General features: G+C 38.9%; 5 protein-coding genes across 15 annotated transcripts; 1 reads left to right on the top strand and 4 right to left on the bottom strand.

The window, feature by feature from the left end:
• Window positions 1–55,835: 55,835 nt before the first annotated feature.
• Window positions 55,836–94,763, bottom strand: LOC125765596 (ubiquitin-conjugating enzyme E2Q-like protein 1). Of its 6 annotated transcripts, none has more exons than XM_049430917.1 (6): window positions 94,595–94,763; window positions 93,474–94,033; window positions 59,376–60,932; window positions 58,251–58,392; window positions 57,798–58,147; window positions 55,836–57,029 (listed from the first exon to the last, which is right to left on the bottom strand). In XM_049430917.1, exons 3-6 carry the CDS (start codon window positions 59,744–59,746, stop codon window positions 56,945–56,947), a joined length of 948 nt encoding a protein of 315 aa, XP_049286874.1. In that variant the 5' UTR covers window positions 59,747–60,932; window positions 93,474–94,033; window positions 94,595–94,763; the 3' UTR covers window positions 55,836–56,944. The 6 variants fall into 6 exon arrangements, with proteins under 6 accessions (XP_049286874.1, XP_049286877.1, XP_049286873.1 ...); XM_049430920.1 differs by having other exon boundaries at window positions 94,623–94,763; XM_049430916.1 differs by having other exon boundaries at window positions 59,376–60,447; window positions 93,474–94,763.
• Window positions 94,764–95,765: 1,002 nt separating this feature from the next.
• Window positions 95,766–121,523, bottom strand: LOC125765591 (solute carrier family 66 member 2). 6 transcript variants are annotated; one of them, XM_049430906.1, is made up of 7 exons: window positions 121,381–121,523; window positions 119,538–120,553; window positions 108,239–108,375; window positions 106,532–106,786; window positions 100,527–100,691; window positions 100,301–100,455; window positions 95,766–100,228 (listed from the first exon to the last, which is right to left on the bottom strand). In XM_049430906.1, the coding sequence occupies exons 2-7, from the start codon at window positions 119,738–119,740 to the stop codon at window positions 100,145–100,147; spliced, it is 999 nt and encodes a 332-aa protein (XP_049286863.1). In that variant the 5' UTR covers window positions 119,741–120,553; window positions 121,381–121,523; the 3' UTR covers window positions 95,766–100,144. The 6 variants fall into 6 exon arrangements, with proteins under 6 accessions (XP_049286863.1, XP_049286865.1, XP_049286864.1 ...); XM_049430908.1 differs by having other exon boundaries at window positions 121,392–121,523; XM_049430907.1 differs by lacking the exon at window positions 121,381–121,523 and adding an exon at window positions 121,058–121,374.
• Window positions 121,524–121,664: 141 nt separating this feature from the next.
• Window positions 121,665–123,054, top strand: LOC125765606 (mitochondrial import inner membrane translocase subunit Tim21). The gene is made up of 2 exons (XM_049430935.1): window positions 121,665–122,215; window positions 122,330–123,054. Exon 2 carries the CDS (start codon window positions 122,331–122,333, stop codon window positions 123,012–123,014), a length of 684 nt encoding a protein of 227 aa, XP_049286892.1. The 5' UTR covers window positions 121,665–122,215; window position 122,330; the 3' UTR covers window positions 123,015–123,054.
• A 10-nt stretch (window positions 123,055–123,064) lies between these two features.
• On the bottom strand, window positions 123,065–124,304 carry LOC125765594 (transmembrane protein 231). The gene is made up of 2 exons (XM_049430912.1): window positions 123,659–124,304; window positions 123,065–123,595 (listed from the first exon to the last, which is right to left on the bottom strand). Exons 1-2 carry the CDS (start codon window positions 124,112–124,114, stop codon window positions 123,065–123,067), a joined length of 987 nt encoding a protein of 328 aa, XP_049286869.1. The 5' UTR covers window positions 124,115–124,304.
• Window positions 124,305–124,316: 12 nt separating this feature from the next.
• LOC125765593 (inactive hydroxysteroid dehydrogenase-like protein 1) lies at window positions 124,317–130,007 on the bottom strand. Its single transcript, XM_049430911.1, has 6 exons — window positions 129,896–130,007; window positions 129,372–129,811; window positions 128,957–129,190; window positions 128,433–128,653; window positions 128,211–128,306; window positions 124,317–124,827 (listed from the first exon to the last, which is right to left on the bottom strand). Exons 2-6 carry the CDS (start codon window positions 129,550–129,552, stop codon window positions 124,573–124,575), a joined length of 987 nt encoding a protein of 328 aa, XP_049286868.1. The 5' UTR covers window positions 129,553–129,811; window positions 129,896–130,007; the 3' UTR covers window positions 124,317–124,572.
• Window positions 130,008–144,179: the final 14,172 nt, after the last annotated feature.

The following is a 144,179-nucleotide window of genomic DNA, read 5'->3' as shown; positions in this document are numbered from 1 at the left end:
GGGTTTTGCTCCGCTACTGGTGATTGTCGCGTAAAACTGGACGAAAATTTATGACCCATTCGGTGGGTGAGGACTTTCGGGCTGTCATGCTGGGATGACAATTTTCTGTGGAAAAGATAATTTCTCGTCAAGAAGTGTCTTTAGCGTATAATTGGGTTGAGAGACGGCACTAGATTTGTTTTGAATGGTAACGTTTTGTGTTTAATTGTGCAACTAAGTATCAATTAAAAATTCGAGGATGAACAGTACAGAAGAATGCACGCACATGTAATTTCAAACACGTAATATTCAAATATGAACAAACGTTTGTGGATTTGAATTTGAAATAGCTCTCTCCGTGATTAACTCTTACTCTTACCGATTAACTCTCTGTTTCTCTTATTCTAAACTCGAAGTAGTAAACATGTCTTACATGTCTAGGACATCTACATTCCTATAAAAAGCAGGAGAATCTATCCAAAGCTTCTAGGATCGCTTGTCATACTGGCCAGACCAGGTCTACCTCTTCGCCTGGTGTTGATGAGTACATTGTAGGTAGGGTGTATGACCACATCACGTATTGTAAACACTGTATTCTTCCGGTTTTCATCAATGTTACATACATTCTCCATTAAACAGCTCAACTGACTCGTGTTACACTCCCAAAGATTGACTCATATACACTACCAAAGATTGTCCATATGCGACAGAATGACAAGAGTGTAGACGTCCTCTACCCACTATACCCACTATCGACGAAATAGAATTATCAAACTCTGTGGAGTCTTCTTGACCGCATAAGTTTGAAGAATTTATCTCCTTTTTCTTCTGTTATGGTACAACATACTTAAGAGGCCTTAGGCCTGCCATTAATGGCTTTTCTTGACTTTATTTGCCAGTAGCAAAATAGTACAGTAGTAGGATAGGATAGGATAGTATAGAAGGATGGGTCCAGGACAGAATACCTGGATCTCCTGGTCCAGGAGATTCCGTGCCGCTACATATGTACCTTGGGCATTGATTCTTTAATTGTTATTTGATCATAAGTATTATGTGACGATCATTCTTTTGCTACCTCAATATTGTTCCCGTCTACATCACTATTATGGTTTAGGCATCCGTTAAAAATATATTTCGTCTTCGATGTTCATTCCAAGCCTTAAGGCTTTTATATTGCCAGTGATACCATATATTCCTCTTCTTCAATATTCAATCTTTAATTAACCAAATTATGCCATAAATTTAGATTACATTAACAACTTTAATTTCTAAGTATTTGAATAATCGTTGCTGCTATGATTTAACTTTATCAAGCAGTTTATTTTTATTCTAAAATTCAAGTTGTGAGGTAAATTAGGTAAATTAACATAGTAAGTATCGCACTAAGCAAAATAGTCATTAAATAAACAAAAATAATCCATTTAAGCTCTCTCGATGCCAGTTCTCAGTGGACGATCTTTAGTACTTCCACCAGTAATAGTCACAGCAGCGGTGGTTATTTAAATTCCTATTCGAAATTCATGCCACCTCCTTCGCCAACAGCGTGTCGGGCAAGAATCGGCTGGGTTCTGTGCGCCTAATACGGCGAGTGAAACCATTTGACCAATCAAGCGTTTAAAATATGCGTCACAGTTAGTGGAAATAAAATGATCCCAAAATCTGAGAACCGTGCCACAATCCATACCGGTACTTGTCGTTTGCTAAATAAGGCAAATCCAAGGTCGCGCTGTAGTACGGAAAGGGCGTTCTGCGTATCGTCCTTTCGGAGTTTCATTTTCTCTTTTTGCTATTTATGCTTTTGAAGGTGAAAAACGGAGAGGCTAATGTTTCACTGAAAAGCGAGATTTTCCACTGTGAAACAGTAAGCTTTTTGATCTCCCTTTTTTCCACGGTCCCGGTTTGTCTTCAACCGGCTTACGTTATCATGTCTTAAGAAAGCGGCAGAATCTGAAACTCCATTGGAATATTTGATGAGATTTCTTCTCTGTATGCCGTGCTGTACACTGAGGAAGGCGAAAAAGTGTCACGCGGATCTTCTCACGGTTAGAAGCTGTTAAAATGTGCAAAGTAAGATAATAAATTTAGTACTAGAATAAGTGGCTTTTTTCCTTTCTGCAAGTAACGTAACGGGCAACGGCGGTGTTGATAGCTGGTAGCCTATGAACAAGAGTTACTCTGTTTTGCCCCCCAAAAATTTCACCTTCATTTCGTTCCGTTTTGCAGCGATCGCTCTATGCATGGTGTGATAGGGACCCGGTAAAGATTAAAATTTATTCGCATTAAAAATGAATTAATCAAATAAATTATCCGTTTTGTTAAGGACCCGGCGGAGCATTTGAAGAGACTGTACATTATGCTGATGAAGGTAAAGCATTGCATGGTTCTTTTTTTTTCTTCCTTCGTTACCGTTTAGGGTGATGTTCTTGGTTGATTTATGTATTAGGCTGTACGTATTACGCTCAGGATGAAGTGTGATTTTTTGTTTTTTGCTAACCGGTACCTTTTAATCTTTTCTTGAGAAATGTGTTGGAAGTGTTACTAACACGCAAAATATGAACAAAATAATGTAATAGAGGTAGAGACTATATGGTTGCACTCCAAAAACCTTACATTGTTCAGATATGATAAACGTTAGTGTAACGTTGTTACTTTAAAAGTTAAGAAGTTGTTAATTTAAAAAAATACACATTTATTAATTGTTAATCACAACTGGGATAGAGAGTTTTAAAGAAGAGAAGAGAAGAGAAAGAGGAAAATGAAGTAAATAAATAACTTCGCAATAAGTATGCTATCTTAATTATTCTACAATAAGCAAATAGCTACATTATTCTTTATGTGAAACGATCATCAAGAAAATGAAAATAAAAAGTGTACTAAAGAATACTCAGTGACACGCAACGACTATGATGGTGTTAGTATGGTTCTCCAAATAAAAACCGCTTGCTGAAAAAGTTTCACTTACCAGGAGTGCATTAAATTTATTCCAACATGAAGGATGAACCAAAGCTTACCGTTTCAAATCTAGTGAAAGTTCAAAACCGAAGAAGGAGTATGTGTTTCGAGATGAGCGTGGGAAAAAGCTTTCACAAAAATTAAATCTCTCAACCCCTTTTGCACTGATTTGCGCTCGGTATATATGCAAATGTTTGTAGGTCAACAAATTTGGCAATTTGCTTTCTGAAGAGCGCCTTTTCCTCGAGATGAACTATGAGTAACAATGTAATGCCACTCGGAAGAATGATGTTGAACTAGAAAAAGATGGGAGTTTTGATTCAATTTAATCAGGAGTAGCGCAGTGCATTCCAACGCGACAGGTATTTTTTTGTTATTCAGACAGCAAGAGGTTGAGACTCAGGAATAAACAAGTATATGAATAATTAAAATGAAAATCAAACTTATAGTTACGAAAGAATGACATCGAGCTAACACATGGAGGCGCCTAGTCATTGATGAATTGAATGCAAATAGGAAATGGAGGCGCCTGGTGCCTTTCTATAAGATTTAATATTATAAGTAGTTTGTTGCGATTTTAAAACTTTAAAGAGCGGTGCTATTTTTTTTTTTTTATTTTATTACATGATTACGGCTTTTGCCGTATTGTCAGCCACACACGGCTGAGGTAATTACAATTTTCGCAAGGCATTTCCTCCTTGTAATTTGCCTTATCCCGGGCATACTCGGTTGTGGATGTCTTTTGAGGTGGTTGTAGTTGTTGTTGGAGTTATTGTTGAGTGTAGAGTGTTAGTGTCGTATTTCGTTGTGTGCTTGGTTTATGGAGTTCTATTGTTTCATTGTGATGTAATGTCAATGACTGTACTGTTGCTTGGTTTGGTGGTGGTATGTTCGCAACTGCGCTCTGGTCGCTCGATGCTCGGGTCTGCGCGGCTGGTGGAGTGAACCAATGGCGATCTAGTCGTGCGCTGTTCGGTACTGAACGGGACTGTAACAGAACAAAGAACAGTTATAGTTTGTGGACAGCACAAAACACCCGGTCTGCCTCCCTTTTGCGGCTCTGGTGTTGTCCTCGAAGACGCCTGTTTCCTCAACGGCTTGGCTAAGGCACTACAACAAAAACATGTATAGACACAACGGCTAACAATAGGTGTAGGAAGGGGAAGGAGGGAAAGTAGGGATAGGATTCAAAGGATAAGACCGTTGTCCCTGGCGAAGCGGAAGACAAGCCTCATGTACCTCAGGTCCCCGCAAGCCAAAACATCCCGGATCGGTGTATCTGGCTGTCTGCCGATGGCCTCAACTGCGCTTATCAAGCAGGGTCTCGCAGCTTCGAATTCCACGCAGGACCACAGAAGGTGATCCACATCGTGGAATCCAATGCCGCAGCCACAGACTTTCGTCTGAGCCAGATTAATACGCTGTAGATGTGCATCCAGAGCGAAATGATTCGACATGAGTCGAGACATCATCCGAATGAATGCACGATCTACAGAGAGCCCACCGAACCAAGGCCGCAGGGACACTTGCGGAGAGATCGAGAAAAGGTATCGCCCGAGTTCATCCGCCTCCCACATGCTCTGCCAGCGAGACAGGAAAAGTTGCTGTGGAAAACGAAGGAACTCTTGGGCTGAGATTGGTCGGTCGTAAAATTCGCCCTCTCGGACGCCTGTTTTGGCCAGTGAGTCTGCCTTCTCATTGCCGGGAATTCCACAATGAGAAGGGACCCAAATTAGCGAGATTCTGTACGCTTTGTCGAACATTGAGCCAAGAAGTTCAATGATTTTTATGGTAAGGTAATCCTGACTCTTAATAGCCTTTGGGGATCTCAGTGATTCAATAGCACTAAGGCTATCTGTAAAAACGAAATACTGGTCCGCAGGGCTCGCTGCTATCAGTAATAGTGCGTAAAAGATTGCGGCTAGCTCTGCGGTGTAAACACTACACGGCTGGCGCAATTTGTAGAAAGCTTCGGTGGACTCGCCAAAGACACCGAAGCCTATGCCCTCCTCAGAGGATGATCCATCAGTGTAGTACTGGCTTATTTGGTCAAGATGGCCATACTTGTTCATGAAAATGCCCGGAACTACCCTCGGGCGAAAAAAGAGCGGTGCTAAATATAAGTTTTTTTTCGTTTCACATCACTTCATTTTACAAAATAACAATTTTCTAAAACTAAGTGAAAAACCACCAACATGTGTAACTAAGATCGGCTTACACTGTCGATGTAATCTGTTTTCTACAACTTTCATCCCCGACCAAGTAATCTGTTATGTTATGGTTAGAAGCACGCCGTGTGACTTTGGCGTGCGACCATAATCCCTGCCGGATTGTAACGGCATACAAGCGATACCAGCGAAAGCCAAAGCTGCCAAGAAACTTGCTTGCTTAACGCATGTATTTCAGTAAAAGTTTCCCATCGCAGCGCTACTCTCGTTACGCTACCGCTGGCAAAACTTTCAGCCCAATAAATGGTGTTAATTTACGAACAGCTGGGAATGCACGTAGAGTTCTGATGTTTTTTTTTACAGGTTTTCCCTTTTTTGTATGGGAGAGCTTCAGAGTAACGTAAAGTTTTTCCGACCGTCGAGTGAAAAGATAATAAGAAGGCACTAGGGCGAGAGTTCAATTTAAGACATTGAAGATTGTTTCCATTTTTTTTGGAAAAAATATGAGCTTGTACAAATGTGAACGAAAGGAACTTGTTCTGGCAAAATTACATGCAAGTGCGGAGAAGGTGTACTAGGAAAAAGGGTCGGTAACGTTTTGTTCATAATAAAACTTTGCATTGAAACAAAAAACTCCCATCGTCGGTTATGACGTAAATCATGTGCGAAATTATGCCTGTATGTTGAAAAACCTAACATGTGTTTTTTTGTGTTCTGCAATCTCATGGATGCAAAATGGTTTTTATTTGTAAAGTTTGTTGTTCGTAAGACTATGTAAATTTAACAAGGTGTTTGATGATTAACCTTTTTCGTGGGGTGAGGATTCAAAATATTTTTAAAAATGTTTAATTTTAAAACCAAATTCCTGTGCTTCTACAAAACTTTCTTGAAAATAAAAATCTGCAAAAAAACGTACGTACTTCAAAACAAGGCGTGCAGCTTCAAAATATAATGAATGGTATACGATAGCAAGTCATTAGCTACCGACCGATGCATGCAAAGCAACGACGGAAAAAGAATTATGTTCATCAGTCATTATGACAGAGCCGTTTTTCAAACCGGATTTGACTCGTACAAATGGTATTGTTTTCACAGATTCTGCATTGTTTTCTTTTTCGTGTTGCTTTCGATAAGAGAATGCGACGAGTGGAACGTGTTTTTTTTTCGTATTACTTTTTTTGTTATGTGAATCTCAAAAGACAAAAAAAAATTGTAAACCATGGCTCAGTGAAACAAAGAGTAGTTAAGGAGAGCAATGGGAAGAAAAAGATAATAATATGCCTAGATGTGGTTGGCTGCCACACGAGAATGGCTGAATTATTTTCATCTCTTTTATCTGGCGAGTTTTCTTTACGAAATCAGGCCAAAAGCTGTTGCTTTCTGTTAACAATGGAAACAATAAAGATAAGGTCGGTTTGAAAGTGGAACATGTTGAATACAAAAATAAAAGATTATAAATATTTTTTTGTGGTTCTCTATGCTTCAGTGAAGAACAATTCTATTCATTCAATCATATTTCACACAAAATTGTGTTCCTTAAATTTTAATAAAACCAATGTTTAGACTTATCAAATATTGATTAGAAATTATTATGCTTTCTAAACAATTAGTTTTACTTTTAACAGTAATATTAATAATACCGGTTATGGATTTTCAAACCTTTCAAAATTTTTGCTAACACAATTTATCTATAGCGACTTCATGCGCTAAAAAAAATTGGCCTTGTTTTACATTGTTTTTACTGATATATTTTTTGTCAATATTAATTTTTCAATGGTCGGAAATGATATAAACAAAGAAATAATTGTTTAACTAAATGGATAAATTGCAAATTTTGAAATTGAGTAAAAACTTTTATTCATCGATATTGCATCATGCTTTTCAGTTTATTTCGATATGAAAAAAGTGAAATGAAAATTAAATAAGCAATGTTCTACTTTCTCAATGCAACACTCAACATTGTTAACCTCAGCCTGACAAGCAACACAAGGAAAATTTGCATCCTCAATGATGGTGCTACCTTTCTTTTGCACTATTCGTGATTACCTTACAATGTAACACTGAATGCTGGAAAAAAGAACCAGTCAAGAAATAGACCGTCAACAAAACTGCGGTGCCAAGCTGTCCTTAGCACGTGCTGATGCGATTGTGGTTAGTGTCGTTTGCGGAACTGAAACGACAACTCGTTCGTACGTTTGCACAACGTTCGCATAGCGTTGAATGTCTACAATGTTATGTTCATTGCGGTGTTCCTTCTGTCCTGGTAATAACGCTTTAATTAATGGCAGTGTTATTATTATTAGTTTCCTTAACTATTTTTTGTTAATAGGAAAAGTAGGTCATATTCACTCTCTTCATTTCTTTTGCAATGAATTTTTGAACGATAGTTCGTGTATCTCTTCTTCTTGTGAATTGTAAAAGATTCTTTACTTACCGACCCTTTTAAGGCAAAATATTTGCATCTATATTGCAACTTATATAATTATAATGGGATACGTAACGTGCACGAATTGGTCGCCACTTTAATTCAACGTAGTAACGTAAGATTAATATTGGTACTCTTACATACTATAATTGGATTGGATTGGACAAACAAACTCACGGCAGGTAAATGTTCATTTATTGTATATTTAGTATTTATCATAGTACCTTGGAGTGGCCCGATGGTGTATGTGGTAAACGGCAACCGTTTCACATGATGAGACCGGTTTTCAAATCCCATCCAGACCGTGTATCCCTGTAGCAAGGACTGACTATCCGGTTACTTGGTAAAAACAAGTCTTGTAAGCCAGATATGACCGGCATTACCTGTAAGATTGTTAAGCCAAGAAGAAGAAAAAGAAGAAGTATAGTAACTTGTGTGAACATCACTATACTGGTGGCTAAGATACTCAGGTCTGTCGTATCACCATCGGATCTTCAGTATTTTTCTCAGAAGGATTTTAAATCTCATCGGTGTCGAAAGGCATTGGAGGAGCTGTTATGATTAATTCTTTGAGCTGTACGAAGAACTCACTATCGTACAATGAATTAGTCTCGCCAGGCTCCAGTAGGCTGGTAATGTCATGCGAATGGCACTGGACGGCCCAGACATTTGAGGTCGTCCACATCGACAGAGGAAGCGTGGTAGGTCAAAAGTGAGATGGCGTCGTCAGAAAGATCGGGAGAACGGCTCAATCGGGTGCGGTAATCGGGTAGTAAGCAAGTAGCAGGAGAAATTGCTTATTATACCTCCCACTTATATGCAGACGGTGCGGGAATATGTTTGTCCATCAAGACTGAAATATACAGTAATATTCTGTAAAACTACAATTATTTCTATTGACTCTATTGATTTGGATTTTAAACTACCAAAGAACAGATATTCCAATAACTAATTAAACTCCTTTGAAGATGCGAACCGCGTAATTATGTGGTGTGTCATATCGGAGTTATCTTTGAGCATACATAAGCCAAAATTTTATGCGCATTACAAATAACTAATTAAAAAATAAAAGTTTGAATTCATTTGCGAGCATTCTCAAAACCTTTTTTTTTGAAAACAGGATATTTTTTATTTTTCTTAAAAAAAAAAGAAAGTTAATTACAATAATTTTTTTGAACACATCCTATCACCTTTAGCTTTAGTGTTTTTCCCGCTAGGGTGTGTGCTGATAGCTTATTTTTGCTTAATGCCTTTCTCCGCTTGTATAGGTCGCTTTTACGTTCAAGAATTATTTTTTTTCTTTTTTCGCTCATTTTTTAGCATATACTACTTCTTTAGCAAACAAAATTGTTGGCTTTCCCATCCGACTCTCAATTATAATGTTTGAGAAATCCTGCTCCTGCTTAACCTGTCGAGGTCCCTACCATCTTTTTTTTTAAAAGCTTGCTGTTCCTTTATGTATCAATTCCTAGCCTATTCGATTGTAGATGTTCCTAATGATGTATACCATTAGATCTTTTAAAGAATACGAATTAGGACAGTGTGGTTCGTTCTGACAATGGAAACCCTCCCTTTATGACAAGACCCGATGGACTTGACTTTCTTACGTTTTCTCAAAAATTGCTTTACCATAGACATAATTTGATACACGGTCCTGTTGTATAAAGACCGGCGCTGTTACCATCTCTATAATCACAATCATAAATTTAATTATTTATTACCAAAGATCTAGAAAAGAAATTGAAAAAATTACTATAATTACTATCAGGAAAATGGTAGTGCATGCCAAGGATGAAGACAAATGTTGATCTTAGCTTGTTGGAAAAGTTAAACTAATAAATTTCATAGTTTGTCGGTGTTTATCCTAGTTGTAGTATATTTTTCGCTCTATTGTCCACGATCATCTGTGCGTGCCACAAAATAAAACCATTTATTTTCGCTCACCACACCTTCTGAGATGGCCGGGCTAGTTAGGAGCATTCATTGATGGTAAAAGTTTTATCCCGAAATTTTGTCTTCGCTTTTTCCTTTTTCATTTTACCAGAAGCGATTGAATGAGATTTATCTAACCGTTACGCTGCGTGTCGTTCCTGTGCTGCGGAGCACTCTGATGGTAAAACAACTTCAATATGTTTTGATAAGCTTTTATTACACTTGTCTGGTCATGGAAGATAATTATAGCCATCGTTCGGTTTTAACGATGCCATTGGTCCTTTTGCTAGTGTGAATCCGATGGACGAAAGGGACGGACGGGCGATCAGTCGAAACAGTCCCACAAGATTGGATTTGCATCCCCGAGAGACTTTAGTCCCCGAGCCAGACGCTCGGTCGGCAAATGAGAGGCATAATTTTCCAATTTAGTTTCACCATTGAACATAAAATTGAATTGGGGCTCTGGAGCGTGCGGCTTGTTTGCATGGATGTGGCCGCCTGCTGGCCGAGAGTTTGAAGTTCTAAGTTCCGCAACACGATCGAACCGGTCACCGAAAAGCAATTATTTCACCATTTCTCTCGGAAAATTCCACGCACAGTGACTTTTAACGATGGAACTTGTGATGGTTTGTACCACCTGGTCGTTGTTTTTAATCGTGCGCTGTGTGTTGCGACACACAGGTTGGGATATGAAATTCGATATTTACAAACGAAAATGAAATGAAACTTACAAACTCCATTGCAGATTACAATCACTACGTATTTCAATGAGTATCCTTATTAACATCGTTATTAAGTTCTTTTGTATTAAAGTAGGTATTGGCATTCAAATTCATTGATGGAAAATATGATTTTTTTCTTTATAAATTTAGTAGAAGAAGCAATATATAAAACAATTATTCTTGAATGTTCCTTATATTTTCTTGAACTGTTCCTTTTATGACTTTAGTGGAGAGTTCTGGTGGTAGCACTGACGCTTTTAAAAATTGCAGGAGAAAAAAGATTCAATCGTCTGGATCCCAATATGAATTCATCTTAAAAGAATACTATAAAAAGTCTCATAAAAGATTAAAATTACATTTAACTGCTTGTAGTAGTGTATAGTATTTTGCCTGTAAAGAAAATAATTTAGAATATAAAAAAAAATACAACCTTATTATGGAAACTTTAAAAATTGATGCAAATCTGATGTTCATTTTGTAAAAATTTAGCCAAAAGATTAACAATTTTTCTGTTGATTTTTCGCGTTAAAAGCATACCATTTCGTGTGGTAAAACACTCCCAGTAATGCTTAGGCAGCGAATAAAATTAATTTGCATGGAAAACAGCTGTCACCTGTTTGTGGATCGTTTTCGCAGCGATGTCCGTACGCGTTCAATCCCATTTTCATCATCAAAACTAACACCCAAAAGCACTGACACATAGTTCATTATCTGTACTCACATATCAGGCGTATGTTTATGGTTTTAGCATATTTTACAGATTCGAACGCAAAATGTACGGCCACCAAAGTAGCTTCATCGAAATGCGTGAACCTGAGTGCGTTGTATGTGTTTTTGTATGCTTTTTAATAACACGAACAACAAGTGAACTGCAAGCTTTTCCGCAGTTCCGTGGATGATGCTTTGCCAGGAAGAAACGAAATGTCCCCCCGAACAGTACGTACGGTCTGTTTGATTTTGATCCTTTGGGGAGGAAAAAAAACGATGACACACAGTTCCCAGTGCGGTTGCCTCACTTTCGCGCGTTGCAAAACATTTATAATTAAAACAAATGTTTGTTTATGCTGTGGGACTGTGTACCCTGGACCGGGGGACCTCGTTCCATTTCGTGACAAGCCCGCGCCGATCGAGCGATGGCGAAAAACTTAATAATAGGCATAGATCTGACACAGTGTGTTATGCTAATTTTTAATTCTCCCCATCGGCCGGACAAATTTCGGCGCTTCCCGAACAAAATGGCGAGATGATGGTGCTATTTAGCGGTTGCTGGTTGTTGCGTTTCGTTGTCGGAGAGCAAGAAAGACAAAAAGAGAGGTATTTAAAGTACTTCATATCTCACGTACATTTCATTGGCAAAGCGTGATGTTATGCAGGGATGCATTTATTTGTGAATACTTTCTGCAATCTCGTGCGTGTGAACAGCGCCACATACAGGACTGGGGTTTGCAAATTTCACATTAGCACCAGCACAATTGCATAATTTATCACATCGCCATGTTCACGTGCCCCGGGATCATCGGTTTACCATTCGTGCGTGGTTTGGTGGGTTTGCTGTTAGCTAGTTTGGGGTTTTTGCGCCAGGTTCGCCAACATGCGTACGGGTGTTAGCAAGAGTTTAGTGGTTCCTTTGCAATTAGAGGGCAGCAAACGAGCGAGCGAGCGAACACTGCTAATTGATTTCCACCAAACAGGGCACGTGTAAATTGAGCTCTCCAAACCCATGAGTGCCAGACATTTAGCAGGGTTAGGATTAATATTTGATTGATTTTAGCTCGTTTACGGTGAGGCAGCGGCTGACGTTAACTAGCAAACCAGTGATCGCTTTTATGTCGTTAGTATATGTCCGCCTAATTCCTTTGGTGGAAGCGTAAACGGTTGGGTTTTGCGGTGTACGGCACGTTTTAACATCATTTAAAATAATTCGGAGATACGTATACGGGACGTTATGGGACGTGGTCACATCTGACGAAACTGAATTAAATTTTTTTTCTTTGTAATTACTTACCTAAATGCTGATTGGTTACCTATAAATCAGAATATGTAATTTTTTCACCTTTGAAATACATTTTTATATCTTTTTTTTAGACCAAAAAGTTATCATAATGAACTACCCACGATCTAGTGCAACTGTTTGAGTGTTTTGTTATTTTAATCTTTTTGCCGAATACTATTCTTCGGTTTTTTTTCTGAGCAAAGTTTGGAAGCAATAATAACGAGGAAAGTACAAACCGAAACGAATAATAGAAAATCCAATTTCTTCCGCCCCGGTTACCGCGGAAGCCGGATCGAGACGTGCGAAGATCTCCTGCCAGCAAAGCAGATTGAAAAGCCAAACAAAAGTACCCCCGAAGTGACGAACTGAAACTTTTGGCCCGGCTGCTTTTCCTTCCTTTTTGTTTGCTTCATTATATTCAAAGAAAAACTGCCCCTTTTTGCATCTGCCACAACACCAGGTATCCCTCGGCTTCCAAATTCTCCATACGCCCTGATCCGACCATCCTTCTGTCCATCATCGTTTTCGTTCGTGCTGTCACTTTTCGGGGAGTTGGTGGAAAGTTTCGAATTTTGTTTTTCGATGCTTTTGCTGCCCGTTCTTGACAGGCGAATGTTCTTGGTTTTTGGAAGTTGGATGAACTTTTTTGCTCGCGTGATCATCTTACCGTGCACGGCATCATGCAGCCTCCTCTCGCACATTGTATTGTTTTGCTTTACCCCAAAAATGGTGTGGATGCTACGTCAAGTTTGTGGCGGGTCCTATTCTGGAGCTATTCTTCTCACTTTCACATTGTTTCGTTCTAGAAGCGATTCGACAATCGAAGTTAGGACACGATGGAAGGGAATGTGAGAATCCATAGCATGAGAAACAAATAATCTTACTTTCCGAGCAACTAATCCCGAGTAAATGGAATGGATCACACTGGTTTGGTGCTATCTCGTTGCACTGGATGTATCGATTGTGTCCCCGGGAACTTTTGCATGAGCTCGTATTGTTGGGTCGTCACAATTGGAAGATTCAATCAGCTAGAATTAAACAATGTATCAGCTCTGTCCCAGGGTAATAGGTATCGTCGAACTGGAAGCGGTTCGGTTCGATGGAGACGAAGTCACTTTATGAATTTGGAGAGAATTTTTTTAATTAGGTAATGAAATTATTCTCTTAAAGAAGAAGTAATCATGTGAAAAGAAAATGGTACATACGATTCGTTTACTACCATACTAAGCCTACATGACAAATGTGCTTAAAATTATTTAAGGCGTCGTCAAAATAGTTGTTTTAAATTTTTTTTTTGCCATGGTTAAACTTCTTATTCATAACAACCAAATTACTTACGCTATTGTATGTTACCATCAGAGTCACTAACGCTATGTTCTGAGAATCTTCATTCAAGTAGAGAGAATTATCTTAACTGTCTACGTGAAGTTAGGAAATTGATTTTACTTAGAACAGGGTCGTCAAAGATTTAGGTAGGAAAATGCACCTTCATTGTTTTATGTTCCAACAATTTGAGTCCAAAAAATAAACGTCTAATCCGGTAGTTAGGACAAGCAACATTGCTTGACCATGGAAAATTGTTAGATTGTTTTAAAGTTTCCGTTTATTAACTTCTATACTTGCAACCTTGATGATGGAGCCAAATAAGTAGCTAACAAAACAATTATATCAAATAAAAAGGATTCTCAAAATCTTTACACACGCAAACGGGAATAATTAGTACACGCAGAGCTTTGGAAATTGTCAAATCGAAATGTTTTGTAGTTCTAGCAGCTGCCTGATATCTACATTTGATGAAGTTTAGCAACATTTGGTTCCTGGTGAACGATAAATTGAATTCTAGCAAACAATTTCAAAGGGTATGGCAGCCAATGTAGCTACTGGTAAGTAGATTTTAACACAATTTCTTTGTTGAAAATAACAAAAAATAACGTCCCTAAAACACTACCTAGCGGCACTTTTGTAGTGTTTAAGAATGCAGCAGATAATGAAGCAGGTATGATTGACTTATATATTAGAAAACTTTAAAGCAATTGAACTTACTATGCAACAAATAGCAACAAATGTAATACTACCGTATTGCGTTTGTTTGGTCAGTAAAACCGTGTGGTTAATATTATCTAACTCCCAACGAATATCCGTATAAATGTAATAAAAATACGTATCTGCCAAAAAAGATAATTTGATGTTTTAAAGAGTGGACAAACTCTCTCTCTCTTCTTGGCTTTTAACGACCTTACAGGTCACACCGGCCATTTCTGGCTTACTAGACTTATTTTTACCACGTAGCCGGATAGTCAGTCCTTGCTACGGGGGGACGGTCCGGATGGGATATGAACCCGGTCCGGCCGTGTGGACTGGCGCCGTTTATCACATGCACCATCGGGCCGCCCCCGCGGCCCCCGCGGCGGCCGTTTATTAGTGGACAAATTTATACATTCTGTTAAGGGAAGGTATACAGTCTGAATCTTATCACCCTTTATCCTATTTCATGTATTAGTTTTCTTTAAAAAAAATTCTCAAAGATTTGTTTTTATTCATTTCTCACATTAAGTTTTAATTTATATTCTGTTAAAAAATTTGTGAAAAACCGTATGTCTACTAGGTACATGAACTTTCATAACATTTATTTTAGTTATTACTGATATAGTCGAAAGAGAATTTGCTTTCAATAGAATACTTTCGTCTTTGTGAGAAGTTGGTGTAGTTTTGAAGGAACTCGAATATAATTTGAAGCATTATACATTAGGTGTTTGAAACCTTTGATTCTGATGAACTGTGGTGCGCTCTACGCAAATGGAACCCCGGTATAATAAAAGGCCATTTTAAAACATTTCATGAAATTATGAAATTGTTTGAATATTCTTTACACATTTAATGAATGCAAAATGAAATATTAAAATAAAACAATTTAACAATTGAATTATGAATTCTGTCAATTAAGTTCAAATATTAGGACGGCCGGTGATGTATGTGATAAACGGCGCCAGCCCACACGGCAGGACTGGGGATCAAATCTCATCCGGACCGTCTCCAAGTAGAATGGACTGACTAGTTTTGATACGGCCAGGCCGTTCAAACCGAGCAAAAAAATGGTTCAAATATTTTTAATAATTCTGTTAGTTAATACTTAAAATTAGCTACATTTTAATAAACTCGAGGTAACACATCAGTTATGTGCAAATATTAAACACATCTAAACTTATTTAATACTTATCTTGTCACGAACTTCTCTGATCGTTCTGCGTACGAGGAATCGCTATGCTGATGTGTCTGGGTTCTAGAAAAACCAATACAGCAGTCCATTACGCTCGGAACACAATTATAGCCAATCCGTGGCAATCGCATCGTGCGACCACAAGACGGAGAGCACGTTGTCAAAAATCTGCCTGTGAGATAATCTGTTCGATTGCCACGTACTAAATTAACACCGCACAATCGAACCGCTATCACTGAGAATCTGTCGGTCGGCTGGAAAATTGCCTCCAAAAAAAAAAAAGCTTTCACGATCCCGCGTGAGTGGGTTCATTGTTCTGATCTGCTTCGGCCAATTGTTAAGTGGTACCGATTGAAACAGTCCAGTCCATGGTCGAGAGTGTTTGGATGCGGTGGACGAAGGTCATCGTATCGTGGCGACCGAAGCACGAAGCAACCGAAACCAAAGCCCTTCTACCGTAGCGTTGGCGTGATTGATTTAGCCAGTGAAAGTACAGTGCACTTCACTGTCGATGTCGTTCGCTTCCGGTCACGCTGAGCCTGCAGCTCATTAGCATTCAAATGAAGTGCATCCAATTAAATTAAGTCTTTCATCGGTTCCAGGCACCGCCAAAAAAGGGATTTCGGTCCCTTTCGCGCCTTCGTTCTTATCTGGCGAGCTGTGAGAAAATCGGTACAGAAGGTTTGTGCTTTCCCGTGCTTTAGTACTCATCCACGGGATACGTTCTAAAAGCGGCACTTTTCCAATCAACAGCGCCCGGTCAGTGCACTAGGCGCGGGAGTAAAGAAAAAAGAATTGGATGAAAATGTACCACCCGAAAACACTACTCATGCTGATAACGACAAACGAACATAAAAAACCGGGGCTATGCAAAACCGTTGTTTCACTAATGAAACGAACCCAACAAAAGGGGAAAGCATAAAGTATGGGTGGAATGTTTGCATGTTTTTTGTTTGTGTGTGTGTGTGTGGTGGTTTTTCTATTTGATTCTGTGCGCTTCAGTCCGGCCTGTAGGAGGGTCCCGAGACCATCGAGAGGGGTTTGGTGTAAAATTTCTGTTTCACTGTTTGTACAACTGCCGTAGGAGGAAATTGGATTGCATAATTCCATTCACTTACCATTACCAATCATGTTGGAATCAATAAAACCCTATCGAAACACAAAAAGAAAGAGTGAAAAGTGTTTTTTGTTTAAATTTTTATATTACTCCATTTATTAAGCAAACCGCATGAAATTATAGTTAAAGGATGTTATGACTGGTACCTTACTAGAATTGATTTTCATTAAAGGTAAAGTTGCATGTGATTCGGTCAATTCGTAATCAGTTTTATTAGTTATGTCTGGTTTGGCTTACAAAGTTATTACTTACAGCCGAAAGGGATCGGTAAAATATTTTTAAACATTTTATGAATCTTTCGTGCCCAAGCCCTCAGCTGTTACTACCGTTCAGTGGCAGACGAAAATTTAATTAAGCAAGAAATTTCCGGTTCACGTAAGATCGAAAGCAAAAACCAGTATTGTACCAGCAAGACGCTCGTTCCAGTTTTTTTTGGGTTTTATTTTTGTTATTAACGTTTCTTTTTTCTTACAAAATCCTCCACAGCACATTGAAGATGGGTCTGTTTCCGGTCTCATTGTGCAATTGCTTCGTCTAGAGTTTTTTTTAACTTTTTTTTTCTTGGTTTGCCTATTCCTTTTGCAATTTGGCCATGGTGCAATCCAAAAATGTCTTACCCATGAAAAGGATGTATTTTTTTTTGTTGTTGTTGGTTATACTTTAATGCTTTCCGCCCCATTCCCGTCAAGACAATGCGGTGTTATCAGAAACAGCTGGCACAGTGGCTACGAGCGTTTTGGGTAATGTTCTGTAAAAGTCACCCAAAATGGAAGGAAAGCGCATCGCTTTTTGTTGCTTTTGTTTTGTTGGTAATTAGAGCCCTTTTCATGCCTTGCATGCTGGTGCTGTGGATGGATTGAATGTTCGTTGTTTTCTTTTTTTTGGGTTTGTTTCAGCGGCGGATTTTTGGGAAGCTAATTTGTGACGTTGTACACTTTGAAATGGGTTTTAAGCTTGATGAAGAAAGAATTTGTGGGAAGAATTAGTGTAGTAGTGTTTTTGTACGCGTTATTCAGTATGTTAAATGTGTGTACAAGTGTAAGTGTAATGGGGGGAGAAAAAACACATAACAACACTTGAGTAAAGTTTGAGCTGATTGTTACATTTAATGAGCCGTTAAATTGTTACTCAAATGTGTTTTACCCATCATTTACCTGTAACCTCGCCCTCGGTTTCTCTCGCTATGGAACAGAAAGTATTTCTGTTTCGATTGCGGTTCTGTTCCGATTGGCTTTTGCTGTTGATCGTCTATAGCCTGGTCGCAGTTCGCTTCCACTTCAATTCCACCCTTGACAAATAAATAATGCTATCGCATTGATCCATCCAGCATTTGTACCGGATTCGTGTAAGCTTCCCTTTATCGTTCGGAATGCTGTACACGGGACCTTCTTGCCTTAACCCGCTCACCAAACGCAACAGCACAATGGTGTGCGCAGTACGTACGAAACCGGCACCGGAAGCATATACATGGAAGTGAGCAAGTGAGCTCCAACCGTAAGCCAAATCATTAAGTTTCATTCGGTGCGGTGATGGGAGCCGGAAAATGCAGCAAAGAACACACGACGCTACGGAAACTGATACAAATGGCAGCTTAATCAGTGTGACAGCGAAAGCAAAATGGAGGAAAATTATGGCATACCAAAAAAAAAAATAGTTCAGCGAGTGGACGGAAATGTTTTTGGAGATACACTGAAAGTGATATTTTTTTCTGCTACTGCTGCTGCTTCACGCCATGTCCGGTTAGTGGCTGAACGTTTCACAATCCGTCTTTTCGCTGTCCAACAGAGCTTTCTTCTGTTCCACATCATTTAATCGATGTCTAGTGGTAATGTACGAAATTGTTTTTCTTCTCCAAATGTGCTCTTTATTTGACCATTTCAGATAGGAAATGCGCTTATTTCGATCGTTTGTAAGCCCGAAAAGCGATTTAAGACCGGTATCATTATGGGCGAGAATATCCGATTGACTCTATTTCGTACAATCCTTTTTTTCGTTCCAATTCAGAGTGAACATTTGTTTTTTTTTCACAAAAGCACTAAATGATCATGGAATTCTGGTATAAAATTGCGATTCCAATCAACAAACCCGCACTCTCATGTTTACTCCGAAAGCGGATCGTGCTGGCTCCACTGATGAGTGTTGAACCATCGCTTTTGCAACTTCCATTTTTATGTTTTGTTTGTTATTCATGGTGAACTTTTCAATTGGATTCCACCTATAGTTCTTCCCGTTTTTGCATACAACCAGTACACACAACAATACCGGCATATGTAAAGCGCAGTGCTCGATTCGTTGTTTCACGGTGCTTTGTAATTTATTGTCAAACCACCAGCATCCGCGCAGCACTGTCTACGGTGAAGATGTACTTTGGTATTTCGTTTCTAAAAGCAACAAACGCAACCAGTAAGAGCTTCTCTGGCAGGGTAACTTTAGTAGCTCCGGTGCCGTTCGGTGGCAAAACCGATTTATAGCTAGATTGGATTTATTGTAAACACAGCTCGAACATGGGCTGGAAGAACAGGGATAGAGAATAGGAAAAAGAAAAATTTACGTTGGTATGCTTCGTCCCACTGTGCTTTACTTTCCCGAACGAAGGCAATCGATACGGGGGTTTTGTTTGGTTGGGTTGGGCCTGTTGGAATGATTCTATTTTCTCAACAAACGTCTCGAGTTGCTCGGTTCATGGTAGAAGCCACACGATGTTAGTTTTGATGTTGGGTTACGGGCCAAACAAAAAAAAATCAAGTGCTGTGAGAAAGCATTTCAATAAAGGTAAATCACCGCTACACACAGTCAGTTTGCGATGTATCGAAGGGGAAAATTTATCGTTATTGGGGGAGGTATTTGAATAAAGTTTAATTTTTGCACGTGCTTCATGGAGTGAATATGGTTCGTAAGTTAGTTTATAGGAAGAAAAAACATTTTTTTTACATTTATAAAAATGTAAATAGAAAATAAATTAAATTTATTTACGATCGAACACAAATATGCTTTAAAAACCATTTTAAGTTGAAGAAGTTGTGAATGAATGCGTAAGCACTTTGAGTGCATTTAATTTTTTCCTGCATAAAAAAAAAGTATTTCCGAAAAGTAAAAATTGAATATTTCCCTTCTTTTATACACATAATCCAAAAAGGGAAACATTTTGTCATTTCCGTTTATTTATTGAAATACGGTTCAGGGCCGAATCCGTATGAATAAATGCGTCATATTTTGTCTTCCTTCTTTGCTTCTATGGATTTTCCTTCTTGTTATACGTGGAATAACCATGTGGCCTTCGGCTCAACACCCGTAGAAACAGGACCCCAGTTAAGAAGCTGGTACGTGCTCATAATTCGCTGCACTACAAGAAGATTTGCTGCAGAACACCCAGCTGGAACTACATGCTTGGAATAATATCATTTGCTGAGCGGAAAAAAGGGAAACGTCTAACGTATGTGTATACTTGTCACTACGACATTGAGAGAGAAAAAAAAATCAAACAACACTAGTGAATGGAAGTGCTTCAGGAATGGTTGAACCATCGAGTATGACTTTTGATCGTTGTGTTCATAAGTTCATCGTTCGGAACGCAAGAAAAGAGACGGAAAGCAAAAACCATTTCACAAATTCCAACCTCAGCAGGAGGTTTTCTTTCAACCTTTTGCACACATTTGGGGTGTGAAATGGGTATGTGTGGAGCGTTCGATTGGATTAGTCATCAGTACACGTGCACATTTAAATTTGATTCTCCCGCTGTTGTCCTCCATTCCTCGAATGTCCCACAGAAATGCCGACAAAGCGGTCTGAAAACGTTCGTGGTGAAGGTTAACAAATTTATGATTTTGTTAGTTTTTCGCAGTAGGTGGGAAAGTTTATTTGCCAGCACAAACATCACATCATCGCGTTTCACCTCACAGCTGCAGGTGGAGTGAAGTGAAATGATTTAATTCAATTGATTGGAAAACTCGGCACAGTGGGTGGCACGGCTTATGCTTGCGTATCGACGTTTTGGAACGATTGCAACAACCGACGTTCCGTGCGCGGTGAAGCATATTCTTCACACGATGGAACGAACAAAGATAGGAATGGTGCAAGGAGAATAAAAATTATGTTTACCACGTTGTTTTTTGTTGGTAAAAAGAAGGTCGTATTTAAATTTTCCCGGTATGTGATAATAACAGAGCAGGATTAATTTATTTTTTTCCTGTTATCGCCAGAAAGATTAGTTTTTGAAATAAAATTTGTCTAAAGAGCTGAACGTTATTATTATATTTTTTAAGAAATATAAGCTTGTACATGAACGTACAGGGATAATATTTCCAAATTTTCTTAGAGATTAGGTTCTCTTTAAGAAAGCACAATTTTACTAACAAATCGATAAAGGATCATAATTCAGAAAATTCCAACACACTGCAAACAATGTATCACGCAAAAGTGATTTGTTGTTCGTACAAGCCATTTAAGAAACCATCCATGAATCGTTATTGCGATGTTATCAATGATTGTTTTCTTCTATGTAGCTTTATTGCTTTTTTCCTCCCTGATCGTATGATCATTGGGAAGTCGTATTTGTGTCCTTAGTTTTGCTGATTCATTCTTGACCTATTGGTTTGTGTTAGCGGATACATTTTATCTGCTTTTCATCTGTTTCGATTTCCGCATCAAGACAAACGCCGAGAAAGCAGAACCATAGCATTCGGTCTGACTGAGATCGACGGATATGAAGGAATAGTGAAAATGATAAAATGATGTTGGTGCAAAAATTATGAAGGAACAAAAACATATTGACCCATTTATCAGCCTTTATCGCATCGGTCATCAATTCGGTGACTTTCGTAAAAAAGGAAACCGAGGTTAGGGTACTTTTTTGTTGAATGATTGTTGAGCTAAAAGCAGTGAATGTTCACAATTTGCAGGGTTTATGTTTTCCCAAATCATGTGTATGAGTTTGCATGGGTTTTTGGTTCGATCAGGAAATGATTATAGATTATAGTAAAGCTCGTTTTCCCGATATCATGTATCGATGATTTGCGATGTTTGTTTATGATTGATGATTCGAAATCGGTGCTGCTTTTGTGAGCTTTTATTTTTGATAACCAGATGCAATGAAGCGTTTCTTTACAAGTAAAACTATTTCATTCCAGTGTTTCTATCTTCCTTTGCAAATGTCTTTACTTCATACATCTTGAAATCTGCTCGTAATAACATTTAAAAAAAAATTCATGATTTAATAAAATCTGACTTGTAATCATACTATTTTACATACCACGAACACCTTCTGGAAAAGGACCAAAATGTCCATTCCCATCAAACACCATGCGTCTCCATTTTCGAACCAAACAACCAGGCGCCTCCATTAAACGGACGGCACCAGTTGGTGTTAATGATTTACTCCCTCGTGCAGTGTAACACAGCTGTCTCGTGTTAGCAAACAGTGTTTAAACCATAAGCTAAACCTTCTCAGAAGGCAGAAAAGTCAAAACCTTTCCGCATAACGACGATTTTATCGTTTGGCTTGATGGGAAAGGAAAACCCCAGAAAGTCGCCAGAAAAAAATGTTTCACTAACGGTTTTAAAACTGAATGTTTGTTGCTTGATGTCTTACCTTGTGCGCAACATGTGCATGTGAAGAGAGACATATAAAGTGAGGTTAAGTTCTCAAAATGAAGTGCCCAAGTGTTTATGGGTAACTTAGCGGTGAGTATTTGTTTCATCGAGATCTATCCTTGCCATACTACGACTAAAGGTCCAAAATAATATTGGACATAAATTGGAATTGTACAATTTAGAAGAAAGTGACGATAATAAAAACTTAATAATACAAAAGATGATGAAAAAATAAACACAATATAAGCAGTTATATAGGTAGACCATAGGGCGAACACTTTTGTACAAGCTTTGAGTAAGTTGTTATGAGAAGCGATGAAGGTGTGAAATGGTCAATTTTTTACATAAATGTAAAACGGTTATTTTTTGTTGGTTTTGGTAACTATGACAGAATGCAATGCATCGGTTGATCCTTTGGAAATTCCCAAACCACAAAGGCTACCGGGTTAATCGATTAAACGTATTTATATTGCAATATATCGTGATAGATCGATAGAAGAATGGTTGAAGCGTGATAATATTGTGGTGTCAACATGAAAATTCAGTTGTTCACACAAGAATCACTGTTTACGATTTGTAACACCACCATCACTATCAAGAGCGGATGGCGTCTCAGGCGGAACAACCGTTCTTTAGATTATAATAAATAGGAGGCAAAAAAGCCTTTTGCGCTCTCTCTGCTCTCTGCTCTATCATCGCTAAGTCAAATGTACACAAACGGTAACTATATTTTCACCCGAAAGAAAACGCGCACTTTTCCGAAATTTCCCGCGAGCGAACATGGTGCCGTGACCAGGATAGTTCGAACGTGAATTCTCGCGATTTTCGGTTTAGTGAAGAAAACCCCGCGCGCGTTGTTGTTAACCGTTTATCCGCGTCGATCACGCTACACTCGCGTCCACACTTTTAGCAGCGACGCAAAATGACTTTGCAATCTACGATTTTGGCGTCACGAAGGACGACTTTACTAGCAACTTTAGTGCAACACGAAAGGTTCTCACAGGACTTTCGTACCGACCGAGACTACTATGAGATAGAAAAACGACTTTCTAGCGTAGAGCAGTTGAGCAAGCAATTGGAGACAGTTCAACGGCAGCTGGAAGATGCCGCAACCACTGCTGAAGAATGGGCACATAACGATACTGTGAGAGCAGCTTTCGAGCACCGCTTAATATATTTGGAAGGCGAACTGAAGGCGAAATTGAAAGCGATTTCGCGAAGTATTCAGGCCGAAGACAAAAGGCGCAGGCGCAAACTACCCGGTATAAAGTTGGCCACCATCGCTCTTCCGAAGCCGCTAACAGCCGCTCGAGACGCTCACAAGTGCCATTCATATAAGAGGCAACAGTGCACAATGCACACACTCATTCACACATCGAGCCCTACCGGGACATTTTCCACTGCACGGGAGCCAGCTGAGCAAAATGACATGCCGAACGACATCGCATCATTTTCCACTGCACCGGAGCCAGCTGCGCAAAATGAACCGGCTAGCACGACGCTCACCGCACATCATCATCCCTCGAACGCGCCAGAATCTACCGGAACATTTTCCACTGCCCGGGGGCCAGCTGAGCAAAATGACATGCCGAACGACATCGCATCATTTTCCACTGCACCGGAGCCAGCTGCGCAAAATGAACCGGCTAGCACGACGCTCACCGCACATCATCATCCCTCGAACGCGCCAGAATCTACCGGAACATTTTCCACTGCCCGGGGGCCAGCTGAGCAAAATGACATGCCGAACGACAATCGCATCATTTTCCACTGCACCGGGGCCAGCTGAGCAAAATGAACCGGCTTGCACGACGTTCACCGCACATCATAATCCGGCGAACGTGCCCGACTTTAGCGGAACATTTTCCACTGCACCTAAGCCAGCTGCGCAAAATGAACCGGCAAGCACAACGCTCGCATCCGCCGTTACTAGAACATTTGACGCTGCACGGGAGCCAGGTGGGAAAAATGAATCGCCGAACGCTTTGGGATCATTTTCCACTTCACCGGAGCCAGCTAGGCAGAATGAACCTACAAACACAACGTACACTCAACACGATCACACCACTTATACACTTTACACTGTACCTAAGCCAGCTGCGCAAAAATAACCGACGAACACAACACACGCCACTGGAGATCAAACGCCACTTTCACAAACGATTTGTGCAGCTTGTGTGAAGCGATCACACACGCAGATATCTTTCCGCACTGCACTAATCTTTGACCACGACGAACTTAGCAGCGTGCATCCAGAGCGAGCACTATCGACCAGTGCCTCGCAACCCGACTTTACTAGCAACCGGGTTGCTCAAAAGTTGTCATCCCCCATCGACAACATCTTCGACGCTTCTCGGAATCCTGCGTTAAAGACCGATTGCACCGCTGCGTCCACAATCGTCTGCATGGCATCCCTGGAGAAGACGCTCCATCGATCTTCGAGTTTGGGGGAGCTAAAAGTAAAGTATCTGTACTTACGCGAAACGACCTTCCTACAAGAACACCACTCAACGAGACGAGTTGGATCGATACACGATGCGATCCAACGACGGCCAACTTGCGACGCAAGGATCGGCCGATCTGAAGCAGCAACACGATGCTTTGAGTTGGCGGAAGACAGGCTGGAACGCGATCCACTACTCAAAGCTGGTCAACGTCATCACGTTTCCCAACGCATCTACAACAATTGCAGGACAATTAATATCGGTTGGGTACATATTGTTAAGTACAATACTAATGATGTTCTCTTACCTTATTCAAGCGTAACGGTTCACACCTACACACCTGCGAAGGTTCCAGATTTCGGTACACTTTGGAAAGCTGCGGTGAAAACAGCACACCGTAGCCATCACTACAACGCTGAGCGTACCAGCAAACACGATACGAAGCGCCACTACTAGAAGAAGCACATCCTTGCCAAACCGTACGCGTGCGATGTGTGCAACGTAAGGTTCTGGCGCAAGCTACAGTTGAAGCTGTATAAAATTCGCCACACGGGCCAGTATCCACATCGGTGCGAACACTATAGGCAGGGCTTCGTCAACCTAACGGTGTTGCGCAACCACCAGTGCCAGCACAATGCGCGGAAGTGTTCCGGCTGCCCGAAATAGTACATCCACTGGTCCGAGCTACTATCGTATCGTTGGCTCGAGCATCCGAGCGGCTTCCTGTGCAACCAGTGCGACGAATGTTCCGCACGAACCGCATCTTCAATCTACACGGCCACAAGTACCACACAGGACGAGCGTAGGGTAGTTCTAAAAGAGGAAGATAGTTTTAATTTACCCGTTCGATAACGAAAATACTTACCCACGGGCTCTAACAACGGCAACAACACATACGGCTAGAAACTTTGTTATGACATTCTGTCATGGGGGGGAGTATGTTCACACAAGAATCACTGTTTACGATTTGTAACACCACCATCACTATCAAGAGCGGATGGCGTCTCAGGCGGAACAACCGTTCTTTAGATTATAATAAATAGGAGGCAAAAAAGCCTTTTGCTCTCTCTCTGCTCTCTGCTCTATCATCGCTAAGTCAAATGTACACAAACGGTAACTATATTTTCACCCGAAAGAAAACGCGCACTTTTCCGAAATTTCCCGCGAGCGAACATCAGTCGATACAGTAAAAAGAACAACCACTACAAATCCATTCATTGGAGCGAATAATCTCCCAAGTGGTGGGATCGAAAATGAATTCCAAATTCATTTGCCATTCCAATCATGATACCGATCTATTATAAATGTTTCGATGACGGCTCGGTTATGTAGTGTGGGGTTGAAAACCATGAAAAAAGTGGAAATTTAATCGGCACTGGTCAACCGGTGGAGATTAAAATTTATATAAATGACCCTCGTCTTCGTATGATGAAGTGTCAAAGTAATCACCCGGGACTAATGAAGAACCGTGTGCAAAGCATTGGAAATGACTTTGGAGAGTTCCGGTTGGACAGAAACATGATTGATAGTTGTGAACCTGCCCACCGGGTCCATGAATTGAGGTATTATTTTATATCTTTTTCCCCCCGGCCTAGCACTTGATGCGTGTTAACACAGATTCCCTCGGTGCATTTGCTTTGTTTTATCGTGCATAATAATATATGCAAATTTAAAGCCATACGCAGAAAATGATGTAATTGGACGTGTAGTACGAAATTGTTACTGATTGATAGTTGAAAGGCTTATTTACGTTTTGAATACCTAATTAAGGTGAAAGGAAATGGTGGAATGCGTAAAATGAACCTCAAAAAAAAACGGCATCCGAATGACATCATTGTGAAGTTTCCTGTTGTTTAAAAGTAAATATGTTTTCAGCTTATTAGCATATTGCATGATGTGTATAAAATGTTTAAAATAATTAAATGAGGAACACGATGAGATTATTATCTGCATATTAATATGTTTGCTTGTATAATGCTTTACTAAACATATTTTTTAGTTAGTTTTGTTAAATGCGTTTCACTTGAAATTATATAAATTATTTCACAAGAAGTGTTCCGTTTTTATCGGTCATTCTTCGAAGCGGAATATTCAGCATATTTTAAAAATAATGTTTTACGATGACTTAATTAAATAAAACTAATTTCTACAAAGCAATCACGCTTATTGATGGAACAAAACGAAATGGTTGTTGATTTCACCGACCAATCCTTTCGCTAGAATTAAATTAGATTTGTCACGTATTCTAATCGAAGCCGAGTTGTTTCGAATCCAATTCCATTATTGTATCGCACATTTACGCACAAACAGGCTGCTGTTATGCCTCTTTGTTCTATGGTACTCGGTACACTGAGACACACAAAAATGGCAAGTTCTATCACTTTGGTGCGTGCTACTTGCGTGCAGTTTTAGCTTATTTGTTCAGCTGGGATAATAATGTTGCGTCGGTAAGTTTTATGTCACCGAAACCGTTGCCTCAAACCATCGCCTCAACCACACAATCATGCGATGTGGTCGGTGTGTTGTGGTGGAACATTCTGGTACTGAGAGCACTGCCGATTCAACTACCACGAAACGCCACCGTGTCGGAACTGTTTGGGGCACGTTTGATCGTACATGGCTAGGTTTTTGTGTAAATGTTGTTGCGGCTTACAAACGGGACCATGCGGGCTTCCGGAATCGATGGCCACTGGTTTGGTTGTTATGGGAGTAAACAGTAACAAATCAACCGTTTCCGATAATGGCATGTGGATTTCGATCCATATTGGGAAATTTTTTTTTATCATTTAAAACCAGTTGGTTCTTTGGATTTGGCGAATTGGAGAAACATTTATCATAAATCACACCATAAATTTGGATACGTGTTAAAATTTGTGCAGCTGATGTTGATACATTGTTTTAATCAATGTATCATTCAGGTGTTTTTGATAAGCACGTTCCAGTCAAAATGTTATGAAAGGCTTATGATTAAATGATAATGCAAATTAATGGCACTAAAAAAATACATCTTTTTTTCGGTACATAAAATAAACTCCCAGAGTTATACCACAAACAAACACAACCATGTAGTGAAATGAAAGTATTGAAGAGTAACGGAAGTTTTTAAGACGAAAGAATCTTTTGTCCAGGGGTCGATTTATGTGATAAACGGAGTAGGTTTCACACAGGACCGGTTATCAAATCTTATCTGAACCGTGACCCCCGATGCAAGGACTGAATATCAGGCTACGTGGTAAAAATAGCACTTAGTACGGTGATAAGAAGCAAAATAGAAAACAAACAGTTTTTCAAATAATAAGTTAAATAATAAGCATAAAAAGATATTTTTTATGTTTGAGTTTTCTAAGTTTCTGTGGTATAGTAGCCATTTGCGTGGCATTCTGACATCTTAATCTGTACTTAAATATTCTGCTAAACTTACTTGCTAAACCCGCCACATTACAAATGTAACAAACTATTTAAGCAAATCTTGCATACATATGATGCCATCGCGAGTGATGCGCGAAGCACATTTTTACACAAAACTTCTTCCACTGAACTTTCGGAACACCCCGAGAAAAAAAGGGCCAGTCGTAAAGGGCCACCCATAAAAGTTTATGACTTTTTAAATATTCGGTTTTGCACCGACCGCGGTAAATGTTGTACGGTTGAAACAAGTGCAAGGGCATCGCGTTTGTCTTTGATAGGGGGCGATGGGATAGCTGTTATTTCGCACGTGGAATTTTATTTAAATCACCATCTGTGTGCTGCTTATACCGTTCGCAGCGAGGCTTGACTTTTCGTGCCAATCATCGTTTGCCAAAAAAGGTACAGTGAAAAGAATGAGTGGCAGCATTTGTTTCGTTTTGCTCTTTTTTTTCCTGCACCGAACATTAAAAGGTTAGGGAACGGGATACGGGACAGAAAGGAACGAACAGGAGGTGAGAATGGAACTGAGAACGGAAAGCAGCTACCGAATGTCTACAAAAGGCTAAAAACCGAAAAACCAATATTAACATTCACGATGGAGTGTTTCATTCGTGTCGATTCCCCTCCCATCGGTCGGACCGATCCCATTTGGGGTTTTCCACGTGTGAATGTTCTTGCTGTCGGAGTTGTCAAGTTATCGCGAGCCGTAGCATTAAATGAAAACGAAATATTTCCCGCGGGTTCACGCTCGTCGTACCAGCGTGCTAACAACAATAAAGCAATGGCACGTGAAGATGCTTTTTGAAGTGGCGTTTGAGTTGTGTGTACACTGTTTTTTTTCTTCTGTTTGATTTCCTTTGCCAGCAAGTCAAAGTGTCATTAAACATATGCCCTCTCGGGGTGGTATTTAGATTAGGGGTAGGGCTAATGGCATAAAAGGTGGTTTTTGTGAAGAGTTTATGCTTTTGTTTTGTAGATATTGTTTTATTACCACGAATCTTGCTTTGCTTTGTTGTAAATTTGCCTCAACGTATTCGTATGCTATTAAATGTATAGGGAAATTGTGAATTGCTTTAAATGTATGCATCAGATTGAAATGTGTGTAAAAGATTGATCCTTTAAAGAAAGTGGTAAAATAAGAACAAATTTGGCTGTATTGCAAAAGTTTTTTATACCGTTTAATTAATTTTTACTGTATCTCCCAATCATAGCTATTAGGAAGGACCGCACCTCGACGCGACGTCGTAAACAGAAGAGGTAGGCAGGATAATGCGTGCTCTCATCTAGATCCGGTGAAGAGAGAGAAGGTGTGCGTAGAACAACATCCGGTCAGATAATAGCAACGTAATCGTGGCTAGGGAACTAGCTTTTTATAATTCGAGACGCTAAATAAAGGGCAATCGAATATTGAAAAAATATTCAACTTGCCACAAGTCTACTCAACAATAGCCCTAGTTTGTTTTTCTATATTTGATCATAATAAAATATCTAGTTTTTATATAATGTCAAAGAAATTTTTGAATACTATATACTACAAATATAGGCATCAAAAACATAGCAATACGAATTGTTGTTCCTCCAATTGATAGACTCACATTGGTTTTTAAAAAAATGTCGTCTAACAGCAGATAAATTCGTGAAAATAGAAAGTTTTAGTTGATTTACCATTACCCTTACTAGCTTCAAAAAATGGTTTATTCACACATGCACAGAAAACACCCACCAAATTCCAACTAATTGTAAGTACAATTAAATTAAATTTAAAATACTTCTTAGGAGCGTAATTCCTATGATCAAAGATCCTTTATTTACCGAAGCTTCCTTGACGGCATCCAAATTACAGGAGACCTTTTTACCTTATTTCCTTCCTATCAAATTCTTCAACGTGATCTAAGAAACTCAGAAGCTGACTCCGAAAGCAAAACACTGAAAACTAAAAAAAGCACAAATTCAAAGAAAACCCTCTTAAAAAACCACGAATGAGAATTCCCATTCCTAATTCCGGTTCCTAAGGATATTACATACGTTTTTCTGCTCTGTTGCCTTATTTATCGGAACATGAAGTATACAAAGATTCATTAAATACACAAAACTATTGGATAAATTAATTGAAAAAGCTATGTTTTCCAGGATCATTCAAGCAAAGTTTTCTGCTTCTTGGCTTAAGAACCATATAGGTCATGCCGGCCATTTCTGGCTCCCAAAACTTATTTTTACCTCGTAGCTAAAAAGTCAGTCCAGTCTACGGGATTACGGTCCGGATTTGATAACCGGTCATGTCTTGTGGAACCTGCGTCGTTTGCCGCATACACGACCGGAACACCCCGGGAAACAATGAATTAAGTGTAATTTTGTATTGATTTTTTTTTCAATTTACTGGCAATTTCAGACGGCCAAAGACCTAACGCTCCTTCGGTCATAAAAATGTTTTCCAAATCATTATTGTGAATCGAAATAGAGCATAAGTTATTAAAACAACGTTCATTGTTAAACAGATTATATGTGAATCACTATTTTTTCAGCATTTTACCACAATGAAGTTGCTTTAAGAAATTTGCCGCATGTTGGCTTTTTCAACCAACATCGAAATGTTGAACCATTGATTGCGGTTTTTCCTTGATTGCACAAATGATAGAAAGTACTCATGGGGAAAACGAATAGATTGGCGAATGCAAGATACGAACGACGCGTACAAGATTCTCCAAAAAGGGAAACCATCCGAAAAACTATGTCCGAAATTATCGAGCAATCTATTTGGTCCGTACAGTTAATTATCCCATTCCTACTAATGGACGCTTCGATTTCAACATTATCAAGCCCCGACGTTCTTGGGCCTTCTTGCCTTCTTTGCCGAGCATGCAGAGGCTATTGTTTGAACGAGCAGATAGAAAATAGAGAATCGATTCCTTCGAGAGATAAGATAACGAAAACTATAAGGGGCAAACCTGGGAATCATTTACGGACCGATGTGTGTTTCCGAGTTGTTCGAAATCCGTCCAAGCTGGCCAATGAGCTGCTGATTGATTTGCTGGATTGCTTTCTAAGTCAGGGAAAGATCGTGAATTATATCACTCTCGAATGGATGCTTATTTCAAGCGTGGGTTGGTGCATTGTACAAAAATATCAGCATTTATCTACGGATCAGCTTTTTATAGGTGGGATAGGTATTGGGTATCAATTGATCGAGCATCATCACAGCCAGAAAAGCAGGTATGTATGGATTTGCAGGAAAATTGGAAAGCAATTGTGAGTGGATTTCACTTCGTTTCATGAATGAATGCTTTCGTTGGCTTCTTGGAACATTATTCTAAGCTACATCATATTGCTGTCATGATCAACGCACACTATTGCATTCTGTGAAGGTGGCCAAAGCTTCATGTTGGCGCATCTCAACATGAAACGAAGCAAATATTTTCCACTTACCCATTGACCCGTAGCCTTCGGCGAAAGTGGTTGGGAATCAATTCATTTGAAAAGTGCTGAAACACCTCGGGCTACCTGCACCGAGGACATACGGTTGAAAAATATTGCTCTCCATGTAGCACAACAACCTCTTCGATGGTCTTCATTTCGAGCGCCGCTGACAGTTGGGGGGAAAGGTGCGTAAACACCGTGACCTGGATTGGCTCAAATTGATCAAGGAAGACATTTCTTCTCTCTTTTCCCAAACCAAAGGACACCGCTGACCACCTTCTAGAGTGCTGTGGTGTGCGAGTGTCTAGTGCAAAAAGGCAAAGTGTCGAACAAGCGCACTATCCAGCAAAAGTGCATTGGGAAGTTGCAACGAGGCTAGAGAACTGCATGATGTTCCAAACAGCGGATGTCGGGGGTTTTGTTTTTTGCTCTACCAACCATACCTTTGACCAGCCAAACAAGAGAACCTGGCAGGAAACAGGCAAAAGGAAGGTCGGGTTGAAATTGATTTCGATGAGCTGATTGACCGGATGATGTGAAAATAGATCGTTGCTTGCTGGAAATAGGATTGGACGCTTTTGATGCTCTGATGACGATACAGTTTTTAGTTGTGAGAGATTGTGACAGGAAAGAATTGGATCGATATTGATTTGCCGAGGGAATTGGTTCTGTTTGTTAGTATATGGAGGTGTATTCAGAGCAGGAAAGTTTTTTAAACATTTTTTAGAATCTGTTATTTTGAATCGGGCTTTATTATGATTCGTTTTGTTTTATTCTATACAGTTATTAAAAATGATGAATTATTCACGAGAATTATGTATCAAAACAAAATGAATGTCGAAAGCATACATTTACACTTAGAAATGATAATAATTGATAACTGAAAGAGTCGTACAGTTTTTTTTTCATATAAATTTTATTTTATTTTTCACCGAGTTTTAGCTGTTTTATTTCATTATTACACATAAATTTTTTGCTCTTGCTGCTATTTTCCATTTTGAAAAATGTGAATGCATTTTCTGAACATTTCCATCAGCTCAAGTTGTTCAGCATAATTCCCTTGTTACTTGCGACATAATTTTATGGAAATGCTACTTTCTAATCTTTTCGCTTTTTCAGTTCAAACCGAAAGTTGTCGTGCCCTGCAGCGAAGTGATGAGATGTCGCTCCTAATTAATTCAATTTGCCATGTTATTATGCATAAACAATGTTTTGCATTTCGGTATACTTGGCAACTTGGTCGTAGAATAAATATTTATTGACGTTCAGCGCTTGTATTTGTGTTTGCTTTGGGCAACAAAAACAAAATCTTACCTGCACGTGGGATTTGTCCCGTAATTGGTATAGGGTAGTATTTCCCGATATGTACTTTAATGGTGTAATTTAATTGGCTGTCTATTTAAAATTTTACAGCAAACAATAATGATCTGGTATTGAAAATTTGTACAGCACGCTTATGTGTAACGTTGGTGGTTGAAGAATTCTAACAATTCACTCATTGTGGCAAATAAACTCATCTGCTTTCGACATAGGACAGCTTTAAAGCTTTATCGGTGATGAAAACCCTCTCACACAGACGGAAAAAGTGAACCCGTGTGGAATGTTTGATAAAAATAGCCCGTCCGCTGGATGCGAAGAATGCAAAAACGATATCTCCGTCACGTTCCCGGGGCAATCTCCGGTATGTTTCACGCGTGGATCATTTCGGGGCAAACGTTTTACATTTTAACTTGTTTTTTTTTTACATTTCATTTCTGGCTACAAGGCTGACTCGCACATACACACAAACATTACCCACAAAAATCTCGACCAGTGCGGCCGGCCACACTTTTGGCACCGGATGGATGACCCATCATTAAGAGGTTCGTTTTAGGTACAAATTGCTGTCCATTCATCATTTCGTCCTCTGTGCCGATGAAAGTTCTTTCCCAGCGGAGGGATGAGATTTTGTGATGTGGGGTAAATATGTCACAACTTTGTTACTGTCCTTGTGCGATTGTAAAGTTTTCCATCGAACGTCTTTGGTCGATCTTTGGCTAACGCAATCAAAACTTAGTTGCGTAAAGGACCTTTAAGAGTAAACAACCGTGTTGGGTTTTGTTTGTGGTTGTTTTGATATAACATTGGATGTGTTAGGAAATGATGTGTACAACAATTCTGCAGCTTTGAGTATTTTTATAGGATGTCAGAATTAATAAAAAAAAATATTTGTGGGGTTCGTAACTTGCGAATTCAGGAACACGTATAAAAAATGAGAAAATTGATAGTTTTAAGCAGAAAAGTTAAACGTTTATTAATGCTTTAGTCATGTATTTGAATACCCTTTTGATTGCCATACATCTAACCCCATTCCTAATGGAGGATGGTTGTGGCCACAGAGCAAACGAATTCGACGATCTGCAAAAGGTGGAATAGCATTGTTTGAAAATCCCAGAGGCACGGGCTTTTAAATACATGGGATAAACAATAATTATAGTTTCACTTGTGACTATAAGATTACAGCATCAACCAGATTGAAGCTAAAAAGCGGAAAACGTTGTATCTTCGTAAGCATCTCATTTCATGATAGGGATGATATTTACTGAGAACTGGTAATTAAGCATCTGAATGACGCTCAAACTTTATTCGCTCGAGTTAGGCGTTACGGCTGTTTCGAAAAAAAAACTAAACTGAACTAACTGTAACTGCCTTGGGGAAGTTTAAGTGTGAGCATTATCCTAGCTAAACCATGATTACGAAGTTTGCCGAACAGAGTACAGGTACGCACGTGTACGGTTGTACTTCGAAATGTTGCTTGTTTCTTGAGGTAGAAAAGGATAACGGACAAACTTTTAAAAGCCTTCTCGGGGCAAACAAGTTAAGTAAGGAGATTATCATTCAATTAGTGCGAAACAAACTTTTACATCGCACACAGATATATTACTATTTAATTATAGTCTACAGGGAAAGAATTTTGGCGATGTAAGAATAAATCTGTTGAATTAATTGATTGTTTACATCATATTCGTATTAGATTCTACTAAAGGACATCGTGGGTAGAAGTGGATGTTTAAGTTCTAGTAAAGCATTATTATCCTTTACTCAACTCATAAAATCATCTTACAATTTATTCTCGTTTGGACTGGTTGTATAACCTTTGTCGATAAAAGTCTTTTTGTGTTTCGATCGAAGTTTTAATTAATCTTTGATGATCCTCTGCTACTGTATTATATCCACCATAGAGAGTCATTGGTTTCTTACTAAGTTGTTGAAACAATCCAAATTGTTTTTGAGAGGTTTCCTGGCTTCAAGATAGAGCAGGAATTCCCAACCATAAACTGGCGACTAGTTTGGGCCAACATCAGCTCTCAGTGGCTAGCACACGTACACAGATCCGTGCTATACTTGCTGACCCACAACAAGATAGCTCGTGGAGAGCTAATGGCGAAAATGAATCGAGGATCATCAGCTTGCACAGAGTGGACCTAGGTGGATACACCGAAACACAACTTTACACTGTGTTCCGGAGTGTCATCTCCATGGAGTACTCGGCTGCAAGCAATCCACAACATCGATCCCACCCTATCTCCTTCATTCCTGTCCCGCAGCTTCCTTGTACTAACAAATATTAGTATTAGTTGTTTGAAAACTACATCATCCACATTGTTGGAAATTATTGTTTGTATTGCTGTGATAGATGAAGAAGTCCTTAAATGTACTTTGTAACCTGTGTTTTGTTTTTTCCTTTTTTATTTTTAGCTTTTTCTTTTGTAAGCTAGTACATTAGGTTATTTCGCTTTTTTTCTTTTAATAAAAATATTTAAAGAAAACCGTTTGAAGCGTTCTGAAGTTCATCCATACTGCCAGGATTACTAAAATAATCTCCCACGGGAGATTAATAATTCGCATCAAATATTGCTACTGTTTATTTTTCGTCTTGATATATCAAAATGAGCATTTATAGGTTTTCTGCAGTAACAAACAGATCATGTCTTGATTGATTACTTGCCTCCTTGGTCCGTTCACCACGAAAACTTGTAACGTCGTATTGACATGGCTAGGGCATCTTTTTTTTGTATAAAACTCGATTTGATCTTCAAACACATTGAACTTCTGCGAAATTTAGAACATCCTGATCTGGCTACGAGCTCTCTGCGAATGTTAGGTCTCAGGATACAGTATTTCTAATCAATGCAACCAAAGCGCATAGATTATCTATATTTTTAGCTTTGAATTGATAGAGTTATCACATGGAAAACTTCCTGCTCATCTTAATCCTTCTAATTACTGCTCACTTCTTGTTGATGGAAGAATTCCTTTTAATCACCTTTGCCAACAGTGTTCGAACGAGGTATGCAGACCTCTTCTTTAGGGTGGAATATTGTTTCCGCTGATAGGTCAATTTATTCTACTAATGGCTTCCTCCTGATAGACACCTGCCATATGCGGCTGACGCGAAATTGTACCTTCCGATACGCAACCATTCAGAACATTCCGATTCGCTGTTATAACAAAAAACTTTCATTGAAACTTATTATATTCAAGGTTTGTTCCTGACTCTCACTGTTTGTAGTCCTAACCGATGACTCATATTTCCTTCTCCATCGGTGAACTCGTTGTTCGGGGATAGATCTTCCTTTGGGGTGATCGCGATGTTCGACCAGTTTCGCAGATACCACTGATGTCTTCTAGACGCTCGTGTACGATAATAAAAGGATTCGTGCATCATCTCTGTCGATGTTTGAAGGTATTTCCAAGAAGGAGTTTACAGTTTGAGGGTTCATCAATACTTTCGGTGACTCAATTTGCAATCATGAAACTATATGATAAATGATAATATTGCACATTAAGATTATGTAACCATCCATACATCAGTTTAACCTATAAATTTAATGTATGTTTTTAAATGATATCAAAGGGCAATGATTATTCATGAAGAAATCAAGTTGAATCAAAAAATTATGTATTATTTTATTGTTTAGAGGAATTGAATTTATGTATGTTAGTATATTTTAATATCCAATTTTAGTCGTTGATCAAACATCCATGCACTGAAATACTTTAACCAATAAACTGAATTTGCGGGTAGACATCTACTTGCCTCGAACGCCACCACGTCGCATTGGTAGACACAAAACAACCACCGCTTCCATTAGAAATTGCGTTGAAATGTAGGTCACTTATGCAGCCTTTCGCATAGTGTGGCAAACGAAGGAACAGCAATAAAGATGTCGTTCAATCGTCGAGACTGCATTGCATCATGGCTATGGTAAATGTTTCCCCCTTTTCTTGTGGCAGCCAACTGGAGACGCCGAAACACTGATGCACTGTGACGCTGAATAATGTATTGCATGTATATTTTCCACGCCATGAGGATGACGTAGGTTCATTCGCTTCGCTAGACGGTTTCCATGATTACAAAAGCACCAGGGTTCCTTATACAGTCGGTGATTGCGTTGCACGATGTCGCGTAATAATGAATGGAGCCAGATGCATTGAAATGCAGCTCTGAAGCAGTGTTGTTATGGGTTGTGATTGATTCCGTGATTATCGCTGACTAATGTTATAATACATGCAATACATAACGCGCTAATTAACCGAATTTGTTTTATAATCAGATATACACGATACCATTATTGTACCGAACTAGTCCGAAATCATTAGCAAGCAGTTAAAGTTTATTGGCAGTGTTGAAAATTGGTATATTAGATGCTAATAGCTAAATAATCAAATTACGCATTGTACAAATACTATTTGAAACTTCTTCCTGTTTGCAGATTTCAATAAGAGTGTGATGAGAGTTAGAGTCCAATATAACAAATCTGTGTGTATCAAAAGGCATACTAAAGCACAGCAAAGAATGTAAATCACAGTCACTCCAGGGATAAATAAATTAAAAACAATTCGAATCGACTCACTCTTCACGTGCTTCACCATTTCTAACGCCTGTATGTCTCTATTCCTGTCAATCCGTCAGCAACACCCGTGATCTTTGCGTCCTACGTATCTTCCCTGGTGAGAATTTGATGGAAGAGTTAGGTTTCCTTGTGTTGTCATCTCATTCCGGCAATGTATTTGTTTCGTTTTTTATCACATTCCACCTTCTAGTTCTTTGCTTTGGGACCGTGTGGTACGTGATTTATTTAGAGAACGTGTCATGAATTTATTTCTTGCTGAGTGCTGTGTATAGACTCCAAATTTAGGGTTCAGTGGTACAATAAAGGTTAGACAACACCGAAACAACAGTACTCCAGTAAGATTGTCAGAGCTATCAGGATTATCTACAGCTCCCGGTGAATGTAGGTTCGTTTGGGGAAGATACACATTCACACATCTTTCTTTCTTCCGGAACAATCGTATTGGAAGATGCTCCACGGACGTGCTGTTTTGTGCGTACATTATCTTTCAATAAGAGTTTGTGGTTGAATGTTAAAATTCATTTGGTATTTCCATGTGAATGAAAGGAAAGATAATTTTTCTACTTCAATTTTTCCGGAGTACTCATCACAGCTGCTTAATATTGGTCAGCTTTGCTTTAATTGGATTTATGGCTCAACGCGCATAGGAAAAAGCGATCCGTCATGGTGGTGAGTTTTTATATGAGCTGGGAGTTTGATCTGGGTTCACTTGCAACCAATCGTAACATATGAGATTAAATTCATTGTTGATATGTAGTATGGGATTTAATAAAAGGTTTTTACCACACTTTGTTTGCTTCAGAGATAGTGAAATTAAAACAACAAGTAATTACATATTTTTGTTTCTTTATGTCTCACTATATCCGGTCCTTACTGGCGTCATTAGTTGTATGAAATCTGCTCTACAAAACCTCATCTTCTTCAGCCATCGGCATATTTAGATTTTGCGGGCTTCTTTGTTCAATTTTATTTGCATCATATGACCATCGAGGAACTTACTACTTTTTAATCACTGTTATAATTGTTTTAACAATAGTTTTTATAAACTATTTATAATGATATTTAAAATGAAAAGCGATAAGAGGACTTCAAAAATAGCAAAATAACAAAAGAATATACACATTAAAAACCATTTGAAAGAAAATAGTAAAACATGATATTAGTTCGAAGCTAGCACAGCCTTTTATCGTTCGTTTTTAGATTAATACAAAAAAACAATCTTTCCTACCTTTGTTAACCGAAACAAACACAGCCGTCCGAACAGCGGCATCGAAAAAACAAACAAATGTGCTCAACAAACGATATCGTGCAACATATAAAACAACACAAAAACCCAGCGCCCCATTTGTTGACTGGTGAGTAATAAAGAAAAACAGTAGCAAAGAGTAGAAAAAAACAGTGTCGGTTGGGCTTTCGGACAGATGGTGAACAAAAAAGCTTTTCTACGATAGCCACCGTTCCGGTGGGAATTCGACCGTCTACCATCGTGCCTGCTGGTGCCTGTCTGTATACTTTCAGAAACGTTTGCAGTATGTGAGATTGTGCTGTTTGTGTTGTACGCTAGTGAATATGATACATCAACACTGTGTGTTGGGCAACAGAGAGGCCTGCTGCAGAGCTGCTATCGCATGGAGGCGCCCGGTGTTTGGTAAAGACGTACGTCCGCCGTGGCTGCGGCTGTGACTGTTCAAATAAAATGTGACACACCGTCGTTGCTGGCGAAAGCGAGAATCTCAAGAAAAGCAACACTACACTGGCGCACCGAATGACCCTGACGGTGATACCAGTGATGAAGCTAATAAAACACAGCAACAGAAGGCAGCAAAGGTGGACCCTAAATGGAACGCTCTAGTGACTGCGGCTCATATGGTGACGCACCGTTTCGGTGCCTGGTCGCGACAAACCTTCATTAGATGGTTGTATGCTGTGGTATGTTTAGTTTCCAGTTTTCTTCCTACCCGTTATTTTTTTTTGATTGAGCAACGCACTTTAGCATTCGGCACTTCTGGGATTTTGGGAGTTTGTGCGAGAAACATTCTGATATAACGTGGGGAATTTTTTTCTCTCTATCTCTCTCACAATACATTAAGGTTAGCTAGGGAAACAATCATTTCAGTTTCAAAGTATAAGGCAACAGGCAAGGCTTCAGTTTCGTCGATGTATTGCGTTTTTGGACAAAAAAAATGAACCTAAAACGTACGGGAATAGAACAACTTGCAGCCATGTCTCTGGAAAGGAATAAATCAAATGGTTCTTCTTTCACTGCCGAATCAGGATCAGGCTAATGATCGCTTATATTTGTGCGACGTCAACAGCCAGAAGCCTTCTGGGAATGGCAGTACGATTGGTTGATGACTGTACCTTGAAATTGAATAACCAGCTCCTACGGTTTCAGTCGACTGACGTTGGAATGGATTTCATGGGAAAAATACATTGTGTTGTCACTGTTTTGCTACTGAATTGTTCACGATCTACGTCTTTTGGAGCATCAAAAAAGGGCACCAATTCTACCATGCTCACATTTATCCTCCACTCGAGAGTTATTGACATTGACAATTTTCCGTCGTAGTAGAAAGTTTTCGTGGAAAAATCACAACATCTCGTCTTTCAATTTTCTTCTGTTTCACCACTTCACTGAGTTGCGCGTGGCTGCGTGCGTGCAGCAGCATACAAATTTCCTATCGCAATAAGGATATCAAATCGAGGCGGGATGAAATCGAAGAAAAAACACATACACAACTACAAATTTCCGGCAAGACATTTGGTGAGCCGCAATGCCTCAGGTGTACTGCCGGTACGAGCGTAGGATGGGTGAATTAAGGATCAGCCCCGGACACGTATCACATCATTGACGTCATGGTGCGTCATTGGGTGGAAATATGTTAATACACAAACATGACAATCACCGTCCGTTGCGTGGCGGGGGAAAATCCGGCCCCATCTAGAAAGACCGCCCGGGATGTTGACGACGCTGCTCTAGCGAGGGAACGGATTTTGTGTCCTTCGTGAAGGGAAGAATCAAGATTTGCCCTTGTCAACACACATCCTACCAGGAAAGGGCTGGGGGGGAGAAAATGTTGGAAAGTTGACTATGAAGAATACATAAAACAGTGGAAATTTTGCTTGGGAAAGAAAAACATATGTTGTGGCAGGAGCATGGAGGATTATCGGTGTGATATCTTCAATTTTGTTATCGATGTAATGTGGTTCGAGAAATCAATGCTAAGTTTTTAATAACTTTATTAATTTTATTAAAAAAAAATATTCATTGTCAACGTAACAACAGATGAAACAAAATGGTTTCTTTATAATTCTTTTTATTTCCAGCATCTTTAAAATCATTATTAATCATCCTACTTATAGATTTTAATTGGGTTTTCGTCACAATACTTTCTTTTAAATTTCGTTGAAATAAATATTAGCCTTGTATATATCGTTATTTCTACGAAGAAAGTTGATTACACCAAAACTTTTACTGCACGTTAGCTTTAATTGGTTTATTTACCTTTTGATGAACGCTTGGCAAGCATCTTAATCTCGATCTTCACTCATTTACACTCAATCTCGGTCGTACGTGTCGGCAATGCTAATGAGAGCTTTGATTGATACTGCTTCTAATCTCTTCCCTTTTTCATCAACCTATGTACACACACACACATAGCCATACAAAGTGATGAACGGCAACGGTTTTGAATGTTGTTTCCCAGCTTTTCATTCAGCTAAATTACGCACGAAGAAGTGCTGTTCCTTCGTTAGCATTCAAATGAAGTGCTATCAATTAAAATTTGACTTTCTTCCTGAAATCTACACTTAGTCGGGGATTGCCTTGGATACGTTTTAATGGTTTTCCGATGAAACATGCCATCCAAGGCCAAAATGAAGCAGTGTTGAAGCATTCAAACTAGCTTAAAGGGTGATCTATCTGATCCTAGTCGAGTTTGGAGAGCTTGTTTCTAAATCGATTAATAGCACTCTTAATCTCTTTTGAAAACTCTTTTAAAAACAGTTTCTTTTGTCAATTTATCAAATTCTTGCAATTTATGTTTTGTGATAAATTCTTATGCAAAATGGAGCGACTGCCATCTGAGTAGCACGAAAGCACAGAATTAAAAGTAAAACTTAATTATTTCCAAAATTCTTGAGTAAGGTTCGAAAAATACAAGTTTTTTTTCCTTAAATGCGCATCTTATTACTAAATTCAAGTCACATATTACAACATATTTTACATCTTTATTTAAAATATTCACAAATGATTCCGATGAATAATGTAACTTTCGTTTTCCCCCACATCGCCCTCGCTTCGTGATTGTTAAGCGCATTTTCACCACAAAGCCACGACGCTTCAGCGATGCGAAACCAAAAACGCTCAACTTTGCCACTTCGTGGGAATGCCAATGCCACGCCAGCATCATGTAGCATTCCGACTCTATCGCTTACAACGACATCATCATCATCATCATCATCACCATCATCATCACCATCGACATCCCTGGCGTCATGCGGAATCACGTTTGATCTGCTAGGTAAATATTATTCCTCAAAGCTTACATTTTCCCTTCTTTTCATTTTCACTCTTTACTGGATCAGGGAGGATGAGGGTGTGTGTGTGTGCGTGTGCTTAAATGAAAGCTACATGGGGAAAGAAGAAAGCTTCCTTCATGCGTTCATTGCCATGCCAATACCAATTCATTTCCAACTGCTGTAACGCTTCAACGGCTAATGGCGGAGAAAATGGTTCGCTGCCCTTTTTCGGTTTCAGACCATTTGCGGATGGAAATCGCGAATGACAAATCAAACAAATGACGCCTACCGTACCGTAGGCATGTATGGGTATCGGATTTTGTGTGTTTGAAGTCCGATCAAAAGGAAGTGAAATGAGTTGAGTTCGGAGAATGTGTCGTGAGGTTGAAATTAAATGAGTTGATGACATGCAAAATGACTGTTTTTCTCAATGATCGTAGATGAAATAGGTTTGCATTAAGTAGAAGGTAGATTGATTTTACATTTTTAAGCCCTTTTTCACTAAAACCTTGGATGTTTTTTTTTCAATTAAAATTCTAAAACTCGTTCCTAATATTCATTCCAATCATGAACTTTTCCCTTATATGACCATATGACAATTATGTCTCTAGTTCAAAGGCATTTAGGAGCAATTCACTGGTACATACTTCTAATCGTATCATACCAAACCATCTGCATTTAGATGAGCTTTTTGTGCCATATCCGATCCCAGGCGGGTATGGTTAGCTGTGCTGGTCACCTTCACCACGACGTTCGCATGTTCCGGGACCGGATGGAACGATGATTCCTTAACCGCAGAACCGCACCACACTAACGAACGAGCAATTATTGCTGAGTTAATGTCGCCGACTCTACCTCGGCTCAGCCACAGCCATAGCATTCGTGTGTGGATTATATCGTCTAGCTTTCTACGAACCCCAAAAAGTGGGCTGCTGAATATTAACAAAGTCAGAAGCGGTAGTTTGGTCGGGGATGCCACCTAGAACGTATGTAGAACCGAAGGAAGCTTCTGTGAGCTCACACTAATTGAGATCAAACAATATTGCGAGCAGTATGGTGACATGCGGGGACTAAGTGTGTAGGTTCATTTAATTGATAATAGTGGCGAAAGGGTTGCGAAAGGATCACATTTACTGTGAGTTGACAAAGTCACATCGGCAACCGTTTGGAACGTGTAGAATCATCATGAATCGAGAACGTGTATCCTTTTAATTGCATTTTACACGAATTGAAATCAATGAGATAATGGGATTGTATTACACATCAAGAGTTGGTAAAACATACTGAAGTGTCTTATGCATTTGAGGCATTGTTCATCTTTGACGGAAAGGTATTGAAAACGAAAAATTAAATAAATGTTTTATTGATATTCTAACTAATTTGGGAAAATAATTTTTCTTCTATATATATATCACTTTTTTTGTAAAACTAAAATGAAATGTTTTGTACATTGTATTGTATAGAAATGATGCATTATATTTGTCAACTACACCAGTGCAGTGGTCAGTAAACTTCTCGGAACAAAGAGTCAAATATCATAATAATATCCGCGAGAAATGTTTTAAAGCGTTAATGCAAGAAATTTGGTTTCATAATTTTGTGAAAATATTGCGAAAAATTGTAGAACTATGTGTTAAATTATGTCACAGAAATTTGAAATTTGAAGCGAAGATACAAACATGAAGCCTAATGAATGATTTTAGGTCGTTTTGGTTCTGATAGTGTTTTATCAAATTTGTAGCATGACACCACTTACTGCTATCTACAGAAATTTCAACGGCGAAAAATGATTTTGGTTTACGAGTGATCAAATCGCATTTAAAAATGTAAAAAATGCCCAAGAAAATGAAATCTAATATTTGTATACTTTTTTAATTTGCGCTTATATAACTTACATTTTAAATTTTTCATTGTTGAAAGGGATCATGGATGTAATCATGTATCTCTTGATCGAAATATCAGTACCGTTTACAATTATGGATGTTAGGCAGACCCGGTGGTATATGTGATAAACGGCGCCGGTCCACACGGCGGAGATCAAATCCCATCCGGATTGTCTCTCCGTAGCAAGGACTGTGCCGGTTGTGACCTTAGAGGTCGTTAAAGCCAACCAGAGAGGCAAAGAACAATTATAGATACTTATGCTAACAAAGAAGGAGTTCATCGAACAAAGTTTTTAAGATCTCTTCTTTATTTACACTGTCAGATCATTCGGACTTTAACGGGCATTGATAAAATCAGTTTATAACTACAAAGCTTTAAAGTTTTAAGATTTTGTAGCCTTATAGCTTTTATATCTGACACACGAAATTACGATCTATGAAAAAAATGAAACAATTATATTAAAATGTCATGATGATGATATTGTTTAAAAAATGATTTGTAAAAACATAATACTTTGAAAACTTTTAGTTAGAAGCCACAATGAAAGTATTAATGAGCTGCATTCAGCTTGCGAGCCATACTTTGCCGACCACTGCGTCTATACCAATCTTCACGAGCAGCTTTTAGCCAACGGCATGACCCACAGGAAATGTACAAGACGGCCAACTTTATATACCATTTAATCTAGATGAAGAGCATTCAGGATGACAAGGAATCTGCGGGTTTTTTTGTTGTTGTTGTTGCTATCTTCAACATCCGCTGATAACATAACCTTCTCATGTTTCACATTGACCTTCTTCCGAAAGGCCGCGCGTAGGCAAATCGGAGAAACAAACTCGGAAGAACAAACTTTCCTCAAGGGTTCATTAATTAACATTCGTGGTGCCCTCTATGGTGCCCTATGGTTCGGGTTTCCTGTCCATCTCTACAAGTCCGAAGCACTTTTCGCAACCGGATGTACGGTACGGTGTGCTTTTCGGATATCTCGCTCATTGTGTTTCCGATGGGTGAGAATGCCCAGTTATCGAACAGGGGCAAAAACCGGAACCTCACGCTCAGATCGCTGATATCCGGCAGGAACCGTGATTAAAGTAGTGCTTCAAAGTTTTCCCATCTCAAGGAGGTCATCGGTACGGTTGATATCCGCGTCATCGTTAGAGCTGCCTTCGCGGGGAAACAATCACGTCCCGGGGTACCTACTACGTTTTTGCGAAAAGCGTACCAGTGAAGCGTGGCTTTCCTTCGTCACTTGTGGTAATTTGTCTCGCAGTAATTATTATCGATCCCTTACAAACACTGCTCTGCAGTAGGCCTTGGTATTTGAGGTCGTGAGAAAGATACACTCCTTTTCAGTGTGTGCGGTGAAATGCAGCATCATCATGATGGCAGCAACAAAAAGTGCTTTATTTTTAATGGTGGTAATTTACGAGCCGATTCATCCACGGCGGTATGGCACTATCCGTATCCGGTTTATCTGTGCGTTCCAGTGTGTTTGTGAGCGAGGAGCGTGCTGTTCGTTAGGGAAATATATTTCACCAGAGCGCCGCGTTAAGCGTCTGCTATATCGTTGCCAGGGTGACGCCATCTTCTAGCCATTATGGAAGCGAGCGAGCGAGATGAACGAGTGAAAAGCGATCGTTTGTCGCAAGATGGAAAGTAATCAAATATTGGTTTTTCCACTGGCTTCCGAAGTCTCGGCTAAAGTTGGCTGCTCGAGTCGGTAAGTGAAACAGAAGCGAAAATTAATTGAACCTGTATTTATGCTCCTTCATGTGAGAATGTGTGTGTGTGTGAGTTGGGTGAACGAATTTTTGTGCGCTCGTTGTACGGTTGTATCGGTGTATGTGTTTTTGTGATTGTGTTTATGTGTCCATTTGTTTCAATCACCGTCCGTACGTATTATGGGGGATGATAAACGAGTACAAATCGAGCGGAAAATTAAACAAATGGTTTTGCAGGAAAGGCAACGCCAGGGAAAGCGATAATGTCCACAAACCGCCACCGCCACGACCACCGGAAAACCCGCGGCTGATCGATCGGCAGGAAACGACGAGCGAAGAGTTTGGTGTCGTGTCCTTTTGGCTGATGGGTTTCTAATGTTATTCGTGCGCCATCCCTTAGCGTCTGTGTGGCATGTTACGTGCGCTGGAGGGCGGTTGGAAGGTTTTTTCTTTTTTTTTCCCTCTCACAGGATACAAAACGAATGATGCCATCGATATCGTCATCTCGGGCCGTTGCGATGAAGGTGACCTTTGTTGGTCACAATTTGTAGGCCGATCGAAATTCCGAGATTTTACCGCTCTTGGTTTGCTGCACTGGAAGTTTGTAATTCGTAAAAGTCGATTAATTTTCTGCTGATGATGGTTCCCCATCAACGGGCTCAATTAATCAGCGGATCTTTCGGTTTCTCGTTTCGGTGAGCTTTCGTATAATTTTTATGACATAGAGCTGATGATTTATTTATGGTTGAAAGATCGATCCGTTACCGTCTATCGTGAACCATGGTTGCAACAAATTATTTGTTGACATTGTATAATCCACTTTTATAGTGAACGTCATATTTTAAAAGAAATTCAATTATTATATCAGCTCGCTTGGAACTAACGCAGAGATGCTGCTACTTAAACAACCTTAAGAAAGCGTACGTCGTTGTAATGTGTAAGGAGAATCTTTGAAATTTGGATGTCATGCCTGTAATTCATGTTACACTACGAATTGTATTAGAAATATGATAAAAATACATAAACTTCGAATTTATTAGAAAAGAAATAAAAAACTGTAAAATAAGCGCTACGGGATGAATTAACAATGGCAAGTTCTAAACCTAGAGACATATAAGCTTGAAGAGTACAAAATATCATAAGATATATTTAATATTCTTGATTAATAATAAATGAAAGAAAATATCTTTGCTTAAGTAGCATTTACAAAAAAAAATGCATTTAGAAATCCTTTCATTTCAAAGTTCAACGTGTCGAGCGAAAGCGGAAGATTTTAAGAAGAGATGTGTTGTTTAAGAATATCATTTTTTCGTAGATCGCAATCCTTCTGAACATCGATATGGCTAAAATACGATCTACAAAAAATTTCTGGAAAAGAAGGAGCTACTCCAATAGTTTTAACGCCAAAACGAAGGGATAACTGATAGGGCAGTTAATGTAAAAAAATTTTGTATACAATTTTATACAAAAAGTTAGTTTTTTAATGGTTTGCTGAGAATGTCAAATCAAAGAAAAATCAAAGAAAGCCAAAAGAAGCGAAGACCTCTTGAGACTGAAGTGATAGGAAAAATTATCGAAAATCTATATGGACTAAGGAGGGTTCTAAAACCGATAAGATGAGAAATATTGCAAGCGAGAAAAGATTTCGATAAACAAAATCAACTTTGCGAATGTCTTAGAATGTTACCGGCCGTAAGTTGTTAGCTGTGATACAATTCAAGCGGTTATTAAAATTATAAACTTCATTAATTTTTTTTATTTCTTATATTGAGGGAGGAGAGGACGAACAAATTATTACCTAATTATTAGAAGCGAGATACTTCCAGCTTTACATTTTGTTAAAATAGTGGAAGAACTCAATTTTAGCGTTACGTGATTGTTGAATTATCCCTTATAAAATTTGTGAATAAATTTTTGCCTAAACGTATAAAAAATCGTCTTATATAAGGTTTGTCACCATATAGTGCTGGAATATTTTTCACCAATTATGCTTTCGCACAATTCTCCATCATGAGCCAAGTTTTCCGATTCAAAATATGCTAATATGCACACATCCATCCAATATATGGTACTGCTATAACATATGGCTACCGATGGGTGGAATCGGAGCTGACATGTTGCCAAATAACTTATCGTTCCCATTTCCCTCGGAGTGTGGTTTGGTAAATGGTAAAGACAGGATAAAAACGACCAGCTTCTTGGTAAGCTCTTTGGTAAACGTGGCACGTTTTCATCGCCATCATGCATTAACATTTCATCGCGATTTTATTGCACCGCGACGGTTCTAGATGGGAAGAGATTTTCCTGCAAAAACGCGTGCTTAGCTTTAACATAAGCAAATCGGAAGATCCTTACAACGTTGACGTTTTTTTTTTAGGAAATACGCGTTACGATACGTCTTGCGCGAACAACCGTGTCGTAAAACAACGCTTGCGTTTTTTGTCGTCCTGAAAAATGGAAAAAACACGCAGAATAAATTTGTTTCTAAAGAGAATTTATAAAGATAAAAAAATTGATTTGCAATTTCAAATATCTTGTTATAGGAATGTGCTACTGAAGCCATAATTAATAGAAATAATTATTATTTTGAATACCGGTTATAATCATTTTTCACATAAAATGTAAGCCGACGATTTAATGTGCTTTTGTTCTGGTTAATCGAAACCAACGTTGATCGCAGGGATCGGATAAAATGAAACAAAAGAAACAGTGGCGAACGATACGGAAATGTGATCCGGGTAGAAATTGGAAGAATTTTCGATAATCATGCCCGAAAGTCATTCAGGAAACTGAATCCATTTATCAAGCGAGCTGACGGATCATAAATCCAGTCGCAAAAACCAATGAATCGAGCGTGTGCTATTGAAAGCATATCGGTTTCCGCTAGTGTTGATGCCATGGAAGAATACGATTTTCCTGTTATAATATTTGCGCAATCCTTTATCGCAACTGTCTGATGGAAATGACAGCTGTGCACGTTATAATGCGTTTGAATCAGAAGTTGGTTTTGTTTAATTTGCTTTAAATGCTATTACTTATTAACCTTAAAAAAACCTTAAGAAACATAATGCGTTAAATTATCTTTTTGCGATTTATCTGATTATCTGGTGTCTAGAGAAGGAATCAATTTGTTTATTTTTAAAGAACCCGTTACTGCCTACCGCGTTGATGAATCTCTGTGATTGTTACTGATTAAACTGCTCAGCGCTTTTTATTTGCACGACGAAACAACATCAAAGTATCAACGCTGTACGATCAAAGAGATAATTTCTGAAAAAAATGGTCCCGCCAGATCTAATAGTTGTGGTGAATGTACATTAAATGAACAACACTCACACTATTCATACATCATGCTTTACGAATTGGTACATCCGTCAGGTTTGTTTGGAAGGTAGAAAACAAAAATTTCATCGAAAAAAAAATTGAATATATAAACGTCCATAAATGTCAACGTCAGCTTAATGTGCGTCGGAAGTGTATGGGAAAATATAAAACAAAATAATTTTTTTGTTTCGATAACCGTATGAAATCGGAACAAATGATAATTGGAAAGGTAGATGAAAAACAAACTGGACTTTAGTGTACCTATCTCCCGGGAAATGCTAGACCATTACCATCAACTATTTTCCAAACTGCTACTGATGTGATTGAAGATATTTTTTGTGACTTTTATTTGTTGCTGTTATGTGTTGGCTCGATTTTCCAATCCTGTCCCAAGCCGTCAGGCATATTATTTCGTTATCGCTATTGCAAAATGGAGCGGTATGATGCGCAAAATGTACATACAGTGATTGAAATGTTGGCATATTTCGATAAAGGTGAAATTTCGTTAGGGAGCATCATTTTATCTTTATATACGAATGGAACTGGGAAATTTTGCATCAAGTTTAAAGTAAATTCTTCATTCTTTCGGATGGGATGTTTTAATAATTAATTTTTTTGTTCAATATTGCCTTTCCATAAATAACAATGAATTTGATATCAGGCAAGTATAATAGGATTGTAATTGGAGTATAATAGGAAATTGATTTAGTTTTTCGTTTAAAAATTGCTATTATTTTCTTTTTGTTTTTTCTGTCTCACGGATAACTCAGTAACTTGCGTTCTTTCTTAACGATTTTAATTTCAACAAGGCGATGTCATCAAATCAAACATTGGCCTTTATAATATCTTGCTATTATTTATTTTTTTATGTTTATATTTCACTATTACGTCATTTAGCCATATTGTCAACCTCTAAAGGCTTAAATATCTGGCTATTTTATTGAAGCATATAATTAGAAACTTTAAATCCTTAGAGCAGTAAATTTTAATGTAACTAGGACACAAGAAATTGTACAACATCTTATGATATAAAGCATAACTCAAATGTTTCTTAACACAAACCGTACAAGAAATAAAATAGATAATGAAATGTCATTGCGTAATATGCACTAAATCACGTGAGTCAAATACAGCAGTTAGAGCAGGACAGTACAATGGAAAAGTGAACATATAAGCAGGAGGGCAAATTATGTCCACAAGCGCAATGTATTAAATCTGCATAAAAAGGATCTACATTTCGCTATCTCGTAATTTCGGTCTATTATTGGAAGCCCATTTTCATAAGTTTAAATTCGAAGTCTAACTCCGCAGACATTGTCAAAGTACCAAGAGTCCATGTCGAAAGTCTGACGAAAATTATCAAGTTCAAAATGTAAAGCAAAGTGCACGTTTTTTTTCTGTTATATATTTAAGCTATTCATTTTTTACTTAAATGGATTATTCATGTTTTAAATGTTTTAAATATGCGATAAGACCACTTATTTCATTGTGTAAGACAACCATATCAAGAACAAATTTTGTACGCTTATTAGGCTTAAATATTTCCTTTTACAGTTTTATTACGGCGATAAATGGACAGCAGCACTCTTACCAATGTAACTGTTATATTTTTTTCCTGTATACCATTGACAATATAACCGAGAACATAAAAAAAGGACAACGATGATTATTTCATAAGTCTCTTTTCATTAGCGCTTATGCCATTTAGAAGCGCATTTAGTCATCAAGGGATAGGAGAACCATCACACGTCGTCAATTACCGTTTTCGCCTGCGGTGAAAAGGACGCCCGCGCTAGAAACTGCTTGCTCCAAAATACTGATCGCCTGTCGCTAATTAAAGCACCACAACGCTAATGACTATTCCCGCGTGCCGAAAAACAGAACATGGCTAAAAAGGCAGCTTTTTACAGCTAAAAGGTAGAAAGCATTTAGCACCTCCAGCTTTTTCCTTTCCCTTATAAAAGAGATATCGTCCTTTCGGGTTTTCGGCGGTCTTAAGCCTTGGGTCGGTAAGTGCGAATCGGTGCCACAGCATATTCTTACCCGTGAGCAAAAAAAAAAAAGAATAAAGGAATGTAAAATGCGGAGAAAGGTATCTCAGGTAGGAGCAACGAATAGAAAGTAATAAAAAATTGTTCGCTCGAAACCCAAAACGTAATTAATCTTCTGGTGAGTTAATGCAAAATGGTGTTGCCAAATAGAAAATGAGGTCAGCTATAAAGCATTGAATAACATTTTTAAGGTAAAAGAACCGCACTAAACAATCCGGATCCAAAGTTTTTGTTGAAGAGGAAAAAACTACCATCCGATTCTATTATTTATGCGCGAAAAATGTAACATACCGTCGGTGTATCATGTGAAGTCTGAAAAAGGATGAAAACAGTATTATTTAGATGGTTATTATTTTTTGTATTTCGTTTTATCACTAGTTTTTTTTTATTGCAAAGTTTTCGGGTCACATTTTAAAAAAGGGACCTATAAAACTTTCGCTCAAGCGACTGTGACGGTGCATCTCTCATAATTAATGAGCTTTTAAATTGGATGAAAGTTCATCTTTACGAGTGTTTTTGAACCTTTACCGTATCGAAATTCATGCAAATGCAAGCAAAAGATGCATTTGATCAAAAGCGAAGGATAAAATACTGATGATCGATGAACTCTTAGGCTGGCCATCGAATTACTCTTATTTTGATTTTCTTCTAGCTAAATTAAAAGCGCAGTTGAACTAAGACAACCTTTTTTAACATTTTGTAACAAATATTTGTTTGGTAAAAATAATCAAGTTCACTCGAGCTGACGAGAGAAAGAAATAGTCTCTCAATTTCATAATTATATAACTCTAAAATGTAAACATTAGACATTAAGCATAGTTTGTAAGACATACATCTTAGACGTCCGAAAGGAAAATAAAAACATAAATAAATAAAAAATCAGAATAATTTACATAATATACATACATACGTTTAAATCGGCCAAACTTGGCGTGAAATGACAACAATATACAATAACAAAAAAATCAAATTATATTCAGTAACGTAGTCCTGTGTTTACATTGATTATTTTTTTATATGATTTGTGCAATTGGACATCCTCGGCTTCCTTGAAAGTGATTTTTTTTTCGTGAGAAACTAAGAATTGCAGTTAATCATACATATTCAGAAGCAAAACATCATGTTTCATCATACGTATCAGAAGTTATATGTTATAGCGGTTAACATGATTGAATGCATATTAAACAGATGTTTACAAAATGAAATAAACATATTGTCATCCCTTCTTCACTATCAAAATCGCACGTAAAAAACTAAAAAGACATTTTGTGCGTGGAAATCGAACCGGTCCATGGTGTGCCTGATAATCGATGAAAATTTTAATTCATATTTAATATCATGAGAAAGTGTGCTTCAAGCGGTAAAATTAAAAAAAATAGTGTACCTTCAAGCTTAATAAAATTACATAATCTTTCCAACTTTCCTCTTGCTGCAGGCATTCAGTCTTTTCCAAAGCGAAACATAACCAAACAGCGGGTCAGGATGAAATAACAAATTTTCCAACAATTAACCAATTCATTACCATAAGCTTCTTAACCTGTTATGCAAAATTGCATTCCGAAACCGTTCCCTTGCACACGTACGGCGCTTTGCGAAATTGTTGTCGGAAAACTTTCCCGCAAAATGGTTTCCCTATTACGGCGTCCCATTTCTCATGGCAACAGGTAACTTGTACTGTACACGCTTACAAAAATTTCCTTCTAAAGTAGGCAAGTTCCGGGGCTCATTATGGTCGCGCGTACGTAGAAGCTTTCGTTTCGAAACCTTCCAACCTTTGCCATTATGATTTGTTTCAGGCTTGTAGCACCGTACTCCGGGAAAACAACAAACCTTTTGCGTGTTCCGTACAGCACCGTGCGACTGATTACATCTAATTGCATGTTTTGGTACGGTTAGTTTTTGTTTCTCTGGTTGGTATTTTTTTTTGCTGTATTTTATTTAATTCCAAACAGGCAATGCTTCACACGAGTACGTATCGCGAAGGGGGCTGCATAATTCAAGCATTCGGTGCACGTCATTTTTTTGCCCTTCGTTTTCTGCAACGGTTGCAAGTCCTGGGAAGACGCACAGAACTGATGTGTGAGGTTGTGTAGAGCTTGTTAAATATTAGTGGTTGAATTGTTGAGCAACTCGCAGGATCGTCGTGTACGTCGCTGGCAAATGAAAGGTGTGATAATAGGAAGTAAGTAACAATAATTTGAAAGCTTAAGCGCCACTGCTCATTTCTGCCAGGTTTTTGGGAACAGTGCACATAGCGTGTTTTGTAATTCATTAAGATGTATTTTCATTTAAGGCTTTCACGGAAAATTTATAACGTTGAAAAAGAATAAATTGTGCGAATGCGAATATTTATAAACAATGATTGGTTTTACACATAAAATTTACTAATTCAATTTGTTTTTTTTAGTTTGGCTTTGTTCGGGTATATAATCTGGTATATATGAATGTTTTCTTTAGTTTTTAGTAAATTATCCTGCTATTGTTTTAATTAAAAATATATATATATTTTTTTGCTCGGTTAGAACGGCTTGAGCGTGTTAAAGATTCGAAATTTTCTTAACATAAAAACAAAGTACTTGTTTTGCGTATTAATTTGTGAAAAAGACTACACTGTCACGTCTAGCGTCTTATTCGTTAGCTGGCCTTCCACGAATAAATGAACAAATTCAATTACACGCAAACAACCTCACGCAAAGATTTGGCGGTATTACCGTTCCTTACTTCTTGGAAAACGATGATGGCGATATTATCAAAGCACAGTGACCCTATGATAACAGCTTTGCTTTAGCTTGCGGTTAAAGATTATCATTCCAAACAGATAAAGATCAACAACTCAAGCAAACATGACAAACGAGAAGTAACGGACATTGTAGATTTTCGACATGGTGAAGTCAATTGGCCGCTCAGATAATGTCCTTCGACTTCAGTGAATCTTGAAATATTGTACGCATGTTGAACAATCTTTAACTTTTATGTAATAGGAAAGAAAAAAATCGACAAAATACGACCGCAAACAAACGTTAAACAAAAGTTAAGTTAAATGATCGATGTAAGGAGGGATTCCCAGATTATGATCGATCGATATTAGGAACAAGTCCCAGGCTACTTATTCGAATGATGGTCCATAAATAATGCCAAAGTTTTTAACTCTCCTAAAGCAAATATATTCTTCGATTCAGTAGATATCTACGTCAATATTTTCAGCTCCTAAAAGCAATATACTGGGTGTAGCAGTTATCGATTACTATTTTGTATTCCTGTAAGAGACTATTTTGTTTTCCTTCTATGAAAATATTTGTCTTATGAACTGCTGTGGAAATTAGCTAACTACACATAAAAACAGTTTAATATTTAATGTTTACTGTTACTTAGAGCTTGGCCAGCTATGAGTTAGAGGTTGACAGCTATGGGTTAGAGGATGTTGCCAGTGGGGGCGGCCTGGTGGTGTATGTGTTAAACGGCTCTAGTTCCACACGACAGGATCGGATATTAAATCTCATCCGGACCGTGTCTCACCGTAGCAAGGAGTGACTAACCGGATGTGGTAAAACAAGTCTAGTAAGCCAGAAATGGCCGGCTTCACCTTAAAGCTAAGAAAGAACAAGAATGTTGGTGCCAGTCAAAAAACACGTAACGTAAATTAAATCTAAGAGCCGTCGTTGTCATAGGGTTATTCTCGCTTTATGCTCGTATCCTGAGGTCAGCTCTAAGTGGTCTGTAGTTACGAAACATTCTTACTTAAACTGTAATTATAGCACTGATAATAATAATAGAACAAACTGATGATAAAAAGTGAGAGCAAAAGCTTAAAAAACTTTACATTAACGTTCAAAATACATTAAAAATGGCTAATGTACATGGAAATGAAAGGAAATAAAATGGCTACGTTGTAATTTAAAGAACCAACACTCTTTTCTGTTACCAAGTGCTACCAAGTTTGAAAGTAAAAAATGAAATTTATTTCTTCCATTCTGCCAGAAGCTCGCAGGTAATTTCGTGCAAATTAGGCATTCATTAAATACCATCATCTGCACGATTCCATCTTTCCGATGCTTGAATATGCACACGTACAGCGGCATTCCACTTACACGTTACAATGGCTCCCGTATAGGTTTTTTTTCCTAAGAAGAAGATAGTGCCAGGCAGCTATACATAATGTGCCATCAGCATTCGTGTGTACTGAATTATGATGGCAGAATTAAACCTTACCAGCGATGTATGTTCATATGCACCTGTATGCGCGTTGAAGATGCAGCAAACCTGGCAATTGAAAGCGTTCTTTGCTTGGTTGAAACGATTCGTTATGGTGCATTTCCAGCTGCTGGATGACAGAAGTACAGGAAAGGACCACCGTTGAGAGCTTGTCGTTACCGGGTTTTGTTCGATTCCGCTTACGTTAGGTATCTAAATAGGTAAATTGAACATAACTTGTGAGTTACAAAAAAAGGAACAACGAAAAGGAAAAAGCGTGGAAGAAAACAAGCCAATTGCAACTGACGATCACTGCTGAGGTAAGTTTGTTGGAGACAAATTTATGCTCGTAACATATGACTAGCGCTGCCAGGTTGGCTGTTGGGACAGCATAAAGAGGCACTGGGAATGCTGGGAATGGGAAGACAATTGTAAAATCTATAGCACTTCGAACGTTATTTCTACACAGAGCCCATATGCCACGGATGGAGATTATTTCACAACGACTGAAACGACGCAGATGGTGCAGCAAAGCAAAGCAAAAGAGTGCATTCTCGTGTGTAAATTGGAACGAGCCGAAGCAAGATGGTAGGATGTGTGTGAGTTCTTTTTACTAACGGCTAGAAATTCTTCGTTCACAACTTATTACGTTCGACAGGGTGCAGAGCTGGGAAAGTGTGCACATTTTGTGGTATGCAATAATGTTGCAATCAAGCGAATCGTTACCAATTTCTAGTGTTCCAGCTTCTATTGAAATAAGGGGGAAAATGGAGCGTTAGTGGCGTATTATTGCCTGAAGAAAAATGATTATAAAGTAAAATATAAATGCGAACGAAAAATTATTTAATTTCTTTCGTTAACTAAAATGCATCTCAAAACGTATCCATTCCATTCGTTTGTTCGAATATATCTCGTACCATTTAAAATATGCCGTTTATTTACAAAAATCTTATACCATACGTGATGAACAATTTCATAAACAAAGCCACATTTTTTAAGCCCTTCTCCTTTAGCCATAACACGCAATACTAACTCATTCACATCACAAGCGAAGAAAGAGCTTTCTGTAAAGGATCTTTGCTGTTGCATATGTATAATACTTTGAGCACACGGGTCTGTTAGCTATTTGTTTTCATCATTTCACGTGCTTACACCAACGCTCTAAGAACATGTAGCTTCCTAGTGACGATACGGACTACCCCTTAGACCGAACCTGCTGGAGTTGGCTTTGGAGAAGAAATGGCTTAACGTTTGGCCCATACATTTTGCTACTCCACACACACTGTACCGCACTACGAACACTCCAATCTGTTTACAATCATTTGCTTCTCGGTTTGTTTCCTTTAGTGTTTTTAGTTGCTATTTGCATTTCACATCTCGGTACGAATCTCGTCACACAAGTTAAATACATTTTATGTCCTATCTGAGTTTTTGCCGAACTATTTATCTGATTTTCGTTTACTATTCTCGTTTTGTACATTGCTTCGGGAGGGAAATGGGCGAGGTTTTGGGCTGAAGACAACACACACCCCGGAACGTGTTACGAATTTCGCTTGCTTTCTTGCATCAAACCCAAAACGGATCAAAGCTCTAAAAACTTAACTTTGTATAGTTCTTCTCATTACTTAGCTATCGCATTTTTCGATATTGAAAATTATCACCAGTTTTTGATATACGGATGTACGGGATTCTATTCGTCTGTTTATCTTATTGTTTCTCGAATAACCAACAAGGAGTTCATCGTCTTAAAGCACGAGAAAGATAGCATTATTAATGGGGGAGTTTTGCAGATTTGTGTGCTTCAGATGAGATCGATTCGATAGCACATTGTTCGGAGTGTAATAAATTTTGTATAAAGTTTCTATTGAAGTGATGAAACATATGACATTTTAATTAGCTAGAGTGTGTACAATTTGTCACATGAAATGAGACGGATAATCGGACTACAATCGGTTCCTCTTTTTAGGGGAAAATTAGTATGATAAACTAAATGGTCTAACCATCGTTGAGGGCGGGCGTTACCCAACCATACTTTTCGTGCGTTTTCACCAACGATCGGAAAGCTTCCTCCGCGGACCGCCTGTTTGAAAAAACGAAATAAGATCAATTTGAAAACAAATTAAAAGAATTTTCTTAATTAAAATTTAGCAATCAAATCTTCATATGTATTAGTGAAATGGAAATGATCTGTTGATTGATGGAGCTTGAAAGCTTGGAGCTTGATTCTAATTGTTGATTTAATTGTTCCAGATATTGCTAGAATTGATTATTGCTAGATTGAATACTAATTTTTGTTAGCAGACAGTATTGAAATTCGAGTGATTTAATTGAGAAAGCAATGGAATTTACAGGGTAACAAAGAAAGACATAATGAGCAATACGTTAAGCGAGTATCGTAAGCTGAATTTTACATAGATTTATCTGTAAATAATATTGCTTGATTGTTTCATAGAATTATAGCATTAAATTAATTATAGCGAATGAAGTAGTGATTAGATGAGATTGTGAAAATAAAGAATCATCCAACCGACTAGTCGTGGCTGGATCTTCAAAGACATATTCATTAGAAATGCATAAGGATGGCACTTCTGAAAAGAAATGTCAGTGTAGTTTAAGAATCTACCAGCAAGGAAATACAAGGATTGACGAATAAACAGTAGTAGAATGAGATGCACGAAGCTGCACAAGTTTAGAAATATTAGAAACGTTTCCTCTCATTTCACAACAGGAGAAACATCCTACCGATAAAATACACAATTTTCTTCAGTGAATATGAACGTTAAGAAATTGAAAGAAGTAGAGACTTCGATGGAAAACGTGAAATTTCCATCTTGAACAATGTACTTACCGACTGAAATCCTTGGCCGTTTTGGGTTTCCGTGACACACGGCCCTGCCCTTTCACCAAGCTTGCCGCAAACTGCATCAGTATCGCTTCGACCGTGTAGGCACTCGCCCAACCACGGGGCGTCAGAAGCTCCATACAAATGGCACCACCCTCCATCACGAATCCCTTCTCGATTCGTGGCTCAACGACACGCATAAATGGTGGTGCAAAGGGAAAATTTTCCGGAAATACCAGATGCAGCAGGATGAAGGGTATGTTGAGTTCGACCAAATCTTCCGCCAGCGGTGAATCGGGATCGATCCGGTACAACCGGGCGTGCCACTCGTACAGATTATCATTAATCAACTCTACCTGTGTGTTTGTTAAGTGCAAAATCCACAAGCAAACAAAATAAAAATGCATGGGAAGCATGTTAGAAACGCATCGTGAGCAAAGGAATCGGATTTACTCTCACCGTAAAGCATGGATCCGTTCGGGAGTGCTGTAACCGTTCGATTTCCTTCAGCTCTTTCATAAGTCGCCTCGAGCGTATGGTGGTGTCGAGGGGTTTCGATACAGGAACGTTCACCATGGGAGTAGTGGTAGGAGCCACAACACTGGAAATTTGCAAAACAAAAAAATCGAATATAATGTTTTGGGTACACTTAAAAATAACGTAGAAATCGAAGTATAAAAAATACTTAACAAATTAATGTAAAGAAACGAAAGGAAAAACATTATTTTGGCTTTCATGATTATAAAGCGTCGCAACAAATGAGTTACAGTATTATCTAGCTCAATCTTCTTAAACATAGTGTGAATTGTTAGATTTTAAAATATTGCAAAAAATGGCGGATATGGCGAATGTTACGTGTTTTTATATTTTATGACGAGTTTTAAAACATAAACTCAGCGACAGCGATGGTGTTTGGAAGATTTGAATTTAATTTTATACATATTTTAAAATATCCTTTATTTTTGATCTCTTCATCAAACTTATGTTCTCTAGCAGGCATAACTAAAAATGAATAATTGGATTGTTCGAATATTCAGTGATAATTAAAAAAAAAATTTAATAAATTTAATCTACGAACAGAACGTTGGATTATCGAGTAAGCAAGTCGACGATTTACAGTTGAACGCTCATTTAAGTATAAAAATAAACGATCATATTTATATTTCATGATTTCATGATTCAACCAAAGAGGGCTGAAGTGAAAATAAACGTTTATAATAAAAACATTTTATTTATTATTGAATATCAGTTTGTAGTGCGTCATGAGATTATTAAGAGCATAGTTAAATTTATATAATTGCTATAGAAAACTGTTTTTAAAAATTTAATTTAATTTCCAAGTTTATCAAAATATGAGAAAATTAAGTGACATGTTGTAAGATAACTGAATTATTTAAAAAATAGCAATCACTCAAGCAAATAATTTATTACTACACCTAATAGGAAGAACATGAACAAGTACCACTAACTTCTTCAAATATAATCTCATAAAGTTGCTTTGCCAAACCTAAGCCATAAAAAATGAGTAAAAACACACACACACACACACTAAAATAAAACCGAATCCTTAAGCCAACAACTCACCATCGTAATCGCCGCATGGGGCTGTCGGTGGTGGCTTTACTGTTGCTGCTGCTACTATTACTGCCACCGTTGCCATTCGACACTGCGCTTCCACCGTTCGTCCCACTGCCCGCGACATTCCCCGCACTTGGTCCACCGGTCCCACTAACTCCCGGCCCGGTGTGAACTGCCGCGACGGACGACGAATGGTGCGGGGGGTGATGATGGTGACCGTGGGGCAGGTGCAGGTGGTTCGAATCTGTAGCATCTGTCGGTGCGGCCGTGTGGGTGCCGTTACCATCCTTGTCTTTGCTTTCTTTGCTCTTGCTTTCCGAGCTTTTGAAGAACTTCCTAATGGCGGCCGTTACTTTCTCCTTTGATCTGGACGACATTTTGTGCAGCAATTGTGGGGCAGGGAATGGGGGAATGAATGGTTCTTCCGTAGGTGTTTTTTTTGTTGCTGTTGTTTGCTTTATTTGTTTTGTTTAGCTGGTATCAGTTTTCGGTAGGCGTCGTTGTAACGCTATATAGCCAGCGTTCGACGTGCGGGCAGTTTCGCTGACGTGATGTTTGGATTGGGCGAGTTTTTGTGGAAAATGAACCAAGCCTGCCAATGTGAGGACGTGACTTGCAAGATGAAATCGCTAGCAGGTATGGGCAAAAGTCACCTCAAGACAAGCTTTACACTTTTCCGTTAAATGTTTTTTTTTCCACCCAACAGAAGCAACACCAACAAAAACCCAAGACGAGAAAGATCTCGTTCTAGAACGTCACTCCGACGGTCGGGTGTACGTGTTTGCGTGTTTTGGCTCAGATCAAATATTGTTATAAACTTTTCGTTTTCTTTTAAGTGAAACGTTTCTGTTTCTGCACTGCACCATCAAGCCACGTACCGGTGGTGGGTGTAGACGTGGAATCGGAAGAATTGAGCGGACGAACTGAAGAAAAACTCCTTCGCCTCGCTTCCTTCAACGCTGGATTCGGTTTGAACTGTTTGATTTGGTTATCTTTAGTTCAACATTTCCCGCAGCAACTCGTTTCGTTGCGAGCTTTCGTTACGGAGTTGCACCGACGACGGTTGGTTCCGGCTGTCCTGTAGAAGGTAGAAATACCATAAAGTCCTACTGTCATGGATATTGATTTCGCTTTGGATGGGTCCCACCACCATTGCTTGCGTTCAACCAAGGAAAACATCAATCGAAGGTGGGACATAAGCCGAATACTTATGTTTATGACTTTTTTCGCTTTCGGTTAGCTACATGTGTGTCTTTTCGTGTATTGCAAAATATGGTTCATTGTGGTTAGTATGCAATAACTAAAAACCTCACAAGTATCGCATCAATAGCCATACAGACATTTACATGTTTTTCTAGAGATATTTCCTTCTCCTTAAAATATTCTTCTTCCTTCATGTTGTGAATTGTCAACAAAATGTTACTCAAAACAAAAAATATTCACACCACCTGACCTTATTCTACCGTTGAAAAGAGATTAAGAAAATGAACGAAACACTGAGAAAATTTGTTTCTAGCATCTATTTTCACTCAAAGAAATTCTTCTGAACTGTCATGAACATTCCTGCAAAGAAAAGAAAATGGTAAAGAAAAGTGTTATTATTTATTTATTAAAATAATTCCCAACTATCATAAATCTACGATGACAATTCCTTCCACAGAGCGGCAAATTCCTTTCAACCAATTCAACGCCCAAACCATTCTTCACCGGCTCTAGTTTTGCTGTCAGTAAATCATTCATAATCACATCGTCCGATGTCGGTGCCTTTATCATGGTAGGGAAAAGATTCTTACGTCTATGCATAGAAAATGAACATTCCATTTGCAGATACGACAACATATCGCTGCGGTCGTAAATTACGATTCCAATTAAGGCTTAATTCAATACAACTAAAGGTAGTAAATGTTGCAATCATAACCGGGAACGGTACGGTTGCAGCCAAGAATACATTATTCACTGGGCGATTGGATCGGCCAGTGACCCAATTTTGCTTGCGTTTGGGTCAGCATGGATATAGGCATGACATCGGACACATCGGACGGCACGGAAAGGCTAGATTAAACAGCAATTTAATCGGGTTTTGATTTAAATGAATAGTTGTAGAGATATCATACGGATTAGTCGAAGCATATGTGTCTGGCCCGATGGAGGAAATGATTGGATTGTGATAGTTTAACATAAACATTATCGTAATAAACTGCGTCTAATGTTTCGCATTCGTGTTATTGGTACGACAAATTAGAATGATCGGTAGAGCAAAGCTGAATAATCATTCGGGCCACTACGGATCGGTCGCACATTGGTTTATAGAATTCCACGGAAAACTATTAACGCTACTTTGAATCGCATATATACGTTAATCATAACAATAATAATGATAAAAAGTGATAAAAGGATTATCAATGATCGAAACAAGCAAATGTTTTGTTTTAATATATTCATTTATTCAATTTTTTTTATTGTTTTTTTAACGTTTCGATTCTTTTTGCCGTAGTTAAAAGTGTTTCAGTTAGAAAAAAAGCTTACTAATAGCATCCTGAAATTTGTCTCAAAAATTTGAAATGGCAGAAAATCTGCCATGCTTAGGCTTATTGATAACTCAGGATTATGGGAAAAAGAAAATCAAAAAAAAATTAATTCAGTGGATGCGCCCAGTGGTGCATTGGTACCGACTTCGGGCTTCCACAAAATTTGAAAAAATATGCTATAGATGTAATAAAATAAATTAAATAATAATAAAAATAACTGGTTTTATTCCTAACATGACATTTCCAATATGGGAGGGCCTGGTAGAGTATGCGATAAACTGCGCCAGTTCCACACGACAGGAAGACAGGATCAAATCCCATCCGGATCGTCCCTCCGTAGCAAGGACTGACTACCTGGCTACGTGGTAAAATAAGTCTCGTAATCCAGAAATGGCCGGCATGACCTTAACGGTCGTTAAGCCAATAAGAAAGACAGAGAGAGAGACAGCCATTCCTAATATTCAAGAAAGTTTAAGAATTAGGAGCTTTATAGCCAAGTAATTCATTGTGTATATGTATTTAACAAAAGTTTTAATTTAACACGATAATATGCATTATAATTTGAAGTTACAGGAAAATTGGATTACGCTATGGTGAGATTTATTTCAAAAAACATTCAAACTACTCTTAAACGATATACATTACGTTTCACCGCCACAGCAAAGGGCAAGTTCTGCTTCACATTCGTACCGTGCGACAATGTTAAACTTTTTGCTGGATCATGATCACATTCATCACTCATCAGATTGACGTAGACAAATACCAGAAAACTTTATCCTAACATCACTGCACAGAACGGTGTTGGCGGTGTTGGTCTGAACCTAGTTGCAATGTTTTAGCGTATTCCCTTCAACTGTGCTAAACAAAGCAAAACATAAACCAAAAAATGAACCGGTTCAAACCCAAAAGTGATCTGGACAGGAGTGCAACGTCAAGCTCCTGGTCTGGTATCGTTAGAACGTTGATGAACGTCATGTGACAGCTGCACTTGCTTCCCATGTCTGGATGCGGCAAGAATAAAGCTATTTATGCAAAAACTAATAAACTTGCAGGTAGCTGGGAGAAACAAAAAAGAGCAGTGCGACTGTGGCAGTGTTGGATGGAAAGGCGGCCAAACATAAACTGAAACGAAACGAAAGCATGAAACACATCCTTCGCATGGTTGTCGTTCATGTTTCATATCAAATTAGTGGGCTACGGTGTCTCTACCGGTAGAGACAAGGTTAACGAATGCGGTCAACTTTCCGTCACTAAAGTGTAGACATTTTGAGATCATTATGTTTGCACTGGACAGAGGAAAAACAAAAGTATTTAAATGTTTCTCGTACGCAAATATACCTTCAAGTTGTTTTGCTCTACTGTTTATTCGGTGTGTTAGTTTTTGTGGGTTGAGTTTTGTATGCAACATAACACTATTAAGCTTAAACTTGTTGTTTTGCATAAAAGCACGTTAATTACTTTGAAATTCAATAAAATAATAACACTTCGTATCACCATTAAAACGATCAACTCAACTAAAAAAACCAAAAGTAAAACAAGCTCACTCCTTAGCTTTTTAATAGCTTATACATTGAAAAAGGGACAAAATTGTCTGATTTTTCAAGAGATTACCCTACCACCTGCTGTTTGGCGAAGCTTTCAATAGCCAATGTATAAAGCTGGTCTGTATACTGTGAAAATTTGACACCTTTATCAAATTATTTGCTGTCTCTATGTACAGTGAAAGAACTTTGACTTAGAGTTAATCCAAATCTCTTGCTCCATTCTAACAAAAAAACCACTCATTCAGGTGCTCTTTATTTCGGCCGGATACAATCGTGAAAACATCTACAAGCTTTTGGGACTAGATCTGGAAATGGGAGAATCCATCATTTGAATACCTGATTCCGGCCATCCGACCGTATTAATTGAGCGAAAGAATCAACAAAACTTCAGCTGGAAGCTTGAAAGCAATGAAATCACAGGTGCCCAAATATGTTTACCTTTCCAACTTGGTCCATATCCACTCAATCGACATGTTTGTGGCCAATTTAAAGAGGAGAATATATTTAAATAGTTTCGTGGCTAAAATCAGAAATTATTTGATCAAAAAACCCAAATAAGGAATTAAAAAAACTTCTAAAATAAAGCTAAAAAACTTCTTTATGGATTGTTAATGTTCTTAAAATAACGTTAATTAAAATATTCCTGATGAGATAAAACTATTTCCTAACCATTAAGCACAAAATAAGGACGTACAGCTGATGTTAATCGACACTCGCAGTAGAGAGCAAAACGACCATTAATGTTGCGTAAAGGTAACGCAAGTGAACAAAGCGGCAAGATCAGCATCATCAAATCGTTTTACGGGTCAAAATTGCCATTTTTATTGTTCAATTTAGTGTTCCAAACAGTTTGTTTTGTGCTTCAAACGATAAAGTGAAAGTCTTCTCGCCTTTAATCAAATGTTACGATGCTTTTTGTTGCTAACAATGATATCTAACGTATTTGAATTAATTTGTAAACCATTGATTCAGATGTTTTAAAGAAGAGTTTGTAAAGATGCTCTAAACAATATTTTGTTTTAAAGATGAACAGCAAAATTATCAGAATGTTTTATGTTATTCAATTATTAGCTTTGTAAAATATCGATTGATTTTAGGCTTTTAAAAATTCAGGAAATTTCAACTTTCATAATATCATACTTAATTTATTAAAAAACAAATTATATCAAATTTAACTCAGACAAATGAATGTACAGTTGCAATAGTATTTCCCAAATTCATAACTATTGTAATCGATATTTTTCCTCACAAAAATACTTATTCACATAACTTTATTAAATTAAATTCCAGTTCAAAAAATTCTTTTTGGATGAATTTACTATGAATGAACTAACGAATTACATCAAAACGAATCTCAAATATTGTAATTATCAAAAATGTGGACCGAATAAAAAAAACGCATTAAACATACATAAAGCTTATACGGAAAAACTAATGGCTAACAGGATTAAAAAGTAACACTCTAAATGGGTGTCCCATTCCACAAAGCTAACTTTTACCGATTTTCCATTAACAAATAAAAAAAAAGATCCTTACATTCTCATTCGCATGCTGCAACTGTGATTCAATCCAGTGACATTTGCAGCAACTTTATGTACGTCAGCGCAACGAGAGGATACTAGCAAATTGCATTTTTTTTTGTACAACTCGTGGGATCTTGCTCTCATACAGTGTTTTTTACTGTTCGTCCTTTGCTTTCTCATGTTACATTCCCCTGCATCTGTGTTTGTTTTATGGGCTTGATTCTGCATCACCTTGTTATGAAAATCGAAATATGAAGAAAAAAGCTTTAAAAAAAATTGGTTCCGACGCTCGGGAAACGGGACACTCGACAGCTAATGGAAACCATCCATCATGGCACTCATACCGTGCCGGATTTACTGATGGTATGCAGCTGAAATAGGCCATACGTAACGCACAAAGCGCATACCAACCGCTAAAAGAAGTGCGCCGTGATGAAAGGTTAGGGTGGCAGTCTAATATCGCGCGATGTGTGCACGATGGACAAACAGAACATGATTGGGGAGCAAAAAAAAAAAAATGGGACTGATCCTTACAAGCGCACAGTGCAACATAGTGCATAGCGAGTAGTGATTCTTTTCAGCTTTTTATCGCTGCTCGAGATCAGGCTCAATTGAATGCGAGCCTTTTTATGTGTGGAGCTGGTGCTGAGAAGCACCTAACAAACGCATTCGGTAGATCGATGACGAGAAGAATAATGGCAGTCCTTCAACGCTTTTATTGTGACGAAGAAGTAGCCCCACCAGCAAGGAAATGGGCTTGGATGGTTTGAAAAGCCTTGTCAACGAGCCTCAATTTATGTAGGGGAATACTGTCAATACTGATGTAATAAATATTTAGATTAATGACTGCAGCTCTAGGGCTTGTTATGAGGCTTTGTGCGGCAGTACGTACGTACAACAAAATTTTATGCTTCATAAAATAAATCATCATGGACGGGTAAAAGGAACTTAAAACAGTCACATATGTGTATGTAAAATGTTCTCTTGTTGTCGCCTACGTCGAAAATTGATTTAATGATCAAATATGCGCTATTCAAACGATACAAAAAGGACATATGTATTTGTAAATCAGACACAGTAAAACATAACACAAAAACATTTAATTATGCTTTATTCAATTCATGGTGAATCTGTGGTTAGGAAGCGCATCCATATTTTATATTCTCGAATCGATAAACGGTGGCTGTGTTTGTGGCTGTTTCAATTATCTGTCCTATTATGTATTGTGGTTCGTTTATAATCGACAAACAAAATTATACGTAAAAAACATATTACATTATGGTTTATGCAAGAGATGTGAGTCCGGTATGCGTTGAGGAGTTCTCGACTTCTTCTTGAGTTCTTGATCTTCTCAGCATTTGCTATTTGTACATGCGTAGTCCATTATTACGGAATTTAATTGTATAAAGTAGTCAAAAAGCTACTCAATGCTAGAGGAGAACAGTCCAAATGGGATTTCAGTACTGGTCCTTGTGTTTGAAATATTGGAACCACTGCTACCATGAAATTTGGCCAAAGAGACGTTTTCTCCGTGAATTAAAATAGTACTTATAAATCGGATATAAATACAGGGTTTTTCTATTGAGTTTAGGCTAGCCGCACACTTTTTCCTGCTCTGTGCAATTGCTTTTTAGTAAGCAGCATGTTTTTTAGGATACCCGCGTCGGATTTTTAAGTGCAAGCAATTGATTTCGACATGTCAGCTTCTGGCAGCTTTGAAGCCGCAGTGTATAACCTCGAAGTTGAAAGATTGAATTTTATTAGTGCTGTTTACACGAAAAAATGTTTGTTTTTAATAATTATCGATATTGTTTTTAAAATATATTTCATAAATTAAATACAATTTAATTGAACAAAGATTGGATGCTGTCTTTGAAGTGCAATATTCATAACCTCGCATGTAACATTTGCTGGTAACAAAAATGCTGTGTTGTGAAAAGTCAGATACATAGTTGTTCATACAAAATGTGAGGACTTTGCTGTACGTTAAGAGTTACATATATTTTAATGATTTAATGAAATCAAAGAGTGGGGCGGCCCGGTGGTGCATGTGAAAAACGGCGCCAGTCCACACGGCAGGGACCGGGTTCAAATCCCATCCGGACCGTCCCCCCGTAGCATGGACTGACTATCCTGCTACGTGGTAAAATAAGTCTTGATACGGCCAGGCCGTTCTAACCGAGCAAAAAAAAAAAAAAAATTCAAAGAGTAATGCTAATCGCCAACCAAGTAAGACGTTGATTGATTTTAATTTACGAAATATATTTTACAAACAACAATATCGATGATTATTAATTTCCTCGTGTAAACAGCACTTCATTATAAAATTCAATCTCTCAACGTGGGAGTTATAAACTTGCGTCCTAAAAGCTGCCAGAAAGTGGCATGTTGAAATCAATTGCTTATACTTAAAAATCCGACGCGGGTATCCTGAAAAACATGCTGCTTACTAAAAATCAATTGCACAGAGCAGGGAAAAGTGTACTGCTAGTCTAAACTGAATAGAAAAACCCTGTAAATAAATGCAGATTTCAACGTCTCGTTAATGGTGGAGACGCCTGGTCATTACACTAAATTTTTATTTGTCAGTAATCATTTTTTTTTAGAGTTAAATTCATTATATCGAAGTGATTTATAATTTTTAAAAGCATATTTATTATACTTTTCCTCTGGAAAAAAATTAAATGAATAGGTGAAACCAATTGAAACAGAAGGTTACGCTTGTGGTGTTATCTTCTTGCAAAAAGATTTATCACAAAAGCACCACAAGAACTTTTGCATTTGCATTAATCTTTAAGTTGTTTGCGAATTACGCTAAAAAAAGCATTTTCCATGTCTATATCAAACCTTGAGTGACAAAGGTACAAAAGTCATTTTACAACTCGTCTCCTGTTCCTACTCAAGCGCAATACGTTTACGAAGCACTTAATCATTGTCATCGTGTCTATCTACGACAGGCGTCTATCAAGAAAATCTATCATTCCACGCACACCCACCACACCCACGTTGTAACGCATTTTATCGGGTTCCTCCTTCTTATCGTGCCGGATCGATGGGGTTGAATGATTTTCGAGCGTATTTTACGCACCGTTTCGTGCGTTCTGTCTCGTGTGTTTGTGTTTGTGTGTGTATGAGTGCGTGTTTGGGGAAGAGTGCACACGTATGCTTCGCACGAACCCATTCCCTTGACCCATTTTATCGTTGAATGGTGGAAAACGGGTACCTTTTTGGCAGCCATCCGGCCCGCATCTACTTATGATCTGTCAAGGCCGTGTAACGTGATTTATTTTGGAAACATTTCATGAATTCATGTATAAGCCTACACACACACGCACACGCGCGCCAAACGTGCGTCCCCATCCTGTCCAGTCTAGTGTATCGAAATAAATGTTCCTACGTTGTTCCAATTCTACCACATTTAGCGTTCCTCTCACTGGGAGAGCGAAATAAAATAGAAGAAAAACGTCCCAAAAATGTACTCAAAAGCGTGGTAACCTGGTGTTTGTTTTTTTCCTTTTCCCCCGATACTATCGAGAAGTAGCGCTTTGGAACGCCTTTTTTTTCCTTTCGGACGATCCATCAACGATCAATGAATTTAGAACACTCTAGCGCACGTTTGTGTGTGAATGCGGATGAGGCAGATATTTTGGGCTCAGCTCGATTTACAAGGACGATAGGGAAAAATCAACAACAACGAAAAAACCCTCAACTCGAAAGAAGCCCTCGATGCGAAGCCCTCACCTGATTCGAACGGAAGTGCCACGTTTCCATCTGTGAGTCGTAATGATGGAACAAGCGAACCGTACGGGTGGTGGCCCTGTTGGATTACGACAAGCCTATATTGATTGGATTTTCAAATCGAAATGAAATTCTTTGGAAAACACCACTCACTGTACGCTTCCTTACGGAGTTAGCCCTCGTCGAGTATATTTGTTTGTTTGTTCCGAGTGAATCCAATAAAATCGGACGACCACATATAAAAATGTGTATACACACGGAAATCGGCCGACCGTTTGTGGGTACCATTTTCTTCTGGAGGTTCAATTTTTAAGCCTCGGTTTGATTACACCAAATGGTTCGCGAAGAAAAACAGGAACATGAACTTTATCGCACAATAAAACACCCTGACCGTTCCTAGCTTTCCGGGCCAATCCAAATCGAGTGGAAAGCTTAATCCATAGCTTTGCGTTTTATTTAAATCGCTTTCACAACCATAAGCTACAATGGTCATCGAACTTGCCTGTAATTGAAGCGATGGGCGTATGGCAGACGTGGCATAAGATGAAAAAAAATCTTTTGTAAAATTTATGCACATTTTAAACTCTCGTACAACCGATCGATCTTGATAGCGAATGGTGTGTTTTTAATTCTATCACAAAAAAAACATGAATGCATAAAAATTGCACCATCTACCATCGGTGTCTAACCAGGCACAACGAGTGGTGGTCTCCACTTAAACTATTCATTTTTCACTGCCCTGTTGACGGGGCAGCTTCCCGCCAAGAGGTAGAGTTGTCGAAAGTTTAATGCCTCGCTTCAATCGGTGCATGATTTATGGTAAAAGTTTTTCTAAATCTCCCGAATCCGGTAAGAGCACCAGAGCCACCCAGAGGTGAACCTTGGCTGCATTCAAATTTGGCCACTTCGTGAGCTCAGCATGAAGGATAAATCAGGGTGATAGGATGAAAAAAAAATCATCACGATAGACGTAAAAAAATGCATTACCAAACATGCATCCGGAAACATGGCTGTGTAACAATCATGCATAAGAAGAGATTGTGCGCACGTGTGCTAACCGATGAACAAGTTCTTGACTAAGTTTGTTCAAGATTTAAGGCGGTAGAGGTAAACGTAAAATGTTCCAGCAGACCTTACAAGCTAACTTTCTATCTCAAGCGAAGGTGTTTACGTAAGCTAGCCTAATATTTGCTTGTAGCAGAATATTTTACTACAAAAGAAGGATTTTAGAAGCACTCAGCATTTTTAATGTAAAATCAATTTCCCAAAAACCGAGATGGATGTTTGCGAAACAAACAACAGTATCCCTTTAGAACTTTCGGAAAGATATTTTTTGTGGATTGGAGCAAGGTAGAATTTATCAAACGTTTCCGAAAGATCTAAAACAACTTAAATAAAACGACCGGGATCCATTTCAAATATGAGTTGCAAACGACTGACTATCGGTAGACAGTGTCGATGCCGTTGATACAATCCCGATGGAATAAATCCCCCCCGAAACGCGTGCTGATGATGTTAAATGAGAAATTTTATGTCCATTGCGTCCATTTGCAGTAATGGAGTGAAATTCTTCTGGGAGGTTCACTTTAGTGTGTCTACAAAATGGTTGATGTGTTAATGGATGGTACAGTTTTAATTATGCAATACCTAACTGCAAGCATTCGGCACATGGTTGAGTGAGGATGCATTGAAATGTGTGGTTTGGGTTATTTAATTTAACAGTTCTGGCAGAACTTTATGGAAACAACAACAAACTCGGATTATTAAATTCACAGAAAATGTTAAACATGGCCGAATGGTCAACAAAAGCTACGTAGAATGCAAGGGTATTCATGAAATGATGGGGTAATTCTCGATATTCAGTAATCCAACATATTTTCTAAAAGTTATGATTCTGTTTTGTACATTGACAGCAAAAAAAATAATAGAACAGAATAATATTTACAGCACATGTTCGTTGCAATAATTTTTTTTATTTTACTAAATACAATTTAAATTACAATTACTTTGTAACGAAATTATCTATTACAATTTACATGAGAACTAAGAAATCAGTGGAAATAGCAACAAAATCTCTGGATGAAGATCGATAGCAAAGTCTCTTTCTCTTCAAACCCCATGGAAGCTAAAGCAATCGACCAAGCAGTGTAAAGGTACCTGGGTATGATAGACTCTCTTATGTGGGAATGACTTTGTCGAAGCCAGTGAGCAGTAGGCTATTAAGATACTGAAGATTTTAGTAAAGAATGTGTTAAGAATAACATTTGACCACTCCCAAAATGCAATCATCAAAGTGTACTCCTAATCTGTTACTTAAATGCATCGCACAGAATATTGTAGGGAAGAAATCAAATGGAGATTTAAAACCATTTTGAGACCAAAACATAGTGACAATTCACAAGTCATAAAAGTTCTGAAACAAATATTGATATTTTTGATTTGGGTGGGATTTGCTAATGTGCTGGCCTGCCGGCGTAGGTTGCAAACGAATTTTTCTAGAAAGCTTATTAAATATAAGATTAAAGAAACAAATTTTTCATTTAATTAACTTTATTCGTGTTTCTCTTTAATCGCCAATCAAATGTGTTCCATGTTTTGATGCATACCTACACACTGTTACACTACATACACACTTGTTCAATGATTTTACTCCATATTTTGCAGCAAATACAGATATTATTTGTGTACTCTGTACAAGTTGAGCTGGTATATGCAACAAACATATTGGGAAATTTACGAACTTTTTGTATTCTGATTTGAGGATCTTTGTTTTTTGTTGTTTTCGGGAATCTGGATCACTGAAAGCTTTTTGGCAGGGTAAATAGAGAAAGCACGAATAAAATCTAGAATTGGGTCCGATGTTGCCAGGTTTATAATTACAATTTTAAATGTTTTTAGAATGATGCCAGAAAATTGATTCCCTTGAAGCCTTTTTACCATTTTCCAATTTCCGTTCCTTATGCTTTTGTAGCACTACAACCTCAAAAAGTGTTAAACCTGCCATTTCAGGCTTTCCTTGAGTTTTCTTTACCCATAGCGAGATGGTTTATCTTGCGTACGGAGAAACGATCTTGATGGAATTTGATATCCGGGGTGTTATCGTTTAAAGACCGGTGGTCTTCTTTTTGTTGGTTTAAAAACCTGTAAGGTCACGCTGGCCATTTCTGGCTTTCTAGTCATAGCCGGATAATCAGTCCATGCTACGCGGGAGACGGTCCGGATAGGATTTGCTACCCGTTCCTATCGTGTCGAACCCGATGAACTTGGGTCGAATTATTTATAGATGATCTTACATACAGAAATAATTGTTAGCGATTGCAGGACAGGCAAATACATATTTGTATGAACTCTTTCCTACAACATATTCCTATTGTGTAGATCCAATGTTACCAGACGAAATATGCGGCAAATCGAATGAAAAACTTCCCTTACATCATTTAATGTAAAACATTCAAATCTAATTTCCCATTGTACCCTTTACAATCATAACCCTCCCATGATCGGGCCGGGTTTGTTGGAACAATTTTCGACTGTAAAGCTTATTTCCACTTCAAACGCATCGGTTCACAACAAGCAAAGCTAAAAGCACCAAAAGGAACCAGAACGATAAAGTTAACACACTTTTGCTTAAACATCGTTCTACTATGGACCCGTTATCTAGAGAGGGGCAAATACCATGTTCACTTTTGAACCTTCATAGTTGGATCGTTCATTTCAGCCCGTCCGCTGCAGCTGTTTTTGCTCGAATCGCCAAGGCGTTTTGGATGAAAACTATAAATTTCTGCACAATAGCAGCAAAAGCTTCGCACATAAAGGGCAAGGGGTAGAAATGGTTTAAATTCCTTCTCCGTTCGTGTTTATCGGCGAGTTGCAATGGATTGCAAGTGGAATTTTTCATTTTTTCCCCCCCCGCAATACATTCTTCTCCGTTCTTTATCCGTCGTTTTGTTATATCGCTCAATTGCGAGCATCTTCTTCGCGCGTTTACCAATAGTAATATAACAAAGGATCATGTTCAGTGTGCAAAAAGCAAAGAGAACAGTTTAGTTTAAGATCGGGCCACTTAAAGTTTTGTTAGTAGATGAGGGTTTTGCGAATGTTTCGGTTTCGAAAAATAGCAAATAAATTAGTACCTATCATCAGCAAGACTTAAATTAAAACATTCGTACGAGAGCACACAGTACACAATTTCTTCATGATTTAACATTTCAATCATGTTAGCAGGAAACTAAGCTTTTCCTTTTGGAGTATCTTTCATTTGTGAGTAATGTTGTTTCTTTTCCATTTATCGCGCCACATTGCTCCATCCACCATGTTGTTTACTACTTTGCAAAAAGGTCCTTAAGATGCTGTTGTGCTAGTTTTCCCATATATCCACACAATCGTTGCGCCATATCACGCTCGGCAAGTGGCTGAATGTTTTGGAAGATGGGTTTTCCATTGAAAAGCAAAACTTTTCCTATTTCTGTTCTATTCTTGTACCATCGTACAGAGGACCTTGGAGGTTTACCAACCAAGAGTGCACTTATTTTCGATTGCGAATGCATTTCGAAGGAACGCCCGTTATGATGAGTACTGAAAGGGTGGATAATGTTTCCTTGGTGAACGTGTGGAAAGTGTATGATAGTTACGATAATACACACTCGCTGAATGAAGGAAAAGAACTCAAAAAACAAATAAAAGTTCTTTCACTACTCTTATCACCACTCTTGTGTTGATATTTGGAAAAGAAAGAAGACAAATGCCCCGGATCTTGGGTGCGAAGCAGATAATTTCTGTCAATTATTGGCTCTATTGTGCTCTTACCTTGAGTTGATGATGGGTTAAGGTTAGTTAAAAAAGTTGAACAGTTGACCGCAACTATTGAACAGCAAAAAGCGAACAATGAAACAGGTTTTTTTGTTCGATTTTTAAAGTGAACTGGAAAACATTTTCACGCCAATGTTCAACACCGCTAATTAAAGTTATTCTAATTTTCATATTTTCATTGCTGCTCGTGAATGGTGCAATTCATTATCACTAGTGATGATGGTGGCGGATAGATGAGCATCATTTCCCATTCCATTACAGCTATTAATGTTAACGATGGGTAATTGAAAGCATTTTGTTATTATTTATGACGCGCTTTTGCAAAAAGCTCTGTGCAAGATTCATTAGTGTTGAAAATCTGTGTTAAATTCACACCGACGCTCTTTTTTTATGTTTTAGAATCTACCCAAAAAACCGTACCATGTGTTGAATCTTTAACGATTAGAAAACCACATTTACAGCACACAAAACGGTTCATGCTTTCCAACGCAGAGCAACACAAATACCACGTTCCCTCTTACTTATGCATGGAACGATAAGAGCGATGCATTCGCACACACTCGTACCAAGGTGTCGTAGATAATCCGAATCTCTATCGTGCATTCGTGTGGAATGATCGCCATCAAATATGCAAAGACCGGGAAGCAATTCTACGTATCCCACAATTATCATACTTATTGCGAGCTCCCGGTTTCTAAATGGCTCACAATAATCGACTCTTCCGTTCCGGGATGGGCTGCCGTAATCCAATTTACGGTTCCAGCATTCAGAACTCGAAGAAATCCATTTGCTTTCTCATCGTCCCCACCAACTTCCTCCCTCCCCCGACCCTAAGACAGTAGAGGAGCACCATTGTCATTTTCTCTTTTCTATGCTTTGGATGCTTTCCTTTGAGAGTTTACGGTTGGGGTTAGTACTGTTCGTCTCTGGGTTCAATATTGCACACTTACTTCATAAATTATGCAACACATGAAACATATCCTTGCTCCACTATCGGTATGGTAAGGATCGTACCAAAACAAAACCCCTGTACGGTCCAGTTCATTTTCGGAACACGGTAATGGCCATTGTCTGAAGAGCTGTTTTTGTGAAGTGCTTTTTCTCCCTATTTTTTTTTTGTTGCGTTTCTTACCAATCCAAGTGTATGTTTGATATGGTGATAAAGGATCGTTTTGCAATGAGCTTCAGCAACAAAAACAAACCAGAGCCTTTCGTGCGCATATGTGTGCGGGGTTAAGCACTTTAATTTTCCTTGCCCGGTGAGTTTTGTTTTGTAACTAACCGTTCGTGCTTGTGAAAGGACCTTATTCCCACGGGAAAGGGAAAACAAAGAAAGATCTGACCTTGATGATTCCCACAACCCTAACCTTGAAACCTCGTTCCATCGTTTCTGTTTACCGTGCTTACCTTTAGTGTAACTGTGCTGAAATTATCTCTCCCGAGCACAAGTTCAAATGTTGGAAAATTAAGCGTTAATAACAGTCCTGTAAATGTCCTTTTATCCAGTATGTAAATTAGGCACGCGGGGTTGCTAGTTCATGCCCCACGATTTTCAGTTTTTGTCCAGCAAAACCTAACCCGTTTCACATGCACACTGTTGTTGTTCTTGCTCCCTTATGACGTCAGTCGTAAATGAATGTTTTACTACGTTCTGCGTCAGTGCACGTTGGGTGCACTGCCTTAACCTTTTGTATGGTCATCATCGTGGGCAGGGTACTATTACAATAAATAAAACAGCATTAAGTATACCGTAAAAATGGCATTAATTTGCATTGTTACGGATCGAACTAGTTCACGCGATTGTAAGATTCGGTATGCGAAGCTAGGGACAGAAAAAGGCTTTAGGTATACTTATAAAAAGTTCTAGGATTTTTAGCAATAATTTCAGGATTTTGCTTCCGACAAGGAAGGCTTGTGTCAATGAACTGAAGTTAAAATTAATTCCAGCTGTTATCGACCACAAAGTATATTCCGCACACTGTACCTGTGCCGGCACGGTAACATATATCACAGGAAGAAATTCATCAACAACTGAGCCCATGTTAGCGTTCCCTTATTATCGGTGCCATGGTTTGACGGTTGGGTCCTTTGGACGAACTGCTGAGTAAGTTAAACAAAAGCGTTGTAGCCGTACGAAAATGAAGTAAACGTTTGTTGGCAACGAAATTACCTTCTATTTATAGCTGTTTTATTGATCATCATAGCATTTGGTTTTCCATTCATTTTTTCATTGTGAGGGTTCTAAAAACAAACGGAGAACAAAATGCCGGTAGCCGCAGTTGGGTATTTGTTATCGCTTTTAAATTACTTTCAAATGACCAGTACGGTACGGCCGGTAGCAGCAACATGGCAATAAGGTATCGACGAAATGGATGTAATGTATTTAAACATGGCGCATTAGTTAGTTAGTTAAGTTCTTCTTTATTGGATTACTATAATTTGATGTTGTATAACAGTGTACAAATTGTTTTTTTATAATGGGTTCGACTTACTCATCTTTCCGCGTTGATTTAGGATTATTTCTTAGCATTTACCGTGCATTAATTATGTTTCTTTTTTGTTTTGAGAGTGGTAATGTGAGAAAAATTAGTTACAGAAAAAAACTCACGGAAAAAAAAAAGTTTTTCTTATTTTACTTATAATTATCTTACATCTAAGAGAAACTAACCTATCTAAATGCTAAACTACCTAGATTAACCTACCAGTTGTTTAATTATTGGATTTGAGCTCTGCTTGCATTTTTCATAATATTTTCGTGAAACCTTATCCATATAGTTCGTTATTAGGTGCGAGTTTGTTTGTCTATGCAGATCAGTAGTGCGGTACCAAGGAGGAACATTAAGGATTATTTTCAGTATTTTGTTTTGACAAACCTGTAACTTTTTTAAATTTGATTTTGCACAATTCTTCAAAACAGGTGAAGCGTAGGTTAGTTGCGGTCTAAAACACGCGTTGTAAAGAAGTATTTTATTTTTAAGATCTAGTTTTGATTTTCTATGCATAATTGAATAGAGATATTTCAGAGTATTGTATGCTTTAGCCACCGAGATTTCCAAGTGTGATTTGAAAGTGATGCGTTTATCTAAAGTTATACCTAAGTATTTTACACGGTCTTTCCATGGGATATGAGTGTTATTGATATTTAAGCAACGTTGTGGTAGTTTACGTTGACTGGTGTATTTTGTGAAAAAGATGGCTTCTGACTTATTTCCATTCACCTTCAGTTTCCATTTGCTGCAATAATTACTGTACAGTTTTAACGCGCCGTTTAAGGATTTTATTATTGCTCTTGGTTGCTTTGACGACGATGTGATGGCGAAATCGTCAGCGTATAGATATTGCTCACAGTTTCTCATAACTGGTATATCTGAGATGTAGATGTTAAAGAGCAGTGGTGATAATATACTACCTTGTGGTACACCAGCTTTCGGTGAAAAAGTTTCAGATCTGGTTTTTCCAATATGAACAATGTTTTTTCTGTTTTCTAAGAAGGATTTGATAATTTTTATCAAATATGGGGGGTATTTGTATGATATCAGTTTATATATCATTCCTTGATGCCATATAGTATCAAATGCCTTTTCACCGTCCAGTAGTACCAATCCTGTTGATTTTCTAGTTATTTTGTTATTTAGTATGGTATTTTTCAGTCTATGAATTTGATGGGTAGTAGATAGAGCAGGTTGGAAACCAAATTGATAGTTAGGAATAACATTGTTGTCATCCGTAAATAAACGGAGTCGAGATGCTATTAGTTTTTCGAATATCTTTCCTTCACAGCTCAACAAACTAATCGGTCTATAGTTTTCTGGTTTTTTTAAATCCTTGCCGGCTTTTGGTATTGCAACTAGTTTAGCTTGTTTCCAGATCTCTGGAAAGTATCCGAGCTGTAGGCAACTATTGAAAATGATGTTTAAATGGACAAGAGCTTTGTTTGGCAGTCTTTTGAGAGTTTGATTATTTATGTTATCCGATCCTGTTGCCTTTTTGGTTTTCAAGCTACGAATAATGTTTCTTATTTCCTTTGGCTTTACAAGGTTCCAGTTGTTGGCTTCCTCTATGTTGTTAGAATTCAGAAAGGTTTTATTTGTAGAAATTACCTTTTTTTCTATATGACTTTTCGAATTGTACGTTGTATTATGTGCGTTTTCAAATTGTGTTTTTAGGACTTCGCATTTTTCTGATGCGCTTACTATTAATTTGTTATCTAATTTTAACGGAGGAATAGTCTTTTTGTTATTTTTTAATATTCTAACAAATTTCCACAGCTTATTTTTGTTTTGGTAATCTAAATTAATGTCTAGTAGATTTTTACTCCAATTCTCGTTACGTAGCTCTTGAAGTTTTACATGAATTAAGTTACTAGTGTAATAGTAACTACTCTTAAGTTCCCAAGATCGTCGGTGCCTTTGCCACTTACGTCGGTACATGTTTCGAATTTTTATTAATTTGATTATTTCCTCCGGTATAACGATGTTATATTGCCCGGGAGTTACAGTGGGAACGGCCGTGTTATGAGCGATTCGTATGGTTTCATTAAGAAATGATATCATTGAATCTATTTGTACACTATCTTGTACTAAACTGTGATGTGAGTAAGGGCAATTTAGATTGATATTGATGTAATTTTTAAATACCTTCCAATCGGCTTTTCGATAGTTAAAAATTTTATTTGGTGGATTACTGGCAGGCTTTAGGTTTTTAATTCCAAAAATTATTGGTAGATGATCTGATGCTAAGTCTGTTAATGTAAACGGCATGGAAATTTCGTGAAGGTTGTTGGAAAGAATGATGTCAAGCGTAGATGGTATTCGGTTTGGATCAGATGGAAAGTACGTTGGCGTACATGGATTATAAATGGAGAAGGTACTTCTTTGTGATTGTTCAAAGAGGATCTTTCCAGCTGAGTTTGATTTAACACAGTTCCATGATCTGTGATGGGCATTGAAATCACCGCATATGATATAACTTCCTTGATACCTTGTCAATTTGCTAATGTCGGTTCCAAAATCTGTAAAATTTTTATTCGAGCCGGGATGGTATGCTGCTGTAATTTTAATACTACTACCAACCTTGGTACTAACTATGATCTGCACAGCTTCAATGACTTTCAAGCTTGGCGTTTTTATAATTGTATGCGATATATCCGATCTTACTATTATTGCAACTCCCCCTTTGGTACTAGCAGTTCTATCTAACCTATGTGTAGTATAATTACTAATACTAAAGTTCATATCTGGTTTCAAAAAAGTTTCTGTTACGACCAATATGTGAACATCGTTTACTTTAAGAAAGTTCATTATTTCAATTTTTTTATTTAGAACACTATTTGCGTTCCAGTTTACAATTCTTATATCCTCTATCGATTGGTTCATCGTGTAAAGCAGAACTGCATTACTACCTCAAAAACAGCGGTAATAACGTCTTGTTTTGATTTGCATTTTTGCAAGCGGCTGAATACCTCTCCTACTATAGGAACGATTTCTGAGGGATCAAAAAGATCAGGCTGAGTATGATCTTTTTGTTTATTTATATTTCTAGGCCAAATTGGTGAGTAATTGAAGCCGGTTATATTTGATTGTTGAGGAAGTGCTGGAAAATCACCACGAGCCGGGTTAAAACCCGGGGGATTTTTGTTTCTACTTTTTAATTCCTTTTTGGGAGACGGGCGTTTTGGGCAACCATAAAACCCTGCCGTGTGGTTACCATCACAGTTGGCACACTTAAGCTTGTGCTCGGGGATTCTATCTTCTTCCGAAGATGTCCCTGCTGTAAGGGGACATAGACTGGACTGATGACTACCAGCACATTTATTGCATTTAGCTTCATGGTTGCAGTTATTTGCACCGTGACCGTACACTTGACATCTTTTGCATTGCATTGGTCCTGATTTTTTTGAAAAGTAGCTCCATGACACTACACAATGGGCTAGTCCTCTAATTTGCTTCAAGAACTGCAGGTTGATTGTGCCTGCACGAAAGTGTAATAGGTACACCGCATGGTCATCGTACCTCTTTTTTTTGATGTTCAGTTTTTTTACGCTCGTTGGAAACAAATTTTCTGATTTGAGGATCTCCAACACTTCCTCAGACGGCAGGTCGATTAAACCATGTAAAACTATTTTTGTGGATTTATCTTCCTCCAGCTGGTATGTGTGGAAGGAGATGTTCGATGCCTTTAGGTGATTTACCACTTTACGGAAGTCTTTGGTATTGGTTACTTGAATAATTGTACCCGAGAACGACTGTTTAGTTGTGTAACGCACTACACCTGCAGCGATTACGTTTTTGTGTACATATGATACCGATGTACTCTTTACCACAATAGGTGGGACTTTACTATCCTCTTCACTCTTCGTGTCTTTGGTCACTTTTACTGGGTGATGTCGTTGACCGTTAGTATTCTTTATCTCGTCGATATCACTACCACAGTCGCTTAAGAGCGAGAAAGAGTTTTGCGTTAGATTTGTGCTACACGCGTCGCTTGTCACTCTAGGTGCGTCCAAAGAGCCGGGTCTGAGCCGCTTGCTCCTGGGTCTTCCCCTTCCCCCCATCTTCTGAGATGGGGTCAACGCACAATCCACTTTGAAATCACTTGTCGTTGGAATCGAGACCGAAATTAAAAACACGTCTAATTGCGATCGAGGCTGAAATGCGACTGAATGGCGCATTAGTAAATTGGTATTGATCTTTGTAAAGTTTAATTGGTTTCTAGCTTTGATATTTGCGGTAAAGTGTGTTAAAGTGTGTTATGCACATCAGTTGTAGTCATACAAATAAAATGTAGACACAGTTAAATGTTAGAATATGATTGGGGCAAACCCAAAATGGGTTTTGTTGGTGAGACAAAACATCATTTTAACCATTATTTATTTGTTTAAAATGTTATAATTTTTGAATCTAAATTAAAGAATCTATCGATTTGACTTTTTAGGAATGCCTAGATAAACGTGTTCTATCATATAAGCAAAAAAACAAACTAATTTAATATTCGATTTATACCCCTGGAACCTGGCGGAGGTCTCACATGACAGGACCGATTATTAAATCCCATCCGAGCCGTCTCCTAGTACTAAGGACTGACTATCCAGCTAAGTGATAAAAATAAGTCTATTAAGCCAGAAATGTCCTGCAAGGTCGTTAATCCAAACCAATTACTTACACTTGTTAGAAATACATTTTGTTTAGAGGTTTTACTTTAATAAAATCATGATAAATAATGTAATACAACTTTACTGAAAATGTGAAGTTGACACAACAGGTAAAAACGAATATACGTATACGTTGCAACGCATAAAAGGGCAAATACCAGTGTAAAATGCATAATATTCTCATGTAGGTGGTTAAAGAAATGAAGATGTAAAAAAGTTTAATAGAATAAAAGTATGATTCGTAATTTTAAAAAAGCAGGTAAATGTTTAGTGTGAAACTGTTTAACTATTTAACAATTTAACAATTTACCGAGTACACCAGGGTAAGGTGCAACCGCAGAATGAGGGAAGGAAATGTCTCTTATTCACACAACTGTAAGTAGCGTATCAATGTTAGATAATAAGGATAGCCTGTAAGATATACGGCCTGGCCGTCGCTACGCTAATAAAAAACTGTTTAACAATTATTTTGAAATCAAAATACCTTTCACAATTATATGAAAATGCATTTGAACGTGTAAAAGTGCAAATTTCAATCAAAACTGTATGACCTACCTGGGTAGGTTGTTATAGAAGTAAGGTTGTATTTTTGGTCATTGAAACAAAGGTTAAAGAAACAAAATAACAAATAAAAATATTGTTTTTTATTCATGAACTCCCTGACCGTATTGCTATAAAATAAAAATATTTAAAAGCACCAAAAAAAAGGGTTTATTACACAAGCAAAATAAAAATTTTGAAAGTAAAATAAGGCGAATATATTAAAAGTTAATTGAAAACGTGTTTTAATACAATGAAATAAATATTTTACGATTTATGTTAATGTTTGCCGTTAAAAATTGCCTAAAAAGTAAAGCAGAAAAGGAACTTTTTTCTAAAACTGTCAACTTGAAATGAAAAGGCACCAAGATTTCACACACGTGGAAATTCGAAATATGTAGATTTTGGGAATTATGGGGAATAATGTGGATTTTTGAAGATTTTGTACATTTAAAATTAGTGTAAATAAATATCTTGCATGTGTTCTAGTTTTACGCAAACATTATTCTTCTTCCCATTTACTGATTTGTTACTGATTTATTCGATCGTTCCTAAGGCTATAAATTTCGTTATAACAACATGTAAATATAATTTAATAAAGTTGAAATCGAAACTATAATTGAATAACTTTGGGACGTGTTTAAAACAACGTTCTATTTATAAAAAAATGGTTTCTACCGTACGACCAAAACCTAGGAAACAAATGTTGCATCCATAGGAGAAAAACAAGTATATCTGGATAAATGTATTAAACCCCGGTATTCGCCTGTATCTCCATCGGGAATCATAAATTATACTTTATCCTTCTTCGAGATTTGATTATCTCGGGCGAGGGCGGCCGAGATTTGTTTCATTGCAATTGGGAATTGTGTGGAAGTAAAAGCACACGAGCTCCTTCACGGTTTCTATTCCCCCCGAATCCGTTGAATCTCGTCCGTAAAGCATGACAACGGCAATGCTTTTGGGCATGTAGCGAAATTGAATCGGTTTGCCTTTGGAGTGATAAGTTTTCCGAGAAAATTGTGAAACCGGATTCGGTATAAAGAGTAACCGGAAAGAGCACCGGTAAAAGGACAACACAGTTCGGTATGCAAAAAAACATTACGGGGAGAAACCCTTTTTTTCATGCTTCAGGACAAAACATCATCCTCGGTTCGAAGGACACCTTAGCAAAGGGTGTCTTCAGCGGTAGCGAGAGTGGGAATGGGGGCCCCCAGATAAGACACCGTGACACTAGAAAGATATGTTTGCTCTTCACTTTTGCTTGCTGCCAACATAACACCGGAACAACAGCGAGTGTGCTGCATCGTGCTGCAGAGACCATCGCCCTGCAAGGCCATCTCAAGTCGTCGAACGAATGTCGCCTTTCGTTGGGACGGCTTGTGCTTCATCGTTCTATTTATGCTCTCGCACTGAGCGCCCCGGTGTAGCATTAATTCTAATGCTCAACCAGCGTAATGGAAGCGTTTTCACATGCCATACCTTGAGCACAAAACGCTACCCGAAAGTGGTGTGTGTGTGTGCTGAGACACACATCCGTATGTGTGCATGTGTATTGAAGCAAAGAACACGCGTTGTATATGTGTGTGTGGGGATCTCCCGAATCATATAATCTTTTCCACTTTTAGTGCGAACTTTTGTTTTAATTTTTATTGAAGAACGTGGAACCATTCTTCGTTGGTAAGTGGGAAATGCAGTAAAATGCGAGTTTTAAGTGTTTGCTAGAGGGTGATAATTTTTCCCGTTTCGTGGTAGTTCTTATCTTTTGCCCGAGCAAAGGGAAATGGAAATTCTTGGAAGCATTTAAACTTGTTGGAAAATGTTTTTAACCCATCATCATTTTCTTACCAGACAAAAAAAAAAATATGCCAAATGTAAACCTCGTGTTGGTTCATAAAATCTTTAGAACCGAATGAAACTGCAAAACAGCCTCAGTTGTGTACAAGGAAAGATTTTAGTGCTTTAAAATTAATTTTCATCCTTGTATATAGAGAGCAGCGAATACTTCTATTAAATTCCTCTATTCAGAAAGTGCACATTAATCTTCTTTACACGAGGCAAATTTATGTTGCCTTATTCGTACACGACGCTTCCTTCCTTTAACATAGCTTACCGCATACTTCATGAGATGAGAATCAGCCTGCAGGCGACATGCATGCATGACCGAAAAACAATCCCCCAGGGTGACGGTACAACAATGTAACTAGCCTCTTATCACTCAACTTTAAACCGATAACGAGGCCACAGACGACGCATTCAGGCCACATTATCTTCTTCGCTCTCGAGTCGTTCGCTGCACAAGAACAGCGGCACACGGAATGCACCATACATATATTCGCTGATATGCCAAAGGTGCGGCCAAACGCCGCTCAAACATATCTTTACGGTGGATGAAATTTTACTATTGCTCCTTAGGCACTTCTGGACCGTCTGCGTCGTCGAAAGCGTCTGTAATTAAATCCATCAGCGAATGCTTCTCTGCAAGCCGGTAAAGCGCCCGTTTCCTTCCGGATGGATGGAAGCAACTCGATCTGTCCCAATATTGTACCCTTTGGTACACCTCATCCAACATCCTCCCACAAACTCCAAAACCGTTCTGTGATGTTGCAATATATCCAGACACCGAATGGAGTTGGAATGCTGAGCAGCATATAAGTTTCAGCTCGGGTTACAGTAATCGAACCCTACCATCCAACACGAACACAATGTGCTGAGCTGTAATGAAAAGCTAACTTTAATTAGGATCATATTCATTACCCACTTATTATCGGTACACTACATCATTGGGTGCGGCTTTGCCAAAGACCGTACGGTGTGACACACACAGCAGGGTGGTGGGAGAGCCTGGGTCCGGGTTTGGGTATTGCGTCTTTCCCAACGGGAGCAATAAAGTGCTTAATTATGACGGCAGGAAGAGTAAATCACTCCAAGGTGTCCCAGGCGGGTGTGAAATCTATACACCGTGAAATGAGTTAAAGATTCACTTGTATTGTGGATGTAAGTGGGTGTACGTGTGAACAGGTGTACTGATTATTATCACTATTTTCCGGATAATATATTGTTATTCCACGAACGGTAATTTATGAATTTCATTTCAATCAAAATTAATAATGCAGATGATGTATGTTAGATTAGAATGGATATCAATGATAAATTACTGCATTAATGCATTGAGCTTTAAAACAATGTTAGTTCAAGGATTATATCTTTTTGTACAAAACAAATATTTCAAATACTTTAAGAAAACAAAAGAAACACATATCAATCATTAAAGTCGAACATATTACGTTACCCAAGAAAATCTTCAATAATTCTGGATACAATTTGACGCACGACAGGACCGGGTATCAAATCCCATCCGGACCGTCTCCCTTGCAAGGACTGACCATCCAGCTATTCGGTAAAATAAGTCTCGTAAACCAGTAATGGACGGCGTAACCTCAGAGGTCGTTAAAGCCAACAAGAGAGAGAGAGATTTTTTTAACAATATTTATACAAAATTTACAAAAAAAATCTATTACTTTATCATGTACTTCTCAGTTTCGAATCTTTATGAGACAGTTACGTTATTTGGCCACTATATTTTTTTCGCACAGGGGACGGCCCCGTGTTGGTGTATGTGTTAAACGGCGCCAGTTCCACACGACAGGATCGGATATTAAATCCCATCCCGATCTTTCCTCCCCGTAGCAAGGACCTTCTCTCCGGCTACAAGGTAAAACTAGTCTAGAAAGTCAGAAATGGCCGGCATGTTCTTTAAAAGTCGTTAAGCTAAGAAAGAGGAGGATTTTTTTCGCTGAATTTGGTTTTTGTAAAGAGTTAATATTAAAATTACTTTCTAAAAACTAAACAAAAAAATTAAAAATCAAAATAAAATTAGCTAATGTTGAATAAGTTTGCTTTCTATTTGTGAGCAATGCAAAAACAATTTAGCTCAATTGGTATCAATCCACTTTTAAATCACCAAGAAATATTTATGTAAGCATGTTTTTGTTCAATATTACATGTTTTTCATTGTTGGAACTTGGGCTATTTTTTGTTTTTTTTTGTCAAATATTGCATTGAGCTTGGATGGTAAACCAAAGCACGATTGTTAAGTTGAATATTTAAATTTAATTTTATTATGAAAAAGATTAACAGTATTCGGCTAATAAAGAAACGACTTTTGATGGTGTTATTTATAAAAAGCTGTTGATGCTTTCTTAACCTCAATGACGGTTGGCGAACATAGAGAACATGCATTATTTGATTTCTCTTCGTTCTTTTCTTTTTGCTATTAACGCCCATTTTATTAACCATATGTTCTAGCAGAACGCAATAGAGGTACAAAGCGAATAAATATAGAATCGAACAAAGATCGATTTGCACAACGAATCGCCACCGGTGTACCGTGCACGTTGTTAGGCTGGAAAAAATGAAAGTCTTAAACGGCTGAGAAACCGCAACAAAGCGGTTCGGCACAACCCTCCCGACGGTGTACGTTCGCACGAGACACACACGGAGCGATTTATGCACGCGCGTATGATACGCCTCGCGACCAGTCGAGCGGTCAGCGTGTCGTAAATGGTTTCACTCGCCCCACCTCACCACCTGGTTCCCTTCCCCTCATCAACGCAATACAATTAAATCGTGTTGTGTGATTTTTTTCTCCCGCTTCGCAATTTTAACGTAAAATCGCCCAGCGTGGATCTTCCTGTGCTTCCTTGAACGGACGATCACTCTGTTACGTTCACCTTCGTGGCCACGAGGGAAGGCCATAACGAATTTCCAGACGCATTGCAGACGCGTTTCGCGCACATTGACCAATCCATCCCGCGGTCGGATTATCCGATTATCCGTTTATCGACTGTTGTAGCCGTCTGCCGTACACTCCCGTCGATTGTTAATAGGGTTCTGATTGAACAAAAGAACAAAAAAGCAACGAACAGGAGCTTGCGAGAACGCACACTGGCAAAGACACGGCTCGCAGTTCGGTGGTATAGGGAAGGGCATCGTTGGATCAGGGGGGAAAAAAGCTCATTCCATCACCTGAGCAAGATGAATGCTGGTTCGATGGAAACGTTGAACGCCCGACGACCGCAAATGGCATTCGACGAGCTCAAGGACGCACGATGGCAAAGAACTTGAAATGGTTCGGTCGGTGACGTTGCCGGAACTTGCGATTTCTTGCGCAGTTAACCCTTCGCTGTACGACGTTTTGTTAGGGAAGTTGGGGAGAAAAATAGCCACAGATGATGACGCTTTTGTGATCACGATCGATACAATATTATTAATCTCAGAAATGGGGAAATAGTGAATGTTTAACAGGGAGCGGTAAAGCTTATTAGTTTATGTTCTACCGTAATTTGATTGGATTATTGGTTTAAAAGGTTCGATGATTGTGTTACATCTAGTCAGCAAATTATTTTACTTCCTAGCTTCTGTAGCAATTCTTATTCTTAGCTTGTAGAACGAGGAAATGATAGTTGCTACAAATCCATTTTTTTTCCTATTGTATTAAGTGAATGCAAAAGTAGAAAATCGATTCATTAAAAGAGCTGAAAGGTTGAAAACTTTGCAATTGTAAAACAATTAGATCGGTGTAATAATTCTAAGCAATTGATGTATTTAATAAAAATTTTTCGCACAATTGGCTAATTTTAGCTTCCTTTTATTTTTTTTTAGTTGGAAATTTGAAAGTAAATAAAATGTTTATTTAATTTTTTTTTTTCATCAAATTATTTCTTTGTAACAATTTAGTTTTTTTTGGGCTCGGTTAGAACGGCCTGGTCGTATCAAGACTTTTTTTCACGTAGCAGGATAGTCAGTCCGAGCAGATGGGATTTGAACCCGGTCCTGCCGTGTGGGCCGGTGCCGTTTATCACATACTCCACCCAGGTCTAAAGTCATACATACCGAACAATTTAGTTATCTGCCCAACAATGTGACAATGTTAATTAAGTGTTGCTAATAGTTCTTTTGAGCTTATTTATATGATTCGTAAAGAATATTAATTTAATAGGAATGACAATACTCATATTTTATAATTGAAAACAGTTTTCTTATACATGTTTATATAACATAACTGTAGGAATATTTGTTTTAAAGTAGTAAACTTAAATTTGAAACACTCATACATGAATTTTGGTATATTTTATCACCCATTTGTGATTAAAAGTAGGCAAAATTCTTTTAAATAACATGCTGAATAATTGTTTCTTCAAATATTTACTTTAATCGTTAATAGAAAATTTTAAACCATAAGATGAAAATATCAACATTTGCTATCATTTCATTTTTTGTTTGTTTTATTTTCAAACCGACAAATGTTAATGTAAATCTGTTACGCTCTGTAGCACATTTAATTTCGTTTCATTTTTATGAATTGCACGCCACAACGGTTTTGCAATATCAGAAATAAATTTAAAGTGAGCTAATTTAATATTCATTAATTACACAATGTACAAAACGCACATCCAGATCCGGGTATGCCCGAGATAATGCAAAATATAAGGAGGAAATGCATTGTAAAAATTATAAACTCTTTAAATCTATGAGGCTGACAGTACGGCGAAAGGCCGCCATACTTCATAATATATAAATAAATAATTACACATTGTTACACTAGCAAATAAAGTTTCAAACGGTACGTATTTGTACAAATAAACAGCAAAGTCTAGTTAAATAATTATCGTGATAAGAATAATTTGTTATGCGTGGTGAACATTCTATTAACTTCAGCATTTTGAGGCTGAAAATGCGGCCAAAGCCGTAATCATGAATTATAAATAAATAAAATAAAAGTAATTTGTTCATTTCTTTATATGTTATTATAATTACAGTAAAATATTCTACATAATAACTATCTTCTCTAAAAATAAATCCTCAATAATTTTCTCGAGTGTGGCAGAAGAAATAGAGAATTTTCATGTTACATAAGCATAAAAAATTGTTCCCGAAGTAACTCTAATTAAAAGACTACACTCTTTCTAAAAGTATCTTTTTGCTCCGAACAAAAAAAAAAAAAGAAAGGACATTATCATTGGTTTCTCTGTGCTAAAATGTGAGTCAACTGGTAAGTTGATTGTGCTTCCGGGACTCATTAACGTACTTGCTTATTTTATTACAATCCCTATAGCAAAAGCACCATTTTCTCCATTCGCTTTCGCTGTGCAGTCATTTAATCGAGAAGAAAGGTGCTTTTAAAATCTTGTCATTTGTTTTTCTCCCAACTCAAAAGTACATCCCTGCGAGTAGACACTTGCTCCGTTTCATTATTCATTTAAAACACTTTCCACAGTGTCTTTGCACTTCTCGATCCCGGTTAACCACTAAAGCTCGTTAAAAATGTGCCCAAGTGTTCGAACCGTCTGTCTAGTTTCGCATTTTCGTGCTTGAAGCTGCTCCATCGTTGCACTGGAGTATCTCTCGTTCTGGTTGTAGTTCATTTACCGGATTCGCACACGTATTGGTGCGTATTCGTACACAATTTCTCGCAGGTTCAAGGTTCTAGATTCACACACAAAAAAAGGGACAACTACCCCGCAACGAAGTCCTAACTCCAAACTCTTTCTCTACTCGGTCCAGTTTTTATACATCTCTTTCCCTCTTTTTCTCCTGTTTTATCGACCAGAATAACCCATCCAATGGATGTCGTTTTGAAATGCGGAACACAACTCTCAACCCTCTACGCCGCCCGTCCATTGCCAAACCGTCGGACGTTGGATGCAGAATTACGATGCAATGTGTGCGCGGGAGTGTCTGTGTCTGTGTCAGATGGTGCATGGAAACCAGTTTTCAAAAACCTACCCGCCAACAACGGGTACCACGCCGTTGTGTGTCGTTTAGCGTGTCGGTTCGGCCCGGTCGGGTGCAAATGTGCACTCGCTTTTCGTCTTTCGGTGCGCGGACAAAGAGAACCCTTCGGGTGCAGTTGCAAACCACCCCCTTCGGTTGGCTGGAGTCAGTGGATGGTGGATCCGAACCGACGGCACAATACTCCACTCCGTTTGAGTTCTTTGACTTAAGTCGTACCCGTTTGGTGAGGTTTCAGCTGTTTTGATGAAGGTGATGAAGCGAACGAAAGCCGTTGAACACACTGCATTTCGTCCCGGGGAGCGGGGGTAATAGGGGTGAAAGAGAGTTCTTTATGAGGGGGGTAGTAGACGGAGACATAAAACAAAAACCAGTCCCCAACCAGCGATGACATACGGCAATGACAAACCGATAAAGCGGCTTCAGGAAATGCAACGACCAACAGCCACGAGGATTGATAAGTTGTCGGAACTCAAAACATTATGGGCGTTATAGGAAGTGATAAGTGCTTCCGATTTTTTGTTTGTCTTGCAATGTTCGATAACGTGTTAAGTACATTTCCGTATCTTTATTCTTGATTTATAACTATTAACAACCAGACCAGACCAGAAAAATGTTGAAGTATTTCTTTATAAAAAAGGAACTAAATGTTATGGTCAATCCATAAAACTGAATTAATCAATTATACTTCAACAACGACGGTACGATTTTCCTTCTAAAAAAAAGTTCTTAATAAAATCTAATAAAAACGATAATGAGTTCCGCACCATCTGTACGGTTCGGTGCGCCACTACAATCTAAGTGTCATCATCAGCCCCATCGTGATCGTCATTATCATAATCAATACCATCTTTTGCTAAACCGAATGATGCTGACGCTTTTCCGCATGATGGAAACGAGGCAGCAGAAGGATCGAACCACCGAGACAACACACCAAGTGGATGTAAATCCGGTTCCATCCATTTCTGGACCATGCCGAACGAAACATTCCTCTTTCCCTGGCACAGCGGAGGAACAGATTGTTCGTCGTTGACCGCAGAAACCCAACATTCTCAGCGAAAGCATTTTTACCACCATTCCACAAAGGGCGGAGGCGCTTCGTTGAGGTTTGGTGAGAGCACCAAAAAAAAAAGTGCCCAATTCGCACCGTGGTGCTTAAGTAATCTAATCTTTTTGCTTTTGCCGCCTTCTTTTTGTGGGATTTTTTTCCGCCCCGAACGTCGTAACAGCATCCGTAAGCAAACACGTAACCGACAAGAAATGGTCAAACGGTTGCTGCTGTTGGAAATTTTCAGTGCGTTAAAAGGACGTTCTTTTGCTTCGTGTAGAACGGAACTGATGGAAATCCTTTTTTTCGCTTAGTAAAGTTGTCTCTTCAAAGCTTTTTGCCTGCAAATGTACGATTCGTGTAGCCTACGCAAAATCCCACTAACCACTAGGAAGAAACTTAGCAAGTGCTTAGCAACGCATCTGTAAGACGGAAAGCAGGAAATCAGAAACTTAAATGAAACGAAAGAAAAGAACATAAAATCAAAAGAAGTAAAGAGAACATACATATATCCAATGAAAAGGAAGGACAAAAAACACAAAACTAGAGCAGAACAGTAATACGGAATACTGTTAAACGGTTCTATCCACCCCATCAGATGAAGGACAAAGCACACAAGTAAAGTTAACAGAAATAGCAGAAATTTAGATGTGTTTGTGTGTTGTTGACGTGGTTCTGCTTTTCCTTTTTTCGGCAATAGGGGACGCGCCGCGTAATCCAGTGATAATGACCGGATGGTGGTGATAATGTTGGTTTGGTTTAAGCACACCCCCATCAACTGAAAAGGAAATGGGAATCGCTTCGTTAAGGGAGGCAAGTTTTTATACCTCGACACTGGGCACTGGATTTCATGAATAAAGCTTGTAAAGTTATCCTGATGGGTGTGGAATGGGAAGCATTTGAAGGGGACAACCAAAACTCTCAGCGATAATTTAGCTATAAATTCTTTATTATACATGTGTTTAATGGTTCATTTTAATACACAAAATAGTTGAAGTTTTCTCATTGTTCTCGTCTTAATTCGAAGTCGCCAATAATTGATTCGAGAGCGATTAGCGAAATAGACATTGTTATTTAGAGTGATCCTGATGGTTTATAGATAGTGGCTCTTGTTTTCCACAGGACAAAAGTAATACTAAATCCCATTTCACGACAAACGACTATCCTGTTACAGATTTCATGAGGTTATGTAGTGAGTAAAAACAGTTGAAATTGTTTAGTTGTATGTTAGGACATCCCCAGCCTTGGATTTGAACTCTCAAAATAAGGGTTGTTATTAATGCACAACAACCATGAAGACTTACAGATACAAAAGCTAAAGCTCAGTCTTAAAAAGTTTCATTGCGGGGTAGTTCGATGTACTAAATGATGTAACTTTAGCAAACAGCTGCAAAGTCTTGCGCAATATACACGCAGTGTAGTGCAATTTAATCATAAAGAAGGGGTCCAATATAAAGTTTTCACTAGGCAACCAACTCTCCCGGCCCAGGTTAACTATTGCAGTGATGTAAACCGTTCACTTGCCAAGAGTTTTGCACTTGTGAACAGACTTCACTTCAAATAGTAAATCCATCGTTAATTTATTATTTTTGAAATTCATACTAAAGCAAATAATTTCTTCATCTTGTGCCTATCGATAACACTCTATTAAAGCGTTATTATGTGTAAAGTCGTAACACAAACAAGCAAGTCACCTACGGGACAACATACGCTTCTCTGCGTGTGTTGTAATTGGTTGATTTTTAGCATCTTAAAATGATCAAATTAAACACAGTGAGCAAGAGTAACATTTGCGTTGGAAACGGTTGTTCCGATTTATTGCGAGCGACTTCCCGCTCTTCGCAGCTTTGCCGTGTTAATGTGCGTGAATGTGCGTGTGCCACTGGTCTGCGCATCCATCGTTGGTGATGGTCATTAACGCTTCGAGGGTCAGTGCGATCGTTCGATACGTCACGTCCCGATGCTTTGTGTTCAGTGAACTCGAAACGCGAAAAGCATACGATCCGTGCAGCACGATCAGTACGATCGGGTGCCCCGAACCGCAGCATGTACGCGTGTGTTTTACTTATCGGCAAATATGTGAGTGTCTCGTTCGTGCCCACACACTGGCCCTCGCCGGTAGCTTCATGCTGGTTTCGCTTATTTGAAATCGAAACATACATCGAACGAAAAAGTTCAAACGAGCTTTGCCATGCGAAGCTTAATCTTTAAACGACCTTGTGCCCTGAAGCGTTCACACTTTGGGTAGCTGAAAAACAAAAAAACAAAAACAGAAACACACCTAAAACGTGTTTGTGGCGTTTCCTCAAAGAATGGTTGATTTTCATAAGGTTAAAACAACCAATCAACAAACCGTAATATTACCATCTCGCTTATGACACGATGACTGTTGGAGGTGCTGTTTTGCAGATGCCGGAAATTAATGCTATGCTTTTGCGTGGTTCCACAGTCTGTCATATTGTTAGTCACTAGTTTGAGGAAGTGCACAAAACAACGCATCAAACATTGTGAAATATCATTCTGTTTACCAAACTATGAAGCTATTTCTTGATTTTAGTGTCCGCTGAAGAAGTTTAAACACATTATTGTAGATTTTATTTTCTTCAATTGCCACAACATTTTATGCGCAGTGGGCGCAAACTTATGTTTTATTCCTCACGGTTTTCATCGTACACAGTTGGGCCGAAATTGCACCGGATGAAAGCAGACGGCCAAGCTAAAGTTAATGCTGATGTTTAATTTATTAGACGCAATATTGAGAGACGCGAGGATTAGTTTTGCAGCAGTACAACCGGAAATATAAATCAAACTGCCTGTGGTATGGGTTTTATGGGTTGAGTGATTTTTTTAACGGCACGTTTAATATTAATTTTTAATTCATGTTTTTAAGAAGCAGTGAGAAATATCAACTGCACGGAAATTTATTACCATTCCGCCATTTTTGTGCTACCGTTCCACGTCATTTTGTTCAGCCATTTTGGTCATCTTTTTTTTTAGAAGTTTTTAAATAAAAAAACTTTGAATCAAAAATGCTTCTATATAATGAAACAATATCACTTGATAGCTGTCCGTATCGGAATCTTATCCCATGTGCGACCGATGACCTATTTGATGATCCACTGGTAGCGTTCGTAAATCAATTGCCATCCCCACAATTGACCACCACCAATCAATAGACATTACTTGTACTGAGGTCATAGCCTCGGGTCATAAAATGAGCGCAGCCATAGAGTGCGCCCCTACTGATTGTGTCTTATTGATCATTTTTATTAATCACTTGACTGCACTTGCTCGGAAACTTTCATCATCATCATCATCTTCGGGTGGCGAGGAAAACTATTTGTACTATAAAGGTCACCTTATAACCGGCTACAAACATTCTAACGGTAGATATCTTCTTCAACCACAGATAAACGGATGCAAATCCTACCTTTTCGCTTCTGTGGCTCCCTCGATGGCGCAGTGGAAGAAATGGCGATGGCATAAAATAACAAAACCCCGTCCTAAGGAAGGTGAGTTCCCTTTTCATAAGCTCCAAAGCACTATCGGCACGAAGATGGAAACCGGTGCAAAACAAAACCGGTGAAGTTGAGAATTATTGCAGCTGCTTATTATCCGTTCCAGTCGCCGCCACCGGCACTAAACTCGGCCCGCCAACTTCCGGCACCATTTTGCGACGTGATAAGGCGAACGAAACGGTACACTGGCGTATCAACACGATGGGGGTTTTGTGCTTTATTTTATTTGCATTCGGTCGTGGCTGTATAGCATCGCATACAATTGCACCTGTAGCGGTTGCAGCATCTGCAGGGATTTCCAACTGTTTACACTGCCCGGTGCAACGAGATTTATTTTCGCAGCACCAATATTAGGTCACTGAACGATACTTTGTTGTTTGGGGGATTGAGTAACAGACAGACACACGGTTGAACAAACGATGGATCGATCCTATCGGTAGTGTCCTTGTGCCACGTTATCCAATATTTCACTCTGTGATAGCAAAAAGAAAAAACTTGAACTAAAAGAACTAATCTTTTAACCTTGGTGCGTGTTAGCTACCCGAATCAGCTGTCTAACTTTCGCGGCACATCGATACACAAGCTGATAAAATGTGCTTTTTGCTGACCTTCAGTCTGTTTTGTCGGACTGACGCTTATTTTTTACGTTTTAATTTAAAACAACGAATATTTCTTGAATGAAAATCAATTTTTAAACTAATATTTGGCAAACATTCCTTCGGTAAGCTATACTATTCATTTAAGTGACGAACAGTTTTTTGCGCCGTTGTTCCTTCAAATTGATTCACGCTCTTTGCATTAATACATTTCACATTTTAAAAAATAAATTGCAAAGGGGCAATACAAAACATTTACTGTTAACACTTTTCACCATACAAACAAAAACAAAAACCACCATCACCAAAAAAACCTTCGCATAAACAAAATTGCCACTAGCTTCATAAATTACATTAGTACAGTGAACAAACAGCACGGTTACAACGTCGTCAATTCGGTATTATAATTTCTTCCTTCCACACGCACAGACACTCACGCGTTTTGTTTTGCTTCTTGTTACACACCGTTTTTCCTTTCAAACCAGCGATGAAACCAGGTTTACGGTTTCGTTGCTCTGTACACTGCGTGTGATCTGATCCGCGGCAGCGCAACGATCCATACACGACCACAGTTCGACACAAACTTGTGCGTTCGATGTGCATTCACGCTGGCCGTACCCTCGAGGACGGCTGACGAGTGGAGCATGCGAACGGCGAACATTACGCTTCGTATCGAAACGGGCCCGAGCGACAGCATGGCTGAGTCACGAACGGCGTTTTATCGATCCGTTTGTTTACCATTCCCACAATGGGTACAGCGAAACATAGTTGGGTGTCAAAAAATGTCGATTTAAAAGTTTTGAAATTTGTAGTACATTTATAAACAACCAACAAAATAGGTAATACTACAAACGATATCAATTTTAAAATAATAAAGCTTTGTTGTTTTTTTTTAATTTTCTAGAAATCCAAAAAAAAATTTGATGTAAGTTTAAATTACATTAACGAACTACGTAAAAGAACGAGCTACATAGACATGATGTAAGACAAAGTTTAATAATAAATAAATAAAAAAGACAGTTTTCTAGGGGTATGCCCTATGCCAATACAGATGGTTGGCCTGAACTGCCAGTAAGCTTTCAAGCTTTTATGTTTCGTAAGCTTAAAGCTTCAAAAAGCGTCACACGTGGTGAGAATCTTCAGCACCAGGCGACTCCATCAGGATTTGTCCAAAAAGGCTAAAATTTATTTGAAGGAATACAGAAATATAATTTACTTATTACAATTCCATAAATTTAATAATTCGTAATAATTTCAAAGGGTGGAAAATTATGTAATAAATGGTGTACAACACGAGCGTACCTAGTTGAAATATATTAAAATAATCTACTAATGTTAAAAGCTCAGAAGGGAACACTAAATGGTTAATTAGAGGAATATTACTAAATAAAATAAAGAAAATTGTTAGATTTGTTCGGAAAGGAATTCTACCGTTCTCAGTTTTTATAAGTTTTGTAAACAAGAAATAGAGAAAAAAAGAACATTTCACAATCTTTTAAGATCAACATTTAACTAAAACTTCAGCAGTCAATACTTTCAACGTTCAACGATTATCATTATGATTCATCAAAGCGTGAATAATTCTTTCAAAAGAATAAAGTAAGATAGTTTATTCGATTATACTCATCTGGTTTCCTTTTATTACGACTTTTCCTTTCATTCACTTTTTGCCCTCTTTTGCCAGTTACTCTATCATCTTATCAAGTAGCATCGTCAGCTATCACTATGCATTCCTGGTATGTGTATTTGTCCTACACATGCATTTGAGAAAGAGTTCCAAGGAAGAAAATATGATTTGGTCAGGTTAATCAACTTACTCATGTGTTGTTAAACTTTGGCTTACAGATTTTTTTACAGCCAACGGAACCGTGAGGAAAATGAAGAAGAAAATAGAAAAAAGTCATTTTGTATCAATTATGCTACTCAAAATTGGGATACTTATAATAAACACAGCGGTATTAATTAATTTACAAAACGGATAGATACATGCTTCTATCACACGATAGCTTAATTACATTTTAACCGAAATGCATTTCACCGGTGCCGGTGGTTGTTTCCGACACAATGTAGGCTAAAACATTTTTCCCGTCAATGGGATGATTTGTGGCTAAATTACAGTTTGTAGATAGTTGGTTTGTTTTGCTTAACTTCACATCACACTCGAGTCTCGTTCTAGTATCGTTTCGTTTAAAAGGCAATAGAATGTAATCAGTTACATTGCAGTGGTTTTAAGTGTATTAGTTTCATCCCATTCCCCGTCTCTTGTCTCACGTTTTTCTAAATCTTTATGCATAAGCATACTTCTTCCACTTGGACCATGGTTTGAACATATAAGCACAACTGAAACTGAAACGATAGTACAATTAAAACAGATGGCACTTGGCTTATTTCTTGCATTGCTCCAACTTGCATTACAGTAGTATACTGGCGATTATGTTGATCTTGCCAATTTTGCTTTCTTAACGTTTTACACAAAGGACAACATTTTACTTCCCTTGACGATTGCTTATTTTCCGAATGTCCGATGGTTTTGGTTGATTGAATGATATATCTCGCTTGCTTTAAATACGAAACAGTATGCCAACAATAGGTCCTCTGTCATCCCCAATTACTCATCCCTATCAAGAACTTAAGATGCAGTTACGCGATTTCAGAAATTGGGTTAAACAACAGGAATATGCCTAGTTTAGAAACTGTTTCACGTTGGTATCCATTGTGTTTCGTACAGCGAGGGAAGATTTAGATTACACATACCACTAATCTTTACTTGACAACTTCAACGTTTCGATGCAACGTACCCGTGTGATTATGCTTTTCTAGTTCGAGTTTTAAATTATTATTTTCTATGTCTTCTTTTATTGCCCATCGTATGGAAGTAGCGTTAAGTGTACCGCGAAGTATTGATTATATGGTGCAGTATGGTTTCATTGTGTGATTGAATAAACTAGTTGCCTTCCTACTGGCTAGCGGTCTTTAGATTTTACTGTTCTTCAATCTACAAACCACAATAAATAAACCACAAACATATATGCCACCGAAAAACTGAATGGTTCAAAGCATTCGTCAGCAAAGTCAGCACTTCAAACACAAAATTCACAATTCAAGACATTGAGAAACGAAACAAACGATACATTACGTTCATTTCATTGCGATTCCGACTTTAAGGTATGTAATTATTCCGATCTTATTCCGCTCTTAACTAAGCTAGATTTTTTTCTAGTATTACCTCACGTCGCCGTGTAAACAAATAAGCTATGATTGCTCCCGAAATGACGCAATTCAGTTACTTCATTTCAAATTGTTTCCGTTCCAAACAGTCCGATGTTTTACACCGTCAACGTTCGTTACAATCCACTACACATTGAGAAAATAACTAATTCAGCTACAAAAAAAATGTTTCACGCATTATTGAGAATTATTTGCATGTTGCCACCCTGGAAAGAACACTTTTTGTCATACGCGGAAGCAATAATGATTCTGCTGATTGTTGGAGCTAACATTTTGGTGGTGGTAAGGAAACGCAAAACGAACTCATTCTGTACGCTCGTTTTATCATTCACTCGCGATAAGGTTAAACCTAATGACTAATGATACAATTTACCGTTGAAAAACTATTACTACAAAAATAAAGTCTCTGTCTTTGCTAATATTTTATACAATCTCTTAACCGGTAATTTATGTATACTACACGTTTTGATAAATAATGCTGCACCACAGCCGATTTCGAATTTTCTTCCGTAAAGAATGGGCCGAAATCAAGCTGCTGCAGACGTTGTATTGAACGTGTTTGTTTGTTAGCTTAAAAACCCCCCAAAAATATTATTCTATTCAAGTGCAGTTTGCGGTGTTTTGGTTTTGCATTGTTTTACCACACGCTCACTTCAAAGTTTCGGTTGTTCGTTCAGTTATTAGTAAGTAAGCATCCATTGCATTAGTTTCTCTACAATTTGTTCTTTGGTCGATTCCTCTCTTCATAAGGCCATCGAAGTTAAGCGAAGAAAGATTAACGCCGGCCTGTGCTATAAAATTACTTCCGGGCTTTCCTGGATGAAAATAGCATCGAGCGAATCAAGCCTCGGCCCAAACACTTTCATACCAGTCGAAACAGTTGGTGCTGTCGGACCCGCGTCTCCTTCACGTTGTTGCTTGAACTGCTCATTAGCACTGGCAGCTGCTGCAAAGGCGTCGTCTACGGCGACGGTTGCCTCATTTTCGCACAAATTACGATTGCTATCGCTCATACTGGTGCCACCACCGGATGATGATCGAAGCAGTGTGGGAACGGTGATGTTGGCACGTTGGCTACCTCCTTCACTACTGCCGCTGGCGGAGCAGGATCGTTCGTTCAGAATTTCTAGCTTGTTGAAATTGAACATGTTGTTTGCTGCGACTAAACGTACTCGGCGCGAACGCTCCACGGCTTCATCGTCTTCCTGTTCCATTTCTTCATCTTCATCCTCATCCGGTTCACTGTCAAGCTTAACAGCAATTGACTTTAGCTCCGGTTCACAGTGTATGTATGTCGAATCCTCCGATCGACCAACACCTCCATTCACAGCTACCTGTTCGTCTATCTGAAACACTTCTTCCCCATTATGTTGCGAGCAGTTCTTCGCTTCGATAGATCGGGCTTTTCCAGCTACGAATGGCTTCTCTTCCTCCTCGTCGTCGTGACCTAGATCGGGCACCATTCCGCATAAACTGGCCGCATCCTCGCCGCAACAACAAGTACTAATTCCATCTAGCTGATCGGTTTGTGTTTCGACTGACCGCATCGTGCGAGATTCATTGTTTACAGTGGATATGGTCGATACAGTGGACTCATGCCACCGGTTCTGATGTTGCTCCAGCCGTCGAATTTGATCTACATTCATCACTGGCCAGAAGGCCAGTGATGCGTGTCGTCATAAGATGTCCTCGAGCGATTTTGCATTGGTCGGATAATGGTGTGTTTTTGGTTGTACGGTCGCAATCCTCTCATCGATCGGTTCTTCTTTACCAGCGCAGTCCGGCTCTTGTTTGTTAGACGGCGGGTTTATGTGTCCTTTTCGTTCACCAAATTCTACCATAGGCAAACCATCGACATCGTCGTCTTTACGCAGCGCCGTCACACAACCACCACCGGCCAAAAGTGCATCGTAATGTTTCAGATTGCTACGATAATGCCCACAGCCTAGAATGTACTGTTCTTTGTAGCTATTGCTGTTCAGTGTGCAACTGGAGTCACGCGTTTGCTGAGGACCACATAAACCGGAAGTTGCTGTGTCGAACGAACAGTTATCGCCTGCAAACGAGCATCCATTGTACGTTTCTTCGGTTGGTACGTTCACATGAGAAGAAGGTTGATGCTCATCGCTGATATTGTGATCGTTACATTCTTCTCCGCCTAGGTTGGCTGTTTCATGGGCACTCAGACTAAGTTGCCGTCGCTTGGGCAGTGGTAAAGATGCCGTTTTTTGACGATCGCTAAACTTTTCGGATCCACCGCGTACACTGATTACAGCGGAATTGCGTACCGGCGTTGTTTCGCGGGGCGACGACGCAATTGAGTGTGATTTGGAGTGCTGAAAGCGTGTGGCCAGTCGATTACCTTTACCAACCGTCGTCTGATTGGTCCGTCCTGGTGTTAGGGAGCTACGATCTCGCGAACGCAACGAAACGGAACATTCCGCTCCAAGCATGCTGTTATAGAAGGAAGACGCAGCTGATGAGGAGCAGGCCGTCGCTAAAGGAGCCAGCCCCAGGAGTCGATTGCAGCCAACTCCAATATCACGCCGACCCGGAAGAATAGGGGCTGTGTCGTGCGAATCTGGTGAAGAGAGTAGTGTGCAGCCATTGCCAGGGCTGCCCAAAGTGTGTTGCTGATCAGCCGTCCTGTCACAACTGCTACGAATTGACGAATGATTTCGATGCGAATGGATACTGTTCTTTTTACTGTTGTTGTTATTTACGTTGCCTTGAATAGTTATATTTTGGGGGGCAAACTGCTAATCGCCGCGATGCGCATTACGTGGCGCGGGATTCTTACGATAAATGTAGACCTGCAGCAAAATAGCGAGATCTAGGCTGACCTGAAATGGGAGTGGGAAAAAAACTTGTTAATGTCCTATTCCATTATTGGTAACATATTTGCGACGGCTTACCTGCAGCGTACCGCAGATCCAGAATTGTGTGGGTGCATGTCTTAAAATAAAGTAACCAGTCTTAAACATATCACCAGCAGTCCACATGATCACCATGCAGATGCTCATCCCATGGGTAGATTTATTTTTATAGTTCCTTACAAACTGTGGAAGGCCTGGAAATATAATGAGACGTTAATTAAAACGTTTATACTGATGATTCGCACACACTGTCTTTAGTGCTCACCTAACATTGCCTCGGTAAAGACGGCTAGGAAGCCGATTGTCTCCATGAACCAAGTGACGGAAAGCATCACATACGTGATGACAGCACCGACAGCCCATACGACAAGCATAAAATCAAGGTACGATTGGAAATCCGTCCACTGCCAGAAGTAACGCGAATCGAAATCTGTTGCATCCCATAGATGGAGGTAGCGAGGAAAAAAACAAATCGTAAAGCAAAAGATTTAATAATTTAGTTTAGATTTCTCCTATGAAATGTGATATTACATCACATCACATCACAGGAATCTAATAGATGATACAATGCTGATGAGTAAAGAGGGGACAAAGGACATATGGAAGTGATCGTTGTGACAATGGGGATGGAATGTACATTTAATGATCGCTGTAAGAAATACTTATATATTGAAATAAACAAAGTACTGAGTAATATATTTAACATGATTGAAGACATACACACACAAACACACACAGTCGCTGACCCACACTAAATAATGTCGGAGTCTTTTAGAATGAACAGAAATGGAGCAAAACATGCAAACTAGCATCGTAAAATTCCTTTCCCGCGAGACACGCGCGCAATCGTTTACTGCCGCCAACAAATGAAGCTAATTTTTAATCACAGCAAAAGCACGTCAACGAAGGGAATGATTGTTTTCCCTGTCCTGTTTTATTTTTATGTAGATAAAAAAACTCCTCACGCAATAGACAAGCGTATAGCCGTAAATGGGATTATTTTTCTATGACTAGTGCTTTCCTGTTCGCTGGCGAAACCAAGAACTATAACGTGGTTTCCATCGTGATGGTTCATAAGTAGAACCACAGTGACTATCTACGCAGGTGTGGCAGTTACGGGCATTATTGCTATTTACTTGATGAACGTCAAAATGAGTAATAGTGTTGATTAACCACATCGGCCACGTGTTGTGCAACTTGAAATATGCGAGGTTGCTTGGTTTCGATGGTAACGACGTCTGTTTTTACACGAAAGGAGCGGTATAAAATCCCGTTAGAACCGAATCTCCATAGCCAAGAACCATTGATTATCTTTTTTAGCGGAAAAGAAATGCTCTAAAGTAAGTAGAAGTAGAGAGTAATAAACTGGAGAGTATTGTTAATCCGGTTTTAAGCAAGTTTCTTTGTTACTCTAGATTTCCAATAACAGGATAGTACAGGAGCAAATTCTTGATGGAATTATACATCCGTCCTGTTGCATGAAAAACCCGGCGTCATTATCACCTTACATCTCAAGGTTTGCCCATAAATGGCGAAATGGCGCAAAAATATTGCATAAATAATATTGCTCTTCAATATTATTTATACATAATGATTTATTGTCTTTGGATAATGATCCGTTTCCTTCGCGTTGATAGAGTAATACTTTTTGTTCTTCTTTCAGAGATTACAGAAAGATGATGTACTTGAAAGCAATAAGGATAATGCAACAGAAACGTGATAGCCATCAGACAATATTAATTCACTTGACTGGTGAAAGATTTCCAATCACATATAACGATACTGCAAAAGAAATGAAAGGGAAAAAATTATTGCATTTCAATCTAATCGAAACTGATTGCAAGATCACATAAAATTACAATCCAAGTGAAAGGATGACACTCGTTTGGTGCTCTCTACCAGCCTGATAAGGGACGGGATGCATTCACCTCTCATTTATATATAAAGCATGAAATGGAATTGACCTTTATAGCTTTCCGCAGAAGTAGAACGGTCGTGCCAAACCCAAAATCCAATGCTATTAATTTTATCAAGCTGTCAATGTGTTTTATGCCGGCAAGAAAGTGAAAAGCATTAGGAACGCAACCGTTCTATCTGTCTGAAAGTTTACCCACCTATTTTCAGCCCATCATTAGGTTGAGGATTTAGTGATTTTTACCGTTCACCTACCGTCAACATCAACCACGGATGGCATCATTAAACGAATGCTTGATTGATGACGGAACACTAACATGCGTTTGGCTTTATCTGTTCTGTTGGATGGCATTTGGTCGTGTTGTAAATAAAAATAAACACTCCGCCCGTATGTCCCATTTTCCTTCGCACTCAAACTATCCATCAATTCAATAAAACTAATAAGGTTTTCAGTTAAAGCACATCACTGTTCTGTAAGCTTACTGAAAAGCTCTACTTCCTGTTTTATGTCAGCGATCGGAACTGATTGACGTTGGATTGGTGGAACATACCCTATAAAAGTGGGGTGAAAAAATAACAACGCACCACCAAAAGGCGAACATCGTTACCGCGTGTTAAGCAACATGTCCAGCCATGATGAAAGACTTTGATTGAAGCTTTGAATAATGCTGAAAGTTCTACGCTTAGCCTGCAGCCACTGTACAGAAAATGGCGCTTAGCGCGGATGATTCCAACCTGCCTGATGGGCAAGGATTAGGAACAAAAACCATCGCATAATGATTTACTTTGACGCGCCCATAAACAAAGACACATACACACCCAGATTCATGATGATTTCTTGAACCAACAAAGTGATTTCCTTATTTAGGATTTATGCTTTTCTTCATCGGTTTAAGCAAAATTTGTTGTCTCAACGATTGGATCGAAATTTCCGGTCCCGGAGAGTCTCAACCGAACCTTCGTACAGCGAAAAAGGCCAAGGGAAAGCGTTTCAGCGGAAACTTTCACGACCTTTATAGCGAACCCGCATTGTGCTGGTAAAGTTGATAGCTTTTTTAAGGTTACCACATCCGTTTCATTATTTGGGACACATTGTTCCGGGGCACCGGTCTTGCGATTCCTGCCTGAAAGGATGGATGGTTTTCGATTACGTTCGCTTCCTGCAATGATCGATGGTTTCTTGTAGTCGTGTGGGCGTGTGCTGTTGTATATTGATCTTGAATTTATTGAGAAAAGTGACCTTTACTGCCAATTCAAAGGACACGTAAGGTGCAACCGATTAAGATGATTTGTCTAACACGAACACCATCATGTTTTCATAACATCACACATTCCAGTGGTTTACTTTACCAACTTTTCCCAAGCGGTTGACATTACCGCTGTTTATGATAAAACAATATTAAATTAAAAAAGTAGGTATAAACACAAAATAACGATCTTTTATTTTTTTTTTGCAAGAACGACAAAACATAAATTAATTATGAATAATAAATATCCATTTTTTCAACAAACATATATGCGAAAACATTATGTTTTCATGAAAAAACCCCGCAAGAAGAGAATGACGGGAAAGAATAAAAGTATGCTTTTTTTCTTGTTTGAAAGAAACGACAAAGCAATTGTACTATTCTGTTCTATTATATCAGAATCTGTATGGAAAACACTTTTCTTCTTCTATAGCGAAAGTATAGCAGTGTCAGTATTTGTATACTATTCTTTAACAAGTAACGTTCAAAATAACATCTCTCTTCATTCCATGGACCATGTATGTGGTACTCTTTCAAATATTATTGCCCTTACGTTTACGGTGACCATCTCAACTGCAAATACCAGCCTCTTCCACCATGGCGGTTTAGTGTGTGTTCACGGAAAAGACGACAAAACTGTACACAGCCCTTTGGCTGTTGTACAAAAGAAGCTGTTGATATTCACTTTCTGCAGCAAAAGAATTTTTCTTTCAAGCTGTTTGCATCCTACAGTCAGCTGACTGTGGAATACGCGAAACCGCCCGAAACAACACCGTATACTTTACTGTAAAGCTTTCATACTGTTCTATGGAAAACACTATAAAATATTGCTGAGAAAGCGAGTCGTTTCCCTGAGATCGTAAATTTATTCAATCATTCCACCCAGTTGGGTATCGTTTGTTGAAACATTTCAATGTTCCTAAGCTTAACAGTTTTGTGGTAAACGAGCAAGTATCATAGAGTATGCCAACAATAACTGCTAGTGATTATTTTGTAGCTAGCAGGGACATTTACCACATGAATCTTTCCACAAGTTATTTATCCACAGTAAAAGAAAAAAAATACAAAAACTAAACATTACCACCGACAATGCAAAACAAGCATTAGGTACATAACTCTTTACAATTTATGCAACCCCACCTGACTAGACAAGGACAGGTTTCGCGCTAGCATTTGATACAACAAATAAACGATGACTTCGTCCTACACCTAAATGTCACGAATAGCTTAACATGGCTGGACACCTGACTGTGGTGCGATTTCGAACACATGCTAGAAGTAAACCAACTTTGCAAAAATTGCCGGTACATAGGTGAGAGCATTGATGAGGTGAGGAAAGTTTGGTCACATTTATAGAAAAGACTTCATTTCTATTCGTTATGTATTTCAATATGCAGTCTACAATGTTGTGGAGCAAAAGCATACATTCACCTTGGACGTTGGCCAACATTTGCTGAAAAGGATATGATGTACATAGAACTTCAGCTGTTGGAATATTCCATGCCGTGATGCTCTTTAAAGGGTATATGCATTCATGTGCAGCAATAAATATCATTCAGGGAGACGAAACCGTACCCGTGAAAAGTTCAGCATGACCTTCAACTATATCAAGCTCTGGTTTGGCCCTGACGGGAGAACCTCAGCAAAAGGTTTAACTTTTACGAACACTTTACTTAAGCGTGGATCGGGCGTAATTAGATAATCAAAATTTGGGTAAAGCACACAACTAAGCTAAGGAGCAATGATTGCTCAGGAAACAACTCACTATCTGACTTGTATTGTTCACGTGAGGAACAGTTAAGAAACATGAAACAAACATTAATCAACAGCTCGAGTCGAGTTAATGCATTCAATTGGTCCAAGCAACTTGGTAATTCCTGCCGTCTGGACGTTTAGTAACCGGATCAAACTGCTTCATATATTTTTAGCAGTGAAGCATGCGTTTGTTGACGTCAGTATGTTTAGGGTATATATTTTTTTGTTGGGAAAACTCAACAGGAGTTACATCCGTTTGCCTACCGAGTACCAAAACTAAAAGTTACATTCTCCTGTCAGAACAGCCTAAGGCAGTAGGACTACTCTTGGGAATTTATATTCTTATTGTACACGCAACGCGAAAATGCGTCAAACCATGCCAGAATCCCAAGGGAGAAGGGAAGGGTCCATTCGTTACATTCTCCTACTCCCCTCCTTCGAAGGTCATTCGCTAAGAATAGAGCGCTACCAAAGGACCTTTAACTATGTTAGTAAGCCCTTGGGAACAGCCGAAACACTTAAATTAGTGAAAAGGATTCGATAAGGAAAATACTTTTTCCGAATCCTTCCCATTCATAACTATTAACGAATCGGAATCGTGCAATCGTTCATTGGAAGTACTCCTGCGAAAGGTGACTTAGGGAGAGAAGGAAGGCGCAGCTGATTGGAAATCTTTGTAAACTATGTAACTATCTATTGGCGGCAAGCTAATTGAACAATGCGCTTCAGTTTATGTTGAGTAGTTCAATCTATTGATGGTCCGCTATTGAAGGTCCCCAAAGAGTTGCGTTTCTTGTATGTTCGTTTCTATTGGGGAATCACAGCTGCGTCACCTTTTTTTCCTTACTGTTTTTACTGAAAACACGCAATGTACTTATAGAAAGAACAGTAGTAATATTGACCTTAAGCTCACAAACACAGTCGTGAGTGTCGTTTTGAGTCCGTTAAAGATGGGGATATAATTAATAAACGAAGACAATTTTCGCTATAGTATTACTTTGTCTTTGACTTTGTACAATAATATAAGTATTAGTCATTTGCCACACAAACGATGGATTAAAGAAAACCAACATCCAACAAACAACGTATTACACAAACACTTAACGCCAACATAAAATCCATACATGAAAGTATTGATGAATAGATTGTGTTCTCCCACACGCTTCGAGGATGAGGTTAATTGATAGTATGAATCAAATGTTACTCCTTATCTATTTTGTACGTTAGTAGTGAAGTAAGTGTAGCTTTTAGCACTACATATAATCGGGGTATGAATGATGTGTGCGAAACCTTACACATCGAATGAGTGGAGTACGTATACAACATCAAGCCTATGGTTCTTCCCCGGACGTACCCAGGATATAGTGGCGGGATCGCGATTTCTTCAGCGTTCTTGACTGCCCACCAACGTCCGACGGTTGCGTTACCAGGGCCGATCCTATACCGATGCTGGTGGTGTTGTTGAGATTGGCCGTGACCGTTGTCGAGGTCGTTGCATTGGCCCCGGTGGCCGTGGCAGTAAGATTGGTGCTCGAGGATCTGCGAATGTTAATTACACCACCTTCACCACCACTCTTGCCGAGTGCCTCGCTAATGACCCCATCCGTTCCTGTGTTGATAGCGGTTGATATCGTGGTGTTTGCAATGGGAAAAAGTATATCATCGTTTTTGAGAACTCGAGAAAAGTACTCTCAGGAATTATCGAAGCATTGCCATTACGAAGGGGGACATTCTACAGCCCTAGTAAAGCACGGATTAAGGGTGAGTGAGCAATTGAGTGTCGCACCATTACAAGGATGTGTTGTGGGAGCTCAAGTGTTTTTGGGGATATGGTACGAACGGCTGAAATGTGAACTAATGATATTCTTGCTGAAACGGATTTCCTAACAAGGCACATCGGGGTAGATCATCGAGCTAACAGAAGAGGAAAGCTTAACAAAAATGCTGATTGATGAGATTTTGCTTCAGTTAGTGAGCATAGGCTAGATAAATTTGTGGCATGAGTACATGAAGAATTATGCACGATCTGGATGTCTGCTTTCATATCTTCAAGTACCCTATTGTTCATGGATCTTCCACTTCAGAGTATCCGATAACGCTATTAGTCGTGCATTTTATTTTAAAAGCTTTCGCAGCACAATTTTTCCTACGAAACGTGAATATTTTACACATCGATTTTGTGATAACTATTCCAATTATAAAAAAAAATAAGTTTGGGAGTTTATAACACTTTTGTAATGAAATTGCTTTGACATTTTAAGCAAGATTTCCAAAAAAGACTAACATCAACACCAGTTGCTACTTTCGAAAGAAAACACTACTAACCTCATTCAATCGACTAACATAAACGAAATACGGTACTAAACACAAGACGTTAGAAGTCATTGAAAAAAAAAATGAAATCGCTTTCTACAAGGACATTCCAAATCAACAGCAAAAACATTGAACCCCGCTAGAATACGTTTAACCTTGTATGAAAGCGTCGTGCAGCTAAGCTAAGGCAGTGCAAAATTATGCTGGTTGATGCAAATACGAAATGCTACTTTCTACTGTGACCTCTAATAGAAGTTAGTCTCATGGGGAAAAGCGCTGGCAAGCTTCAATTGAAAACCGTTTCTGTCAAGCTGTTCGGGAAAACTAGACCAAAGAAATGCAGAACGTTTTAAGCACACAACCGCCGGTGAGTGTATGTTTTGTGCCGGCTCGTGTGTTTGCGTTTGCCTGCTCCAACGAGGTATTCCACTGGAACCAGAGACGACAGCGAGTAAGCTCCTGCTCATCAGGGATCTATGGTAGTCTTTAGGCCGCGTTAGGCTATGGTGCTTTCGAGCACCGCTGCGTGTAATGCGGTACGGTAGCGCCGTTGAAGCGAAAAACCACCTTGGGATAAAGCTGAGGGGGCTCACACTCTACACTGCCCTATCCGTTATAGAATGCGGAACAAAAACGGTATAGCGGAAGGAGTCGGAAATATATAGGAAGGGGAAGCATTGCCTGCATTCGACTGCCCTTGCAGCGATGCAGAAGGTGCGATGGATTGTATTAGCGCTGCACTACTGACCTGAAAAGACACGCTCCCGCATACGCATGATCGCATTGTTCCGGCGCACCTTCACGCACAGGTGTATCATCAGGAACATGGTTATGTTCATCACCACACTTTGCACCAGCAGCGGAAGCTCGTAACGGCTGGAAAACCTGCACAAAGGAAGAAAGAACGTAAAAACATAATGAATTATCAATCATTATATTTGGATACATATTACACATTTTTTTTAAAATCGCATTTGATGCTTAACAAAATCTCCTTTTGGGATAAAAAAAAATCTTAATTCTGTTTGGGTAACCTTTTCTCGGAAAGATACTGCAGACAGAGATATTAATAAATCATGAGTATTTTACGCTTTGCCCACTTCTTGTAACCACTGCGTAGATCTATCTATATAAGTAAATATTTGCACAGTAATAACATTGATCTTAAATTGATGTACAAATATTGGCTATTTCTGCCTGTGAACTCAAATTTTTGTTATTTACCAAACGTGTTACTATTAAATTAGTTATCTCAAAAAAAAACGAGCAACCTCAGTACATCAACGATATTTCAAAAACTAGTATAAATTCAATTATATGTATACAATTAATTTCATATCATATTAATATATCATAAACATCGATAAATAAGTTAGTAAGATGCAACCGAGATGTCGCTAGTTGAAAAATCGGAATACAAACTGAAAACCCTAGAAAGGTAATTGATGATGTGAAACTTCAATTATGCTTTCTTTTTTTCAAAAATGTCAAATGGAAAATGCAATTCAGCTTGTATGGCAGGAACATACAAAATGCATTACGGGTACATTGACGGGCGGAAAATGGATTGCACTAGCAGTATCTCTGCACTAGCAGTTCACTACCATATCAACTAATTTTACAGAATGCAATCCACAAAAGCAACGAGTCAGTTCTCAGACACCTCCACATTTATCTGGGAAAACGGTCGTACCAACCAATTCAATCGTTCAAACTATTCTGACGGACATTACACAAGAACGTTTGTAACCGAAACATAGTACAAATTTAATGAGTTTCGTGTTTTAGCTTTAGAAGAAGATTGGCACAGAAACCTGAACATAGTCCATACGTTTATGATTTGCAGATGTTTTATTTTTAGGTCATGATAGAACAAACAAAAAACGAAAAATAACAAATCTAGACCCATCAACCGGTCTCCTGTGCTGGTACAGTAGAGAAAAATTCACTGCAGAGTGGAAGTCAAACACCGAAAACACTTCATACATTTTGCACATACGACGTTTGCTTCCTATTCCGTGTTCAGTATCGCAGTTGCGGTTTTCTTAGTGACACTTTTTACTTTTCGCATGGTATGGTTACAGGGGACAGGTACGTTAGATAGGCAACCATATGACGGTGACACCCGCGAGGCCCACCACCCGCTTGGTGATACTTTCGGCACGGTGAACTGTGAATTTTAACCTTGCCGTGCTGGGATGGTCGCTTCATTCCATACAGTTGATTTTTAGCTCAGTTATTTATATCGATTTTCCACCGTCCACAGAACGACATATACAAGCTAGGCGATTTGGTTGTGACTCAAGAAATAATTGGTCCAACATTGGATTTTATTTTACGAAATTTGAAAACATTCAAATTTTGATTATTAAGTTAAGTTAAGTTAAGTATTAACTCGGTAAAATAGTTGATTAGTTTAGGTTTGTGTATGTTTACTTAATTATTTTTACACATGGTTTACAGCCATCGCTAGTAAATGTCGAGTCCATTTTGAGTTATAGCTTCGCTCCTGCAAATGTAACCTATTTTTAATACCGAAATGGAATATGTAGGTGAATGATCTACACGCTTCCTTTCGTTTCACCGTTGTTGGATCGATGATACCAAACATGCTGACCGTGTTCCTACTTTGCTTACAATTTTGGCATAGAACGTAGAAGATAGGGCTTTTGTTTAGATGCTCTGCAGATAACGTCATCCACCATGAGCAACAATAACAAGAACATGAAAATTAATTATCTTAAACTAATTACAGTAACAACTAGAATATGTTCTCGTTTGAGTGCAACCAAACTATTTCGACCTCTAACCATCTCTACCGGCATAAAACAAACATATTAAAAAGTTGTTCAAGATCCCAAATATAAACTATAAGAGATATTGCTAGTTTTACAGAATATTTTTACACTATTTTGAATTCCGAAAAACTCGTTAAAAGGGATAATTGCTTTGAGACGGTTGACTACATGAGTTTGCAAACGAAAGAAAGAATTAACAAATTATTACTGGATATAGAGGATTATTCTTAAATCCCTTTTCAATTTAATCGTAAGTCACCACTTGAGTTGGGAGTTACGGAATGAACCTGACATGTTCGATCCATTGTCCAAATGGAATTATCGTCACTGGGTTCGAAATATTATTCAAACTACAATATTTTACGCTAATTTATTGAATCTGCGAGGGACTGACTAAGTTTAAGGATACAAAGGAACGATAGGAACGAACCTATAAATCTCTTTTAAAAAAGTTCGTTCCATTTCAAAATTATATCAACATATTATAGTTAATTCAACGAGCTGAGTGTACTAAATAAATAAGTCAATACAATCCGTAATATTTTTTCTAATAAACTTCAAAATCTAAAATAATTTTCATCCCCATTTTGTTTTTACTATTTATTATTGTAACGTATTTTTTTATATTGAAATATATATTACACTCGCAAAAGCTCATTTACAGTGAAACTGTCGTGTAATGTGTGCAAAAACGCGTAATTCATTATAATAAAACTATTCACGTAGATATTCTTCTGTAAACTGCTCGTAAAATAAGCATATTGTGGCTAGTACGCCATGATCAAGTGAGCAATCGCTATAAAGCGCATGCAATCAGCTGTGGACCGGCGTGGACGGTCTTCACAAATCCCAGCAAAAGATCTGTTTGTAATGCTTATCAGTGACAACGATTCGTGTCCGTTTATTCCGCGTTCATGGACCATTCGAGGTTGAGCAAACAATCAATAATAAATCTTGATGACATGAGCAAATCAACGTGGAGAGGACTGCGACTAGACGATAAGCCGTAGGCATCACTTGAGGAGGATGGTCAACTTATCGTACGCTACTGGTTGTATTTCATTTTTGTCCAGTTTTAGATTTCTTTGCGCTTCCTCTACATAGAAAGCTAGGAAGGATCAAAACCTCATTGCAGTAGGGTGACCAAACCATATCATCTCGCACAGATAGTCGTCGTCGTTTGCAGAAATAGAATCAATTTCTGCTTTTGTTCCACCCTTCAATTTTTATGTAGGTCAAGTCCATCATTAGATGGGTAATAACATCTCCCCAGTTATCAGTTCTGAGCGCAACAAGTCAAACGGGTCAGGCAAGAGATAACTTCTTCAGTTATTTCGTTGGTTGTAAAGCAACTCACGATGGCTAGGGAGTTCCGAAAACTTCAACCAACTTTACTGCCTACTGACAAAAAAGTGCTGAAGAAATAAATTTCTTCCTACCCTTGACGCATAACGTCAACGAAAAGATGCTACAAACTCAATAATGACATCCCAAGAGAACTTCTCTCGACCAAACTCCAAAACGCAAACTTCCACCTTGACGAGAGTTTCCAGTTCTAAAGTCGTATAAACGAAAAATAAAAAAACGTCGTACAACTTCTCCTACATTCTAAAATGAGGTGCTCCTGTTATCCAATTGAGTTGAATTACTGCGAGGCCATGTTATGTTTTTATGATTTAATTCCGTGCCCTCCCGGGCACCGTCGTTCCTTTCTTCCCGCTCGGAGGATTAGTGTAGTAGCTTCACTTAAACCAACCATCATCTACGCCAATAGAGAAAACCACTGAAAGCGAAGGAAAGATGAACGTTTGGTGCAAACAAGTCGATAGACACTTTGCCAAGCAATAATGATATGTAAGGATTTCTAGTCTCGGTATTGTGGAACAACGAACTAAACGAGCCACAGCAAATACGAATGCACGCACGAACAAGCTGTTGATTCGCGGTCAATGTCGCATCGAGTGCAATGGGGAATATTGGCTGTTTGCCGTACCAATAAAAACGGTACCCAGAGTAAGAAGGATAAAGCTTAACGATTTTGTTTGCCCCTTGAGAGGGACGATCGTACAGTACAACGATAGACCGTATGCACCGGCAAGAGTTGGAGGCTTATAACAAACAAGAAAAAAAATGTCAAAAAGTAATCGAAGAATAAATTATGCCAGACTGCTTGTTTTGGAGTGGATGTACTCAATATTGTGACATCTAATGCAAAACTAAGTATATTGTTGCACTGACTTTAGCTTATTGTAATTCAATAGTATTTATACTACGTAAATTAATAATATACTAGTAAACTATTTGAATACTAACAGATTTAAGACTGAGTTAATTAAATGTTTGAAGTTCCAGAGGACATTCTACCTTAAAAATACGCTTGTCACGACTCTTCAAACAATAATAAAGCCTTTCCCAAAAATAAATCAAATGAATTAAATGATCGAATCAATAATCAACGTTGTGTGTGTGCAGCAACACATGGTACTCAATTGATAAAGAATCGATTGAATTAGGGAATTAAATTAGAAATTCGCAGAACTTCAAAGCGGCCTTCTTCCACAAATGCCTTGGGTGTATATAAACGCCATTATTCGCATGTTATCATATCAACGAGCAATAAAATTTAACCCAGCGCACTAAGCAAACTAAGTTAATCATTCTTAAACGGTTCGGGGTGGATCTTGCGTTACGGAGTAGGTCCCGTAAGTTCCGGTCGCTTGGTGGACTAAGACTGAGAATAAATTAAGCCACGAGTGAAACGAAAGATAGAGCCACAGGAATGAATAATAAAATAGCGAAGAAAACGTCTATATTTATGCAGACTAACGTAGCTTGTAGGAGTATTACCTTTCTGATAGACAGCTGCGTCTACATCGTACAGTGGGTTGTTGGTCTACACAGTTTGACTTACGAAATCTCTGATAAGTAAAACCGTTTTGAACGATTTATGAGTACGCCACGAAACTTGCAGCGTCGGTAGGATGGTATGTTATCAGCAACAATCTAAGCGTGGTGCAAAATGTAAATCATCATAAATATATTGGAGCATCATGAGCAAATGAGTTTGGGCGAAAATTGTAATCGAATGTGGACAATGTTTACACATGTTCTTCGTGAATTCCACTGAAATTAACTCATCAACTGATGTAGGAGAGTAAATATTATATTTTTAACCCATCACCTGTTGCACATGATCTACAAAATCTAACAACGGATGTTGCTGCATGTTTTCGAAAAGGTTCCTTATTTTCCGTTTTGGCAAATGTCAACTCCTGTCACCTATAATTGGCACCCGGCTTGTACTAACAGTTACCATACGCTTGCGTGATATGTGCCTCATACTGACACTTCTCTTATCACCTTTTCAACCCCAACACACGAACCCTGGACGAAGCAACTTCTAATTGGTTCATCTGTTCAGGCAGCAATCTACTGGCCACTTTATCCATCATCTCGCTCGTGCATCGTGTTACACGTCTGGCACTACCACTGACCTATCATCCGGCGTACACCGCCTGACACTGCCAGCAACTGTAACGTTAAACTGCAGCACGCTCCAATAAAGTGTTTGTGGGCGTCTGTGCTCGTACAATTTTTTCCCTCTTTTCCGTAATACAAATCATCTAAACGACAAATTGCTTTGGCACCGGGCAAACGACACGGCATGCTGCATGGGGAAATCGATGTATTTGAAGCGAACAGGAGTTCTGCCAGCTGCCTAGTTCGTAGAGCGTAGTTCCAATTTACAGCCTCTCCCTTGACATGTCACGTTGTAGCCGTGGTTCAAACTGAAATTGAATTTACTTTCGACCAGTCTCTGTGGCTAAATTCAATTCCGAGTGAAACTATGTAAATCACTAATGAACTTTGTGTCACCGGACTGTGTGAGTATTTTCGGGCAGTAAAAGCTCAAGGATACTTTATTTACTGTTTGGTTCTATCATAAGCAAAATATAGTAAAAAACAATTCTACATTAGTTGCGTGATTCCAACTTTGAACTTCAATTCAATAAACAAAAAGGAATAGTTTTGTTATTACAAACAGTCCATCTCTTTCATAACTAACTTCTATAGCTATCTTGGTTTTATCTGTTAATTATAACTTAAAAAATATCTAAAAGCAACTTTCGACAACTGCAATCAATTAAACGGCAATTTTGAAAAAGAAGTGTTCTCAGAGGGTTGCACATTTTAAATTCCAAATGCATTACATCGAATGCTCCTCCAACAAATGTATAGTTCGCATGAAATCATCGTTAGTTATGACAACTGCAGCAGACGATGATGGCAACATCTTGTTTAAAAAAAAAACAAAAACCATCGCTTATGACTTTTGAAAGAAACTGATGGAAGTGACTACTCTCGGAACATTACACTGGATGCGGACTCGTTCGAAGAGTTCATCATAATGTTGACTTTGACCATGAATTCTGCCGCGTATGCATGATCATAGAACAGACTGTTGATGAGATCACGAAAACTGGTTTGACTGCAATGGTCGAGGTTGTTCTAGCCATGATTCAATCCTACTCAATTGGAAGATATCGTGGATGAACTTTTCTTATGGTTTAGGACAGATATTTCACTCCATCGGTTTTATAAAAACAAACTGAAAATACAATGTTTTATCAGATTTTTCAGTAAAAGGACTACTGAATAAATAGAAACTTTGGTAAACCAAACGAGTACAACTAATCTCTTAACTGCACAGTAGAATTTCTGTCGATCCATATAGGACAAAAAAAAACTTTATAAGCCATTACTTTAAGGGACATGCTTCGGAAAGACATTTATTTGAACTTGTAATATAACTTATCGTTCTGGAGTTAACTTAACATACGAGAAATCAATTTGTTGACTAGTGACAACAAATTTAACAAATATGCGTATAACAATCTCTTCCTAACGATGACTACAATTACCGAAGATAAAGCATCTTTATCCATGCGTGCCATACTTTTTATCACCTCTCGGATACTTTTGCATAAGTGAAAAAAAAATGAAATGAACATATATATCTTCCCAATTAACACCCAAAGAACTCGTGAACACGTTAGGTTTTGTGATAAAGGTGAACATAACGCCTACCACTTGTACTACAATTGACACCTGTAAATTTTCATTAGTCGTCGATAGAGAAGGTTTGATTGTGTTATAGCAATGAATATAACAGCATCTTATAACATATTTTTATTAAACAAATCCTTCGACTGTAGTTCACGAAAATTGCTTACGAAGTTATATGGATTGCTTATCTATTTCCCTTTCATGAAACACACGTGCGAAATTCCGTGGCTTCAAAGCACAACCTGTAATGCCATTAGTAAAGTAAGTGTTTCGCTTTGCCTTCTTTTTACCACCACTTTCGTACAGTGAATAAGCTCTCCTTCAGAACACACTACGTTCCCGACCTGCCCGACCGGAAAAAAGAGGACAGTTTACCGGTCTTGCTCATGCAAAAGGCACGTCCTTCCTAGAGCGTCTATTCTTGCACAGAACTTTGCAAACTTCCAGGTAAGTTGAAATGGAGGAAGGTCAATAAGAAAAAAATAAATAAATCAATACATATTAGAGAAAGACGAACGCACTTCAACCGTGACTTGAAGAAAATGGAACCTACCTAAAAGCAAAAACTAAAAAAAGGTAAAATTTTTGCACAAACACCATATTCTGATAAAAAAGCCCCACGGTTGAGGGTGCAAAGAAACGGAAGCAAGAAATATTGGCCCGTAATAGTATTGGCCCTTCAAGTATTAGCAATTCACGCATTAGCACGTGCTATGCACCTTCCCGTCTTCGATTTCTGAACCACTATGTTTTGAAGCTTCTCAACCAGCGACGAATAATGCTGTACTAGCACACATACAGAATAAAAAAAATCATACCTAATTCGTTTTGGCCTGTGCGTGAATAAGTATAAGCGAAACGGGCTGTTTAAGGCAGGTTGAACATTTTATCACGTTCCCTCGACGTCCAAAATCAACTATCTCACCGTTGCATCTCCCTGCCCGACGTCATCCTCACTTTACCTCATTGCTATTCGAGGCCAGGCTGGAAGAAACGATCGAAAATCCAAACCCATCCGGTACGCTACGGATGGGTGTTGTAGATTATCGATTGGCCACTCGTCTGCCCGCTCATCAGATTGTAGTCGAAATTTTCGATCAGCTGTTGCCGGGCTGGGAAACTCTATTGGCACGAATGTGAACCCACGAATCGATGGGCGTACATTTCATGCAATTCATTACGGGGGTTATCATCAACGTCAGTGTGTATGTCAGTGCAATTAAGAGAACTTTTGCGAAATAAATGTCGGAGAAGATTATAAATTCAATCGCAGGTGGGTGGAATTAATATTACACGTGGAGGTGAAAAGCTATTGATGTGAAGGTAATGCGATTTATTAACGACAATTTTGAATACCAAGTATTTTGTTTCGTATTATGATTCACTTCATGCAATAATAATAAAAATATGTCGATAGCTGTTGTTGCAATTCTAACTAAATTATATGACTTATTAGAATATATTGCGCCTAGAGATCACATATTTTCAAAGCGATGAGCTAGCTCACGAGCTAGATGGGTGGGCTAGATCGAGCTACAGCTCACGTGAGCAACCATGATAGGGCGTTAGCTATCTTTTTAAAATCACATTTAAATGAACTGATCGATGGAGCTAGTTCAGTAGCATATGACTCAATTCTATCAGTAAACTTCGCAATATTTTAGCTATTATTTATCGAATGCCAATGCTGTTTATAAAAAATTACCTAATTATTTTTATAAAATATTTGGTGGTCAATCCAAAAACAATTTATCTTCTTTGTTGTTGAATGAGTGCTTTATTTTACATATCCAAAATCTCTCATTGATCCTCAGGTTATCGCCCGACTACCAGCAATCGGATCTATGCCCTTTCCGGTCGGAACGAACTTCAACACGTTCAACCGTAGACAACCAGTATGCAAATTTGCTCGCACGTTTTGCACGTTGGCAGGCACTATTATTTGCATCTTTTGCTTACTCGCCGGGTGGGGGGCGGAATGAAGGTATTCGCATCCGTACTTACATCGGCACACTGGGCGTAGTAATTTGCGTCCATGTTGGATGTTGATGTGCGCGCAATTGTGCTTATTGCGTTTGTTTCCATTTGTTTTAACACCTCGTAATCCTCCCGTGCGTATTGCCGCACCGTTCGATAAGTGGGAGAGCTGGGTATATTTAATGAATATTTTCTTTTGCATGCCTTCCACACACACCCCCACGATTGGGGAAGGAATTTTTGTTGTTGCATTTCCCATCCAACACGGCCGCTGGTCGGTGGTTAGTTGGACTAGTTTTTGCGGTACCTGGTCTTATCGCGTCATTTCCAACATTTATCGTCAGCTATTATCGAGGTGTGGTGGTAGCCTTCGCAATCGAGTGCCTATCTTTTTGACCGGGGAGTACAAACTGCGATAAAGTATGAGCAAGCATATTTGATGATCAACCAGTTGATTCATTCGTACCGGAAAATATTTGAAATATAAATTTTGTTTTCCTTCGTTCTACTGTTTGAGAATGGATTATTTAAATTCTTTTTTTTTTTTTTTTTTTTTTTTTTGCTCGGTTAGAACGGCCTGGCCGTATCAAGACTTATTTTACCACGTAGCAGGATAGTCAGTCCATGCTACGGGGAGACGTTCCGGATGGGATTTGAACCCGGTCCCTGCCGTGTGGACGGGCGCCGTTTTTCACATGCACCACCGGGCCGCCCCGCTATCCCCCCGCCCCCGGATTATTTAAATTCTTTTTGTTTTTAACAGAAAAATAAAGAGTTGCAATTATTTTCAATCGAAATGTCCCAAACACAATGCTTGCTTTAAAACCTATGAACATCAAACACAATAGTCATTGTTGTGTCAATAAAACAAAAGATTATTGCAATTGTGATTCAACATTCGTTTTATGGAATTGCACAACAAAACTTCAGTTTGTGTAAAATATTAAGATTCTGTTAGCAAATAAAAAAAGCCAGCCCTAAAAAAATTAATTCTCTACTGTTTGTGGTCGCAATTAGTGTTGGGTAATGTGCTGCTGTGCACACAGTGCGCACAGCACAGCTTGGTGTGCGCACAGCACAGCACACCTATTATTGTGCTAGCACACTGCTAGCACACAGTACACCTAGTACAGAGCTAGCACAGTGGAAGTACACTGCTAGCAGACGGTTGTCACACGGCCCCCAAACCACCCCCCCCCCCCCCCCCCCGCTCATCGCAATTCAGCTTCGAGGTTGATTAGTAAGGGCATCCCAAAATGTCTCCCCCCCCGGTCAGCACTTTTGAAATCAGTCCACCCCCCGGTCAGCACTATCAAAACTTGATTTTCTCCGATCAGTAACACTGGATCGTGGAACGTTCCACGCACAGCACACCTAAGTGTGCTTTCGTGTGCGCACGGCACACCAAATTGTGCTACTTTACCCAACACTAGTCGCAATACCATGTTAAACTTCCATTACGGTGCGGTTAGCATTATGTTCGATTTCGCTCTATTCATTCACACATTAAGTCAAGCGATAAACAATCGAATCGGCTTGTAGAATGGCCACACAAACGCCTATCTATACATTCCATTTGATCATCCTGAAAAGGCTAGGGACGACCAAACCCAAAACGAAATGCCTATGATAAGACGGTTTCGGCTCAGGTCAGTCGCAATCCAACGGCCGAAAGATAGACGTCACGATTGCCGAATGGTTGTTCGACTATTTGGGGTTGGGCCATTGTTATCTGATGCTATATATTTTCGTCTTTCGCTTAAACCGTACCAAAACTCAACCACATTGTTCCTTCGGCGAACATCCGGATATTTTCGAAGGATTGGAATTTTACCTTTCTAATTTTAATATACCAAAAAAAAAGGCCGGCCACATTTTTCGTGGGTGCCTCATAGCTATTCACCACGAAAGGTCAGACAGTTCTATAGCGACAGCCACTGGTGCTACAAATTCTGTCCTTGCAAGGTTAAAGAAATGTTATGTTTCCCAACCGGAAGCCACAAACCGAGGACAAGATCGATCGATTGGGGTGTACCAAAAGTTAAAGCGGAATTATAAAACAGGTGTCCTGGGAAAACTCCCATTGCTAATCCATACCTTGAGCTTCAATCGTTTTGGGCTCTCGTCGGAAAATTTGCCCAGTGCTGTATCCTACAATTTGTACAAAGGGGAAAAATTAACGAACCACTTAAAACGACTACTTACCAGAAGAGTATTCGTAGTGTGTTGGCCACCAGAAGTGCAAGGCAAACGTGTAGAGAAAACCCTTCTGGATCCTGCGTCTGTTTGATTTGCCGGTACTGAGGGATGTACGGCAACACTCCACCGACGACCATAAACGATGCTGACGTCCATCCTACCAGATGGCCCACCGTGAGCCCAAGCTCATCGTTAATAATCCAATCCATCGCGAAGCTGCCTTTTTTGTGTTGTCCTTCCTTCACCAGCGGACCCGGGGATGCTGGCGTTTTGTTTCTGCTCTCTCCTAAACACAATCTTTCCGCCCTTCGATTTGCGTTCCGATGGTGTTGGAGAAGTTTGTTTTACAAAGCTAAAGAACGGTTGCTATTTATTATAGCAACGCACATGCTTCGATTCCCATTCGTTCTGGTTGTTCCATTGAAGAGCCGACGAATGTGGTAAGCTTCTGGTGAAAGAGTTGCATCCTGGCCGACGCTTCACAGGCCCCGAGCTTTTGCATCGTCTGCTCGGCTTCCGGTTGCCTGAGGTGTTAAATCCTTTTCCTTTCTTATTAGACGATTGCGTCAAGGAGAAGGAAGTGAATCGTTTTACAGGCAGAGAAATGTTGTCCAACTAGAAAAAGGTTTGATTTTGTGTCACTGCCGTGGCCGTTCTTATTTTGTTTACGTCTTGATGTCTCAATGTGTTTCCCCTTCGTGCACTATACATCACAAAAAATCGTAGACTACTTTGTTCGTTCGTTTGCTGATGGTGGTCGCTCATCCGTCTTCTCTAGCCATGGAGATAGTGGAGTGATGTACGAAAGCATTACATGAGCCGCCTTGACACGGTTGCTTGACGACACTCTATCGCTTCTCTTTGTGCGATAGAAGCTGTGTCCCTTTGGGCCTTGTGTTTGTTCACGAACGACACACACACGCTTCCTGGTTGGATTGGTTAGAAACTTGCTATACGATTACGATGTGAAAACCGCTACTTTTATTCGTCGGTCTATTTTTGCCTTTACTCCCGGAACAACACTGATAACACGTGAGTTAGTCGAGCATGTAGTAAAACGGGGGGAGAAAAAGTAAACACGCGAGATTAATTCCACGTCGTCTTTAACCCCGACATTCGGTTAGATTCTAAGCCTTTACATGGGACTTCAAACACTTTTCCAACAACCATCGATGCCGGCGCGTTCAGATATACGTAAAGTCGCACCCACAAGTGTTGTAGATTTTTGTTGCAGATCTTTTCCGTGAGAGGAAACCGAGCTACCGTCCCGCGTTGGCACTCTTCATTTTTCCCTCCTCGGCTAAGCTGACTTTCTTTGGCCTCGTTTTTCCCTTGGCCGATTTGCAAGCCGTTGTATAGGTGGGTTAGTGTTTGTTTCATAGGTCGGGTACGTCGGTGGGAAGGAAAAGCGAGTCCATCATCACCGGAGTGACGCGGTCGGCGGCTTTCACGGAGCGAAAATCACGTTCACTATAGTGGAACGATGAAGCAACACACAAAAAAACACAGAAAAAAAGATCACTCACAAATTTTCGGAGGAAGGGAACGTATTTTTAGCACACCGACACACAGCACGACTTTGATGACGGTATGGCTTTTCCGAGCCGTGTTTTCACCTTAAACTTTATTACTTTTTGTGTTACTGACACCTAGTTGTTACACTAGGAAAAGAAAATTTGTGGAAACGTCCTAAACATTAGCCTACTGCAACCAAACGTTCAGGTGGTTTTTCCTTCACTTAGTTCCGATGGACGCAAGAGCGCAGTACGAAACATTCTGGCGAAGGACTTGTGATATTCTGCCAACGACACTACACGACCATCTGATGCGAACGGGACAAAGAGCCTACTGATAACGAACGTGATCCGTAGGCCAATACGCGCGACTGGACTTTTTTTCCTCCTGTGCGACGGCACAGTCCACGACCGTGGTGTACGTTTAGCTTGATGTGTTTTACTTCCACTTCTTCTTCGTACTGCCGCACTATGACAACAAACAACGGGCCAAAGCTGTAGGATTTATTGACAGCAGCAAATCAACGCTGTCAATTGGTTTCGTATTTTTGACCAAAATATTCAAACAAACTTCCCATTGTTCATACAAATAACAAAATTTAAAAATAATAAGGATTGCGGACGATCTCAACGAAACTCAACAGAAGTTCCAACATTATTTCTAAACAATATGAAAATAGTTATCGAAATTTTTATTTTTGCACAGATTTGCTATTCTACAAAAATTATTGCAGTTCTAGGCTATGATCCACTTGCAGCCCATAGTCAGAGGTAAATTTATACGTAAACCGCGTGACAGTGATTTTAATTTATTCGATTCATATGCTAGAGTATTCCTGTTCATAATTTTCTATGCTGAAGGCTTTTAAGTGCTGAAAGAATTACTATTGCTTGTATCTTTTCATTACGGTCTACAATAATGAAATAACTGCAATAATGGTTGATGTTTTGTCAGATCTGTTGACGTTAGTTATCAATTTTTGTCGCTTGGGAACTCGGTATTTTGACGGCACGTTGTAAACAAGGCAGACGTAAAACTTTTGCCGGTCAAAGATTTAATTCTATTCCTATTTATTACAAGTTTTCAACGATTGCCTGCAGTTCTGTAAGCTTTTATAAATGCTTTAAGTGACACTTCCGGAAAAGATTACAGCCAATAGCAACCGATAGGTATGAAAACGAACTCACATGTTCCTGGTGCTTATCAGAAAGTTGTAGTGTTTACATAATTATCTATTCCTCTGATGAAAACGAATCGTGCTAAAGAATCGAATATAATTTCAGAATGTCGCTTCTGGCACTTGGTTCATTCCTAGTCAAACAACGCCACCTTTCGAATGCTCTATTGCGTTGCTCTGCATCGGTTCCAAGCATCGTCCTTCATCGTTCGATTAGTAATGCATCGAAACAAACTTCTTCCTCCAAATCGCTGTCGGCGGGAAGTGATCGAACAGACGTATCGACGGACGTACGGCCAATCGGTGAGCGAGTAAAGGAAAACACGAAAACCGCCAGCTACATGGGTGTAATCCTGCTCGGCGTCGGAGTAACCGGTCTTCTGTTCTACGTCATATTTTGGGAGCTGTTTTCTTCAGACAGTCCCAACAACATCTACTCGGAGGCATTGGAAAGAGTGAAGGAAGAAACGAGGGTAAAGGATGCGCTCGGGGCACCCATCAAGGGCTATGGAGAGGAAAGCCGACGTGGCCGGCGAACGCGTGTGGCACACACTAAATACGTCAAAGATGGTGTAGAATACATTCGCATGCAGTTCTTTGTGCAAGGATTCCGGAACAGAGGAACGGTCCATCTGGAGAAACGCAAAACGGAGTCCGGCAGCTACGAATATCGTTATCTATTTGTGCAATTGGATTACAATCCTCACAGTCCCATCATACTGGAAGACAACAGACTGCAGCAAGATACGGTGCGATCGCCCACCGGCACTGTACCGCAACCTTTCCTGTAAAATCTATCCAAACGAAATGCAACCAGCTGTGTGAAAGGAAGTTCTTCTGTTTAATTGTATTTATCCTTCCACGGCTTCATTTCCACTGCGCGCAGGTAGAAGTTTTCGAACAGATATTGCTTAATTTTTTCAGTCAGCCACAGTGAGACGAGTAGCAGGGGAAAATAGCTTCCCCAGAACTGACACAGCTTCCACCACAGAGAATTTTTGTAGAGAAAAGCCATGCCCCGGCTGTCTGTAGCTTCGACAGAGACATCAATTTGTATGCGGATCGATCCAGAATCATCCATCGTCCAGTCCGTACGTTGTGTGTGATATTCATAATATGCCGGATTAGTGCTTTGTATCTGCGTGAGTATTCGGCTCGGTTGAAACCCATCGAGCGTCGTGTTTTCATTAGGGTAGTACCGATCGCTGAAGTGAGATTTTTGATGGCGCATAAAAAATGGACACTGGAGAGCGGCAGTCTGTTTGGCGTTCATCAATCCATGGTGCACGATTGTTCCGGATTCAAACTTGCGTCTCGGTGCCGGAACTTTTTCCAACGAAACAAACGTCGGTACGACGAAAAAACATTGCGACTAGAGTGAGGAAATAAACAGGACGTTAAATACGGCACATATGGAGGCATTTAACTATCTTACCGATACCGTCGCTTCTAGGAAGAAGTAGAACGAGTAAAACGATAACCGTGTTGCGAAGTTAGGAGGATTGAAACTGATCCCGACCGAAAGATGATCCAGCGCTTGATCGTGATCCGCATCAATGGGAACCACCTGTACGTCATTGCACGAATGCTGCTGTTCCGTGAGCGAGTTGTACGATTCGAATGAGCTGCATGTTACGACAGTCGATGAACGTTCGTCGACATCTTCCATTTCTGCCAGAAACAAATATTCGTACAGAAATTTCATTCTCGGCTGCTCGTACACAATGCGCTGCTGGTCCCAAAGTTCTCCTTGCTTGATGCACGACAGCAAATAGTATGGTGCGAAGAACGCGGCCACCGTCAGTGCACACACGACGATTGTCGTCGTGGAGCATAGCTGATTGCGATATTGAATGTAAACCGATTTGCTGTAGAAACTGAACAGTTTCATGATACTTTTTACCTTCTGAATGTTTTGTGTACTGTTTGTTTGAAGGTTTTGCCCTTTTAGCTTTCAAACTTCCCTTGTTTGTTATTGTTTGGTTGCCATGGAAACAATGCGATTTAAAATCGATTCTAGCGACATCTATGTTATTTCGGAGCAACTGTTTTTTTGTGTAGCGCAAAGAATTTAACGAATTATTAAAAAAATGTGTAAAAAAAAACAAAATTTGAATTTTTTTATTTTTATCCTGGAAAACAGTATCAACAATACTACAATACCTCCTGACATCTCAGTCTGTTTTGGGGGAGAAAGAATAATACTCACTTAAGCTTATTCAGTATCTAACAAACAAAAGCTAGCTTAACATAAACGTCATTAACAAAAAAAAAATGCATCAAAACACAAACTGCGCCAACAGGGCGCCATCATTCGAAGGACACAGCTGCCGGATCAAGTATCCAGATCTAGCTGGCCTGCGCGGGTACGGTGGACTTTTGCTGGTCGTAGTATTCCTTTCGAAACTGCTTGTTCATCATGCCACCGATCACGGTACGGACCCACTCCGGGACTAGCTTAAACACGGCGTACTGAATACCGTGCGACCAGTAGCCGGTAGTTTGCTTCGTTTTACCGAGCGTAAATGTGGCAAACTTGGCGTACATTTCTGCGTTTGGTATGAACAGTCCACCCTCCATTATTGTCGTAGAGAAGTTGTTCATCTGGAATCGGAAGAAAAGAGTTTCGTTAGTTAATTTATCGAAGGAAAATCATCTCTCCTATCTCATAAGCTCCTTTAATACATTAACAATACTGTGGTCAAGGACAACAAGTACATAACGCGCCGTTAAGCGGACGGAATATTTTTTTCATGCTAAGTTTCGCAACATGAAGAACGTTAATGCATAATGATCGTAGTGTTAGAATTTGCCGTCAGCTTTAAAGGCTATCTTCTACTCTTGGTGACGGGCTTGCCGTGCCTGAAGATGTGTTGTACTGTGCTACTGATCGTTGCCTACGGGCTTACGTGTAATTTTAGAATCGAAACCTAAAGGCAAACCGTATGGTCGGGCTTGATCGCAACGGTTCGTTCCCAGGCACATGAAAAACCAGTTTGCCATTGCTTGCAGCTGTGAAGTTTTCCACTCTTCGTGTGTTGCCCAGGTGTCCAGATTCCACAGCCGAAGCGATCGTAACGCGATTTATAGAATATAACATTGAAAATAATATTTGTCTCAACGCCAGTGGTTGGCAACATTCAGCAGCAGAGATCATATATTTCATGTTTCAAAATAACATTCTTGGAAAAAGCTTCAAGTTGCCTAAAATAATAATTTTTCATTTTCAAAAGTAACATTTAAATCTGTGTAATACAATTTTCTATGATCAAAATATAAGCTCGATGTCACCAAGTCATATGTTGCAACATCTTTTAGTACAGTTGAAAAATTCTAATAAAAATCTTTTCCCTAAATTCTTTTCCCATCACCAATTTCAAACGATTCACGATCTTCATTCTGCCGACCCCTGTACTTATCCAAAAAGCACGATCGCAAGGGTACAACGCACGCTACAAACAGTTAAGCAGCAATTTTATCCACTTATCGATCGATGGATATTGATGTATGCAACAGCATAAGCCGAAGCATTCTCGACGAACAACATCTTTCACGCTGCAGACGACAAGACCAATAAGATACACAACAACAACAAAAAAACCATTTGATGATGTAATTTCAATTTCATGGTCATACCAGAGTTCACCTCTTACGAACGTTGGAATGGGTGCGGGTGTATAGCGGGTTCGTTGGCATTAAAAATTACCACCACCGTGGCAAATATTTGTAAAATGTTGTGCAAGCGGCCGGTATGATTTTAACACAAAACCCAAATTCAATCCGACGTCCTTCGTTCGGGTTCGCAGTCGAAAATATTATCGAGTGTATAATAGCCTTCGCTATCCGCTGAAACATTTGAGAGTCGAATGTGATCTTACAGATTGAAAGCCTCTATAAGTAAACAAAAACAAATCCCCTTGAACCGGATACTGGTGTTTTTAAGATGGCGGAAAAAATTAAATAAACAAAACTTATATTAATGTTTATAAACCATGAAACCAGCTAGATATAAATGATTCATACTTTTAGCTAGTTTTTAAATTTTTTTACACGTGTTTTTTTAGAATTTCAAAACGATTTCACATAAAAGCGATCCGAAAAATATTGTTCTTTATTGAATTCTTCACAAAAGAAGGTGATTAAAAATGTTCGAAGCGCCATCTCATCAGTGATCTTCACCGATCATAAAAAAAACAACAAATGTTCAAGGCTGGCCGTCACATTATTCATGCATGTTAGCGATTCAATGATCGACCTGCAAGAAGCGTGAGGTGTGTGAGTTTATTATTAAGCTTTTCAACCAACCGGTAGAACAGATTATGTTCGATCAAATCAACAACACGCGACAAACATTCAACCGGCATTATCCGATCCCACAAAACGATGCCGTTCAAGAGATGATTACTAGAAATTACTAATTTATTGTTAATCAAACCTTTTTGCAGAGAAAATGGTCATCGCATCAGTAAGCTTAATGGGACCATTATTGGCGCAATTAATTACATTTTAAAACATTGTAATGCTGTTTACGACTTCTTTGTAGTCAATCATACGTAAAACAATGTTTAATCAGTGTCCTTCAAAGAGGCACGATAAAATTTGTTTATTAAAACAACACAACAGAAGAAACATTTGTCTTTCATAATCATCCAAAAATTCGACGGTTTAATAACGTGATTACATAACGTGATTACATTCAGCACGGGTACAGTTTAATGGAAAATGTAGTTTGCCTCCGGATGTATTTTTGGACCAGTTTGAACCAAAAAAACGGGTCGGAATACCTGTCACAAGCTAGTGGCGATTCAGTGGCATTGGGTAGATCTGCTCGATCAAACGGGATCACGTAGGAATGGAAAAAGGAAAAAGTAAAGCGATCCGATTATGCTCTGGAGCTACCACAATCTTGTGTGGACTCTTTCCAGTGACCAGCGATTGAGTTCTTGAAAGACGTAAGTGGAACAGCTAGTTTGTTGATGCCGTTGAAGGTGACATATGTGTGGCCGTACATGTTCGTTCATAGTCATGCAAATTAGTAGCTGTTCGAGTGGTTCGCATTGAAGTAGATCACCGATCAGAGAGGTTCTGAAAATGATTTGACGACTTTCATCGATCATCGCCACGTATTGAATTGAAAGCTATAGTTGATCACCCTGACGGACATCTTGTAGACTTCGTAAACGCACAGAAATGTTTAACAAATGTAAACCAGCGACTTTGCACTTCGACGATGATCAGGAGAGTAATGTTTTTGCACATTATCGTCTTTGTAGTAATGTCTTTCAATGTTTGTCTTCGGTAGCTGAACACAACAATATTGAATGAGCACGACAACGTTAAACACTCAGCACTGCTGACCACAGCTTATCTTTTGTTAGCTTCCCGTTAATAGACGATGTTTGCCCTCGTTTCATATTGCTAATAGTTAACACTGTTAAAGGTTACAGTAGTAACTGTTTCTACATTTTATATGTCCCTGCAAGAGTTTCACAACACTCTCAATTTTCTCCAACGACAGCACACATTGTACGATCGATTTTCACTTTCCACGACCGGAGGTTTTGCAAAACATTTAATCACATGCAGTACGCCTTTGAGGTGTTGGGGTAGCTTAGTCACCAATCATCAGAAATTGGTTCAGTTCACAGCACTCGTCCGCTCACGCGCCATTTATCGTTGACGGTGCGGTTTCAAGTCACACTCCACACATGCTTGGATGAAAAGGCTAACCAAATGCAAACACCACAGCACACAGCGATGTTGCAGCATCGACCATTTTGCCGGCAAAGTTCACGACTTTTACAAGTGGTTCCACTTGACACTTTGCAACTCGCCCTAGACTAACGGGTCCCCGCAACACTAAGCCGTACCGTACCAGACTAGAACTTGACACTCGATCTTGCATAGTCGCACGCCCGACGGGTGAAGGTGTATGCTTGTTTGGGGACATTCACTCCGGACGCGACATGTACACCGCGATTGCTTACCTTGGTCGTTACAAACATTGGGCTCACCAGCTGGCAGGTGATACCGAACGGTTCCAGCTCGTACTGCATTGCGAGGGTGAAGTTGTGGATGTAAGCCTGTGGATGATGTTATTGAATGGAAAGAAAGCGAAGTTGGCGTTAGAATCCACCGTCACAAGAGGACATTTATGCGCGCAGATGAACGAGAGATGTGCCGTAAAATATGGCGCAGAGTAGTAGTACCTTCGTTGCCGCATATACCGTCATGTAGGGTAGTGGTTGAAGCTCGCTACCGGACGAGATGTTAACGATCGCACCCTGGCCGCGTTTCTTCATCCCCGGTAAAACCGTGCGCGTAAGCATAGTTACCGCACCGATGTTGATGTTGATCAGCTGCCACAGCTTGTCCTCGGGAATGTGATCAAGATCGTCCGGATAGTCGGCATTCGCGCCCACGTTGTTGACTGAAAGCGAATGGGGATAACACATTCGATTTACTTGTGATTCCCAGGCCTCAAAACCTAACCTTGTTACCCGATATATCGGAACCCTATACTAGATCAATCGAGGTAGCACTATAGATAGCTAGTGCACTCACTGTGGCGCTCGGTCGCCGATTGGAGTCAGATTTGCATTCCATTTGCTGCTCACATTTAATATTCTAACCATTAGCAACATTTCAGATCGTGTGCAAGGGAAAACTAACATACAACGTTGGGTAACCGCTTTGCATTCAGAATTAGCGATAGAGGTGTAGAACGTCTTACCTAGAATGCCAACGGGGACGGACTCGAGTTCCTTCCGCAGGTGATCGTAAATCTCCCGTCCGTTGCCAAAGTCGACCGCTATCCATTTGGTCTTCACCGAGTACTTGGACTCGATTTCGTGCGCCACGGCGACTAACTTGTCGGTGGAGCGTGAGACTAGTACCACGTTGAGGCCACGGCTAGCGAGCTGGAAAGCGTACTGCTTACCGATGCCATCAGTCGATCCGGTAATTACTGCACCGGCAAGCGTGTATACAGAAAGTGAGCAAAACAAAAAGCAAGAGAAGAAAAAAGAAATAGTTACCATTAATAGGGAAACGGCACGCATCTACAAATGAAGGTCAAGATCGATACGATCCTCGGCACAACGTTGTTTCCGGTATAGCATTAGCAAAAATTCGTGTCCAATACGTACCGGCCCATTTTCCAAACCGTTCGACCAGTGTTTTGTGTTCGGCCGGTGCCAAATATGGTGCCAGCAAGGCGACACAGATTTGTGCCAATGATTTCAGATTATCATACATCCACCAAATCAACGCCCACACGCCTATCAACGCAAGACCCCAGAGGGCAAGCTGTGTCGGTATCAGCAACATTATCTGCGCACGGTGATAAGGAAACACAACTGAGGAACACACGAGTAGCGCGTCACAGAAGGGCTACCGAATTGAGTTCACTTAATCCGTGACACTGTTAACACACGCTACCGAACACAGAAACACGTTTAAAGTGATGTGAGGGGCTGTTAAGCCGCACCAATGCCGGTCTCACCGTACGTTCAAGCCAAACTGTCCGGAACCTCATGGACTGGTCGGAATGTATCGAAGTAACCACCTCACGCACACATGATTTGCTCTACAAAGAAACGACGCACTTTAAAATATTACCCCCTTGCAAACAACCCCTGACGCACATGCCACTAGGGACATATAGGTTTACCGCGAGGGTATCACAAGTTGCCGAACCAAGTGCACTGACACAGCACGAGCGCGGACCACCATTCGACCGTTTCCGTTCCGTTCGAAGTTCAGCGTAGAACTAAAGTTCGCTGGCTGGTGGAATCGCGATCGTGGCGCATTTTGCTCGTCGGTACTCGGTTTGTCGGGCTGCGCACAAACTGTGAGCGCGCGCTGACGAAGAGACAGTGCGGTTAGTATTCCGCGTTGTTGTTTTTGCTGCGTATATTTGACGGGTTTGTAGGTGGATTGGATGGGTGGTGAGGTTGAGCTTCATACTGATGATTTGGACCCTTGCGATGGTGAGTAGCTCGTGCTTTTCGGCTACTTCACTTCACTTCGTGTGACCTTTACAACGGTTTATGGGATGGGGCGGTATGTAATCAAAGAAGGGCTATTGCAGAAGATATTGCACACCGTACGATGAGATCATTCATAGTAATTCAAAATTTGAAGTTTGTCCATGAAAAAAGAAAATTTATATTGGAGCTTTTCACATAACACGGCTTCCATTTTTCAAAACAAGGATTAGTCGTTGTGATCAATGTTTTCAACCAAAATACTCATTGTAATAAAAGATATCAAAATATTGTTTTACATTACTAATATCTATTACCTATTTAAACATAACTTTTGTTTTTTTTTTAAATATTGCTTAACCATCCTTTCACCTTATCCAAATGGCCTTGTATTGTCGCTGCTGAAGTCAAACTTCGGCACACATTGCCATAAGAAGCGTGATTTCATGAGATGCTTCCCTTCTCCAGGTTTGCTCCACTCCACGTTGGGAGTATCTGACAAACGGTGTCAACATCTCAGTTGTCCCTCAAACGAAGTGAAAAAGCAAAATAAAGAAAAGGTAAAGATAACTTTAAACCAACTGCTGGAAGACACGGTTGGTGTTGCAATCGTTTCGGGGTAGCTTAAATGGTTTCGCATTCATCCGCTCGCGATGCATTTCTTGTGGGTTGTTGGTTGTTGGGTTGAAAAAAAAAACAATGTCTCCCCCTTCATCGTGTGCTTGCCACCTTGTTCGATCGAGGTTGGCGAAAAATCGAGCCGAAGTTGCTTCCTTTGATTTATAACTAATCGAGCGAATAGCGACAGCCAAAAAGGAAATTTGCAATTAAAATTCGATTGTATAAAAAAAAATAGATGAAGTGGTGTTGAAACTAAAGGCAACACGTTTCGCGATGGTAGATTACAAGTTTGTGGTGTGGTTTTGATTTTTTGTTTTAAACTGTTTCACACAACCCCTTGACATGAGTTTCAACTGCATACGGATTGACTTGCCGAAAGCCTTCAATTTAGGAGGTTTTAACCTCAGATCAAATTGTTGCATTGTTTCTTTTGGTGCTTAATGTTACAAACTGCTAACTGTTTTGCAGATTGTCAGCTGCATTTCTTTCTTTCGTGGTACGCACACGAGACATTAAATTGCTTTGCGGATACACATTTACAGGCAACAATTGGCTAAATTGTGAGAATATGTGAATGAATAACGACGCGTGGCTACCAAATTTTGGCATCCTGCACCACAATTTTGCGTGCTGTTCATGCAGCATGTTGCAGCTTCCAACGCAAACTTTAGGCACTGGAGGAAGTTGTCCATACAGTTAACCCGCCTGGTGTAGTGTATCAAAGCGTGTTCGCGATAAAGGTCAGGTTGATGAATACTAATTAATTAATTATTTTTTTCCCACGCGACACAGCAATGGGAGGAGATCGGAAGGTAGTGTGGAAGGGATATGTTATTACATTAATTATTCAACAATACGTAGCATTTAACTGTATAGCATCGTGAGTCGTGGAAATTGAATAGCGAATGTCTAATATGCTATACGTGAGAGAAAGACAATGATGTAACTATAATATTTGATTTTAAATTAGTTAAAACAGGCTTATTTTGTATTGCAATTTGGTACCAGTGTTGCTTGTTACATGAAGCGAATCATAAATTGTGTTCAATCAGCATCTGTTCGTCATAGGGGAAGATTTTGCCACACTTCTGGCCGTCCTAATGGAAATAAAAAAATTGCCGCACTAGATGAAAACAGTTCGTCAAACTGCTAAGCTACAGTTCATGACGGAACTATACGATCACTTGCTTTATTGAGGGATATCAAAAAAATTAAATAGGTGCACAAAAGGGTCGGCGCGTTGTTGTATGTGATATGTAAACGGCACCGGTTCCGCACGACAGGAACGGGTACCAAATCCCAACTGGATCGTCCTCAAAAATAAGTTAAAAATAAGCTTAAAATGGCTGGCGTGATCTTTCGGGTCGTTAAGCAAAGTAGAATAAAAAGAAGGTGCGCTATAGTTGTTTTCAACAATTTGAGTTTTCATGATTTTGTTATAATTTTACACGAGATATTTTATATATTTTCTTCTGGTCGTAGATTGCTCTGTGTATTAACTATAGGGTCTATATCAAAGTTTAAACGTTTTTTTAATTTTTTCAAAAAAATACAATTATTGTAACGCACCTACAGCTTTGTATTCTTAAGAGGTTTTAGCCAATATTTTATTAACAAGTGGATTGAACTCTTCCACACAATTGTGAGGGCCAAATTTTAATTCTTCGTTTTAGTATATGATATATTAGTATTTTGTTAATCTTACAATTAAGTTTAATTTTTGTTGTTGTTATTAATCTGTGCGAATAGAGTTTTTAAATATGTGTGGATTGGTTATATAATATACCAAAGATGTGGTGGAATATAATAATACAAGATATTTAACATAATTTTTAACTTTTAGCAAATTTTAAACCAAAATTGGTTTCACTTCAAATAAGATCCCAAAACATGTCCACAATTCAAATGGTCTTCTAGTTTTATGTTAGAGACTGTATAAGGAGGTAAAACTAATCCGTTGCCGAGTGTTCGGAAAATCAATTAAGCCCGATTGCAACCCAGGGATTACATATTGCCTCTGTTCGTTTCGGACCAATCGAACTTTCGTAGCGCTAAGAGGTGCAGCACGATGTGGTAACGTAAGCCTGCAAATTGTTCTGCCTTATTGGCCGACAAAAACAAAAGAGAAGAGAAAAAAAATTACCTCAGACCACTTCAGACACATTTGAACAGCTTCAAGACGAAAAGTAGTGATCTCCTCTGTTATGGGCCACCGGTACAATGCGCTAGCATACATTCCACCATCGATCGTGTACTAAATGGATATCAGATGCAAACACTACCTCTTCTGTTGGTTGCGAAGCAGTGAAACATCGAACGGAGCTTACATTGGGTGTATAATCTGTTTAATTACCATCAGCTCGGCACGACGAACTCACCCATTACCTGGCACAAGGGAGGTGAAGGACTCAGAGCGATAGAGTGTATGAACGAGTAGAAACAAATCGACCAACATGAATATGAATCACATACCGTGAGCATTGACTGATGAACGGCACCTACCACAACCAACAGTTGTCACAGTTTCAAGGGTAGATATTTACCACCAGATCGCAATGGTACGATCACGATAGGTGAACTGTCACAAAGACTTTGTGGCCCGCAAGCTTAGTGTTTTCTCCAATTAAGTTGGCACCGAAGGCTCGCGATCGTGCAACACAAAATGGTTGATTAATGATTGTTTCGAAGCAAACAATTCGAGGATGTGTTTTTGGGGGGAAAATCTGAAATCAGAACATATGTTGCATGATTCGTATCAACAATGTCATCATAATTAAATATGATTTAACCTTATTTTCAACCTCAGCTTTGGAAGAACATGACAATGCAAGGTGGTTGGCTATTAGCACGTAGTAAGATCCAGATTGAAAGCCTCTTCAACCGTACTATCGTGAGACCTTGAAACACTGATCTTCGATGCCAAAAATTATAGATTTTCAATTCACCTCATTTACTGGTTTATTTTTTTTTTTATTTTAGAACGCACCTTATTAATGATCTCTCAACGCTTCTGCTGATTGGCTGACGTCAGCTTCGGCCAATTGCACACTATTGGATGTATGGTATAGGCAATGTACAGCTGTCAGTGTAAAATTTATTAGTTCACACCTGTTCAAGACTAATAAAATAATGAGAAATAATTATTTTACACACCACTTCCTTCCTGGTTTGATTTTGCGTTCACACTTCCTTCTATTTTACTAGGTAAGAACAAGCGGAACAATTTTTTTTTGCATCTATTTTATTCTTTATCATTCTGGTTAGCAGAATGTTCCGTTTGATGATAAAACTAACTAACATGTTTAACAAATGGTACATTCCAACATGGCAAGTTTCAAAATTCAATTTTTTGCTTCAACGTGATGGTCTGTTGACTGCGCACGGTTCGCTCTGCACGGAACTCTCATCGAATAGGTACATGCTTCGGGTTTGCGGACACGGAAGAGTTGCAAGGGATCGCCACCAACTGCATGTGTATACGCCCAAGGTCAAGTTCATAAGACGTTTGCCCGTGCGCAGGTTCCGTATTGATCATCTTACTTTGCTTGCTTAGCTGCGATCGTGAAATTCTCATGTGTAATGATTTTTCCTGATGTGCTGTGAATAGGGACCCCTGCCGTGCGTTGCCACTAATGCCTTGCGCAGAAATCTGCACGCAGGAACAGAAAATAGTAAAATGGCCAATAAAAGGCATTTTTATTGAGCTTAAGGTCTAAGTTCTACGACGCAGCAAACCGGTGTCCACGTTTGGGCTTGACGGTGTGGAACTAATGTGATCATGTGAGCTGCCATGACAGTGAAGCCACCAACCGTCCTCTTGAGCTGCGGGCTAAACAATATGTTCATGAATGCCTTGAGAAATGAATCGCTCCACGTAAGAGCAACCACGCATCGAATACAAACGCTCGTTGGTATTGTTTGTTTGGCGCGGTAGTTGTTACGTGAATGCATTTTCACTCTCGTTTGCCATTGCCATTGATCTTCAAACGGTCGAAAAGCAACACAAACGACCCTCGGATCAAACCGTACACTTTGGCAAGCGCCTGAATGGCTGAGCTGCAGTAACGTTGTCGATGGTTCCAAGGCCGTCCTAAGTGGGGGTCGCCCTTGCTTGGAGTCAGTGTGTCACGAGCGATGATGGACGGGTGAGTGTGTTGCTTTGTAGCTGCACTGCGCACGGTTTTGTTTGGATTGCGCTGTGATGGAGCCGTGGAAGTTGTACTTCCTAAAATGATGAGCGGTCGTCGGGCGTTGAAAGAGCGGTGACTTGCGCACCAGAGAAGGCGCAATTGGAGCAAATAAAAACATTTTTATATTTATTTTGTCTCTTTTATGGCTGCAATGCTACCGAAGTAATGATGAAGTCGTGTGGAACAAAATACACGAACAGCCCGAGAAGTGGTTTGTAATTATTGGCATCAATTATAGTGACTTGCAGAAGAATGTAATCGAGTAGGAGTAAAATGTTTTATTTATCAGCATTGGAGGAAAAGCTGTATTTCTCGCTCGTTGTGCCAACAACTATTAGTTTAATATTAATTTGTTGTACTTAGTGCAATTAAAACTAGCTCTTTTGCTTCTCATGGCAAAAACAATGATTTTTATAGTAAAATCTAATATCTCTTTTCTTGGCTTAACGATCTCTAAGGTCACGTTGGCCATTTCTACCTTACTAGACTTATTTTTAACAAGTAGCAGGATAGTCAGTCCTTGCGGGGGGGACGATGAACAAATGTAATTTGTTGTAACTCTAATAATTTGTTGTATTAATGTACGGAGATTTAGCTTTCGTTACATTACAGTGACGGTCGTACATGGAATCTCAATCGTATCTATCGTTTGTTTGTATCGAAGTTAAAATGATTTCCGTTTAAGAGTAGAAGATAAATTTATACGTAAAATAATTGCATGAAAATTTAAAAATATGAAATACAAGGATTACTCAATACTCTATGTTTTATGCACAATATTTTTTTACATGTTCATACACATTGTTTAGAATTCAGTGCATATATGATTGTGATAATAAGGACAAACTAAAATGTAAAAATCAAAATTAACTAATGTTTTAGAAACAAATAATTTTTTATGTTTTTGTAAAACGGGCACTGTAATAATTTTTTTTTAACCAACAAATCATTACGTTTGTTTCCCGTTGTGCATTGTGAATTTATTCGAAATCTTTCATTTCAAATTGGAGAAATGTTTCACATGCTTCTGAAATATTTCACTATCTGAGTAGAAACGTTTCAATTTTGGGTCACGATGATTGAAATGATAATTTGAAATATGTAATGCCCGTTACATATTTTTTCATAAATCTGTGGAGATGAACACTTTTAAAAAAATCAAATCTTTATTCTTTTGTGATTTTTGATTCTATGTGCTGTGTGCATAAGGTGTATCCATTCTGTACTAACAATAAATGAAGCTCGTCTAATCTAACATTCACAAAAAATGTACCCGTTTTTGGCATCCATCGAGAATATAACATCAACAATTTGATACAAAAGAAAAACAAACAATCTTGTAAACAAAACCATCGCCTTACTGTAGGTTTCGATCGATTCGATTATTTATTAAATTCCCATACAACACTACCAATCGAATCAATAATGAAACACACGGTCAACTAAAACAATTCTCCACCAGCACGCGATGGAAGGGAAAATGTTTCCACATAAACAGTTCTTGCTCTTGCTTGCACGAAGGTCAATTTTTCAGGATTTCCAATTTCACCACCAACCAATTGCCCCTTTATGCTAACTCATCCCTGTGTTCAAACAAACCCAATGGCACCGGACCCGAAATATGCTGGACAAGACACAATTTATGCATACATTATTGGCATAAATGTTTTATCTTCGGATTCTCGGTTTTCTTCTGAACGGTATTTGTGGGGTTGGGGCATTTTTTTTTGGCAAGGACTTTTCGAATCGAAACAGATTGCATGGAAAAGGCGAAAAGATTGACCACAAGAATGGTGGTCCACACATTCAAATAAGGGTGAATGATGATGAAGAAGATATCGGATCTTTGGTAGATTTGCTGGTTCTGGACGATGTTTTCGTTTTTTCTTTATCCGTACCATACAATTCCATACCTTTTTTATGTGTGTTTTTATTTATTTATTTGCAAAAGGGTTTTCCGCAGGAAAAGTGACCAGCCATGAATGGCATTGTGGATATTTTTGCAAATTAAGCTGGACATTCTTGAATTTCCATGATTGGGACAGGAAATTTGGTTGGAAAAGAAGGACGGTTTCTGGATTTGTCTCTATCCGTTGCCCTCCAATACAGTGCTGTGTGGTAGATCCAATGTCTAGATGTATTTATTCATATATCATTGGATGTTTTTTTCCCTTTTGCTTTTTGCGAGCGAATGGACAAAAAGGAAAGCTCCACACAATCTGGAACGGGTGGTCATTGTTGGTCCTGTTTTCGGGATAAAACAGACCTGGTCAGTCGGGTCGGATTGGTTATCCCAATCTGAATGATGAAAAATACGATTAGACTTGTAAAATTTATGCTAATTTCGTTAAGCGGGTTGGAGTTCCGAAGTTCGGAGATCCGGACCAAGTACTTGCTGAAACTTGCTGAGTAAGCGGTACGCGTGGTTGATATGGGTTCGCTAAATATAACTGACGAATGAAAGGGATACACAAAGGCAGATACACGTTACTCAGGGGACATTGGCACAAAATGAGAGTTTTGTTTGATGCTTTTTATTTACCAAGGTCATAGCGACAGTCTAAATGTGAGATAATAAATGAATGGTGGTTTCATATGAGAGACGGGAAAGGGGCGCACACTTTTATCAAATTTATTTATAAGAAAGATAGATTACTGCCCGATATCATGAATATGAAAAATATTTTCTCTCTTTTTCTCATGGCTTTTTATCTTGATGACTTAAGATCAGATTTTCTATTTAGAAAAAGCAAATAGATCAACCTCAACAAGTGTGGAATAATGATGATAGATATGATAAATACATTTTTGTTATATTACATATTTAATAGATAAAGTTTATTAGTACATTTATATTTCTCCGTACCCTATACCGATTACCCAACTGAAGGTAATTAAAAGTAACAAAGCTGGATATAACAGGTCAAGTCCTTCGATGTTGTAGAGTTTTTACCGGTTGTGATATTGTAATTTAATTTAGACGAATGCGTGTGGTCAGCTTGCTAGCGTGTATTCAACTGTTTTAGGAATTCATTATAACTAATTCTTTAAAATTCATTATTAAGTACATTACTTCATTTAGTTCATTTCTGCCTAATACCCAAGTAACTCCAACAGATGTTTTACTGTCAAAACAGAGAAGAACCGTTTATAAAGTTTTATTTATTTATTTTTGTATCCAACATCTATAATCTTGTGCATAAGATTCAATATATTGATTATTGTTTAGTGAATGAAGATTGAAAATAAACTAATATTATACACCATGAAAATATTATTTCAATGCATTAACCTATTTGCTTACGTAATTACGTTCGTAGTTACTGACTTGCATAATTATTTACTTCTAAATAATACTTCTGAACATAGCTACCTGTTTAGGTTTAATTCACTTTGATCTAATTCTTCTTATATACTCACTTTCTTGTTTTTCTACTTGTACTTTTTACTTTTTCTAATTCTTCTTATATAATCGCTTTCTTGTTTTACTACTTGTATTTTCTACTTTTGTTTTGCTTTTTCTTATTCTTCTTATATACTCTCTTTCTTGTTTTTCTACTTCTACTTGTACTCTATTTTTTGTTTTGATTTTTTGTTAACATTCATGTAGACTATTTAAAACATAAGCAAACATGTTAAAACTTGATTGAAAGTGTTTTTTAAACAATCAACCAAAATTAAAAAAGTTGTTGATGTTTACTTTCGATAAATCACCTAAAATGTTTAATATATTACGAGGAGAAACGTCTATTTGAAGCGAAATTGCACTAAGATTCGAAATATTCGGAAACATGTGATACGCAGATTTTTGGGAGATTTCCTCGGTCCGCTTTTATAGTGTAGTTCAGGGTGCCAAATTTCATTCCAGGTTTATCATATATTCAATAATTTTGAAGATGTCCTCAGACCAGAGATGTTTAGCTCAATGAGCCCTGCTGGCCAAATGAAAAATGAAAAACTAAACAACCTAATCAATCTTATATCTTTAACTTGGCTACTTGAAACAGCTTTTGTTTTTCTTGGTATTCTCAACTTATGGTATTTTATGCGTCCTTCAGAAAATTATACGTAATTTACACATTGAAATATGCCATTTCAAATCTTGTTTCTAAAGCCGATCGAATTCGCAGAGCATTTTATGCTTATAAAATCAATTGTAAGCTCTAAATAAATCTAAATAGCAAACAAGCAGAATAAAAATGAACTCAGCTAAGAGCAAAATAATTGTGAATAACATACAAATTAAATCTGCTTTGTCGTTGTCTTTACCGACCTCGTTAAAAGCTAGGTCACTGCAAGCACATAGAAGCGCTTTAGTGTTGCGTCCCAATGGCCGCCTATTTTGGAAGAAAATTGATGCATTTTCTTGTTTAAGTCGTGCCCGCGCCCGAACAGTTCACTTCCCAGTGCAATAATCACAGGAACATTGGTTCAGTGCGTGTTCTTAAAAATGGCTTCTTGTCTTGCTCCCAGAGCGAATTGTTCACGCATTGTCCTATTCTCCCGGGATTGGATTAGACAGAAAGACCGTATAGGGGGACCGGTACACGCTGGTCAAACCACAAAAATGGGGGCATTTACCGTACGGGATAGCAAGCAGCTCGTCCACTGAACCGTAGTGGGTAAAAACGAACTCAAGAGATGGAGACGCCGAAACGCACCGAAACCGGTGAATCCTCGAGGAAAGCGAACGGTCAGGTTCCATGATGCTTTTATGATGATTGGAGTTGCGTTCATTTGTACTCCTTCTCCTCACCATGCCACAAGCCGACCACATTAGGAGTTTGGCTTTTGTTTAGCATGTAGTTTTTATTTTATTTTATTGCACGCCTTTCCTCCTTCACTTCCGAGATGGCTGCTGTTTGGTCTTCGCTGATCGCCAATAACATAAAAAGGCTCCCATGCGTACGCACGCTAAATAATAGCGCACGCACGCACACGGGCCGAAAAGCGTCGGTGTACAATGGCTGCGTTTCTTGCGACTGAAACGACCGGAAAGAGAGAAGAAATTATCGAATTAATTCGTTTGATGAAATTGTTTTCGAAGCGTAAATAATCCGTCCGCCATTGTGCCAACATTCGATGCGTGTCATTCGGATGGAACAATTACCGTGTGCCCGAGGTGAACCTTTTTTGCGGTTTGATTCTTGTCTTTTTTTGTGTGTCTTTATTTAAGTGTTCTATTTTCTTTCCCTTCCTTGAGGTGTATTTCTGCAAGGTCTATTTCATTAGCTCGGTCACGGCGGAGTGCTTTCACCTGGGAGCCGTCATCTTGAAGGAGCCATCGTTCCAATCAAAAAGGACCCTTGGGGATTGAGAACACCACGGACCACCCGGGATGGGAAGAGGTTCCAAAAGCCGGAAACGGCCATACCGGATGGTACGTACTATCAACAGTATCTACCACATTGCCGTGGCTAACAACACCCAGAGGCGCTAATTTTAAAGCTTTTCGGGCGGATCGCTAATGATATGTATGGAAAAATATGCTGTGGCGCGCTTTAGCAGTTGCGGGTAGGCATGACTGATCATTAAACTATGTGTGGAGCTGGTGGCATGCAATCTCATCAGCAGGTTCGAAAACGCCCCAAGGACTGCGTGCACGCGGTTTTGCAAATGGTGTAAATTAAAAACAAAAGAGTTGAAGCTTTCAGGAAGAAGGCAGGTAACGAGAACACTAAAAGGGACATTTCCTTGTTTTTTCCTTCCTTTAAATCGTTCATCAAACATAAGAAACTTAGGCATTTCGTGTAAGGTGCGGCAGTGCTGCCATATGTGAAGCGTACGCCTCAAACAATCATCTCAATTTTTGCAAAGATGTGCTTAAAGCTTTTTACGGTTAAAACCGGTGTGACCTGTTGGGAGATAAGAACAGAAATGAAAATTATTATAATTAAAGGAAACCCTATTCAATTACAGAAAGCTTAATTAGCTTAACAAAATGAAAAAGAACGTTAAAAACGTTTCCCCATGGTGCCGTAGAACGTATGTCGGTTTTTCAAGCCACATAAGAATCAATTGCGCTCTGTTTAATCAATAAGTTGGTGTAATTCTGGCAAGTGACAACAGGTGACGACTATTGATGGTAGATTGTCCCCAGGGATGAAACATGCATGGTTGCAGCCAGTGGAGTTGCGTTCGTGTCAATTGATTGGTTGCTAATTTCCCATTGCATGAAAATGAGGCATTATGTTCAATATAATGCTTTGTTGCTTGGAACGGATGGTTTAAACAACGTTTGCAAAGATAATCTTATTTGAAGAAGCTAAGTTATAGCTAAGTTAGTACTTACAATGTAATAGTAAAGTACTGCTACATAGTAGGATTTTATGGTTAGAGCTTTGGTTGTTAATTTATAATTCACTTAATTACCTTTTTTTAAAGAATCTTACTTTTCTAAAGAATAGTTTAATGCAATGCTTTATATTAAAAGAAATTATACGCAAAACACGGCAAGAGACCTAGAGGAGCACAGCGAGCTCGTTGGCTGAATCGGGTGTCGAACCTGTCGTAGATTGGATGCAGCCTTGTATGGAGGTCTAGACTGATTTTTTGGAAACAGATTGGAGACTTGGCCATGTCTTCGCGACGAACTCGATCCTGAACAGGCCAAGAAGAGGAAGATACACAAAAATGTCATTCAAATTAGCTTAGATTTTTAAAATATTTCAAAGAAGAATAAAAAAATACAAACGAAAATAGTATAAATTCTCTCAAACGTAGGTATGAAAGGTAAATAAATATTAGACTTAAGTGTTGACAGGCCAAATGTCACTTTTATAAATGAAATATAAAATAAGTTACTAAGAGGCTTAGTGAATATGCGTTATGAAACATATAAAACTATACCAAACATGGTAGAACAAACCATCAACAATACAATTCAGTGCTCCAATGGAAGAACAATAATATTTTTAGAGACATTCTAACTACAGGTCAAACACAGTGGAAGAAAAGAATTGATATTGTTCAACGAATTTAATGAAAGTTAAAGCAAAATAGAACCCGCAACGAATATGCGCGATATCGGAAAAAAGAAATATAGCAACATTCGTTTCAAACAACCATATACAACCACGCAAAAGCAACATCGCAAAATAAATCACTTTTGCTATTCTTTCCGAAAGGATAAAATATCAACATATAAAATACAGAAATAGAAGAACAAATCATGATTATAATTAGAATAAAATATTAAACATCAACACTTAAAAACAATTACTATGAAAAAATCAAAAATAATTATAAAAATTAGTAAAATAATTTAAGTGTGAAGAAATATCACAAACATTGCTAAATAAAGAAATGAAAAACAAATCTCAAATCAAAAAGCTTATTTTAACAGAGAGGATCAACGCTCTGAAAATAGAGCAAATAATAGAGAACCAAATAATAGACAATAATAGAATACGAGAAAGAATAATAGAGTAACGAAATTCTATCACTTCGTGATATCATGTCTATAAATTTGTTATTTTTTGTACGTCATAATTATTATGGCGTTTTACGATTGAAATTATTAAAGTTTATTTGAACTCTTAAGAGTCAGTATTTATAAAAATGTTTAAATTAATCCAAACGCTACGAGTATAAGAATCAATTTAAACAAAAATCTTACAAGAATAGCTCCGATCCTTAAGGTAAACTAACATCAACGATCGAGATACAACATGGCTTTCTCGAAAATGGTCCATTTTGTCCGATTGCTTCCCTTTTTCAGCCACCGTCAAATATCGCGTGTCCAATTACATGCACCAAAACGTGGTAATTGAGCTGTAACCTGTGTACCGTCCACACGTTTCCTTTTCATCCTTCGCCGCGACTTGACTTATTGTACACAAGTCCTTGGAAAAATACAAACAAGTCAAACAATACCCAACAGGTCCGGCTTAATCCGGCTGTCGTTCTGTACCGAAAAAGGTTTGCGGTCCATTTGCGCAATATTCTAATGCGCTTGCTTCTTGGCTTACCATGTGGATGTGGTTCTGGTACGCCTGACAGCAAAAGGTGGCTCATTTCGCAGCCCGAAAACATCAAAGGGAGTCACTCTTAATTTGCTATCGTAAATTAATACCTCCGGTTTGCCGACCTGGCTGCCGACCGATCGACCGACGAATTCGGGGCATTAGTCAATTGAACAACTGTTGCATCGTTTTTGCATTTTCGACATGCATCGGAAGTGAAACGCGGGTAGCAATGGTCACTTCAAATGTTCCGGTTGCACCTTGGTGTGGTAAGGGAGCAGAGAGTGAAGGCAGCCGACGTTTGCTAAATAGCTACCACTTAGGCCACACGTTCCATTTCCCCGGGTGCTCGGATTAACATTATGTGTACAAAGTGTAGTGCAGGTTGTGTTTCGTGTTGTTTCGGTTTCCTGTTATCCTAATTCTCTCACGCCACATTAGCCCAGTCACAGTGGATACAAAAAAGAGTACCAGATGTGAATCGGCAGTACAAGGTGAAATTATTGAAGAAGCGTAGTATAAACATCTTCCAAATGAACCCGAAAGACTACTCACCCGTAAGGGGCCCAAACTTTGCAAGCATTCTAGCGCTGCACAGAACAACTTTTGTTGTCTTGTTTCTCGTTCTTTCACTGAATATCGTACATTTTTTGTCCACTTTTTTTTTAATTTACACCAAATCTTCAAACCCGAAAAGAACGGGCAGACAAATAAAGCGAAACGTGCGAAAGATAAGAGCGCACCGGGCTCGCGTACGCGCAAGCGCAAAGACTCCGGTCCCCGTGGGCCGCGGCTTGTAATAAAGGAGAAATCCATCTTGATAATGAGGGTAATCAGCGTTTCGCAAACCTACCATTAGCGGCCGACCAGCCATATAGCGTCGGTCAGCTCAAAGGGAATTGCGCGCGCGAAAAATCCACCACCAACGGCTACGTCCAACGGAACATCGCGCACAGTGTGGTGGAGTTTTTCCGCGATCGAAATGGGGAAGTTTGTGTGCCCCCGGGTGAAAAGGATCGATTCGGAATCGAACCTCGTGGCTGATTCGAATGGGCGTTCGTGTTTCAAGCTGGTCAAGAGAAACGGGAAGAAATTGAGGAATTGGGATTGGAATGGAAAGAAAACGTCAAATCGTAGTAATACATTCGATCGATCGATCGTGCAGTGTGAGGTCCTTTTACGGCGGTTTCACA

Source organism: Anopheles funestus, chromosome 2RL (genome assembly GCF_943734845.2).
Source record: "Anopheles funestus chromosome 2RL, idAnoFuneDA-416_04, whole genome shotgun sequence".
Taxonomy (NCBI): domain Eukaryota; kingdom Metazoa; phylum Arthropoda; class Insecta; order Diptera; family Culicidae; genus Anopheles; species Anopheles funestus.
The sequence above is the reverse complement of the archived record's forward strand: the minus strand, read 5'-3'. Positions and strand labels throughout refer to the sequence as shown.

What these genes read in the sequence shown, in the direction of transcription:
- LOC125765596 (XM_049430916.1), bottom strand. Translation starts at nt 59,746, where the DNA reads ATGTCGTCCAGATCAAAGGAGAAAGTAACGGCCGCCATTAGGAAGTTC. An exon ending in CCCATGCGGCGATTACGATG is followed by an intron (nt 58,393 to 59,375) that starts GTGAGTTGTTGG and finishes GCAAATTTCCAG; the next exon opens with TGTTGTGGCTCCTACCACTA. An exon ending in ACGGCCAAGGATTTCAGTCG is followed by an intron (nt 57,030 to 57,797) that starts GTAAGTACATTG and finishes TTTTTCAAACAG; the next exon opens with GCGGTCCGCGGAGGAAGCTT.
- LOC125765591 (XM_049430906.1), bottom strand. Translation starts at nt 119,740, where the DNA reads ATGGATTGGATTATTAACGATGAGCTTGGGCTCACGGTGGGCCATCTG. An exon ending in GCGGGAGCGTGTCTTTTCAG is followed by an intron (nt 106,787 to 108,238) that starts GTCAGTAGTGCA and finishes CTATCAACACAG; the next exon opens with GAACGGATGGGGTCATTAGC. An exon ending in ATCCCGCCACTATATCCTGG is followed by an intron (nt 100,692 to 106,531) that starts GTACGTCCGGGG and finishes GGGATGCAACAG; the next exon opens with ATTTCGATTCGCGTTACTTC.
- LOC125765606 (XM_049430935.1), top strand. Translation starts at nt 122,331, where the DNA reads ATGTCGCTTCTGGCACTTGGTTCATTCCTAGTCAAACAACGCCACCTT.
- LOC125765594 (XM_049430912.1), bottom strand. Translation starts at nt 124,114, where the DNA reads ATGAAACTGTTCAGTTTCTACAGCAAATCGGTTTACATTCAATATCGC. An exon ending in TCCTAGAAGCGACGGTATCG is followed by an intron (nt 123,596 to 123,658) that starts GTAAGATAGTTA and finishes TCCTCACTCTAG; the next exon opens with TCGCAATGTTTTTTCGTCGT.
- LOC125765593 (XM_049430911.1), bottom strand. Translation starts at nt 129,552, where the DNA reads ATGTTGCTGATACCGACACAGCTTGCCCTCTGGGGTCTTGCGTTGATA. An exon ending in CGTCCCCGTTGGCATTCTAG is followed by an intron (nt 128,654 to 128,956) that starts GTAAGACGTTCT and finishes ATTCGCTTTCAG; the next exon opens with TCAACAACGTGGGCGCGAAT. An exon ending in CAATGTTTGTAACGACCAAG is followed by an intron (nt 124,828 to 128,210) that starts GTAAGCAATCGC and finishes TTCCGATTCCAG; the next exon opens with ATGAACAACTTCTCTACGAC.